This window comes from Armigeres subalbatus, chromosome 2, assembly GCF_024139115.2.
Source record: "Armigeres subalbatus isolate Guangzhou_Male chromosome 2, GZ_Asu_2, whole genome shotgun sequence".
Taxonomy (NCBI): Eukaryota; Metazoa; Arthropoda; class Insecta; order Diptera; family Culicidae; genus Armigeres; species Armigeres subalbatus.
This window is the reverse complement of record NC_085140.1, coordinates 361,223,465-361,367,643: the sequence shown is the minus strand read 5'-3', so window position 1 is coordinate 361,367,643 and position 144,179 is coordinate 361,223,465. Positions and strand designations below refer to the sequence as shown.

The following is a 144,179-nucleotide window of genomic DNA, read 5'->3' as shown; positions in this document are numbered from 1 at the left end:
CTCGTTAGGCGCAGGTTAAAAGAAAACCTACCATAGCTAAAAGGAATACTCAAGAGCTTCCACTCAGCGAAAACCGCATTCTCATCAATCGTTCCAATAATTAGTAAAAATAAAAACGCGTGCTTATATATTTTCCCGAAGACTGATTCGATATCTTAACTACTTCGTGACGACTAAAACACGCATTGCACAACGCTTGCTCGATGGCTACTCTGTTACTGGAGAAACACGACTGGACAAGAAACAAATTTTCACTTTCTAACTAATTTACTCACCCCCGCAAAGCAGATCAAAATTCACTCGGGGGTCCTATTGGCCCTGACGAAAGCGAGAAAACAAAATGGGGGCCGGCTGATGCTTTTTTATTTTACCCAGCAAGGGATATAGGACGTCAATTTTAAAATGCTTAATAAAGCGTTAAAACACATTTTAGCTTAAAATTGTTCACTTTTTTGGGTTAGAAATTTAATTTACCTTTATATAGGTAACACGAAAGTTGAATTATTTTGATTAAAAAAACATGTGTAGATAAGGAGCCTAACATGTAGTTTTTCAAAATTCTAACCCTACGTATTTAAAAGTTTTCAACATTTCACTGTTAATAACATTTTAAAAGCATTTTAAAATATACTTCCTATAGTTTACCATGTTGAAAAACAGTGATTTCACGCACACGTCCGTCGCCGCTAGATGGCAACAGCGCGGCTGCGTCAAAGCGAATTTCTAGACTTTGCAAAAACTATCGACCAGCTTGGCGCAAGCATATCAAGCTCTATCTGGAATAAGGGCGAATGTCGCAAGAGAAGATTCTCTTCGACGACTTCCCCTCTTTTTAATAAAAGTGACAAGTAGCGGATTTCTTTGAGGTTTATCACCTCAGCACGGTAGAAAACAATACGAACTTGCATTCTGAGGTGATAAACTGCAAAGAAATCCTCTGAATGTCACTTTTATTTGAAAGAGGGGAAGTCGACGAAGAGAATTCTCTCTTGCGACATTCGCCCTTTTACCAGATAGAGCTTGATATAGTTATTGCGTCGAATATTAGAACTCGGACCCGCGAAATGAGCCCGTGAATATTCATAGCATCCGATTTCAACAGCAGCCTGTGGCATTGCCCGAAATAAAACCCCACGAAAAGTCACGCATCATAAAAAAAAAGCATCATCACGTAACGCAGAATTACCTTTCAAGAATGCCTGCAATCCCTGCAGTACCTACGACATTTTTCAAACCCACATTTTACTACCCGAGCACAACCACAACACAAGTACCATGCGTACCCACCAAATCAATTATGGGAGCAGACCATTTGCGCAGCGCCGAGGAGCGAGCGACTCTTGAGAGCTCATGACCTCCGCGCTAAACGTATGACAAACACGTTGAACGAAAATGTTGGATCCTGCTGAATATGAAGATGGTTCATTTCATTTATTTAGTTTACATCTAAACAGATAACACTGAATCAACAATTTGACGCCACAATACACGGTTCAAGGCCGCATCTCTCCATCCTCGGATACGCCCCACGCTCGCCAAGTCGTTTTGCACCTGGTCTGCCCATCTCGCTCTCGTAGCAGCACACATGTTGCAGAGAATTTACAGTAATTTATATGCAATTAAATTTGGGCACATTTTAGTGAAACCAAATCAGTTTGCTACTAGGGTTATTACAAATTGAAGAATTTTGCTGAAAATGACACATTAAACATTCTGATTCATTTCTACACACCAACACCATTCCATAGAAAAATAAATAAAGCAACTGCGACTAAGAAAATAAGACTTGAATACCTCACGGCACACCAAAAATCTAAATTAATCCATGCCTTAAAGCAATATGAAGAAAATTTTTATATCCTTCCTTTCTTATGCCACGATCATCGAATCAACGAAAACAAAGAACAAACTTACGAGAGTTTTTCTTCCCAAAGCTCATGCAAAATATTCGGTATTTTTCACCGACACGCAATTATTATTGTATTATTTATACCGAAACACAAATGGTAGATGTCTTGCTAGATAAGTTTAGGTTTTTCAAGTTCAAAATTATTATACAGAATAATAGATCATCATGCCGAGGAAAATACGTGTAACCAACACAGAATACATTAAAAGTGATAAAATTTAATAGAATAGTATCAATTTCGTCTCCTAGGTCTCGGGAAAACCCGTCTTTTTCCTACATTTACTTACCTATCTTCGTAACCACTTATCTTTCCCAAAATGTGTCACCCATTTCGGGTCATCCTTGGTTTTATTTACGCACTTAAGGAACATTTCCAGCGGCAATCCATCCAACTTGACGTGTTCAGAAACATTAAACTTTTCGCTTAAAAAAAGACTAACCCATTTCCGGAATAGAACCATTCGGGATTCTTTCCCGCCAGCAGTTAAAGTATTTGCCGCGTGAAAATTCATTTATGTAAATGCGTTATCTGTTTTTCTTTTTTCTTACTCATTCGTTTTTCTTCAAAACGTAGTCCTTTCTCCCATCCCTCACCCGGGGTTTCTGATTGTAAAGGAAACTGGCCTCCAAACCGTTCATAAAAAGTGGAAAATAAGTTTTCCCAAACATCATTGTCTAAAATTGTGCGTCCGTTCTTCCACGACCTCCTGCAGCACCAGCCGCACTCACTGCCTTCCAGGCAGCTCTAGACCAAATAAAACATTTCAAATGTAACTGAAATGAGGGAAATGAAGTGGTCATTTGATTGCGTTCCACTGCTTTCGTCTTTTACTGGTTTGCTCTGTTGAATCCATTTTTAGACCAGAGAAGGATTACCCGGAGGGTGTTGTGAAAAAATAAGGCGGTTTTGGGATGGATACTTTTTAGCATTTTTGTTTTGTATTCGCACAGTTTCCGTTTAGTGGAACTGCTGGTTGAATCTTACAGAGAAAGCTTTCGAGCCCAAAGGGTGTTTGAATTGTTTTGATGTTGAATTAAAGTAGGTATTGGGTGAACCTGTTCGATGAATGTGCGTAGCCTTTAGTAATCACAATTCGTGGGCCGATCAAAATTGAAACATTATTACTGAGATCGTCTGTGATAATGTGTGCCGTCATCGTCTGTAATAATGTGAGATTGGGTTATAGTTATCACTCAGCCCCCTGAAACGGCTGTCATCTGCATACAATGTGATTGAAGCCGAAAACTTGGTGCTAAACTTGGTGCTAGCTGTCAAGCGGTGGCTTTAAGCACGGAACACAGTGACGCATGCGACAATATCGCTCGAGGGCAGATTTAATTCGAATAAAAAAAATAAACAGTATTTTTTTTAAATTTTAGGCTCGATTTTAAGCTGTTGTTAAAAGAAAAAGTGCACCATCTAAAATATGTTTCAAAACTTTATTGCAATTTAAAGCTCATTCGTTCATTAATGTATCTGAAATACGCATGTTTCGCTATAGCGAAAAGTTATCAGCACTGTCTATGTCACAATAACAAATTCCAAATTAATAATAATAACAAATTTGTCAAGTCTGCCTGATACCCATGTCGACATCTTTACAGTTTGATAGATGTCTAAAATAGTTTGACAAATATTTGGCATTGTGATAAAGAGTGGGCCTTCAATTCATAATGCATCTTTCTATTTGAAAACCAAATTTTTGCAAATAGAAAAAAATAAGACTGCGAACCAATTAACTGATTGATCACTGATCAGCAGTGATTCATTTTTCCTTCAAATTTTAGAACACTATTCTCGTTGGAATCTGAAGCAAAATAATGTTTTAGCTTTGTTTAAATAAATAAAATAATTATCTTGCTGCTCAGAAATGCCGGGTAATTGCAAAGTGCATTGATCCGAATTTCATAGTAAAAATAACGCGTTCAATCGACAAAACATAAAAGAAATATTTGAATCTCGTGATTCAATCTGCAGAAGATAGAACAAAGCTGTGCAACAGTTTTGAGCTTTTGAATCTGAACAACTAATCTAGGGCAGCTGCTGGGAGTAGTATGTCTTAGATTCATATTAAAATTGAATGCACCTACTAAACTGATTTAATTCTTAGGTTACTTAGGATTCTTAAGATTAACTCATAATCGGCAAAAACTCAAATGTTACACATTTGCGACATAGGCCGTATAGTTAGGTTTCTCATCAGCAAAAAAAATCCGTTGCATGATCATTGGCTGCATGTATCCGCAAGTAGGCCCCACCAAAGCGACCGTGTGCCGCTCAAAGCGCACAAGCCCAAGTCCTGGTGTTAGGTGGGACGCTAAACAGCCCTGACACGACGGCCCTCCGACGAGACAGGAGGTTTGCGCTGGCCCAATAAGCCGCCTAGAAAACCAATCATTACGAACAATATAAGAGATAATGCGACTCGATATAATCGGCAAAGACCTAGGCGACGAATACAGGATCACGATTGGAAGCTTGGAACATGGAATTGCAAGTCGCTAGGTTTCGCAGGTTGCGACAGGATGATCTACGATGAATTACATCCCCGCAACTTCGACGTCGTGGCGCTGCAAGAGATTTGCTGGACAGGACAGAAAGTGTGGAAAAGCGGGCATCGAGCGGCTACCTTCTACCAAAGCTGTGGCACCACCAACGAGCTGGGAACCGGCTTCATAGTGCTGGGTAAGATGCGCCAACGCGTGATTGGGTGGCAGCCAATCAACGCAAGGATGTGCAAGCTGAGGATTAAAGGCCGTTTCTTCAACTATAGCATCATCAACGTGCACTGCCCACACGAAGGGAGACCCGACGACGAGAAAGAAGCGTTCTACGCACAGCTGGAGCAGACATACGATGGATGCCCACTGCGGGACGTCAAAATCGTCATCGGTGACATGAACGCACAGGTAGGAAGGGAGGAAATGTATAGACCGGTCATCGGACCGGATAGTCTGCACACCGTATCGAATGACAACGGCCAACGATGCATAAACTTCGCAGCCTCCCGCGGAATGGTAGTCCGAAGCACCTTCTTTCCCCGCAAAAAATATCCACAAGGCCACATGGAGATCACCTAACCAAGAAACGGAAAACCAAATCGACCACGTTCTAATCGACGGTAAATTCTTCTCCGACATCACGAACGTCCGCACTTACCGCAGTGCGAATATTGAATCCGACCACTACCTCGTTGCAGTATGCCTGCGCTCAAAACTCTCGACGGTGTACAACACGCGTCGAAGTCGGACGCCGCGGCTTAACATTGGGCGGCTACAAGACGGTAGACTAGCCCAAGAATACGCGCAGCAGCTGGAAGTGGCACTTCCAACGGAAGAGCAGCTAGGCGCAGCGTCTCTTGAAGATGGCTGGAGAGATATTCGATCCGCCATTGGTAGCACCGCAACCGCTGCACTTGGCACGGTGCCCCGCATCAGAGAAACGACTGGTATGACGGCGAATGTGAGCAGTTAGTGGAAGAGAAGAATGCAGCATGGGCGAGATTGCTGCAACACCGCACGAGGGCGAACGAGGCACGATATAAACAGGCGCGGAACAGACAAAACTCGATTTTCCGGAGGAAAAAGCGCCAGCAGGAAGATCGAGACCGTGAAGAGACGGAGCAACTGTACCGCGCTAATAACACACGAAAGTTCTATGAGAAGTTAAACCGTTCACGTAAGGGCCACGTGCCACAGCCTGATATGTGTAAGGACATAAACGGGAACCTTCTTACGAACGAGCGTGAGGTGATCCAAAGGTGGCGGCAGCACTACGAAGAACACCTGAATGGCGATGTGGCAGACGAAGATGGCGGTATGGTGATGGACCTGGGAGAACGCGCGCAGGACATAATTCTACCGGCTCCGGATCTCCAGGAAATCCAGGAGGAGATTGGCCGGCTGAAGAACAACAAAGCCCCTGGGGTTGACCAACTACCAGGAGAGCTATTTAAACACGGTGGTGAGGCACTGGCTAGAGCGCTGCACTGGGTCATTACCAAGATTTGGGAGGAGGAAGTTTTGCCGCAGGAGTGGATGGAAGGTGTCGTGTGTCCCATCTACAAAAGGGCGATAAGCTGGATTGTAGCAACTACCGCGCAATCACATTGCTGAACGCCGCCTACAAGGTACTCTCCCAAATTTTATGCCGTCGACTAGCACCAACTGCAAGGGAGTTCGTGGGGCAGTACCAGGCGGGTTTTATGGGCGAACGCTCCACCACGGACCAGGTGTTCGCCATTCGCCAAGTACTGCAGAAATGCCGCGAATACAACGTGCCCACACATCATCTATTCATCGACTTCAAAGCCGCATATGATACAATCGATCAGGACCAGCTATGGCAGCTAATGCACGAACACGGTTTTCCGGATAAACTGACACGGTTGATCAAAGCGACGATGGATCGGGTGATGTGCGTAGTTCGAGTTTCAGGAGCATTCTCGAGTCCTTCGAAACCCGCAGAGGGTTACGGCAAGGTGATGGTCTTTCGTGTTTGCTATTCAATATCGCTTTGGAAGGGTAATACGAAGAGCATGGATTAACACGAGTGGTACAATTTTCAATAAGTCCGTCCAGCTATTTGGTTTCGCCGACGACATAGATATTATGGCGCGTAACTTTGAGAAGATGGAGGAAGCCTACATCAGACTGAAGAGGGAAGCTAAGCGGATCGGACTAGTCATCAACACGTCGAAGACGAAGTACATGATAGGAAGAGGTTCAAGAGAAGACAATGTGAGCCACCCACCGCGAGTTTGCATCGGTGGTGACGAAATCGAGGTGGTAGAAGAATTTGTGTACTTGGGCTCACTGGTGACTGCCGAAAATGACACCAGCAGAGAAATTCGGAGACGCATAGTGGCTGGAAATCGTACGTACTTTGGACTCCGCAAGACGCTCCGATCGAATAGAGTTCGCCGCCGTACCAAACTGACAATCTACAAAACGCTAATTAGACCGGTAGTCCTCTACGGACACGAGACCTGGACGATGCTCGTGGAGGACCAACGCGCACTTGGAGTTTTCGAAAGGAAAGTGCTGCGTACCATCTATGGTGGGGTGCAGATGGCGGACGGTACGTGGAGGAGGCGAATGAACCACGAATTGCATCAGCTGTTGGGAGAACCATCCATCGTTAACACCGCGAAAATCGGAAGACTGCGGTGGGCCGGGCACGTAGCCAGAATGTCGGACAGTAATCCGGTGAAAATGGTTCTCGACAACGATCCGACGGGAACAAGAAGGCGAGGTGCACAGCGGGCAAGGTGGATCGATCAGGTGGAAGATGACTTGCGGACCCTCCGTAGACTGCGTGGTTGGCGACGTGTAGCCATGGACCGAGCCGAATGGAGAAGACTCTTATATACCGCACAGGCCACTTCGGCCTTAGTCTGATTAAATAATAAAAAAAATAATAATCATTGGCAGCTCGATAGTTATTATTTTTAATCTCCTGATTTTTACGCTTTTTAAGTCCATTATGCTTCCTAAAACTATTATTCTGTCAATACACAAATGGTCCAGAGTAAAGCAAAATTGTATCCACAATGCGACATCCACTTCCAGTTGGATCTGATGAAATGTTAAGGAAAAAGGCTCCAATCCTGGCTCCAATAGTGTTTCGTAAAACACCTGTCGATGGCACGTACAAAGACTAAGTAGATTAATTTATCTTAGTTTCGACGCCTACATTATAGTGAGCTCAAGTTTGTAACCAAAGAGTTTATGCGTCAAGATCAAATAGATGAATTGATTTTGTCAACTGAAAAGTAGGTGTGCTGTCTCATATCTCATAGTGGCAGTTCAATAATTATAACCCTGCTTGAAGAGCAAGATTACTTTTGATAGATTTATGTTTTAATGGTTACAAAATTACAAAAACTTCTATTGTAATGGCAAAAATTTGTTCGTGAAAAAAACGATTTTTTTATTGTTGCGGTAACTAACAACCCCTATTTTCTATTGTAATACAGCCATTTACAATAGGATTTTTGGTGGAAAACAATATTCTTAATTGTTATTCTATTGTGAGCAACAATAGAGTTTATTGTAATTACAATTAAATTTATCGTATTGTTACAACAATTTCTATTGTAATTCTATTGGACTTTTTTATTCGGGTTTAAATCGCGCCTCCAGCGCCACGAACGCAGGCTGCCCGATATAAAAGCTCTATCTCACTAAGCGATAGTGTATTGGAATAGACTACATAAACAGTGTGGTGCTACCACCTATGGGCGATTTGGAATAAACACTAGGATAAGATAGACGTCTGTTCTCTATACTTATTTCTCGCAGGACCTTAGCCGGCCCGGGGTCTCCAGTAGCATTGCGAGCAAAGGCGTAGGATTTCCAATAGGATTGGATGTTTTCGGGTTGGAAGCTTCCTCGACACCCTGGGCATAGTGTGTCCATTGTACTTGCCGCACAAGATACATACTCATGTATTGGCGGGCATAGATAATCTTTCAATTATTAACTGAGGAATTGTTAATAGAATACTAAGTTGAAAAGCAGGCCAAGTTCCAGTTGGAATGTAGAGCCATTTAAGAAGAAGAAGAAGAAGAAGAAGGCCTTAGCCGGCCCTGTATACATACTGTGGAACAATATTAAATCTCTGTAATCAAGAAAAGTAATTTAAAAAAACTTTTTTAAACTTTTCTTAAAAATTTCAGAAGTATACGAAAATTATTTGAAGCTCTTTTAGTGGAATGTCTAAAACTAATTTGATTAAAAACGGAAAGTAGTACGAATTGGACGGTACAGCCCCGTACTGCCAACCGTTTTTAATTAAATTGCTCTTTAAAGTTTCGAGAAGAATTTCAAAACACTTCCCGTATGCTTCTCCGTGCAATTTTTTTCAAATATTATCCTTCAACTTCTTCTTTTTCTTCATGCAACCTTTATTCGTCAATAACGATAAATTCATGAGGATTATGATGATCGCTGCGATGTCAAACGACACAAGACAATTGTCAAATAGATTGCACCTTAGCAGAACATGTTAAATTGTGGCGGCTATCGAAATTAATTTATTGGCTTTTTTCGGTGATAATTTCGGCTGATTTCGATAATAATTATATTGTGGCGGATATCACGTAAAATGCTGGATAAATGACGAAAACAGAACGATTCAACTTAAGTTATTGAAATTTAAATTTTCACGATCGAAAATCATTTTACGATCATTAAATACCCGCGCGAAATGTAATCGGTGCAATATGAACGGAGCTTTAAACTTCAAGAACAGCACTAGCGCCACACCAACAAACGGTGGCTTCAAGAACTACCCCATAAAAAATTTGACAGGTCCGAGATTTCACCATCACCCGACGAAATCGGGTGCCTACTAAATCGTCCTACTTTTGCACTGACGACGTCGGATGTCGATGACTACTTATTTTCGTCGCAAGATTTGTAGAACAATCAAGTCGAGTACAGTCGGTTGCCTATTTCATCTATAGAATAATCGATCTATTGTGTAATTCTCGCTTAACTTTTCAAAAGGTCCTAAGTAACATTTTTTTCATGAATTAATTTGTATAGCACAATCAAAAGCTTTCATGTTGTTCTGTTGATTGCGCTATTCAAATTAATTCATGAAAAAAATGTTACTTAGGACCTTTTGAAAAGTTAAGCGAGAATTGTTATTTATTTGACCGACTGATTAATTAACCAACGAAATCGTGCTTCTTTGTTTATAAAAATAGAACAAAGTAAAGTGAATATCTAGTGTTTGATTTATATGTTCTCCTTTGTTTATTAATTAAATAAAGTTCAGTATTCAATTAAACTGGAATATCTCGGAATAATGAATTTCCGAGAGAGTGTAAGCAGGAAATATTTATTAGTTCCTGGTGTAAGGTTCTTCATCGCAGCCAGCAGCAAATTTACAAGTAGAAATCCGTATAAACATATAAAACAGGTTAGTATATATGTATAATATATAATATATTAATATATGAATCTATTAATTTATTAAAATTTTCGTATTCCGGTTTGGCAGGTAGGTGATTAATTTTGATCGATTCTAATATCTGTGACGGGTCAAAAAATCAGGAGCTGATAAAATCGAGGCAACTTATCGTTCTTTATGATTTTGAAAAGGAGTCTCAGAAAAATGTTCTGTTGGATTCATGCATCTTTTTAATGGAACAATGTTCATGGTTTTACCTAAGTAACTGTCCAAGTAACCAAAAGTTCCTTTAAGAGTGCGTTATTCGCTTAATCAGCTTTACTGAGCTGCTTAATCGAAAAACGTACTCTTCAAGGAACTTTTGGTTACTTGTGTGATTGACTGCTTGACTGAGCTGATTAGGCGAAAAGCGTATTACTTTTAAAGTAAATCTCGAGAACATCATATTTTCAAACATTTTTGTGAACAAGGTCCGTAGAATCCAGATTATTGAGTTTTCTTTGAACCATTATTCGAATATTTTCGAAAGGTGAATCGTCAAGTATCTTTTCTATGAAGTATTAAAAAATAATTCAGATTGGGTGGTCGCAATCTGAGATTCAGAACCGACACTGTTTACCATTATTACTTTTGCAGAATCTCTTTTTAGGCTCAATCCAAAAGTGTACATTCAGCCGGATCATTCTTCCATTTATCCGAGAATCCGCTGGATTCTATCATCAATATCTAAGGAGCCATGGTAAGTCCCAGACCAAGGACCAAGGACCCAGCTGTGACCCAAGCTAGAACCATCGTTTCCTTTTTTCGTTTTTTTTTTTCATTATTTCAGGATCAGATAAACCATTGGTAAGGGAGCAAGATAGGATCGAAACATATTCTAGAATCTAATTTTGAACGAATTTGTTTAATAAAGGTATTGATAAACCGATTAATATACCTATTTTGTTTGATTTAAATATTTTTTACACCAATCAATCCACAAATTTGGTCTGATTTACTTCGTAGTAAAATTTAAAAAAAAATCGATTAATATCCCTATTTCGTCTGCTTTCAACATTTTCTTCTTCGACGAATCTATAGATTTGCTCTTAATTCCTTCATGATTAAATTGAATGATTCGATTAATCACCCTATTTCGCCCGAATTCATAATTATTCACATCGATTAATCCACAGATTTGATCTGGTTCGCATAATAATAAAACTTCATATCTCGACTAATCACTTTATTTCGTCTGGTTTCGTCGCACGTTATTTAAAACGAAATTGACCTATGATTCGTTCGATTAAGTCGATGTTAGTCTACCGATTTCGTTTGACGTCGCGTCGGTGGTCTCCCCTGTAAAATTCTCATAAGGTTCGGTGAAACAATCTATAAATTCGTCGGGAACAAGATCGGTTAACCCTACCGACGTAAACCGATTTAGTCTGGGGTAAAGTCGGGAGGATTTTTTATGGGGTAGTGCTTGTTTCACGGGGTTGGAATAAAAATATTGTCAAAAAAAGGTTGGCCCTTTCCAAAAGCTAATCTTGAATAAATTTGGGCAAAACATAATTATGCAAAGCGGCTTTTTGTGACAAAGTTTACATGTCAGAAAGTTTCTATAAAATCTGAAAGTACTGCCAGCTTCGAATACAATTTGGCGCGAGATACGTCTCAATTCAACGGTTTCTTCATTCTATTTTTATTATTTATTTTTTTCACCATCCAGATCACTCAGAGAATACAATATTAATTGATCACTCAGAGGATATCATTTTAATTAAACAACCTTATTACACAGGATTCTGTTTTTTAACGTATCTTGTGATTTCAATTTGCCAACAAATTCTTTGCAACATTTTTAAATAAAATCTAAATAATTCAAAGAAAAACTACATGGTAATCAATATGCGATAAACATTTTAAATGAGTGAGAAAAGGTAATTCGGTAAAACCAGAGTCCAATGTATTTTGTTATTCAGTGTACATATTTTCTAATGATTGCAAAGCCCAAAACTGGAATAATGTAGCTGAAGAAAAAGCTTTCTCAATACACAAACCTTCCTTCCTCACAACGCTAACGCTGTTCAACGTTGAGCTTTCATTGATTGCTTTCATGCTTTCTTTAAAACTTCCATGGTTGAACGTGCTTTTTGCCGCTTATATTATAGCGAGTAGATGAACGAACTGCATGGGTACTTTATGCACAACGTTTATTATACTACAAAATGAAACTGTAATTCACAATATTCTCCAGCTGTTGCGTTGTTCTCAGATAACAATGTGTAAAAACTAAATTGTCGTAGTGTATGCTTATGGTATAAGCATACACCTACATCGAAGGGCGAGAACATAACACCCCCATGCATATTGGGTGGAATCACGACATGATACAAGCTTTTGTTTTAAATTATTAATGCACTGGAATGTGTTTTTTACATGATTTACTTTTTATCAAATTTGCATTCAATCAAAATGTAAAATGCGATATGTTTTTCCTTTGAATTATTAAGGATTTATAGAAACATGTTGCAAAGGTTTTGGTGGCCAATTGAAGTCCCACGAACAAAACACGAGCTAAAAAATCGTTCAAACCCCAAATTTTGTTTACAACATGGATAGCCGATATATAAAAACGTTTTCCTCCTGTATTCCAGAGACGATGTTTATATATAGAGACCCGCGAAAATTGAAATTGAAAGTTCCAATCGAGCAAAGTAATCTTAAAGTTATAGCTTTTTCTTCAATGATTCTTGTTGGAGTTTGGCCTAATTTTCGTCTTAGCTTTATATGAGTATTTCCTCAGTTATTAATTGAAAGCTTTTCTATGCCCGCCATTGCATGAGTATGTATCTTGTGTGGTACAATGGATACACTTTGGCCAGGGTGTCAAGAAGGTTTCATACAAAAAGTGTGACATAGGTGGGAGCCTTACGTAATTAATGGATCTTCCCAAAATAGTTTGCTCGTAGTGTTACCAGACGTACCCTTTTAAGAGCAAAACGACCTTTTGGCTGTTTTGGTGGTGTTTCAGACATACTTTCAAGAACGTTTATTGCTAGATTCGTAGTTCAAGATCCGAACTACATGCTCTGTTGTAAACACTCCTGAAAATGTACAGAAAATGTCCTCAAAAATGTCAAAGGGTCGTTTTGCCCCGGGGGTGCATATTACCCCAGTTTCCCCTACTCGCAGAGGCGCGGCCACGTTCCGAGACGTGGGTAGGACAAAAATTGTATTATCAAATCTATAGAATGCTTTTATTGAATTTCAGCGACTTTCCACAGATCCTCTCGCATTTCAAGTGATTTTTTCGGACGTTCTCAGATAAGTTATAAAACTCCCTATGGCTATTAGGAAAATCATTACATTTCCAGTGTTTGTAGAACTTTTCTGAAACTCGGGAGACGAGTCAGCCTAGGGCTGAAAGCCTCCTTAATAAAGAAAAAAACTTTTCTGAAAATCATGTCTTCAAACATTTTTACGAATTTCCAGAAGTGATTATGAATTCCTATAAATTTTATAAAATATTGGATGATTTCAAGCAATTATCACTAACTTCTAGGAATTCGAACATTTAGAAATCTTCAGAAATTTTACTACGATCTATCGGTAAAGCATATTTAAGAATCGTTCAAGAATATTTAAGGGTGCTCAGTTCTATTTACGGGTTTTCAGAAATCTCAAGAATAATGTTATTCCGAATTTCAGACTTTTTTCTTTCTAACTTCTAAAATTTCTTGCAAACGTAGGTATATTTGTGATTCCTACAGATTCCAATAAACTCTTAGAAGCTTTCAGAATTCTTCTTCTCATAGGCCTGCTACCAGACATCCGGATGTGCTACAATCATCATAAACTGCTTCATAATCTCATATTTCTGCGATTGTTCTCTCATATCTTTGTCAAGTTTCTCAACTTTTGGAGATGAGCTCAGCTGTCTATAGAGACTACCGCTTCTGCCATATAAAGAGGAGGTCTGGCATAGACTACATCACTTTTCTAAGTGAATCCTTGATCTATATTTCTGTTCATCTACCTTACCGAGTTAACGAAATCTCCTTTCCGTGGTATTGTGGGGATGCAGAGGTTTTCTCGGTTTCTAGTAGCAACAATAACTACACACTAACATTTATCTCCTTTCCCAACTGACTGGAGCCGTAGGAAGTAAAAACCAAGCTTTATTCATCTGGATCGCAGCGCAATTTACACCAGTTCCAACTAGTCATGGATAAGCAACCATTGACAAGAACAGTCAGCTTTAGCTAAATTAAGCTAAGCTATATCCTACTTTAAATGTTCATCTTTTTGTTAATTTCATAAATTTTCTGAGCCTACCTGAACAAGCAGAAATAAATACGTACTTCCTGAAAGTTTTCAACAATTTTATGGAAGAGCAGATTTTATTAAAAACTTCAAGACTTCGTGGAAAATCTCTTTTTTTTTTTTTTTTTTTTTTAATTAATTTTATTTGCTAATTATCTAATACATGCATTCATCTCTTAGACTAGGTGTTCCGTGTTTTCTTAACACTATCATCCTTATTTGCTATGTTACGCTTTTAGTTATTATTAATACATTTCAATTGCCTCTGGCAGTTAGAATTTTTCCTCTGGTTGAATTGAACCATGTAGGAATTACAATGTGTTCAACTTAAACTAAACTTAACCTATTTTATACTAAGGGTACGAGGAGTTAATCGTTGCAATAGAAGATTGCAACGATTTTTAATCTAAAATTGAAATTATTTTGTTGGACATTTGTTGCAATGTCTCAATATTAGAAATTCTATGAAGTTCATTGGTACTATACCACGGAGGCAACTTCAGAATCATTTTCAAAATTTTATTTTGAATCCTCTGGAGTGCCTTCTTTCTGGTATTGCAGCAACTAGTCCATATTGGCACAGCATACAACATGGCAGGTCTAAAAATTTGTTTGTAAATCAAAAGTTTGTTCTTAAGACAAAGTTTTGATTTTCTGTTTATAAGTGGATATAGGCACTTAACATATTTGTTACATTTGGCTTGAAGGCCTTCAATGTGATTTTTAAAAGTTAATTTTTGATCTAGCAGAAGTCCTAAATATTTAGCTTCGCAAGACCAATTAATTGGAACCCCATTCATAGTGACAATATGTCTGCTAGAAGGTTTCAAATAAGAAGCTCTCGGCTTATGTGGAAAAATTATAAGTTGAGTTTTGGAAGCATTCGGGGAAATTTTCCATTTTTGCAAGTAAGTGGAGAAAATATCCAAACTTTTTTGCAATCTACTACAAATGACACGAAGGCTTCGCCCTTTGGCTGAGAGACCTGTGTCATCTGCAAACAAAGATTTTGACACCCTGGTGGTAAATCAGGTAAGTCAGAAGTAAAAATGTTATACAATATGGGCCCCAGTATGCTGCCTTGGGGACACCAGCCCTTACAGGTAATCTATCAGATTTAGTATTCTGATAGTTTACCTGCAGCGAGCGATCTGATAAATAATTTTGGATCAGTTTAATGATGTACAGAGGAAAATTAAAATTCATCAATTTTACAATCAAACCTTCATGCCAAACACTGTCAAATGCTTTCTCTATATCAAGAAGAGCAACTCCAGTCGAATATCCTTCAGATTTGTTGAGCCGAATTAAGTTCGTAACTCTTAATAACTGATGAGTGGTTGAATGCCCATGGCGAAAACCAAATTGCTCATCAGCAAAAATAGAATTGTCATTAATATGAACCATCATTCTATTTAAAATAATCTTTTCAAACAGTTTGCTTATTGAAGAAAGCAAACTGATTGGGCGATAACTAGAAGCCTCAGCTGGATTTTGTCCGGCTTCAAAATTGGAACAACTTTGGCGTTTTTCCATTTATCTGGAAAGTATGCCAATTGAAAACATTTGTTAAATAAATTAACCAAAAAGGATAAAGAGCTCTCAGGAAGTTTTTTGATAAGTATGTAGAAAATACCATCATCACCCGGGGCTTTCATATTTTTAAATTTTCTAGTAATAGATCTCACTTCATCCAAATTAGTTCCCAACGAAGGATCAAAACATTCTCTTGATTGAGAATGTCTTCGAAGCTCCGTGTAACCTGATCCTCAATTGGACTAGTGAGATCTAGACTAAAATTATGGGCACTCTCGAACTGCTGAGCAAGTTTTTGAGCCTTTTCGCCATTTGTTAATAAAATTTTATTTCCCTCTTTAAGCGCTGGAATTGGCTTTTGAGGTTTATTAAGATTTTTTGTTAACTTCCAAAAGGATTTCGAACTGCGATCCAACCTTGAGACATTATTTTCAAAGTTGGTATTTCTCAGAATAGCGAAACGTTTTTTAATTTCATTTGCAAATCCCGTCAAATAACGCAGAATTGCAAGTTCTTTGGTATTGCCTTCGCCTCACATTTTTAAGACGGATCAGTAGCTGAAGATCGTCGTCAATAATAATGGAGTTGAATTTAATTTCACATTTAGGAATTGCAATGCCTCTGGCTTCGACAATTAAATTTGTCAAAAATACGAGAGCATTGTCAATATCACTTTTGGTATCGAGAGGAATATCAACATCAAAATTCCTATCGATATATTTTATATAAATCCCAATCAGCTCTATGATAATTAAAAGTAGAGCTGATTGGATTATAAATGGCTTCTTGTGAGATTTCAAATGTCACAGGAAGGTGATCAGAGTCAAAGTCAGCATGAGTTACCAATTGGCCACACAGCTGACTTGAATCCGTTAAAACCAAATCAATTGTCGAAGGATTTCGAGTGGATGAAAAACAAGTTGGGCCATTGGGATATTGAATAGTATAATATCCCGCAGAACAATCTTCAAATAAAATGTTACCATTGGAATTGCTTTGAGCATTATTCCATGAACGGTGTTTGGCATTGAAGTCACCAATTACGAAGAATTTCGATTTGTTGCGAGTCAGAATTTGAAGATCAGCTTTCAACAAATTCTTTTGCTGCCCATTGCATTGAAAAGGCAAGTAGGCTGCAATGAAGGAAAATTGTCCAAAATTTGTTTCAACAGAAACTCCCAAGGTTTCAAAACTTTGGTTTCAAACGAAGAAAATAATTTATGTTTGATACGTCTATTAATGACAATGGCGACCCCACCACAGGCGCTGTCAAGACGATCATTTCTGTAGATAAAATAGTTTGGATCTCTTTTAATGGAGAGTCCTGGTTTTAAATACGTTTCAGTTATAATGGCAATATGCACATTATGAACTGAAAGGAAGTTGAATAATTCATCTTCCTTACCCTTTAGAGAGCGGGCATTCCAATTTAGAACTTTCACACAATTATTTAGATCCATTAAAACGGAGTCCGATAACAATTTTTGTGTGTACTTTATACCAACCTGAACAGCTTCTGGTATGGTATTTGGTTTGAACATTGCATCAATCATGTGATGCTATTGTTTAGTTAAAAATCAAAACGGAAGCAGTCATGCTACCTGAATCGGCAACATGACCGTTATTTTCCGTTGGGACATGGGTATAAACCTCATTTTGAGAAGAGAAATTTTGTCTACCAGCAGCGATGTTTGCATACGTAGGTACATTGGAAAAATTGGAATTTACTGAAGTGCTTGCTACCCGATGACGAGCGGCAAAATTTGTTTGTGAATTGTGGTGGGTATGAATTGCTCGACCGGTAACCGGTTTCGAAATTTGAGCGTTTGAAAAATTTCTACCCGTCGAATCTGGGATCCGATTGGAATTTCCCGTCATCAATTTTGCACGGGAATTCAAAACTTTTTTGCGTGAAGGGCATTCCCAGAAATTGGATTTATGATTGCCCCCACAGTTTGCGCACTTATATTTATTGGAATCATCTCTCACAGGACATGCGTCCTTGGCGTGAAAGGTTCCACCACAAATCATGCATTTAGCATCCATGTGACAATGTTTGGTTCCATGACCCCACTTTTGGCACTTACGGCACTGGGTAGGGTTTGGAAATTTCCCCAGGCCTGCGGAAATGTTCCCATGTAACACGGACATGAGACATAATACAGGCCTTTTCCAAACTTTTCATATTATTTAGTTCACTTTTGTTAAAATGAACTAAATAAAATTCTTGAGAAATGCCCCTCTGGGAAGTACCAGAGTGGGATTTCTTTTTCATCTTAATTACTTGGACTGGTGAATATCCAAGTAATTGAGAAATTTCAATTTTAATCTCATCCAGTGATTTGTCATCACTGGGGAGACCTTTCAAGACGACTTTGAACAATCGCTCAGTTTTGTCGTCGTATGTGAAGAATTTATGGCGCTTCTCAGTTAAATAGTGAAGAAGACGTTTGCGATCGTCAAAGGATCCCGGCAAAACGCGGCAGTCACCCTTCCTAGCAATCTGAAATGAAACCTTGATCCCCTGAAGGTTACTCAAAATCTCATTCCGGAAGCCAGAAAACTCGGCAACAGATACCACAATTGGCGGAATCCTTTGCTTTTTCGCATGAATCGAATCACCTGGGCTAGAGGTAGATTCGATTTGCTCAATGTCATCATTAATCAAATCGAACTGATTGCTCAGTTCGATTGGAGAAGAATTATTTCCGATATTAGAGTTAGAAGGAATATCTGAATTCTCCAGCTTCCTTCTATTTTTTCCGCGCTTGGGCAGGACGGTCTTGAAACCTTGTTTCTTTGATGGAAGTGGAGAATTCGGAGACTCCCTTCCTCTTGTTTTTGTTAATACTCATTGCTGAGCGTGGAGACGTGACCTTCTAAGAGGTTTTTCCCAGAACGGTGTCCCTGCAGGATTACCACCGCTTGTCGGAATTTTACTTCCGCAAACGGGTCCAACGTAAAACGAAGGCACGGGTCCTTGCAAAGATCGTAACAGGATCAGTGGGTACAAATAGCGCTAAGAAGCACCGTTGAAATTAAAATAGCTTCGGGTAGTATTAAAAACTTCCTTCCGCAAAGAGAGAAAGAACCGCACAGCACGAAAGCACGATGCGGTCTGACGTGGAAAATCTCAATACATCATTGAGTACTGTTTGGAATGGAACGAATACCGCATAGACTCTGAGAAGCCTTTCGGAATAGATTTCTCCTTTACAAATACTACAAAACCTTCATAATTGTCAGTTTAACCTCTGATTAGCTTTGAACCGTTTTAATGATATTTATATAGATCTAGAAATGGAAATAGTATTGATAGTATTAGATCTTATAGTTATCCATATGGTATGTTTTTACCATAATCATGGGTAGGACAATGCTTCGACTGTCCTGCCCAGGTATCTTCATGCGTAGGACACGTCCTACTTGTCTCACCCACTCCCGGCGCCACTGCTGTACTCGTTTTGAGGCAAATTTTTTTTTGAGGTACATTTTTTTGGCGAAAAAGGTGGTCTGTACTCTTTTTGATATTGTTATTACCAATTTGATATTCATACTTATGAGGGGCTGTCCATAAACCACGTAGACTCTTGAAGGGGGGGGAGGGGTTTCGAAAAAGTCTACGATAGTCTACGAAGGGGGACGGGGGGTACACCAAAAGTCTACGAAGACTTTTTTATTTTATTTATTTATTTTTTTTAACGATATAGTATGGAGTTCACTAGTTTGATTTTTGTTATGATTTTCCGTTGTTTTTCGCTTTTTTTACTGAAGTAAAAGTCTGAACTACGGCTAAAAACTATCATGAATTTCACCAGGAAGTTCTTCTGTGTTGAGCAGAAAAATTCTCCAAAAAATTTCATAAAAACTTTCGAAAATTTTTCAATATCCTCACTTGGATTTTACTGCAGATTCTACTAGAATTTCTTTTGATTTTCGGCAGGAACTTCTTTGCAAACTATGGAAATTATGTCGTACTTCTACGGATTTTTTTTTAATTTACAAAGGAAACATGGTTAAAACACTTCAAACTTCCATTTTCTTCCGCTATATTCACTTATGTATCATCAGATACGTATTTCGTTTTCTAGTAGAAAACGAAATACGTATCTGATGATACATAAGTGAATATAGCGTGAATATACATAAGTAAATGGAAGTTTGAAATATTTTAACCTTGTAACATTTTCCCCTAAGACGCTCAATATTAATTATTTCAAAAGAAACATTTTGAAATATCCCAGAAAAAGTCTTTGAAATGCTCAAAAGATAATCTTTGGAACTTGTAAAGGCAATTTTCCGAAATTTTCGCGAGAAACCCTTCAGAATATTCACTGGAGATTTTCTGTGAAGTCCCCGAATTTTCGCGAAGAATTCTTTGGACATATAACCAAAATTATTCGAAACGCCTGTGGAACATTCTTCGTAAATTTCTTCGGCAGTTATAATGCAAGTTTTTTGGAATTATTGATGGAAAATTTTTTTTGAAAACTTCCACGAGAAAATTATTTGAATTTCCCACCAAAAACAGTTTGAGTTTCCACACCACAACAAAAAATTTGCAATTTTTGTAAAAAAAGCCTTTTTAGTTTTCATGAAAATTTATTCGATTTTTTACGAGAAGTTCACAAAAATTTCAACTGAAAATTCTCCAGAAATTATTCAGAAAATTCTATGGAATGCTCATAAGATGTATTTAAATTTCTTAAAGAAATTGCTCCAAATCTGCAAGAGAAATTTAAAAATACCGTAGGAAACTATTCTAAATTTCCACGGTAAATATTTCGGAATGTCCGTTTTAACTTAAAATTCAGTAGCGTCCCGTAACCTTACTTTTTACCTGTGCACTGACCCAAAAAAAAAAGAAAATTATGGTATTTTGACAGCTCAAATGGGAAATAAAATTATCAGACTCGTTTAAACTAATCAAAATCTAGTTATGGTATGCATTTCCGCACACCAAGTCCTTAAATTTAAACCCAGTGCACAGGTAGATTGAGGTTGAACGTGCCCACACATCATCTATTCATCGACTTCAAAGCCGCATATGATACAATCGATCGGGACCAGCTATGGCAGCTAATGCACGAACACGGTTTTCCGGATAAACTGACACGATTGATCAAAGCGACGATGGATCGGGTGATGTGCGTAGTTCGAGTTTCAGGGGCATTCTCGAGTCCCTTCGAAACCCGCAGAGGGTTACGGCAAGGTGATGGTCTTTCGTGTTTGCTATTCAACATCGCTTTGGAAGGGTAATACGAAGAGCAGGGATTAACACGAGTGGTACAATTTTCAATAAGTCCGTCCAGCTATTTGGTTTCGCCGACGACATAGATATTATGGCACGTAACTTTGAGAAGATGGAGGAAGCCTACATCAGACTGAAGAGGGAAGCTAAGCGGGTCGGACTTGTCATCAACACGTCGAAGACGAAGTACATGATAGGAAGAGGTTCAAGAGAAGACAATGTGAGCCACCCACCGCGAGTTTGCATTGGTGGTGACGAAATCGAGGTGGTAGAAGAATTTGTGTACTTGGGCTCACTGGTGACTGCCGAAAATGACACCAGCAGAGAAATTCGGAGACGCATAGTGGCTGGAAATCGTTCGTACTTTGGACTCCGCAAGACGCTCCGATCGAATAGAGTTCGCCGCCGTACCAAACTGACAATCTACAAAACGCTAATTAGACCGGTAGTCCTCTACGGACACGAGACCTGGACGATGCTCGTGGAGGACCAACGCGCACTTGGAGTTTTCGAAAGGAAAGTGCTGCGTACCATCTATGGTGGGGTGCAGATGTTGGACGGTACGTGGAGGAGGCGAATGAACCACGAATTGCATCAGCTGTTGGGAGAACCATCCATCGTTCACACCGCGAAAATCGGACGACTGCGATGGGCCGGGCACGTAGCCAGAATGTCGGACAGTAACCCGGTGAAAATGGTTCTCGACAACGATCCGACGGGCACAAGAAGGCGAGGTGCGCAGCGGGCAAGGTGGATCGATCAGGTGGAAGATGACTTGCGGACCCTCCGTAGACTGCGTGGTTGGCGACGTGTAGCCATGGACCGAGCCGAATGGAGAAGACTCTTATATACCGCACAGGCCACTTCGGCCTTAGTCTGAATAAATAAAAAATACAGGTAGATTGAGGTTAGGGAAACGCCACTGTTAATATTACCTCGGGAAAAATTCCTAATATTCACGGAACATTACTCGGGGTTTTTAACGGGGAAACTTTTGGAATTTAGAAAAAAAATCTTGGAATTTCAACAGATGATTATTCAGCGGGATATCGCATGGATTTTTCAAGAAAAGCATCGGAATTATCAAGAATAGTTCTTTGGAGGTTTTTCAGGTTCAATTAGGAAATTTTATTAAAAAAATTCCACGCAAAACTTATTGGAATGTAGAATTGACATTCTCGTTATTTCAACTCGATTTTTTTCCAAAGTCTAAAAATTCTTCGGTTTTCACAGTTTTGAACCGGCATTGAGAATTATAGGTCAAATTCGCGACAGATTTTATCAGTGGTGCGCCAATGCAAAAGTGTCACACCTCTAGGAGAAATTGAATTGAACAGTAATTAAATTAATTGGTTTTGAGATTTGATTTCAAGAGTTATGGACAGAGGATTAAATTTGATTTCGTTTCAATTTGATTTTTGTTTTGTTGGATTTTGTTCAGTTTGATTTTATTATGTTTGAAATTGGAATTTTGTTGTAATCACTTGTCATAAGACGAGTTTATACAATCCCATTGAATTCCACCACTTAATTGTATCTTGACAGATACGTATTTCGACCTCAACAGTAAGGCCGTCTTCAGTGTCTCGTACTTGACTCGACTTGAGTCACTGAAGTACGAGACACTGAAGACGGCCTTACTGTTGAGGTCGAAATACGTATCTGTCAAGATACAATTAAGTGGTGGAATTCAATGGGATTGTATAAACTCGTCTTATGACAATTGAAGACATTCCACTAAAAAGCTCAAAATAATTTTGTTGTAATGTATACATGGAAATTAAAGAATTTAATAGCTTAATTGCTTAAAAGGTGGTTGATTTCCATATTTTGCCAGTCACATATGATATTTAGTGAAATTTGAAAAGTCTACGTAGACTTCAAGGGGGGGGGGGTGGTTCTCGGAAAACTCTACGAAAGTCTACTAGGGGGACGGGGGGGGTTTGGACAGCCCCTGATTGCAAAATGAATTGATTTTCTTTAGTTTGTATAAGCCCGATACAAATATTTAAAATCTATTTTGTCTCCCCCCTCCTCGGATTTTTTTTGCCGAAAAATAATATTTTGAGGGAGCAACAAAATAAAATTCGGATAATTTTGAGGATTTTCAAAATATTCTTTAACAAATCCGAGGGGTTTTTTGATTTTTTTCATTTTAATATTTATTTTTTATTATCCCCCCCTTGATCTTTCGGAGACCAGTAGGACAAAAAGTTAATTAAATATTTGTAACGGCCTAAATAAAGTATACTAAGATTTTGTATGTCATGATTTAAATTTGACGAGTCTATGGCCCATGAAAAAAAAATGCAAAATGTTTTATAGCTTGGGAACATTAAACGGTTTTTGTAGCTAATAAATGTATTCATGATTTTTTTTATCTAAGCTATTTAACTTCATAACTATGATTTTAATATAATGTTCGTCTTCAAACTACAGACTGCATTTATACAAGCTTTTAAATGCCCCTTATAAATCAAACTGTTTGGTTTCAACTCACCCCTTTTTCTATGAAGATTTAAAAAAATCTGAAAAATATGATTTTTATACAGAATTTATAATTTAATCTGTGAAGCTATGCTGAAATGCGGACGCAAAATTTATCTCTGTCCTCAAAATGAAGTGTAAATAAAAAATCAGAAGGGTTATGTACAAGACACAACCGCCCAACGTAAACTACGTAAGGCAGTTTTGTTCATTGAGGATTGTAGTGCCATCATGCATGAATATTTTTAGAAAATTCATTTGATTACTTATGTCACTGGTTTCGAACAAAACTAGCGTATCTTAAGATATGAAAATTGTTGGATACGACAATTGTTTAAAAAATTTACTATGAAAACCCAAATTTATTCCTCAGTCTCAGTGGTAATGATGCTTTTCTTGGATCCGAATTGCCTACATTTAGGTTTTGACGCATTTGATGAAATATTTCAATAGAAGAATCCCTAGGGAAGCATTCTCTTTTCCGTTTCCAACATTTATTATTCAGAAACATTCCAATCATAGGCATATCTTGTTTTCGTGCATCACTAGAAATCATAAAATGTCAATCATGTACCAAAACTCAATTAATTTGGTTGTGGTGCGCGAGTAGTAAACGTTGCGGACGGGAAAAAGATAGTATGTGTGTTATTACATTCTAACTCCTACTGTTTGGCAGTGTCACCAGTGTTGGTAAAATCTCAAAATCTCAAATCTCATCGGCGATTCAAACCATGCGTGAGTCAAATCCCATCAGAATTATGGCCGAGAGATTTGCTCATGATTTGAATCGCAATTTGCATCATTGCATGATATTTACGTGTTCTTCATTGTTGAATGCATTGAATTAACTATTTTTCGTCTAAAACAATGGCTAATAATTATATATAAACAAAACATACGTCTCGATTGCGTTTTGACGCTTTTTAGAACGAAATCATTTTTCGGTGAGTGAGCGAAGCGATGCGATTCTGGCCGAGAAACTCAAGCGCGATGCTTCCCCTACAGAATCGCAGGCGAGTTAGCTCGTGCATGAAACCTCGATGATTCAGATTTGAGTATGATTCTACCAACACTGAGTGTCGTTATGGATAAAATATTCGTACAAACATTTTATTAATATCATTGCAAGACTTTTGTATCAGGGAGCAAGAAGGTGATAGCTCTATTGTATCTCATATAGCCCGTTTCAAGAACGTATGCGTTCCGAAGCTTTTATCGTCTACAATAAGTACCGCATTATTGCACCCACGTATTATAAAAATATCTTAAGTGCATTCACACTTCCTGAATCAAAGTTAAATCCTTCTGATGCAGGAGCGCATTTAATTGGACAAAATATTATAAGGCCGATATAATTTTTTTTTTAATATGTCTCAACATCACCCCCCCCCACCCCCATCAAATTGTTTTGCTAAAAAATAACAACTTGAGGGGCAACAAAAAGAATTCCGGTAAATTTTGAGAACTTTCAAAACATTCTTTAACAAATCCGAGGAGTTTTTTTTTTATTTTAATATTTATTTTTTATTAGCAGACCCGTCAAACTTTGCTTCGTCTAAAATTGATTTATTCTCTGATTAATTCTCGAGTTATGCACAAATTTTTGGTTCATTTGTATGGGAGCCCCCTTTTCAGAAGGGGAGGGTTTTTAAACCACCACAGAAACATATCTTCTCTTCCAAAACCTCCACACGCCAGATTTGTTTCCATTTGCTTGATCTCGAGTTATGATGAAATTGGTGTTTCATTTGTATAGGAGCCAGGTTTCAAAGAGGAGAGGGGTCTCTAATCATCTTAAGAACCTTCCCCGGCCCCAAAAACCTTTACATTCAAATTTTCATGCCGCTCGATTCAGTAGAAGAAGAAGATTACCTCCTCCCCCTTGACTTAGCGAAGACCATAATTTTTAATAAATATGTGTAACGGCCTTATTAGTTTTCAGTTTGCAAAAAAATGCATTTTCCAAAGTCGTTTCTTAAGGTCACTCCTGACGGAATCCAAGTTCCAAAATACTCGCGTTTTCAGGGCACACAACTCGATTCAAAGGCGGCGCACAACTGTCATTTTTCTTGATTTAGCTTTGCTGCGTCGCAGCATGCGTGAAATAATAAAAATGACAGTTGTGCGTTGCTTTCGTATCGAGTGGTGTGCCCCCGAAAACGCGAGCACTTTTAAACTTGGATTCCGTTAGGAGTGACCTTAATATAAATTGATTGCATTACTAGCAAGGGCATTGGCATTGATAACAATTGATCGTCTCATGCCTGCACAAACATGCCCCTATCTGGATCACTTTTTATACACCATGCACTACATTACGCATTTTTGTTACATTTGTTTCGACCGCGGTCACTGGTCCGGCTCCATTGTTCTACTTTTTGTGCGAAACACCGCACAAAAAGGAGAGCCCAAAAGCCAACCGCACTGAACGGCGACGGTCGAAACGAGAGTCTGCGGACAAGAAAAGAGGGTGCTGCCAAAATGATCCGCTACCCTATTTTAACATTCATAACCCAAAGTTTCAATATAATTGACAAATTGGTAGAGAATTTCCGAATCGATTGATATATAAATCTCAAAAATTCATCGGAAGATAAAGGCGCTATTCAAGTTCAAAATCTTACATGATTTCGTGACGGTCTCGAATTTGGAAATTTTCATTTGTCACCCTGTATCTGAGTTTTCCCCTTAGACGTAGTTTACGTCAAAAAAATTAAAATTAAAACCCAAAACTGAACCAAAGTATTCCGAAGCTGCAGTGATTGGTATTTGGTTTAGACAGTGTGGTAGTTGAGGACCGGCTCTGCCCAAGGACCCTATTCCAAAAACTTGCGAAGCTTGACGAAGTTGATGAGACCACAGCGCTACAGCCATGACCTACATTAGTGAAGAGCTTGGGAGGCATACATCAGGATTCTGCATTGTGAATTAAAATGGCTTTTTCAAGAACACCCGACCACCAAACAAACGAATTTCTCACATCCGCTACAAGTCTTCAACATCGTTACGATCCGGGGATACTGTAGACGGCGGCAACTCACCTATTCAAGTAAGATCGGACCAATTTGACCTTTAGAACTCCATTAACATATAATGATTAGATTCAGTGGCGTAGCCAGAAAATTGGTCTGAAAGGGGAGGGGGTTTTGGAACATTTTTTTTTTGAAAAAAAAAATCTTCTAAAAATTGGGTCTGGATGTCCAAAACCACCCCCGTGGCTACGCCACTGATTAGATGTCTTATACAAATATTTACGTACGACCCTTGTCCATAGATTATTTTTTCTGACAATATGTGAATAATGTGAACTTTTTTTTTAAATGTGCCAATTGTACCAATTGTGTTTGCTTATTTGGTCTTATTTTATGTGTTGTTATTTTGTACACAATTAGAAAGCAAGATTTTTTAGAATTTATTACTGTTAATCGAAAACACAATCATTACAGAATGGACACAATCGTTACAATGCATTACGGACACGTTATGCTCAATAATCGATTCAACTCAAAAGATCCATGCGGTGAATAGAATTAATGCTCTCTCTTTCTTGGTAATAATGTATAACCCATTTATTATTTCCAATGTGCCTATTATACTAAACAAACAAATGCTTTTATATATCCATTCAATATATCGATTCTTTTTATAGCGTTATTAATACGCTATGCCCAGAAAGTTTGTCCTGAAAACATCCTGGTCCAGGCAGAGAACCCGAATATTGATAATGTGTGTATCTTGGGTAATTCGCCAAATGCTGAACGACTAATTTCTTCGCTCATTGTTGAAAGCACGTCCATTTCTTATGAGAGTTCAACAATAGTTGACATTCGGTGGTTCCCCTACTTCCTTGAGCTTATTAACGATGAGCTCTGTGAATTTAAAGCACGAATGGTAGTTGATTACACTTTTGCCTGCTAGTAACGATTTTTGTTAAGCTGGATAGTCCATACCCCATGGCTATATTTCAATAAAAGAAAACAAACTGATGTTTTTCTTATATTCATTTTTTTTATTATCATTCATTGTTTTATTTTATTATACATTTGATGCTTGTTATTTTTTTTCAATAAATTGTGTTTTGACGGAAAAATAAAAGAAAAACGCTTCCAAGCACGGAAAATATGGAGATGTTGTAAGTAAAAATTTGGTATAATTTTATCGTATTGAGTTTTCGCTTGGTTTTCATCGCTTTTGGTTCTTTTTCTTTGTCTCGTTCCAGAGAGCGAGTAATGGCGCTTAAACCTATAGGCCTATATGTACACTGATATACATAAGTATTCGTCATCAGTGTATAAGCCAGGGCACTAGACTAAAAACTGTGTCCCATCCCAATCCCATTACTTCGCAAGATTAAAAAAATGAACTCAATCTGGAAATTAAAATGTCTGTCCCTGCACTTCATTTTATTGACGATGAGGCGTGATCTGGTTTTCAGGATATACTTGCCTATCAAGTTACCAGCTCCGTTCAATTCAATGATGAAATTGGCCAACATTTATAATTGGCATCAGAATTAGCAGAAAAAAGTCATTGAAATGAAACTGTGTGAAAAAATCTCCCGTAGAAACACCTGTTGTTTTGAAACTTTAAGAAAAGTCTATCAATGGAAAATACATAACGACATAGATGGCATTCTATTAAAAGCAATACTAATAACATAGCACTTCATATTTTTTTATCGAATTTGTTTGAAATATATTTTGGAGCTCTTTGGAAGAATCCATGGAAAAGCGGGACAAATTAAGGATTTTTCAGATTACGACGGGACAGCATAATAAGGTCTGTAAAACGGGACTGTACCGTTAAATACGGTACGTATGGTGAGTCTAAAATGACTCAATTGCATGTAAAATAATGGAGAACGCATGGTTGTTTGTTTGCCTTTAAATGGATTGAACGACAATCTTACGGGTGAGGTGGAAGATTCGCAAATCGTTGAATTTAAGGTGATTATAGAATGAAGCCCGTGGTGAATTTCAAATTTACCACATGTTTATCTACATTAGACTGGCCCAAGAAACAAAAAGTTGAGTAATTCCACAGGGCACCCCAGGATTGTGTCTTTGGGTGAAAATCAATCTCTGAAAATTTCAGCTCAATCGCTTGTTGCATACGCTGGCGCATTTGATTTGAAGTTTGTATGGGGATTTCAGCCAAAATGTATAGGAAAATACACCTCCGTCACTCATTCGATCTGGAAATTGGTTCTGATTGCTCGATTGACCTCAGAATTGCAAAAACGGCAGTTGGTATGCTACAGAACAATTTCACAGAACATTGCATGATGATTAAATGAACTTTTATATAGGTTTCGGCTGATGCGATTCGATCAAAAAATCCAAAAATACGCAAATCAGCTCCTAATAAATCAGCCGTAAACTATAAAAAAAAGTTCATTTAATCATCATGCAATGTTCTGTGAAATTGTTCTGTAGCATACCAACTGCCGTTTTTGCAATTCTGAGGTCAATCGAGCAATCAGAACCAATTTCCAGATCGAATGAGTATCGGAGGTGTATTTTCCTATATATTTTGGATGGAATCCCCATACAAACTTCAAATCCAATGCGCCAACTTATGCAACAAGCGATTGAGCTAAAATTTTCAGAGATTGATTTTCTCACGAAAAGACACAATCCTGGGGGTTGCCCCGTGGATTTCGATAATATTTTTTCTCCCCACAACAATCTGGGCCAGTCTAATTTACATACATTTCCAAAATCCCAAATCTGGCGTAATAGTTTTCGTACAGTGCCGAAACTCAATTTATGATTGTTCAGCATAACTAAGCAAACGATCTTCCATTATTTCAGCCCCATACGCGTTATGGTTCTTTCATCTCGTGCTCTTGAAAAAATATTGGAAAAGCACGTGGTTTACAAAATGGCCGATTTCTGGCTTCATTCTATAATCCCCTTAAGAAAAAATTAAAGGATTCTGCTATTTTTTCACATTGCGGTTTAATAATGTATAACAAATATTATAAGAGTGATTAATTCATCAACTAAATTTAATGTGATATACCATTGGGGCCCTCCTTAGCTGTGCGGTAAGATGCGCGGCTACAAAGCAAGACCATGCTGAGGGTGGCTGGGTTCGATTCCCGGTGCCGGTCTAGGCAATTTTCGGATTGGAAATTGTCTCGACTTCCCTGGGCATAAACGTATCATCGTGTTAGCCTCATGATATACGAATGCAAAAATGGTAACTTGGCTTAGAAACCTCGCAGTTAATAACTGTGGAAGTGCTTAATGAACACTAAGCTGTGAGGCGGCTCTGTCCCAGTGTGGGGATGTAATGCCAATAAGAAGAAGAAGATGTCATTGTTTTAAGCTTAATTTCTTCAAATGTCGTTTTACCCACACACTATGTCCATTTCACCCGCATACTTTACCGGCATTTTTTTATCCTGATTTTCATTGTCATAAAAATCACAAAATCTAATTCTTTTCCACTAAGGGTCTGTCTCATTTGGAGAATTAAACTTAAAAGTGACAGTTCGAAAATTAGCAAATAACCCGGTAATAAGAATGGCTGGTGCTGCCCAGCAATTCCAATAAGACATCGATGCAAAATGATTCGATATCTGTCAAAAGTAATTTTGCTCTGCGAGCAGGGTTATTTGATAATTATTGAAATGTCATTTTTAAGTTTAATTTCAGTTTAATTATCCAAATGAGACAGACCCTAAATTGACCTCAAGCCATCGTAGTGCTTCAGTTTAAGATTCACGTAAATTCTATGTGAAAATGACGCGATTCCTTAAGGTGTCCATATTACCCCCAGCCCCTACAGTTCTATCAATTTCTCGATTTTCAAATTGTTCAAAGCTTAAGAATGATGTTTTTATTTGGCATCATTCATTTGGGATTTCAGTTGATCACTCCATACACATAGTTGGACCCCTTGGCAACCCGGTGACAGCGGAATTTCAAAACGTCAGTTTCATTCCAAGTGTGGGTGGGCTCGAAAGCAAAAACGATACAATCGTAAACATTACACCACCACCCACCCAATTGTTATGCCAAACACCGTGTAGCATAGCCAACCACCCATTTTTGATAGAAATTGCTCTCTACGCACACAAAAACACTCCCAGGCTGTTGGCGGTATGCCGACCGAAGCGTACGCGTGTGAATGAATTGAGTTTAGGATAGCGCAGCAAAGAGGAACTCTGGAAACGTTTGCTTATGGGCGGACGACGGAGCGACCGATTTTATGTTGTTGATAACCGCATCGTCCGCCCCAGTCAAACGTGTTTGTAATGCCTGTCCCGTACAGCCTTAGATTGTGGTAGGAGTTAAACAAGTTTTTCCTCAATACTAGGGTGTCTCAATATTGGAAACACTGTGCAGCTTATCCTAATACTTGGCTCTCAATAGAAGATAGTATAGTTTACTGTCCCTATGTAATAGGAATCCAAGGAATCCAGGAACCAATCAGTGAATGGTAGATTTTAATACAGTTCCCGAGTGTTGATACAGTAAAGTCTGAGCCGTCCAAATTTCATGAATTACCTGACTGAAAATTAATAGACATTGCATATATTTTCTTTGTGTAACTTTGAAACACTTCTAAGTGTTTGCCAAAAATCATTAAACACGTTGAACTTATTTGGAAAATAGACTTTGCTTAATAACACTCCGACCGTCTAACCATTTGAGACACCCTACCAAACATGTAAGCAGCAGCAACTAATAGACGATGTCGTCGTGCCAGGGTATGCAGGTACATTGGCTACATCGCTACATCGCGGCACGGTTCGGTCGATGCCCAACACTACGGAGCAAGCAAGGAGAAGACGTTTTGCTTTCGTTCGCTCAAGTTGTGTTGAAGCGCAGTCAGTTCGCCTCGCAGTGAATGAGAAAAGCTTAAAAACAGAGCTCTCAATTCCGTCTCGGTCTCGGCAAGTTGCGGAACGGGGAAGGATCCCTACAGCCAGTGCTAGAAGAAAAGATGTGCGACGTCGTCGTCGGTGGCGTTTAAAATTCTGTGGAAAATTTTGGTGTGTTTTGAGGACATCGGTTCTACTGTCGGGAACGGGTGCAAGAGCTATCCTGCATCCCGGATTGCGGAGGTTTGCTATCGAGTCCGGTCCCGATCTGCGGCGATTGAGAATTGTTCCAGCTAATGTCATAACAACGAATGTGGGTAACCAGGCTTTAGTGGTGGAATTTGTTTATCCGTGGCAGTAATGGCAGAAAGTGGATGAGTGAAAAAATATGTCGTCATTATGGAAAAAGCAAAATATGTGTTTGTTGGGAGTGAAACTAAATCAACCTGAATGGGAAACTCGTTCTATGTGCAGCGGTGTTTCGTGTAATACCTATTTTGGTTTCGAAATTCCGAGAAAATTATTTGTCTCGTTTGTTTATGTTCCGCCCGATGGGCGAAAATTCTACATTGGAAATTTATAAAGGTAAGTTCGTGTGTTGTTAACATGAGCCGCGTAGCATATAATTTTGATAATATTCCGGAAAATTTGGGATAACATAGGCGATTGCACAGAACAGTATTGTCCGCCCATCATCATAATGTATCAGATTACTCTATTGGAAAGTTGACGATGGTGATGACGGACGAGGTGCAGCTGCACTTGTCCAGCTCGTGTATCGATCGGAGTGATGGAAATTTACATTATTCTGAAGCATGGGTTAGTCGCTTTTCAAATTTTTGAAGGGGATTACAGAACAGATTATAGTGCCTAAGAACGTTGAATGATGCCTTGCTCATTTGTAAAACTTTGTTTAGATAGGAGGATTGATTATTATATGTATTAAAATCGTGAGTAGATCGATAGCGCCTACCCGATCAGTACTAAATTTTGGAAACTACTGAATTTTGAAAACCAAAATCAGATCGGGTAGGCACTATCGATCTACTCACGATTTTAATACATATCATAATCAATCCTTCCATATAAACAAAATTTTACGAATGAGCAAGGCATCATTCAACGTTCTTCTGAGAGTGTATAATTGAAGATGAATCAAATTTTATATACGTTTACGTTATTTATTTTCATAATCGCATTTTCCACAATCAGAAATCGGTTTTAGTATCCCTACGTGGCTATAAAGCAAGACCATGCTGATGGTGGCTGGGTTCGATTCCCGGTGCCGGTCTGGGAAATTTTCGGTTTGGAAATTGTCTCGACTTCCCTGGGCATAAAAGTATCATCGAGCAAAATGATCGATTCGCAATCACTACATTCTTTCCGTTTTTTAAATATAATGTTAAAGCACTGCCTTTTACGGCGATTTTTGACGTAGCACAACGTCTTAATTTTCGACATTCGGGTTTCGCGGTGCGAATATGTTTTTTAAGCTAGATTAGAACGGGGGACTCCAGTAAGCCTTGCGAGCAAAGGCGTAGAGTTGCCAATCCGGAGTTGGCGAGTTTGATTCTCGATCCTGATGTTTTCTCGACTCCCTGAGCATAGTGTATGAATAGTGATGAACTTTTAAAATAAAAATAAGTTAAAAATCATTTTAATAAAGATTAAAAAAAAGCATAGTGTACACATTGTACTTGTCACACAACATACATGTGGAATTGAAAATTATATCATCCCTAAATTACCGTTCGTTGCGCTCACTCTCTCTCATTCAAACCATAATCTCTCTACCATGAACTTGAGATCTATTGAACTCTCTCGTTAATACTCAAGAGGCAGCGCAAAGGACCGGTCCTATTGCTATCGCGTTTTATGAATATATGGTGAAGATCATACCGATTTCTGAATCTCGAGTCCCCGGTATTTTCGTCGAAAAACAACGGTTTCGACAATAATTGGGGGCTCGTCCGGGATCAGAATACTTGCAAGTGCGTTAAATTCTAGAATATCCATAGCGTGTAGGCCAGGGTTTGCAGAAATCGCTCTCAATAGATAACGAACAACGATAAAAAGGCACAAACCTCTTCGAATCATAACAAGCCATGAAAACAAAACTATCGCACTTGTATACAAGTAGAAAAAAAACTGATTCGGATAGGCGTCCACCGATGGGGTTTAATAAAACGCTTTGTTCTCTCTCATTTTATGTTGGGGACCATATTTTTTTCGCACAGCTGTGTAAAACAAGTCAAAAAGCAACATCAGTACCCCCGCAATTAAGGGTAAATAAAAGAAATTTATCATGGGTTGTAGCCCCCCGAATCAGTTCATTATCGTAACAGCTACCGAAAAACGTCTCTCACGGTATGCTACATATCGAGAGTGTATACAGACATGATACTTACTTATGGATCCTCCGGTGGTGCAAAGGGCCGACTTGATAGATCTCCATCCTGAGTGTTGTCCAGCTATCGCTTTAACCTGTTGCCAGGTTAGATTTCGGTCGACTTATATTATTTTTTTATTGAGGCTTCGCCGCCATGAGCCTCTGGCTCTGCCTCTGCTGTTATGTCCCGCTGGGTTCCAGTCTAATGCTTGTTTACAGATTTCGTTTCCGCTCCTACGAAGAGTGTGGCCGACCCAGCCCCACTTCCGATACCGAATTTCTGTTGCTAATTGCTATCGGCCTCTGGTGACAACGACGATGGAGCTCGTTGTTTGTGATCCAGTTGTGAGGCCACCAGGCCCGAATTATATGCCGCAGGCATCTGTTGATGAGCACCTGCAGCCGTTGAGTGTTCTCCACTGATACACGCTCTGTACTCTGCCTCGATGAGGCCGATGATTTTCTCAGGAACCCCCTTGCGTCTCAAAGCGCCCCACATATTCTCGTGATTGAGACGGTCGAAAGCTTTTTCGTAGTCAATGAATACCAAGTAAAGGGACTCTTGGAATTCGTTGACCTGCTCCAGAATGATACGGAGCGTGACAATATGGTCCACGCAGGATCTTCCGGCACGGAATCCGACCCGCTGCCGCTGGAGAGTCACATCGAACTTTTCCTGAATCCGGGCTAGGATTACTTTGCATAGAACTTTGAGAACGGTACACAGCAACATATCGCACACAGTCATGTTACCCTTTTTGGGCACCTTCAGTAAAATACCTTGCATCCAGTCGACCGGGGAAGTTGTGGTACGAAATAAACGATGCAGTAGTTGAGCGGCTGATATGCGATCGACCCCTGGTGCTTTATTTGATTTCATGCTTTGGATGGCTATTTTAATCTCTAACAGTGATGGAGTTTCGGTATTGACGCGTGTTATACGTCCGATCCTAGGCAGATCATGCTTTGGTGGTGGTTGCCTGGCCAGCACTTGAAAAAGTTGTTCGAAGTGCTCGAACCAGCGTTTCAGCTGGTCAGTTGGGTCGGTCAATAACCGATCATTCGCGTTTTTCACAGGCATCGTTGTATTCATCTTCGCCCCGCTTAAGCGTCGTGAAATATCGAAGAAAAGGCGAATGTCCCCGATTGCGTGAAACATGATAAGTGAGAGATTTTCTCATTCAATTTTGGATTCAAACCCTGGTGTAGACAGTGGTGAATTTGTCTAGTGATTTTCTAGTGGAAGAACCGTGAATAAAAGTTGTATAAAATACACTCTATTATTCACCATTTTGATCGCTGAAGATTAAGTAGACATAATAGCTATTGTTCCTGGTCTCATCGTTGAGGATTGAGACCGACACAGACAACAGGAATAGTTTTGTGTGATCTAGGGAACAAATTTCCAAATCAAAACAGAACTGCTACAGTGTTGAAGAGTGGACATAGTCCACTATAAAAGTGTTTTTGTGAAGCCATTGGAAACAAGCAATCTATACCACCGTTCTTTCCTCATCCGTTCACGATCAGCACTATGCCTGTAATAAACAACCCCAACGATGATACCTTTTGGCTGACTGACCAATTAAACTTCTCAAATGTTACTGCTGTGAATTTGAGTTCATTAGCTAAATGATATGTAGGCCGGTGTGTCGGAAATGTTGAAGAAGAAAGGTGAGACGCGTTACTACCTGGAACGCTTTGAAAGTATTCCTGTGAAATGAATTCGAATTTAAGGAAAACTGTGCGGTCGTCCACGAAAAGCTACGAGCGCGTAAGAAGCTTAGCGGCATATTTTAGAGTACTTTCTTGTCATGCGTGAAATCGGTGCAAAAACAGACCTGGATGTTAAAGCAACTTTGACGCACGCCGTCAACGAGATCAACGAAAACGGTTCTGTATGAATCAAAGTCGGTTGCAGAATTTCGTGTAAAGTTGAGACTCTATCACAGCTTAAAGGAGGCTAAATATGGGAGTTACTCCAAAGAATCACGTATTGTTGGTGGACGACATGGCAATAACTATCAGATGTGTTCCAGCAATGCGCGAATTTCAGGAGTGAAAACTCAAATAAATAAATCTGGCCCAAATGCACATGCGAAGCCGATAGTTTGCTATAGCTGCGGACAAACCGGCCATATCTCCGGTGACTTGTCCAAGGATTGCAATTCAGCAGCAACATCGTTGAAAGAAACATTCATGGATATAAAAGATAATTCAATCCCGACACGCGCATTTTTCGCTTCTGCATGATCGCTAGATTACAAAGCTGCATATTTCGGTAACCGGAGCAGAGAAGAAGAAGCTTGTTACGTTGAACGGTGCTGTCTGGACGATGGGCACTACTAGTGGATGACGCGGTATTGCGGATGGCTTTCGACGTTCTCGCTGCGAAGGAAATGCTCATGAAATAATTTTAGGAAGAAGGTGTAAACCCAACACCGAAACGTCGGCGATGATTAGATAGACATCATTCAGCTTCCCTCCAAAGACTGCATGCCGAAAAAAAAAACCCATTCCGTTTAGGAAGAAATCTACTCTGCTATGCTTTCGCCAAATCATTGCAATGATGCGAAATTCAAAGTGATGGACATTTTGCGCTGAGAATTGTAGTGGACGAAATTATTGACGAACGGTTAATGCACATTAAAGATCTCAAGGTACGCGAAAAAGTGGAACATCTAGAGGAGGAATATAGTCTTCAAAAATCGGAAAATGTGAAAGTGACACTAAAAACAGTGTTGAGGGATGAAACGTTAATAAGCAGATTAGTGAATGGATAAACGAATGGGATAATACGGAAAGCTCGTCGGAGTTCAGCAGTCTCATTGTCCTCGCACATAAAAAAGATGGCACTAGGCGGCTCTGTGTGGACTATCGTCGTCTAAATAGGGTGATTGTAAGGGACCAAGGTTTGAATCCAAAGGAGAATGAGAGAATCTCTCACTTATCATGTCTGTATACAGACCAGACCAGACCAGACTGTATATATACAGTACATATATATATATATATATATATATATACACCCAAAAAACAAATCTGACAAGAATTGTATAAAATCTGGGCATATACAATTCTGTAAGCTTTTTATACAAATATTGTATTAAAATAATACAAATCTGTATTATTTTAACCTTCGAGACTCGCGCCGTTGTAAAAAGTACAACAGGTCCGAAAAAAGCACGCTTCTCGTTCACAATACAGGCGGGACTGCGTGAGCGGTCCAGGATGAAGCGAGTCCCGGAAGGTTAATACAAAATTGTATTAAAATCTTCCGAAATTGTATATGCCAAATTATTATACAGTTTCTGTAAGGTTCTTATGCAGAATTGTATTAAAATCTGCCATCCGCTGGTTGGGTGATACACTCTCGATAGGTAGCATACCGCGAGAGACGTTTTTCGGTAGCTGTTACGATAATGAACTGATTCGGGGGGCTACAACCCTTGATAAATGTCTTTCAATAAGCTCCAATTGCGGGGGGCACCGGTTACGATTATTCTGATTCCCAACATAAAATGTACGAGAACAAAGCGTTTTATCAAACCCCATCGGTGGGGGCCACCTATCCGAATCAGTTTTTTTTTTCAACTTGTAAACAAGTGCGATAGTTTTGTTCTCGTGGCTTGTTATGATTCAAAGAGGTTGTTGCCTCTCTTTTATCGTTGTTCGTTATCTATTGAGAGCGATTTCTGCAAACCCTGTAACCCCATTCCATTAATTGAGGACATTTTGGATGAGTTGCATTCTGCCAGATTTGCCTCGATCTGGAAAATGGGTTCCTCCATATTCCAGTGGATAAGGATACCCTAGCAGCACACATGTTCCACATAGGTTACTGAAACTCATATCCCAGTCAACACAAGATCGTATATAATGTCATATAAGATGCTAAAGTGGAGGCGATATACGTACTTCCCCATACAACTTGTACGTATATGGCCTCCACTTTAGCATCTTATGTGGCATCATATACGACTTTGTGTTGACTGGGATGCGACCAGATTTAGTCACAATCAAGTTGCTGCAACCATGTTTGCCTGTCTTGTCTAATTGGTCTAATTATTTAACCCACGGTATTTCAACGCAACGTCAATGATATATTCCGTGAGTTGATAGATAGGAAGGTCGTCATTGGGTCGTATGAATAAAAAGTAGTAAGTTCGAGTTTACTACATTTTGTGTAGTAAACGTCACTTGTGGAACATGTTCCTATGAATAAAAGAGACTTTACTACACTACAATTTTCGAACATACTACAAACAACTGATTCGGTATGAATAAAAGAAGAGTTTACTACTGATTTCTTGTAGTCTGCTCAAGACGTTGCTACTCATGTTTCAAATGCAGATTATTCACCAGAATCGAAGCGAATCGGCTTTGTTCTTGAAAATATAAATCCAATTTAAGGAAAACAAACAAAACAGACATGTCTTTTGTTAATTAGCTGCGAAAAAATGATGAAATCATCATCGTCATCATGGGGTCTATTTTGTTTTGACGTTTCTGCATGTTGTAAATGGTTGTAATCTGTAGTAAAGGCTAAGTTCGAATGTAGCATATGCCACAAGTTCGATTTTTTTTATTCATATCAAACTTGTAGTTTTCTCTGTGGAATTTATTTTTTAGTAGATACTACAAGCGTTGAGTTTTGCTAATTTTTATTCATACGACCCAATCGACGACTTTCTCATTCCGGCTGCCGACGAACAAGAAGCTTTGGAAAAATGGCGCATGGTTTTGGTTACCACATGCATAAATGGACTACTGATTAAGTGGAAGAAATATCAGTTCTTGTGTCGAAGAATTTCCTGTCTGGGATACGACATCAGTGAAGACATCATCGGAGAAAACTACTGCTGCATACAAAATATATGTCTTAAATCCTTCTAAAATAAAAGTTCTTAGGTGAATTGCGATTCAACTGTATTTCACACGTTTTTCACAGGCGAACTCCTAACGCGCTTCCTTCCTGAAATTGATGAAACGTCATTTGGCCTCATACTTCAGAAGGCACATGCTATGATACAACATAAAGCGTCGCCGTAGGTGATTGATATTTCGAGCGTCATATACTAAAGTGGTTGTATACTAGCGCCTCTACATGAGGAATCACGCATTGTTATCCATGTACGATGTTTTTTAATTAAGTGTTACGTCTGTTTGACTGTGTTATCATGATCTGATTAGTCAAGGCCAAAGCACTACCAGTACACTGGATGTACAGGATCATATGTTTCGAATCAAAACAAACACGATGCTACGCACACCAACATGTTCAATGACAGATGGAACTGGGAATGTTTTTTTTTACTCAGGGTTGGCACTGACCCAGGTTTCAAAACGAATTCGACATAAGTAGGGTAACGGTACCAATGGTGGTGCTATCCATTGATTTCATATGAGACTCGCCACTATTGGTACATTTGCACTACTATAGGTGCAAGGGAGTCTATTTTATTAAGGAAAATCATTGTTTTCAATAGTTTTTCAAGCGAAATCTTAGGATAAATTGCATTTAACAGAACATTTAAAGCACGACGCATCAACTAAAATCATCGTGAAGTGTATAATTATGATAAATCTCATTAAAACCCCACTACCGCCACTATTGGTGCTACCTCCACTAAGGGTACGGTTACCCTAACTATAAAATAATTTCGCTTATGTGATAGATTTCTAAATATCCTTTTAATCCCTTGAAAACAAAAAAGGCTCTTTCCGCGGCACCCAGGACAAAGTCTATCATAGGATAGAAATGTGCGATCACCACTCAAATTCATTATAAATGTTCCGATAACTTAGTTTTCACTGTGAATGTGGAAGTACAAATACGAGGTTTCATAGCCAGGTTAGCCTTTCTGTATTCGTATATCATGAGCCTAACACGATGATACTCTTTGCGTAGGAAATGCAAAAGTTTCCAAAAATAATTTTTAAATTGCGGTGTAACTTTGTTTTTGGAGTAGGGGGAGATCCCCCAGCGCCGGAGACCTCCCAATACCGGACACTTCTAAAAACGGCACTTGCAGAGATCCCTCCGTCATCTTATGTAGTACAAAAGAAAGCTATTGAAAAGTCCTTTACCTGCATGGATTATCAGATCCCCATGTTGTAAACTTTGAACAAAATTTTAAGTTGAACAAAAATGTCAAAAAATTTCAGGTTTGCCTTATTTTAGAAGGTTTGAATCAACAATAATAAAATCAATGGAATGAATTCTGATTATGTCGAGATGGTCAATATTAGTCATATTTCAAATAGCGATCATGATTTGTTGGATATACAATGTATCTATGGTGCAAAATCAATTTCCTTATTCAGTAGCCGTCCCCCGGGTTCGGACAGTGAGGTTTTCATGTGATGAAATAGCCATTCTTTGTACCTGTTTGGTTTAACTTACTACAATTCAATTGTTTTTTCTTACTGATGTATCAGAAAGCCACAGAAATAAGCAGAAACATAAATTGAAGATGTCATTGAAAATGGGGGGTATTTTGAGTAGGATGTAAGAAATTGAACTGGAGAGTCAAATAAGCTATACTAACACCTGTTATTATCTACAACGTGAAGCAAGTAAACAATATTACTATTCTAAATGATGTCTTTACTCATCTAATAGAGACTTGGTCATATTTGAACATGATGAAAAAGTGTCCGGTACTCGGGGACACTTTTTTGAACCGTGAAAATTTTCACCAAAATTCATCATCAAAAAACATCGTCCTAAAACGAGGTCAAATGATCAAATACTGTTTGTATGAATCTTTAATGATCATATTTTGTGTATGTGGTGTACAAGTAAACATAATCCGGATAATAAGAGAGTTGTTCGATAGATGGCTTATGTGTCCGGCACTGGGGAATCTCCCCCTACCATTTTAAGATATTTTCTACTACTCAACGTCTGTTTTAGGGATGAAGAAATACAACTGAATTAAGTTCAATTTAAATAACAATTCTGTACTTGTTGACTATTACTAACCATCATAAACGATATGTTTCAGACTTGAAACAAAAGAGTTTTTTTTTATAATTTTATTGTAAAAAAAAGACTGAACACTTAACACCTAGCATGAGACAACGGACACATAACACCCAATGTACCAGAGGGGAATTTTTCGATCACAAAAAGTTTCCTCCTTACCGGGGCGGGAATCGAATCCACTCTCCGTAGCACATGCGTCTAGACTATTGACGTTGGTAACCGCACGGCCACGGAGCCCCAAAATACGTAAACATTTTTAAAAGTGAACAAAGGATAATCAATAGATGAGTTTCAAAAGACTTAATAGTTTCACCTTTGTCTTGCTGATTGATTAAGGTGATTATAGAATGAAGCCCGTGGTGAATTTCAAACTCACCACTCGTTTATCTACACACATTTCGGAAAGCCCAAATCTGGCGTAATAGGTTTCGTACAGTGCCGAAACTCAAATTATGATTGTTCAGCATAACTAAGCAAACGATCTACCATTATTTCAGCCCCATACGCGTTATGGTTCTTTCATCTCGTGCGCTTTAAAAAAATATTGAAAAATCACGTGGTTTACAAAATGGCCGATTTCTGGCTTTATTCTATAATCACCTTAAATGTTTCATTGCAAAATTTAAGGTTTTTGAAAAATTTAAATTTCAGATTCAGTATACACGACACCATTGTCCCTACTCACTGTGCCAAAATTATATCATGGTTCCAGTTGAAAATCGAATTTCGAACTCGCGAAAACCGATTCTATTCACTTTCAACTTATAGCGCATCATTGCGCAACTAGTGCACATTGTCAAACTATTACACACATATCATGTTTGTTCTTGATGATTGCTGAATCCGTGCTATGTTTCTGTAGACTGCCTGTCATTGAACTTGCAAGTTAAATCTACTCTGATTACGTTAAACCAAGCACATAAAAATAACCGTGATCCGTCATATCAAAATTAGCGACAAACCCATCTGAACACGCGATAAGAACAAGCCTTGTCAATGCACACAAAGAAAATGTTATCAATTTTACTGCACTGATAATCAAGTTGGTGACGGTGTCTATACCGCATTCAATATTTGTTTCGGCAGCACTCACATTGAGCTTGCTGATGTCTAATCGCCTTTCTCTTTCAAGTGCATTAGGGAGGATAAGATTTGTTCTCATCGGGAATCGTTTTCCGATGCAAACAAATCATATCCTTCTTATGCGCTTGAAATAGAAAGATGATTTAAAAACGTCAGCAAGCTCTATAGGGTCGGTTCCTTCATCAGTGCTGCCGCCTAGAAAACACTTGAGAAAAAGTAGAAAAATTAAAATTTTACAATTAAAATTTTACATGACATGATATAGGAAATGAGAATTAAAATGCCTCTAAAACGCTATGAAACTTTTTCAGTTAAACAACTTTTGGTCTGTGGGGTAAAAAATTCAACAATCTTGAGAATTAGCTGCTTTTTATAAATGGTATATACCGCTTAGTTATTTTATCGGCAATTTTTTTCCACAAAGAATATTGTGGCCGAACTTTGCTTAATGTTAAAACAGGAAGGAAGGGAAGGAAAGGAAAGCCTAATTCTTGTACGAAAAAAACGTAAAAGAATTTTTAGGTCTCTGGGATTGGAAAACCCAGAGAAATATTTTACGTATTTAGTTATTGTTATTTTCATAATTGTTTTGAATTCTGTGATAGTCTTGCACACACCTTTTTCGAATTTCGGCAGTTTTAATTAGAGGTCTTTTCGTTATTCCTTGGCAGCAGGGGCATGCACGTTAGCTTTCCCGACAAAATTGGTGCTTTATTTCGAAATTAGCTGAATTTGTTACAGTAAGATGGACGTGAGAACAGTTCTCTTGTCTGCTTGTACAGGATCAAACAGTAGTCCATATGAGGTGTCATTCAAGAAGCACAACCAGTAACTGGGAGGAGATTTCACACTTACAGTATGTTCCATTGTAATACACGGATATCCAGATCCATCCAAAAACATCCTAGACCGGACCGAGAATCGAACTCGCTACCTCCGGATTGAAAATCCTATGCCTTTACTCGCAAGGCTAACTGGAGACGCCAAGAAATGTAAAGACTTCGAAACGAAAACATTTTAACATAATAAAAATCAAAAATGTATAAACTAATGATCACTTTCAAATAAACGGTTAATTTTATGTTGGACAAACTATGAAGTATTAATTGAGGTTTGAGGCTTAAAAAATCAGGAGTTGAATTTGAATATCAACGGATCGACGTGTATACAACTAATACATTGTAGCTCAGAAAAAGGTGTTCTTTTGAACACATTTCTTCTGACACAACATGAAACCAGCCATGATTTTGTAAAAATATCTAGGACTAGTCATCTCAGGATTTAAAATCAGACTGATTTGTAGTAGAATTAAAAATGTTATTGCTGTTTATGTGAAGAATTGCAAATAGACTACGGAATCTGAGGCTCCAAAGAAAGCCTTGAATGCTTCAAGTTCTTTGGGACTTCATATGAATTTGACAAGAAATGATGAAAAATCGTTAAAATGAAGCTTTGGGTCACCAAAACCAATTAATTGGAAGTTGATCTATAGAGTGCGGTGCTCAAATAGTTCAGTATGTGACATTTGTATCACGAAGCATACGAGCAAGGCTGAGTAGGTAATTAGAGCTAGCCACAAATAGGGGAACTGTTCCGTTTTCCATCTCACAGAACGTATATTCAATTCATCGCAATACAATACAGCACCAATTTCGTCGCCTTTTTTTTGCTAACATGCGTGCTCACTGCTGGAGAAATCACAAAAATAAGAAACGAATCAAATTTCTTTTCATTGCTTTGTTTTTCGTGGGATGAATATCGGAAAAAACTCCGCTTTCCACACAAAAACGTGGTTAATTTTTATTTATAACAGATTTTCCGTAAGGAGCTTAGAAGCTGTTCATTAGAAGAAAAGAAGAGTCGATCTGTTTTTATCGTGACGTTCACTGTTGGTCAATAGACATAGTAAAGTTTGTATGGCGGAGTAAACTGCAACTTTTCCTTCCCCAGTTTACTCGCCAAGCTTGAGTAAACACGAAGATGCTATTACACTTACGCTGTATTAACACGGAGCATTCATCAGATAGGCGATAGTGATGATGATTAGAACTAATAAACAACCAGGAAAGCTTCGAGTTGGTGTGAGCCGCTGCTCCGTGCCGTTGCTGCGACGTTTATTGTAGTCGCGAGGGCCACCACTGCACTGGCTGCAGTGTTGCTTGATCTCACTTCGGGACTCGGGTACCCCTTTGATGCGTGTGCGCTTTGAGATCAATGCCAACCAAGCAAAGATTTATTATTTATTGTTTACAATTCACAGACTGCGAGGTGCAGTCGGGAAGCGTGTAATGAGGTTCATAATATCGATTCCCGCGTCGGTTGGTGATACAAATGCTTTTGTAGTACAGATCACATTTGTAATGCTGATGAGGTGGTAATAAAATTCGAGGATATATGTTTGTAATGCGTGCACCTTTGATTAGTTGTCCGTCCTGCAGGAAGTGCTACAAGCAAATGCCTTTTTCTCTTCTCGTGGCTCAGCATCTTCTCGATGGCGCCGTATTTAGCATTCGGCTAACCAACCAGCAAATGGCACAATGTTCTGAATAAAAACCTTACTGAAACTGTATAAAACTTTGGGAGATTCAAATACAATTGAAATGTTACAATTTTGTATTATGTTATTACTGTACCTTTTAACTTTTTAGTTAACTTTTTTTTGCCTTTCTCGTATACAAAGTATACGTAAAGGCTAGATGATCACTCCAAAACCAAACTTTTGATAGCAGGCTGGGAGATACTTAGTGTTATATACCAATCGACTCAACTCGACAAATTGAGATGATGTCTGTATGTGTGTATGTGTGTGTTTTTTATACAGAGGGCAAAGTATGTGTGTGTATATGTTTGTGTGTGTGTATCTGTACAAAAATGTGAGGCACACTTTTCGGTACTTAGTTGTTTCCTATTGAAAATAAGCTCGATCGGCAATTGCGTTCAAGAGTTATTGAAAAAACGTTGTTTTTTGTCAAGGGTCTCCTTGGGAAAAAATCCAAATAAAAAAAAAATCTAAGGACTGCTGCAATGCATTTCAAATGACCGCAAAGAGATATAAATTCAATGAAAATCACCCCCCCCCCCCCCTCAAGTGCTCTCTTATACGTTTTTATAATTTTCATAATACACCAGAAACGCTAGGTGGATTAATCTGTTTTTTTTTTTGTTAAAACCATAAATAATTGTATATGTTAAGATTTTATACAATAATAAATCTGTGCAGGAGTTCATTAAATTCACTCACCTAATCGATTTTGACAGTTTAGCTGGGTATTTGCTGTTACAAAAATTCATTTTGCGTTATACGACCCGCTCAGTGGGCAAGACCATGCTGAGGGTGGCTGGGTTCGATTCCCGGTGCCGGTCTAGGCAATTTTCGGATTGGAAATTGTCTCGACTTCCCTGGGCATAAAAGTATCATCGTGCTAGCCTCATGATATACAAATGCAAAAATGGTAACCTGGCTTAGAAACCTCGCAGATAATAACTGTGGAAGTGCTTAATGAACACTAAGCTGCGAGGCGGCTCTGTCCCAGTAAGGGGATTTAATGTCAATAAGAAGTAGAAGAAGAAGAAGACCCGCTCAAACGTCAGAATCACTTGGGGAATTTCATTTTGCGTTGGCCTATTGTAATATTGGTTGATTGAGTGTGTCGATACCAAAGAGGTCTAAAAACCCTCCTTGAATTGAATTATATTGCAATTGAAATATGAACCAAGTAAGTACTGAAACAAGATCAAATCAAAATTTTGCATAAAAAAAATCATGAAATTAGAACCGATGCTGCAATTAGGAAGAAAAGCAATAAATTCTTTACGTAGAATAGGTTTTCTCCTTAATTGCTTCAAAAGTGGGTTTTAGAATTTGTATGCAACATTCCATATTATAAACTTATTGAGTCGTGTTTCTCCAGTAAGCGGATCGGCCGGTCGTCGAAATTTAGTTTTGCTTTGTGCGGAAAGCAAAACGATCGGCCGGTCGCCGTTATTTTGTTCTGCTTTGTGCGGGTGAGTCGTCGTAAGTTAGTTCCTTGTCCAGTCGTGTTTCTCCAGTAAGCGAGTTTGCAGTAGCCATCAAGCAAGTAAAGTGCAGTGCCTGTTTCAGAGGTAAGTGCGATCTTCAATTATTTGAAGTAGCTATCTGGCAAGTAAATACAAAATACTGCGCGTCCGTTCGGTCGTCCAAACGTTTCTCCTCCGTTTTCATATGCCACCGGACGTGCATGGTTTAACATTTTTCTTGTGGCGAGACAGCGAATTAGTGTTATTTTCCTTCCCATAGATCGCATCACTTACCGAAGTGAATCAAGAGAAATTATCCTTTGTAACTAAAACGATATCCTATCTCAAGACAATCGGGCAGATGCAGAGGTATACTCGGTCTCTAGTAGCAACGAGGGTCAACTAACAATCCTTCCCTTCCTATATGATTGTAAGGACGTGGCCGGCGCCGTTATTGACCGAATTTCCAAAGGAAATTAATCTAAATTTCCAAAAGCGATTAATCCGAATTTCAAAAGGAAACTCATCCTAATGAAATTCATTCGAATTTTCAAAAGAAGTTCATCCGAATTTCCAAAAGAAATTCATCCGAATTTCCAAAATAAACTCATCCTAATGAAATTCATCCGAATTTCCAAAGCAAATTCATCTGAATTTCCAAAGCAAATTCATCCGAATTTCCAAAGCAAATTCATCCGAATTTCCAAAGGAAATTCATCCGAATTTCCAAAGGAAATTCATCCGAATTTCCAAAGGAAATTCATCCGAATTTCCCGAGGAAATTCATCCGACTTTCCCGAGGAAATTCATCCGAATTTCCAGAGGAAATTCATCCGAATTTCCAGAGGAAATTCATCCAATTTCAGAGGAAATTCATCCGAATTTCAGAGGAAATTCATCCGATTTCAGAGGAAATTCATCCGATTCAGAGGAAATTCATCCGAATTCCAGAGGAAATTCATCCAATTCAGAGGAAATTCATCCAATTCAAAGCAAATTCATCTGAATTTCCAAAGCAAATTCATCCGAATTTCCAAAGCAAATTCATCCGAATTTCCAAAGGAAATTCATCCGAATTTCCCGAGGAAATTCATCCGACTTTCCCGAGGAAATTCATCCGAATTTCCAGAGGAAATTCATCCGAATTTCCAGAGGAAATTCATCCGATTTCAGAGGAAATTCATCCGATTTCCAGAGGAAATTCATCCGAATTTCCAGAGGAAATTCATCCAATTTCCAGAGAAATTCATCCAATTTCCAGAGGAAATTCATCAATTTCCAGAGGAAATTCATCCAATTCAGAGGAAATTCATCCGACTTCCAGAGGAAATTCATCCGAATTTCAGAGGAAATTCATCCGATTCAGAGGAAATTCATCCGAATTTCAGAGGAAATTCATCCGAATTTCCAGAGGAAATTCATCCAATTCAGAGGAAATTCATCCGAATTCAGAGGAAATTCATCCGAATTTCAGAGGAAATTCATCCGATTTCCAGAGGAAATTCATCCGAATTCAGAGGAAATTCATCCGATTTCCAGAGGAAATTCATCCGAATTTCAGAGGAAATGCATCCGATTTCCAGAGGAAATTCATCCGAATTTCCAGAGGAAATTCATCCGATTTCAGAGGAAATTCATCCAATTTCCAGAGGAAATTCATCCGAATTTCAGAGAAATTCATCCGAATTCAGAGGAAATTCATCCGAATTCAGAGGAAATTCATCCGAATTCAGAGGAAATTCATCCAATTTCCAGAGGAAATTCATCCAATTCAGAGGAAATTCATCCGATTTCCAGAGGAAATTCATCCGATTTCAGAGGAAATTCATCCGAATTCAGAGGAAATTCATCCGAATTTCCAGAGGAAATTCATCCGAATTCAGAGGAAATTCATCCGAATTTCCAGAGGAAATTCATCCAATTCCAGGAAATTCATCCGATTCCAGGAAATTCATCCGAATTTCCAGGGAAATTCATCCGAATTTCCAGGGAAATTCATCCGAATTCAGGAAATTCATCCGAATTTCCAGGAAATTCATCCGAATTTCCAGGAAATTCATCCGAATATCGAATTTGGCTCTCTCTGGGGCAAAACAAAACACATCGTTTTGAATATGTAAGACTGAGAAAGCCAAAAATTGAAAAAATATTTTTAAATTTCTTAAAATCATGATCTAATGAACTTTTTTCTTGGGTATGTTATTGATATTGGCATCATTACTTTCGTGATAATGATTTGAACTGGCATATTTGTGCTATTTTATTTGCAAAACTAAATTACGTGTGCCAGTTCTTCATAAACCCAAACCCAACTTAATTCACCGATAGTGATGCTACCTTTTTCGCATTTAGTCGTTTTCGGAACTTTGTAGTACGAGAAAGGCAAATAGCGGTTCTCAACCTTTTTGTTGAGTGGTAGCCCTCCAGACGGGTATTCAGACTCTAGTTGAAATGCGCTTCTATTTCACCCCTTATGTATACTTGAAAATGCACCTGGAGTTAAGGTGGGAGAATTACTATTGAACTTTATCTGACTTCTATGTATACATAAAGGTATCTGAACTTTTCGATGTTCAGGAAAATTTATAATTCTGATTTTCAAAATCATTCGCGGGTATCTGTCTTCGTTTTGAATTTTTTCAATTAATTTAAAACTAAAAAGCCTTGAATATCAACAAAACAGTATATCCACCCGTTTATCAAATTCCATTCGAAATATCACACAGGGTGATTTTTTAAAGAATTCAGCCTAAAGAAAAGATCCTCAAGTAGTTTTCTGTGGATAATAAACAAAATCCATTTTCTGTTTTTCACGAATTCTTGTTTTCTATACGCTGTTCAGTAGAATAATTTAGAGTGTTATAATTTGTCTGAAAATGATAAATAAACGTTCAAAACTTGGAAGAATTTCTGCTCGAAAAACTTCCGTGGAAATTCAATTCAAATTCGAATGAATTTCCTCTGGAAATTTGAATGAATTTCCCTGAAATTTGATTAATTTCCTGAAATCCAAATTTCCAGGAAATTCATCCGAATTTCCAGGAAATTCATCCGAATTTCCAGGAAATTCATCCGAATTTCAGGAAATTCATCCAATTTCAGGGAAATTCATCCGAATTTCAGAAATTCATCCAATTTCAGGAAATTCATCCGAATTTCAGGGAAATTCATCCGATTTCCAGGAAATTCATCCGATTTCCAGGAAATTCATCCGATTTCCAGGGAAATTCATCCGATTTCCAGGAAATTCATCCGATTTCAGGGAAATTCATCCGATTTCAGGAAATTCATCCAATTTCCAGGGAAATTCATCCAATTCAGGAAATTCATCCGATTTCCAGGGAAATTCATCCAATTCCAGGAAATTCATCCGATTTCAGGGAAATTCATCCGATTTCCAGGAAATTCATCCGATTTCCAGGAAATTCATCCGATTTCCAGGAAATTCATCCGAATTCAGGGAAATTCATCCGATTTCCAGGGAAATTCATCCGATTCAGGGAAATTCATCCAATTCCAAGGGAAATTCATCCGAATCTCCAGGGGAAATTCATCCAAATTTCCAGGGTAAATTCATCCGAATTTCCAGGGGAAATTCATCCGAATTTCCAAGGGAAATTCATCCGAATTTCCAGAGGAAATTCATCCGCATTTCCAGGGGAAATTCATCCGAATTTCCAGAGGAAATTCATCCGCATTCCAGGGAAATTCATCCGATTTCAGGAAATTCATCCGATTTCAGGAAATTCATCCAATTTCCAAGGAAATTCATCCAATTTCAGGAAATTCATCCGATTTCCAGGAAATTCATCCGAATTTCAGGAAATTCATCCAATTCTAGGAAATTCATCCGATTTCCAGGGAAATTCATCCGAATTTCAGGAAATTCATCCGATTTCCAGGGAAATTCATCCGAATTTCAGGGAAATTCATCCCAATTCAGGGAAATTCATCCAATTCTAGGGAAATTCATCCGAATTTCCAGGGGAAATTCATCCGAATTTCCAGGGGAAATTCATCCGAATTTCCAGGGGAAATTCATCCGAATTTCCAGGAAAAATTCATCCGAATTTCCAGGAAAAATTCATCCGAATTTCCAGGAAAAATTCATCCGAAATTCCAGGGAAACTTCATCCGAATTTCCAGGGAAACTTCATCCGAATTTCCAGGGCAAATTCATCCGAATTTCCAGGGCAAATTCATCCGAATTTCCAGGGCAAATTCATCCGAATTTCCAGGGGAAATTCATCCAAATTTCCAGGGGAAATTCATCCGATTTTCCAGGGGAAATTCATCCGATTTTCCAGGCGAAATTCTTCCGACTTTCCAGGGGAAATTCATCCGATTTTCCAGTGGAAATTCATCCGAATTTCCAGGGGAAATTCATCCAAATTTCCTGGGGAAATTCGGATGAATTTGCAGGGGAAATTTATCCGAATTTCCTGGGAAAACTGATCCGAATTTCCTGGGGAAATTCATTCGAATTTCCAGGGGAAATTCATCCGAATTTCCAGGAGAAATTCATCCAAATTTCCATGGGAAGTTAATCCAAATTTCCAGGGGAAATTAATCCAAATTTCCAGGGGAAATTGATCCAAATTTCCAGGGGAAATTCATTCAAATTTCCAGAGGAAATTCATTCGAATTTGAATTGAATTTCCCACGGAAGTTTATCCGAATTTCGAGCAGAAATTCTTCCAAGTTTTGAACGTTTATTTATCATTTTTCAGACAAATTATAACACTCTAAATTATTTTACTGAACAGCGTATAGAAAACAAGAATTCGTGAAAAACAGAAAAATGGATTTTGTTTATTATCCACAGAAAACTACTTGAGGATCTTTTCTTTAGGCTGAATTCTTTAAAAAAAATCACCCTGTGTGATATTTCGAATGGAATTTGATAAACGGGTGGATATACTGTTTTGTTGATATTCAAGGCTTTTTAGTTTTAAATTAATTGAAAAAATTCAAAACGAAGACAGATACCCGCGAATGATTTTGAAAATCAGAATTATAAATTTTCCTGAACATCGAAAAGTTCAGATACCTTTATGTATACATAGAAGTCAGATAAAAGTCCAACAGTAATTCTTGCACCTTAACTCCTGATGCATTTTCAAGTATATATAGGGGTGAAATAGAAGCGCATCAAAACTAGAGTCTGAATACCCGTCTGGAGGGCTACCACTCAACAAAAAGGTTGAGAACCGCTATTTGCCTTTCTCGTACTACAAAGTTCCGAAAACGACTAAATGCGAAAAAGGTAGCATCACTATCGGTGAATTAAGTTGGGTTTGGGTCTATGAAGAACTGGCACACGTTAATTAAGTTTTGCAAATAAAATAGCACAAATATGCCAATTCAAATCATAATCACAAAAGTAATGATGCCAATATCAATAACATACCCAAGAAAAAAAAGTTCATTAGATCATGATTTTAAGAAATTTAAAAATATTTTTTCAATTTTTTGGCTTTCTCAGTCTTACATATTCAAAACGATGTGTTTTGTTTTGCCCCAGAGAGAGCCAAAAAAATCCAGAACAAATCTTCCAGTCGATCTATCTGTTTAAATATTTTTTAAGATAATTAATTTGCGGAATCTCATAACAAGAACTAATATCCGTCTAAATTTGGCTTTTCAAAAATATTACTCATTTATCGCGCAAACGATTCTCATGGAACCTCAATCATCATGGAGCCAATATTTATGTCGACAGAAGCAGCTTACCCGTACTGTGCATAATATAACGATTTTGAACCTTATAATTATTCAAATTAAATCAGAGGGCGATATTGATGAGCAATAACTTCATCAGAATCGTCCTCTAATTACAGGGGGAAATATTATTCTTGGGAATCCAACTGTCGGTCTTTACTCCGTGCAAACGTAGTTTGCGAACAAACTGTTTGATCGTTGGTAGAAATTTATTTTCCTAGAAAGGATACATTTGCTCGAACAATATTTATGTGTGCAGCCGTCGAGAACCCTCAGCGCCGTATGCATTTTTAAATTAGATCAATCAGTTATTGAGCAAGTGAGGGGTAGTATATTTAATTTGCCTCGTACGCGATTCTTTTGCTATGTTAAACAGAAGTACCCACAGTACAGTTTCTCCATCCACAGTTGCTAAGTACTTACACAAACGTAGGCAAATCATTTACGTTGAATCAATCAAACATTTATCTTCAACATCTTGAACACATATAACTAGCAATAGCAGGCTACCTTATGGAAATTTACATATATCGTTTAAGTTTCCTTTTATAATTCAGGAATAAAAATATGTGACTTCACAATCACGATGGAAATTAAAAAATTAAGTGAATCTTGATTATGGACTCAACCAATCCCAATTCGTATGCTCGCATCCATACGGCAAACCATAATTTGCCAGTCAGTCAGTCAAGCAGCCAATCAGTTGGCCAGTCAATCATCCTGTAAAGTGCACCAACCAGCACTGCAATGCATCGGCGGAAAACAATCGATGCACGAGCTAATTTTCTTACGAAATCTGGGAAAATAAGGGTACCCATCCCATTACTTCCATTACTTCGCCTCACCTGGTTGCGTGCCAAACGATACGATCCAGTCGAAGATGCACGAACAACACGCGACGGATTTAATCGAAGGAAAATCGCCACCACAGGTCTCTTAATGATAGATTGTGAAGGTTTAATTGCTAAAACGAAAGGGAAAAGGTTTCACAATGCAGCAAAGTCTTGTAACGCGTGGGTAATCCATTTTTGCGATAAACAAACAGCGTTCAACGTCGAAGAGAAATGTGTTGATGAAAAAAAAATCTAAAACCGTTGAAAGCCATATCAATTTTTGCTGCGTTCAACGAAATCGATTTCCCGCTGTTTTGCAAAAGGAGTAATGAAATTGCATTTTATGCTAAATGCAGCGCTGTTGGTTGTCGTCAAAGTGCTACCGCGCGCGCGGCCGGTGTTTATAAAGAAACAGAAAGTCTCTCTCTGTCGGAACGACTCGTGACCGGAGCTGAGGATGAATTACAGAATGACCACAGCCAATAATGGGTATGTGGCACTGACTGATTGGAACTCATTCGCATAAGAAAGCAAACAAAGTGCAGTTATGTTCGCTGAAGGCATTTTTCTTATCGTTCACATGCCCAATAGGGCGTGGCAGACGCAACTCAACTCAAAACAAAGAGCTTATCGTCATTTTGTGATGCACCTATTTAACACAAATGCAATTTTGTCTTATACAAACTCAATTTCATTCAATCAATTCGAGGGAAAAAAAAGTTCAAATTACCTCATGTTTTAAATAGACAGCAATTTGTAACATTTTTCGTGCTGGCATTCCGTTAACTCCGTCCGTTCGAATGATTTCTAATGGGTGAGTCGATCTTATTGAAGACTTTTTTTCTCTACCTTGATACTAACATGACTTCAATGTGATTTTGTTGCTGCATATTAAAGTTATGATGGAAACGGTGTATGAATCCACAAATGCTTGTTTTGATAATTTATTGTCACACTAAAAGCCTGCCTTGTGCAATACAGGTACGACTACAACGGCAAACTTTCCATAATTTTTAGGTTGTAAAAAATATTTCCTTGCAAACGACAAACGTAGTATTGATGTTTGAACCGTAGTCTTATTTTATATATTGGTATGATTTCGCTGGGGAACGTGTATTTCAACAAGAAATTAATTTTTGTGCAGTTCTGATTTTTCCTGACACCCTAACGCGTATGCAGTTCGCTGCAATGACTGACTGCCTGAGCTGCGCGCTGTTTTCAGTTTTCACTAATTGAAGGATCAGATTACCGGATCGGTTGAAAGCGACTACAATGCGACAGCCAAAGGATAGGAATGTAACGTTGATAAAGTTGTCTGGTTAAACTTTTTTTCATTGGTTTTGCGCGAATGCAATGGAACGGGCACTGGACGAGGTTAATGTATCGAAGGGTTATAGCGAAATTTACGGAGCACTTAATTCCTTGGCTGAAGGTGCCCAGCAGCGATTATGTAAATGCTGCATGTTTGATTGATTCGTGTTTAATTGAGTTGTTAAATTAAGTTGGAACTTTAGCATCGAACAACTTTCGGTTGATTTGCTCACAAATAACCGACTTCGTTGTTGGATCAAAATTAATTCTGAACAGCAAAATAAGTTGTTTTGAATGAAGGTTATATTAGTATCTGAGTAAAGATTATTAGCTAAAAGATGATGACCAGCAAAAACCAATATAAATTATGACTGTATTCATTTGTAGCAACGCCGCCGAAACTTGTTCTATTGGATTGATTTTTGTTAACTAGGGCCCAGTTCTTCACTACCAAGGAAACAGTTTTAGCCTTTTTTGCACACTAAGTGTACGTAGAGGCTGTAGAATAACTCCATTACCAGTCCATTACTAAACTATTAATAGAAGGCTTAGTGTGTGTTCGCATTTTTTCAGGCGCTCATTCAAAACACATTAGGCTCGTGGAATGAAGGATTTCTTAAACAACAGATAATGAAGTTTTGTTGCTGAACAACCCGGCCTTTAGTTGGTTGAAGGTGGGTTAAGACTTCCGAGATTATTTTTTTTTGTGAAATCTCATGAATTTGGAGTAATAAAATATTTGAGAGTTTTCTAGCTTGAAAAACAATTCGCCCTACCATCATTTGATTTAAGTAGTTAGAGTGTTTTAATTAATTCGTATTAGAATGTTTTTGTCCTTCTTGTGCAACAAAACTGCATCGGAAGGCTAGCATTTCATTCCATAAACGAATTTTTATAACTTATTTATTTAACATTTCCATCTGGCTTGCAGCCTTAATAATTTCTTCTCTTATGATAAGGAAAAAATCCTGTTTGAGTTGACGTTGTTAGCCATGCTTAAATAAGCGCGAAAACCTCATCTTTTTTAAATCAATTTAGCATACAATAAACAAAGATAAACACAATATAGAGTTCTAATCGTCTAACAAAACATTACAGACGGTGATCATCACGGTAATAACTTTCTTCTAATTCTATTCTGAGGCAGGGTGGACGAGATGCCATTCAAATCGAACAGAGCGTTGAACCGAGCGTTCCGAGCCTCTTGAAAGGAGGCTTCCGAGCCTCTTGAAAGGAGGCTTCCGAGCCTCTTGAAAGGAGGCTTCCGAGCCTCTTGAAAGGAGGCTTCCGAGCCTCTTGAAAGGAGGCTTCCGAGCCTCTTGAAAGGAGGCTTCCGAGCCTCTTGGAAGGAGGCTTGAGCTCTTCTCTCTTGGAAGGAGGCTTCCGAGCCTCTTGAAAGGAGGCTTCGAGCCTCTTGAAGGAGGCTTCCAGGCCTCTTGGAAGGAGGCTTCCTGAGCCTCTTGGAAGGAGGCTTCTGAGCCTCTTGGAAGGAGGCTGAGCCTCTTGAAAGGAGTCTTCCGAGCCTCTTGAAAGGAGGCTTGGAGCCTCTTGGAAGGAGGCTTCTGAGCCTCTTGGAAGGAGGGCTGAGCCTCTTGGAAGGAGGCTTGAGGCCTTCTTGAAGGAGGCTTCCTGAGCCTCTTGGAAGGAGGCTCTGAGCCTCTTGGAAGGAGGCTCTGAGCCTCTTGGAAGGAGGCTTCCTGAGCCTCTTGGAAGGAGGCCTGAGCCTCTTGGAGGAGGCTTCCAGGCCTCTTGGAAGGAGGCTTCTGGAGCCTCTTGGAAGGAGGCTTCCCAGCCTCTTGGAAGGAGGCTTCCCAGCCTCTTGGAAGGAGGCTTCCCAGCCTCTTGGAAGGAGGCTCTGAGCCTCTTGGAAGGAGGCTTCCTGAGCCTCTTGGAAGGAGGCTTCCTGAGCCTCTTGGAAAAAGGGCTTCCAGGCCTCTTGGAAGGAGGCTTCCAGGCCTCTTGGAAGGAGGCTTCCGAGCCTCTTGGAAGGAGGCTTGAGCCTCTTGGAAGGAGGCTTCTGAGCCTCTTGGAAGGAGGCTTCTGAGCCTCTTGGAAGGAGGCTTCCGAGCCTCTTGGAAGGAGGCTTCTGAGCCTCTTGGAAGGAGGCTTCCTGAGCCTCTTGGAAGGAGGCCTGAGCCTCTTGGAAGGAGGCTTTGAGCCTCTTGGAGGAGGCTTCTGAGCCTCTTGGAAGGAGGCTTCTGAGCCTCTTGGAAGGAGGCTTCCAGGCCTCTTGGAAGGAGGCCTGAGCCTCTTGGAAGGAGGCTTCTGAGCCTCTTGGAAGGAGGCTCTGGAGCCTCTTGGAGGAGGCTTCCGAGGCCTCTTGAAGGAGGCTTCCTGAGGCCTCTTGGAAGGAGGCTTCTGAGCCTCTTGGAAGGAGGCTTCTGAGCCTCTTGGAAGGAGGCTTCCTGAGCCTTGGAAGGAGGCCTGAGCCTCTTGGAAGGAGGCTTCTGAGCCTCTTGGAAGGAGGCTTCTGAGCCTCTTGGAAGGAGGCTTCTGAGCCTCTTGGAAGGAGGCTTCCTGGAGCCTCTTGAAAGGAGGCTGGAGCCTCTTGGAAGGAGGCTTCCTGAGCCTCTTGGAAGGAGGCTCTGAGCCTCTTGAAAGGAGGCTCGAGCCTCTTGAAAGAAGGCTCTGAGCCTCTTGAAAGGAGGCTTCTGAGCCTCTTGAAAGGAGGCTGAGCCTCTTGAAAGGAGGCTTCTGGAGCCTCTTGAAGGAGGCTCTGAGGCCTCTTGAAAGGAGGCTTGAGCCTCTTGAAAGGAGGCTTGAGCCTCTTGAAAGGAGGCTTGAGCCTCTTGAAAGGAGGCTTCCTGAGCCTCTTGAAAGGAGGCTTCTGAGGCCTCTTGAAAGGAGGCTTCTGAGCCTCTTGAAGGAGGCTTGAGCCTCTTGAAAGGAGGCCTGAGCCTCTTGAAAGGAGGCTTCCTGAGCCTCTTGAAAGGAGGCCTGAGCCTCTTGAAGGAGGCTGAGCCTCTTGAAAGGAGGCTCTGAGCCTCTTGAAGGAGGCTTCTGAGCCTCTTGAAAGGAGGCTCTGAGCTCTTGAAAGGAGGCTTCCTGAGCCTCTTGAAAGGAGGCTTCCTGAGCCTCTTGAAAGGAGGCTCTGAGCCTCTTGAAAGGAGGCTCTGAGCCTCTTGAAAGGAGGCTCTGGCCTCTTGAAAGGAGGCTTCCTGAGCCTCTTGAAAGGAGGCTTCCGAGCCTCTTGAAAGGAGGCTTCTGAGCCTCTTGAAAGGAGGCCTGAGCCTCTTGAAAGGAGGCTTCCTGAGCCTCTTGAAAGGAGGCTTCTGAGCCCTCTTGAAAGGAGGCTTCCTGAGCCTCTTGAAGGAGGCTCTGAGCCTCTTGAAGGAGGCTTCCGGGCCTCTTGAAAGGAGGCTTCCGGGCCTCTTGAAAGGAGGGGCTCTGGGCCTCTTGAAAGGAGGCTGGAGCCTCTTGAAGGAGGCTTCCGAGCCCTCTTGAAAGAGGCCTGAGCCTCTTGAAGGGAGGCTGAGCCTCTTGAAGGAGGCTTCCGGAGCCTCTTGCAGAGGCCTGAGCCTCTTGCAAGGAGGCCTGAGCCTCTTGCAAGGAGGCTTCCAGGCCTCTTGCAAGGGAGGCCTGGAGCCTCTTGCAAGGAGGCTTCCGAGCCTCTTGCAAGGAGGCTTCCTGAGGCCTCTTGCAAGGAGGCCTGAGCCTCTTGCAAGGAGGCCTGAGCCTCTTGCAAGGAGGCTTGGAGCCTCTTGCAAGGAGGCTCTGAGCCCTCTTGCAAGGAGGCCTGAGCCTCTTGCAAGGAGGCTTCCGGGCCTCTTGCAAGGAGGCTTCCTGAGCCTCTTGCAAGGAGGCCTGAGCCTCTTGCAAGGAGGCTTCTGAGCCTCTTGCAAGGAGGCTTGAGCCTCTTGCAAGGAGGCTTCCTGAGCCTCTTGCAAGGAGGCTTCCGAGCCTCTTGCAAGGAGGCCTGAGCCTCTTGCAAGGAGGCTTCTGAGCCTCTTGCAAGGAGGCTTCCTGAGGCCTCTTGAAAGGAGGCTTCCTGAGGCCTCTTGAAAGGAGGCCTGAGCCTCTTGAAAGGAGGCCTGAGCCTCTTGAAGGAGGCTCTGAGCCTCTTGAAAGGAGGCTTCTGAGGCCTCTTGAAAGGGAGGCTCTGGAGCCTCTTGAAAGGAGGCTCTTTCGAGCTGCTTGGAAGTAGGCTTCTGAGACACTTGAAAGGAAACTTCTGAGACACTTGGAAGGAGGCTTCTTAGACACTTGGAAGGAGGCTTCGAAGACAATTTGAAGGAGGCTTCTAAGACACTTGGAAGGAGGTTTCTCAGACACTTGGAATTGGAAGGATACTTCTGAGACACTTAGAAGCAGGCTTCCAAGCATCTTGCAGCGAAGATTATAGATTTTAGTTCAGAAACATATTATTATATATAATTGAATATTATTCAATATTTTGTTTCAATCTGTTAGATTGAAGATTTTGAAAATTTATTTATTCGTCGTTTTGTCCTTATAATCTTTTGTCCGTGTCCCACAGCTTTTCCCATACACGAGGTAGGCAGGATTCAAAAATCTTTAATTCATTATGTCGATCAGTACAATACAAAATTTTAGAATTAAAAATTACTAAAATATTATCAACGATTTTTACTGAAACTGTAATACATCCGCCATTACGCATTTTTGTCCGAGGTACCCCCTGGAGCCAGCGAAGGTACTCCCGGGGGTACATGTACCCTAGGTTGAGAACGGCTCGCATATAGGACCTCTGCTATTCATATTATTCGTAAACTGTATTTCCCTCATTCTTAAGCATCTTAAAATTCTTATTTATGCGGACGATATGAAACTATTTATGGAAATCAAAAATACTACAACGAAAAACGCATTAAATTAATGATTTTGTGTGTGTTACATCTACGTGAAGTTAAACGATTTACAAAGAAGACTTCTATAAAAACATTCTTCATGCCTGCCGTATCCTAACGGAACTATCAATTCTATACTTTCGCCTCTAATTCTACCATGAACATGTACGTCTGAGTTTGGAAGATGATATTAGCATTTCCATATCATTGAAAAACACATATTTGATAAATGGTGAAACAAAAGCTTACTACAACAAAATGTCAACAAATGCAATTTGATCACTTTCAGTAGAAAACGGAGCACACCATTGATAACTGCAACTCTAAGAAATCAACCAGTAAAAAAAATGTGAAAGGGTAAGATATTTGGGTGTAATCTAAGATATTAAGCTAACCTTTACTGGCCATTACAACACTGTCCATTGAGCAACAAATAGGCTTAATTTTATTAAAAGATTTAGTTATAACTTTCAAAATCCTTATACAATTGAAACTTTGTACGTTGCGTATGTCAGATTATTTCTGGAATATTGTAGTATTGTATGGTCTCCGTATATGAAATAACATGATGATCGAATAGAATCAATTCAAAAGCAATTTATTTTATATGCCTCACGCAAATTAGGGTGGACAACATTCCCACTTCCGTCGTACCAGGCCCGATGTATGCTTATAGATATCCAATAATTGAAGACGCGTCGTGAGTTTGCCATGATCTCATTTGTGACCGCAATGACTATTGTCTTGTTTGAATTTTTACACTCCTACTTGGCAATTGAGAAATCGAAACCTATTTGCCACTAGTCATCATCGAACAAACTATGCAAAATTTAGTCCAATGAATCAAATGATGTCTGTTCACAGTATTGATTTAGCCATACTTCGTATGAGCCTAAGAAAATATTTGAGAAGTATTAGGGACAACAGAGCATAGTTAAAGTTTTTAATTAATTGCATATTATTCGGCAGTTCGGGCGTACGAAAATCATTTTTGTTGAATATCTTGGCTGTGCATATGCACAGCATATGTTTCGAAATTGACACATTGATATGAAATTTGCGAAAAAGAATCCACGTGTCTTGGAGGACTCAGAACCTCAACCTCCTACTCTCTAGATAGGTGTTACAACCCCTACACAACAAGACCACTTAAAGGTCACGTTTGCGGTAAAACCATCAGAATCCGATTACCAATCTCCACCGTGGTTAGCTCTTTTTTGCAAATTGAATATCTTTCGGATGCTTGATTTGCCCAATCTCCACATTTGCTTTACTGTTGTATATCCACAGCCAAGCGAGTGCACATTGTTTATTAAACGAGAGGATCGCACTCCATGCCCCCCAGCAAATGCACAGCCAAGATATTTAACAAAAAAATGGTTTTCGTACGGCCGAGTTGCCGAATAATATGCAATTAATTGTAATCAAGTGTCGGTCTTTCACCGTCATTAGTCGTCTGAGTACACGCGACCGTTTACGTAAAGGCAATCAAACTCATCAAATGCTTTAGCCAAGCAAGCCTTTGGCACAGCAGAGTGCGATTGAATTCGCATTCTATACCGTCCCGCCCAGTCCGTTGCTGGGGGGCATGGAGTGCGATCCTCTCGTTTAATAAACAATGTGCACTCGCTGGCTGTGGATATACAACAGTTAAGCAAAAGTGACTATTGGGCAAATCAAGCATCCGAGCGATATTCAATTTGCAAAAAAGAGCTAACCACGGTGGAGATTGGTAATCGGATTCTGATGGTTTTACCGCAAACGTGACCTTTAAGTGGTTTTGTTGTGCAGAGGTTATCACGCTTCTCTAGACAGTAAGAGGTTGAGGTTCTGAGTCCCTCCAAGACACGTGGATTCTTTTTCGCAAATTTCATATCAATTTGTCCATTTCGAAACATATGCTGTGCATATGCACAGCCAAGATATTTAACATAAAAGTTTTTTTATTTTGTCTACATTATGTTCGGCGAAACAAATAAATAAATAATGTATACAGCCTACAAAATGATATAATTCCATACGCTGACGCCCAGCAGAATAAACGACAACCACGCCCGCCGAGGATTTTAGATCTATAGTTTATGGTTTGAAAAGCACTTTTTATCACTGATGTAAAAAGAAACTCAACTAAAGGAAGTATCTGAAAATATGACATGTGCCATTCAGTAGACTTTGAAATGACTTTGCCAAACATTTTGATCAATTGGTGCAACTAAATGATAATGATATTTCATTCCATTTTAGCGTTATCTGCCCATGATCGCATATTTGTATCATTTGCATTTGGTTGATTTTCTAAATCATTTGTCAATTCTCTCCATAAACTGCATCATTTCCTGTTTACCACAGAAAAGCAAGACAGTTAAGCCTATTTTACTGTTATGGGATTCGATTCAGGGAATTGAGCTTTCTCAACGATTCACAGGCTTTCTACAAAATGAACAAAAATGCGAGTGTTACAAATATGCGATCATGGGCAGTAATTAAAGTTACTAATTTAAAAGTCATATTTTTCCGTAAAAAGGCTTCAGATATGTTACCTATTTTATTGAAACTACTTAGTTTTTTGTGCATATTTTAAACCATGTGTTTAAAAGATTTGTAAAAAAAGCATTAGGGTACAACATTGGAGCAATGAGCGGAAGAGATAGAACTGTTACCCTGCTGTATTTATAAAAAATACCCTTGAATTATGCAGTTATGCAGAACTCTCTCTATCTTCAAACTGTAACGGTTTTAAGTTTCTGTGCGATTGCACGTGTTACGACCGCTGTGAATGAATGTTCAACAATAGCTCATTTATCGTAAACTTGTGCCGGCATCCTAAACCGGGTCGAAAAGTAAACACGAAAACAATCCGATCAAGTTTTGCATATGCGACCACCATACTTATGCAAAAGTGCTGCTCGCAAACGAACTATGTTATAACTGTTCCTCACATTTGTTTGGGTGGTGTGCCTTCCGGGCGCGTTCAACGCTGTGTGTCTGGCTGGGCATTAGCATTTTTAATGACGCATCTTTTTATTTCGCCATGTGACATTAGAAGGACGTTTGTCCAGACTAAACGGAAACATTTGCACCCGAGCCTAAAAGCTCGGTGTCGCATATTTTACAAACATGTTTTATCAGGAATTTCTATAAGCCCATACGATAGACGGGGCCATTATTGTGCATAATTCTATACCTGGAAAGTGAGAAACCTATTATATTTTCGCTGACTTTATCAGAGATTCAAAGTGGTTTTAGTACTTCCATGTTTTAGTAGTAGCTAGCACGTAATTTTAATTATAGAAGGTAGGGGAAGTGTAACGGTTTTGGCCACCTAAGTGCCTAATTTGGCCAACCCTGAGAATGCATATTTCCCAAAAAAATATCGATCAGTTTCAACAGAGAGGTAAGATAAGGGATATATCTCTTGGTAGAGCTAATAAAACCCTCGAAAATTGCTTTACATACCTAGTATAAACATAATATTATTGATTTAATAAAACTTATTTCGATATAAGCAGCAAGATCATCTTCCTAGTTCATCGTTTTTTTTTTCGAGAGTATCAGATGCAAACAAATTTCAACCTAGGCCGTCAAAAATGCTATTCCATATTATCAACATCCTCGCACATTTTTTACATGTTTACTTCCTTCCTTTCCTTCTCTTACAGATAACCGAGTTATGCTGCTTTGAAATCTCCCGCTGAGTGGTTCGCCTACTTCGATTCGGTCTCTCCACTGTTTACCATTCATTGTCACGTCCCTGCCGCTCCGTCCGGGTCCGACGAGCCGCAGCCGTTTTGTCCGAAAACTTGAAAGATGAAACTGCCAACAAACAACACCGGAAAGCACTTCTATTGACCGCTGCTGGCGCGTTATCAAATCAAACGGCAGCGCGATGGCAATGCCAGATCATGATGTTCGTGAGAAGACGGCTACATCGGAGTGACGTTAACTTTGATTGATTTGGTCGTTTCCGTGTTCCGTTTCGGATCGCCATCCAATCAGGCGGTTTCCCCCCACTCTCCCAGCAGCGGCCGGGCCCAATACGTACCTAATAGACTTTTCATGCTACTGTAATATGCTACAGCTCAGTAATTGCCTAAATAGATATTGAGGGCATCGTGTCTTTATCGAATCAGAGCACTGCGAATTCTGTCAATTTCATTGTTGCGATAGTAACTAATATCTAAATTTAATGAAGGTAAACACAACATAACATGATAAGGGTTTTAGATCCAGTATGGAAAGTCTGTTTTACCTTCGAAGCTTTTATGACACTAGGACTGACCCATACATTTTCAATTTCATCATTTTATTCTGCATTTTCCTAGCTGTGCGTTATGGAGTATATATTGTGTTTTGTACTAGTAATGCAGTTTTACAGAACCAACATATAATTCAAGAAAAAGTTTGGGCTGGGACGAATTTTCTTCAAAGTGCAAAACATAATTACTTGGCGGTGGTAGGAAATTGCCATTCATTATGTACAGCCACGTGGTCTTACGTCACTGTTGCCTACAACCTGACTATGCTGCAGCTCCAACAGGATCTGTTGAGCTGCCGTTTTCCTCTCATTCCAAATATTCTCATCCCGGCACATCCTCTTAGTGAGGTTGTCCTGGGCTATGTACATACCGGTGCCAAGAAGCATGTCATTTCGCTCAACATCGAATCCGGCATGTTAACATCACTTGTTCTGCTGATTCTATTACACCTATGCATTCCGATCACTCGACAGATTCGCCGAACTGGAACTCTATGTAAGAACTTCTCAGAACAACCATGATCAGAAAACTCCTGTGTAAAGTGAAAGTTTTTTATTCCTTTCTTAACCGCTACTGTGCCGAGATCTACTATGGTATTGTGATGTACAGAATCACACAGAATCTATTTTAGATTTCCATCATTCATTATTGTTGTCGTTGCCAGTCCATCTTACGTGAGTCCATTGTGTCCGTTTTTCCAAGTCGTCCATCCGATGATCGGTGCACTGTTCGCTTGCCATTTATCCGGGTAACGTTGGAGGAATGCCGCCAAGAAGAACAAGTTGTCAGTCATCATCAGGCAGCCGTGACGGTAAGGCGAACGTGTAGCCAACTACGCTACGGGACCCCCCTAAAGTGAAAGTTGATCCTACCATGCTTTTTATTAACCGAACTCGACACACCCGGAATCAGTCTGTGGGCCCAACGACCTTTGAGATTATTGTCGATTGTCACGTCCAGATGTTTGATTACCCTTGTGGCATTAACTGTGCCTTACCAGTTGTGTAGAGTAGGTCTGTATGCCAAAGGGTCTCCTGGGGCAAACGGTGCACCAACTTATGTCATTATCAACGGACTGGGAAATTTCCTTTATCCAAGCATCGCTGGAGGCAGTTCCTGAACATATCTGGATCAGCAAAAATGGCATGCTCAAGGATCAGGTTTCGGATACCACCCGAAACGGGCCCCTTATTCCGCTAAACTTTTCGTGCAGCGCCGAACAATTCGTCATTAGTCACCAGCATAGCACCGGTAGTACGCCAACTAGCTCGTACGGTGTAGCGGGCCCGTTCGATGAGTCATGATCCAGAAACAAATCTTCGACGATCATGGCAAACGACTCCTTGGATTTCGGGGGGATTTAGATGCCACTTCTTACAAAACACGTAAAAAAGTCTTTTTCATCACTTTTTGTCAACCGAATTTATTGCAACAAAGCTACTTTGACGTGGAACAAATATGTCTAAATCAGATGTTCTAGGTTTTCTAAATGTTCTGGAGTGGAGATCAGTTAGTCTATTAAGTCCTCTATTCCAGGTACATAATCGAAAGCAACCCAACATGTTCATAACAGTACCTAGAGCCCTTGCGAGTGATTCATTATCAGGGATTGAATCCTAAAGAGAAAGAACGAGTCTCTCACTTATCATCTACGATATGTAGCATGCCGCGAGAGACTTTTTCGCAAACTGTCATGATAGAGAACTGATTCGGGATGCTATACCCATGATAAATTTCTTTTGAAAGCTTCAAATGCGGGGGCACTGGCTCTGATGATGCATTTTCAACTTGTTCTACACAACTGTGCAGTAACCAACACGAAAGGAGCGAAAACAAAGGAAGAATCACCATTTTTCTGTGGGGGCTGCCTATCCGATTCTGTTTTTTCGTATTTGTATACAAGTCTGATAAATTTGTTATCATAGATTTTCATGATTCGGAACAGTTTTTGCCATTCTTTTATCATTGTTCGTTATCTATTGAGAGCGAATTCTGCCTTATTCGAATAAGTCTATAGAAGGTGTCCAATATATTCAAAATTTCTGAAGTTGAAACAATTGGTCCGCCAGCTCAACTGCGCTTGTTACCAAACCGAAAGGTAAGCCAGGATGTCCATGGCAGAACCACTTACGCGTTATTTACAATTCAAATTAGTTCATTGACGTTATTGGTAGTATCAGGTCATTAGGCCGAAGGTCATTAAGTCCAATGGTCATCAGGCTCAATAGTCATAAGGACGCTAATCCAAATGAGAAGTGAGGAGTAAGAAGTAGTTCCTACTTTTCTTTTTTCTACCTTTCCCAAGTAACAATTTCAATGCTTGTTGTTGATTTATTTAATTCTTATAGCAGATTTATGACAGCAATCACCACGACTAGAGGTTAAGTTTTATTGGCGTTCTTATTGCTATCAATAAACCTCTCATAAATCTGCTGAAAAAGAGAGAGCGTATTAAGTCATATTCTCAAAACTCGATCAAAGCCATAAGTTTTGGCCGTAATGTGCTCGAATAAATAACCCCAATATAAATATTTGCATTGCAAAGAGTTGATAACGGTGTTCAATAAGAACAACATTTTTCTGATCGAAATAGATAACTACCATATTGAAAATGGAAAAGCATTTCCAAGTCAGTGAAATTCTTTACTGAAATTCACTTTTAGACAATATTTACACCTCGAAAAGGACCTTACAAGCAGTTGGCTTTAATTACAAATATATTGGCGAGGAAAATCAATAGATTAAGTGGATATTTAGGATATCGATGTTATAATTATGTCCAATTTTATGGCCCCAGAACTACAGGAAATTTTGTCGGCGCATAGTGCCCAATATCATTTTGTTACTAGGTTTCACAAATAAACTGAACGCAGTTCGTTTAAATGAATATACTTTATGAAAAACCTTCATAAATACATTCTGTTGTTGTCATTTTATCTACAATCCATTTTGTTATTATTTTTCTGTGATGTTTTTTCTTTCTCTTTTTCAAAGCAACCTTTTTTGACAGCTGCCGCATGACCAATTTCCCTTTTTTGCGGGTGGCTTCAGGTAGGGTTTCCAAATACTCTTATATTATCCGAATTTGTGGGGAACTATCCATTTCAGGAAATTTCCGACTTCCAGGAATACAATTTCGGAATCACGACTTTCCGGAATTTCCGATTGACGACTGGAAATTCATCCAGGACATTTTCCAGGCCAATCTGAATTCCGAATTTGCGGAAAATTCATCCGAATTCATCCAGGAAAAATTCATCGAATTTCCAGGAAAAAATTCATCCGAATTTTAGAAAAATTCATCGAAATTCCAGGGAAACTTCATCCGAATTTCAGGAAACTTCTCTGAATTTCCAGAGGGAGCATCCGAATTTCCAGGACAAATTCATCCGAATTTGGGCAAATTCATCCGAATTCAGGGAAATTCATCCAATTCCAGGAATTCATCGATTTTTCAGAAATTCATCCGATTTTCCAGGGAATGATTTTCAGGGAATAATTCGATTTTCAGTGAAATTCATCGAATTTCCAGGGAAATTCATCCAATTCCGAATATCTCCTGGGGAAATTGGATGAATTTGCAGGGGAAATTATCGCAATTTCCGGGAAAATCGATCGATTCCTGGAAATTATTCATTTCAGGGAAATTCATCCGAATCCAGGAGAATTCATCCAAATTTCCATGGAAGTTAATCAAATTTAGGAAATTAATCCAAATTTAGGAAATTGATCCAAATTTCCAGGGGAAATTCATTCAAATTTCAGAGGAAATTCACTGAATTAATTCGAATTCCAAGTTTTTCGAGCAGAAATTCTTCAGTTTTGAACGTTTATTTATCATTTTCAGACAAATTATAACACTCTTAAATTATTCTACTGAACAGCGTATAGAAATAAGAATTCAGAAAATGAAAAATGGATTTTGTTTATTATCCACAGAAAACTACTTGAGGATCTTTCTTTAGGCTGAATTTTTTAAAATCTCCTGTGTGATATTTGAATGAATTTGATAAACGGTGATATACTGTTTTGTTGATATTCAAGGCTTTTAGTTTTAAATTAATTGAAAAATTCAAACGAAGATAGATACCCGCGAATGATTTTGAAAATCAGAATTAGAAATTTTCCTGAACATCGAAAAGTTCAGATACCTTTATGTATACATAGAAGTCAGATAAAAGTCCAAAGTAATTCTTACATAACTCCGGATGCTTTTAAGTATATATAGGTGAAATAGAAGCGCATTAACTAGAGTCTGAATACCGTCTGGAGGCTACCACTTCACAAAAAGAGTTGAGAACCCTTTTGCCTCTCGTACAGCAAAACCGAAACGACTAAATCGAAAAGGTAGCATCACTATTGTGAATTAAGTTGGGTTGGTTTATGAAGACAGTACACGTTAATTAGTTTTGCTAAAATAAAAATATGTAAAAATATGCCAGTTCAAATCATTATCACGAAAGTAATATGTAATATCAATAATATACCAAGAAAAAAAGTTCATTAGATCATGATTTTAAGAAATTTAAAAATATATTTTCAATTTTTTGCTTCTCAGTCTTACATATTCAAAACGAGTGTTTTGTTTCTGCCAGAGAGCCAAAAATCCAGAACAAATCTTCCAGTCGATCTATCTCTTTAAATATTTTTAAGATAATTAATTTGCGGAATCTCATAACAAGACAATATCCGTATACCATTGGCTTTTCAAAATATTACCATTTATCGCGCAAACGATTCTCATGGAACCTCAATCATCACAGTGAGCCAATATTTATATCGACAGAAGAGCTTACCCGTACTGTGTACATATATAACGATTTTGAACCTTATAATTATTCAATTAAATCAGAGGATGATATTGATGACAATAATCATCAGAATCGTCCTTCTAATTACAGGGAAATATTATTCTTGGAATCCAACTGTTTGTCTTTACTTGTGCAAACGTAGTTTGCGAACAAACTGATTTGATCGTTGGTGAAATTTATTTTCCCTAGAAAGGATAATTTGTCTGAACAATATTTATTGTGCAGCCGTCGAGAACCCCATGCGCATGTATATGATTTTAAATTAGATCAATCAGTTATTGAGAGCATGAGGGGTAGATATTTAATTTGCCTGTACGCGATTCTTTTGCTATGTTAAAAGAAGTACCCACAGTACAGTTTCTCCATCCACAGTTGCTAAGTACTTTACAAACGTAGGCAAATCATTTCGTTGAATCAATCAAACATTTATCTTCAACATCTTGACACTATATGCTAATAGAAGTACCTTATGGAAATTTACATATATCGTTTAGGTTCTTTATAATTCAGAATAAAAATATGACTTCACAATCACGATGAAATTAAAAAATTAAGTGAATCTTGATTATGGACTCAACCAATCCCAATTGTATGCTCGCATCCATACGGCAAACCATAATTCACAGTCAGTCAGTCACAGCCAATCAGTTGGCATCAATCATCCTGTAAAGTGCACCAACCACACTGCAATGCATCGGCGGAAAACAATCGATGCACGGTAATCTTCTTACGAAATCTGGGAAAATAAGGTACCATCCCATTACTTCCATTACTTCGCCTCACCTGGTTGCGTCAAGCATACGATCCAGTCGAAGATGCACGAACAACACGCGACGGATTTAATCGAAGGAAAATCGCTACCACAGGTCTCTGTTAATGATAGATTGTGAAGGTTTAATGCTAAAACGAAGGAAAAGGTTTCCATGCAGCAAAGTCTTGTAACCGTGGGTAATCCATTTGATAAACACAACAGCGCAACGTCGAAGGAAATGTGTTGATGAAAAAAAATCTAAACCGTTGTGCATATCAATTTTTGCTGCGTTCAACGAAATCATTTCCCTGTTTTGGAAAGGGTAATGAAATTGCATTTATCTAAATGCAGCGCTGTTGTTGTCGTCAAAATGCTATCAGCGCGCGGCCGGTGTTATAAAGAAACAGAAAGTCTCTCTGTCGAAACGACTTGACCGGAGCTGAGGATAAGATTACAGAATGACCACAGCCAATAATGGGTATGTGGACTGACTGATTGGAACTCATTCGCATAAGAAGCAAACAAAGTGCTGCATGTTCGCTGAAGGATTTTCTTATCGTTCATGCCCAATAGGGCGTGCAGACACAACTCAACTCAAAACAAAGAGCTTATCGTCATTTTGTGATGTACCCATTTAACACAAATGCAATTTTGCCTTTATACAACCTGCTAATTTCATTCAATCAATTCGAGGAAAGTTCAAATTGCCTCATGTTTTAAATAGACAGCAATTTGTAACATTTTCGTGCTGGCATTCCGGTTGCTCCGTCCGTTCGAATGATTCATAGGTGAGTCGATCATATTGAAGACTTTTTTTCACCTTGATACTACATGACTTCAATGTGATTTTGTTGCTGTATATTAAAGTTATGATGGAAACGGTGTATGAATCACAATGCTTCTTTGATAATTTAGTTACACTAAAGCCATTGTCACGAAAATGACTACAACGGCAAACTTTCCATAATTTTTAGGTTGTATAAAATATTTCCTTGCAAACGACAAACGTAGTATTGATGTTTGAACCGTAGTCTAGTTATTTTATATATTGGTATGATTTCGTTGGAACGTGTATTTCAACAAGAAATTATTTTTGTGCAGTTCTGATTTTCGCTGACACTAACGCGTGCAGTTGCGCAATGACTGACTGCCTGAGCTCGCGCTGTTTTCAGTTTTCACTAATTGAAGGACTCGATTACCGGATCGGTTGAAAGCGACTACAATGCGACAGCCAAAGGATAGGAATGTAACGTTGATAAAGTTGTCTGGTTAAACTTTTTTCATTGGTTTTGCGGAATGCAATGGAACGGCACTGGACGAGTTAATGTATCGAAGGGTTATAGCGAAATTTACGGAGCACTTAATTCCCTTGGCTGAAGGTGTGCCCAGCAGCGATTATGTAAATGCTGCATTTTGATTGATTCGTGTTTAATTGAGTTGTTAAATTAGTTGAACTTTAGCATCGAAAACTTTCGGTTGATTTCCACAAATAACGACTTCGTTGTTGGATCAAAATTAACAAAATTTAAAATTAATTCTGAACAGCAAATAAGTTGTTTTGAATGAAGGTTATATTAGTATCTGAGTAAAGATTATTAGCTAAAAGATGATGACCAGCAAAAACCAATAAATTATGACTGTATTCATTTGAGCAACGCGCCGAAACTTGTTCTATTGGATTGATTTTTGTTAACTGGGGATTATTCACTATCAAAGAGAATCAGTTTTAGCCTTATTTGCACCTAAGTGTACGTGAGGTTGTAGAATAACTCCATTATCAGTCCATTACTAAACTATTAATAGAAGCCTTATGTAAGGAGGTAGTGCGTTCGTATTTTTCAGGCGCTCATTCAAAACACATTAGGCTCGTAACAATGAAGGATTTCTTAAACAACAGATAATGAAGTTTTGTTGCTGAACAACCGGCTTTAGTTGGTTAAGGTGGTTAAGATTCCGAGATATTTTTTTTAGAAATCATGAATTTGGAGTAATAAATATTTGAGAGTTTTCATTGAAAACAATTCGCCCTACCATCATTTGATTTAAGTAGTTAGAGTGTTTTAATTAATTCGTATTAGAATGTTTGTCCTTCTTGCAACAAAACTGCATCAAGGAGGCTAGATTTCATTCCATAAACGAATTTTTATAATCTATTTATTTTTACATTTCCATCTGGCTTGCAGCCTTAATAATTTCTTCTCTTATGATAAGGAACAAATCCTGTTTGATTTGAGGTTTTAGCCATGTTAAATAAGCACGAAAACCTCATCTTTCCTTAAATCAATTTAACATAAAACAAAAGATAAACACAATATAGAGTTTTAATCGTCTAACAAAAAAATACAGACGGTGATCATCACGGAATAACTTTCTTCTAATTCTATTCGAGCAGGTGGACGAGATGCCATTCAAATCGAACAGAGCGTTGAACGATGCCGGAGCCTCTTGAAGGAGGCCTGGAGCTTCGTTGAAGGAGGCTGAGCCTCTTAGAAAGAGGCTTCCGAGCCTCTTGAAGGGCTGACTCCTGAGGAGGCTGGCCTCTGAGAGGCTTCGAGCGCCTCTTGAAGGAGGCTTCCGAGCCTCGGAGGTGCCTGAGCCTTGGGAAGGAGGCTCTGAGCCCTTGAAGAGGCTGAGCTCTTGAAGGAGGCTGAGCCTGAGGAGGCTGCTCTCTTGGAAGGAGGCTCGCCCTAGGAGTCTGAGCCTCTTGAAAGAGGCTGAGCCTCTTGGAGGAGGCTCTGAGCCCTCTTGGAAGGGAGGCCTCAGGCCCTTGGAAGGAGGCCTCGGAGGCCTTGAGGGGAGGCCTGAGCCTTGGAGGAGGCCTGGAGCCTCTTGGAAGGAGCCTGAGCCTCCGAGGCCTGGAGCCCTCTGGGATAGGGAGGCCTTGAGCCTCTTGGAAGGAGGCCTGGCCCTTGAAGGAGGCCTGGAGCCCTTGGAGGCTTCAGCCCTCTTGGAAGGAGGCTCTCCCAGCCTCTTGAAGGAGGCTCCCAGCCTCTTGGAAGGAGGCCTGAGCCTCTTGGAAGGAGGCCGAGCCTCTTGGAGGAGGCTCGAGCCTGGAAGGCTCTTCTGAGAGTACTCTGAAGAGGCCTGGCCTCTTGGAGGCTGAGCCTCTGAAGGAGGCTCTGAGGCCTCTTGGAAGGAGGCTTCCTGAGCCTCTTGGAAGGAGGCTTCTCGAGCCCTCTGAGGAGGCTTCCGAGCCTCTTGAGAGGCTTAGCTCTGGAAGGAGGCTGAGCTCTCTGAGAGGTCGAGCTCTTGGAGAGGCTCTGGGAGCCTCTTGGAAGGAGGCTTCCGGGCCTCTTGGAAGTGGAGGCCTGAGCCCTTTGGAAGGAGGCCTGAGGCCTCTTGGAGAGAGCCTGAGCCCTTGAAGGAGGCTTCCGGGAGCTCTCTTGAGAGGAGGCCTGAGCCTTGGAAGGAGGCCTGAGCGCCTCTGGAGGAGGCCTGAGCCTCTGGGAAGGAGGCCTGAGCCTCTTGAAGGAGGCTTCCGAGCCTCTTGAAGAGGAGGCTCTGAGCTCTCTGTGAAGGAGGCTTCCGGAGCCTCTGAAGAGGCCTGAGCCCTGAGGAGCCTGGCTCTTGAAGGAGGCTGAGGCTCTTGAAAGGAGGCCTTGAGCCTTGGAAGGAGGCCTGGAGCCTCTTGAAGGGCTCGAGGGCCTCTTGAAGGAGGCTGGGCCTGAAGAGTGGCTCTCCTGAGGCCTCCTGAAGGAGGCTGAGCCTCTTTGAAGGAGGGCCTCTTGAGCTCTCTTGAAGGGAGGCTGGGCTCTGGAAGAGGCTGAGCCTCTGAAAGGAGGCTGGAGCCTTCTGAAAGGAGGCTTCCGAGCCCTTGAAGAGGAGGCCGGCCTCTTGAAAGGAGGCTTCCGGGAGCCTCTTGGAAGGAGGCCTGAGGCCTCTTGGAGGAGGCTTCCTAGCCTCTTGAAGGAGGCTTCCTTGGAGCCTCTTGAAGGGAGGCTTGACCGAGTTTCCTTGAAGGGGAGGCTTCCATTTCTCTGAAGGAGGCTGGGCTCTTCTGAAGGAGGCGAGGCTCTTGAGCTCTTGCCTCTTGAAGAGTGAGGGGCTTTGGAGGCTCTTGAAGGAGGCTCTGAGCCTTGAAAGGAGGCTCTGGACTTCTTGAAGGAGGCCTGAGCTCTTGAAAGGAGGCTCTGAGCTCTTGAAAGGAGGCCTCTGAGCCTTCTTGAAAGGAGGCTTCTGAGCCTCTTGCAAGGAGGCTTCCGAGCCCTTGAAGGAGGCTCTGAGGCCTCTTGAGGAGGCTGAGCTCTTGAAGGAGGCTTCCTGAGGCCTCTTGAAGGAGGCTTGGAGCCTCTGGGAAGAGGAGGCCTGGAGCGCTTGGGGAGGCTCTGAGCTCTTGGAGTGAGGCCTGAGCCTTCTTGAAAGGAGGCTTCCGATCTCTTGGCAAGGAGGCCTGGAGCCTCTTGAGGCGCTTCAGGCTCTTGAAGGAGGCTGAGCCTGGAGGAGGCCTTGAGGCCTCTTGAAAGGCCTAGCCCTAAGAGGCCTAGCCTTGAAAGGAGGCCTTTCTGCAGGAGGCTTGGCTCAGAGCCTGCTCAAGGAGGCCTGAGCTCTTGCAGGAGGCCTGGAGCTCCTTGAGGAGGCACCTGCAGGAGGCCTTTGAGCTTGCAGAGGCCTGGCCCTGCGCTGCTTCAAGCTTCCTGGGCTGGCCTGAGCTGCAGAGGGCTCACTCTCAGAGGCTGACTCGTGAGCTTACCTGGGAGGTGTTAGAGCCTTCTGCAGGAGGCTTCCAGCTTAAGGAGGCCCTGAGCCCTTGCAGGGAGGCTGAGCTTCGAGCTGACGCAGAGCTCTGAGTCTGCAAGGAGCCTAGCTGAGGAGGCCGGAGCCCTCTGGAAAGGAGGCTGAGCCCTGGGCTGCTCGAAGGAGGCGAGCTCTGGAGCTACTCTGAAGGAGGCTCACCTTTGAAAGGCTGACGCTTTGGAGGCTCTGAGCACGGGAGAGACTTCTGAGACACTTGGCAAGAACTGAAGGATTAAGAACTGAAGAGTCTAGTCCTTGAGGCTCGACACGAGAAGATGCTTGCCTAAAGGAGCTTCTAGCATCTTGCAACGAAGATTATAGATTTTAGTTCGAAAACTATTATTATATATAATTGAATATTATCTAAATTTTGTTTCAACCTTTAGATTGAAGATTTTGAAAATTTATTTATTCGTCGTTTTGTCCTTATAATCTTTTGTCCGTGTCCTGCCAGCTTTTCCCATACCGAGGTAGGAGATCTAAAATCTTTAATTCATTATGTCGATTGCAGTATAATACAAAATTTAGAATTAAAATTACTAAAATATTATCAACGATTTTACTGAAACTGTGATACATCCGCCATTACGCATTTTTGTCCGAAGTACCCTTGGATCAAGTCGAAGGTATCTAAGGTACATTACAGGTTGAGAACGAGCTCGCATATAGGACCTCTGTTAATCATATTATTCTAAACTAAATTTCTCATCTTAAGCATCTTAAATTCTTATTTATGCGACGATATGAAACTATTTATGGAAATCAAAATACTACAACGAAAAACGCATTAAATTAATGATTTTGTGTGTTACATCTACGTAAAAGTTAAACGATTTACAAAGAAGACTTCTATAAAAAAATTCTTCATGCCTGCCGTATCCTAACGAACTATCAATTCTACTTTGCCTCTAATTCTACCATGAACATGTAGTCTGAGTTTGAAGATGATATTAGCATTTCCATATCATTGAAAAACATATTTGATAAATGGTGAAACAAAAGCACTACAACAAAATGTCAACAAATGCAATTTGATCACTTTCAGTAGAAAAACGGAGCACACCATTGATAAGCTGCAACTCTAAGAAATCAAACAGTAAAAAATTGAAAGGTAAGATATTTGGGTAATCTAAGATATTATAACCTTTACTGCCATTACTAACACCGTCCATTGAGCAACAAATAGGCTTAATTTTATTAAAAGATTTAGTTATAACTTTCAAAACTCTTACACAATTAAAACTTGTACGTGGTGTCTGTCAGATTATTCTCTGAAATTTGCATGTAAGGTCTCCGTATATGAAATAACATGATGATCGAATAGAATCAATTCAAAAGCAATTTATTTTATATGCCTCACGCAAATTAGTGGATCAACATTCCACTTCTTCGTACCAGGCGATGTATACTTATAGATATCCAATAATTGAACGTCGTGATTTGCCATGATCTCTATATGACCGCATTGACTATTGTCTTGTTTGAATTTTACATTCCCACTTGGCAATTGAGAAATCGAAACTCTATTTGCCACTAGATCATCGAACATGCAAAATTTAGTCCAATGAATCAAATGATGTCTGTTTCAGTATTGTGAAGCAATTGATTTAGCCATGCCTCGAATGAGCCTAAGAAAATATTTTAGAAGTTTAGTTACAAGAACATAGTTAAAAGTTTTTTAATTAATTGCATATTATCGCAACTCGGCCGTACGAAAACCATTTTTGTTGAATATCTTGCATATGCACAGTCATATGTTTCGAAATGGACAATTGATATGAAATTTGCGAAAAGAATCCACGTGTCTTGGGGGACTCGAACCCTCAACCTCCTACTCTAGATAGGTGTGATAACCCCTCACACAAGACCACTTAAAGGTCACGTTTGCGGAAAAGCCATCAGAACTGAGTCCAACCTCCCCTGGTTACTCTCTTTTTCAAATAAATCTTTCGATGCTTGATTGCCCAATCTCATTTGCTTAACTGTTGTATATCCACAGCCAAGCGAGTCACATTGTTTATTAAACAGAGGATGCTCTCGCCCCCAGCAACGGACTGGGCGGGACGGATATAGAATGCATATGCATAGCAAGAATTTAACAAAAAATGGTTTTCGTACGGCCGAGTTGCGAACTATGCAATTAATTGTAATCAAGTGTCGGTCTTTCACCGTCATTAGTCGTCTGAGTACACGCGACCGTTTACGTAAAGGCAATCAAACTCATCAAATGCTTTAGCACAACAAGCCTTTGGCACAGCAGAGTGCGATTGAATTGCATTCATACCGTCCTGCCCAGTCCGTTGTTGGGGCATGGATGCGATCCTCGTTTAATACAATGCACTCGCTTGGCTGTGGATATACAACAGTTAAGCAAATGGGAGATTGGGCTCAGATCCCGAAAGATATTCAATTTGCAAAAGAGAGCTAACCGCGTGAGGTTGGTACTCGAGTTCTGATGACTTTTCGCAAACGTGACCTTTAAGTGGTCTTGTTGTAGAGGTTATACGCTCATATCAGAAGTAGAGGTTGAGGTTGAGTCCCTCAAGACACGTGGATTCTTTTCGCAAAATTTCATATCAATTTGTCCATTTCGAAACTATGCTGTGCATATGCACAGCCTAAGATATTTAACATAAAAGTTTTTTATTTTGTTCACATTATGTTCGGCGAAACAAATAATAAATAAATAATGTTACAGCCTACAAAATGATATAATTCCATAGCTGACGCCCAGCAGAATAAAAACGACAATCACGCCCACCGAGGATTTTAGATCTATAGTTCATGGTTTGAAAAGCACTTTTTATCACTGGATAAAGAAAAAACTCAACTAAAGGAAGTATCTGAAAATAAGACATGCCATGACATGGTCATTCAGTAGACTTGAAATGCCTTTGCCAAACATTTTGATCAATTGGTGCAACTAAATGATAATGATATTTCATTCCATTTTAGCGTTATCTCCCCATGATCGCATATTTGTATCTTTGTTTTGGATTTTTCTAAATCATTTGTCAATTCTTCCATAAACTGCATCATTTCTGCTTTACCACAGAAAAGCAAGACAAGTTAGCCTATTTTACTGTTATGGGATTAGATTCAGGGAATTGAGCTTTCTGAACGATTCACAGGCTTTCTACAAACTGAACAAAAAATGGAGTGTAACAAATATGCGATCATAAGGTAATAGAAGATTACTAATTTAAAAGCACATTTTTCCGTAAAAGGTTTTAGATCTTACCTATTTTATTGAAACTACTTAGTTGTTCAGTGCATATTTTAAACCATGTGTTTGGAAGATTTGTAGAAAAAAATCATTAGGGTACAAAATTGGACAATGAGCTAAAGAAATAGAACTGTTACCCGTTATATTTATAAAAAATAACTTCGAATTATGCAGTTATGCAGAACTCTCTCTATCTTCAAACTGTAACGGTTTTAGTTTTGCTGGCGATGTGACGTGTCATCGACCGCTGTGAATGAATGTTCAACAATAGCTCATTTATCTAAACTTGTGCCGGCATCCTAAACCGGGTCGAAAAGTAAAGCGAAAACAATGATCAAGTTTGCATATGCGACCACCATACTTATGCAAAAAGTGCTGCTGCAAACGAACTATGTTATAACTGATTCCTCACATTTGTTTGAGTGTTTCCGGGCGCGTTCAACGCTGTGTGTCTGGCTGGGCATTAGCATTTTAATGACGCATCTTTTTCTCCATGTGACATTAGAAGGACGTTTGTCAGAGCAAATTTTAAAAGATGCCTGACCCGCTCAAAGCTCGGTGTCGCATATTTTACAAACATGTTTATCAGAATTCCTATAAGCCCATACGATAGACGGGCTCATTGTGCATAATTCTATACCTGGAAAGTGAGAAACCTATTATTTTCACTGTCTTATCGAGAGATTCAAAGTGGTTTTAGTACTTCCATGTTTTAGTAGTAGGTAGCAACTTTTAATTATAGAAGGTAGAAGTGAACGTTTTGGCACCCTAAGTGCCTAATTTGTAACCCTGAGAATGCATATTTCCAAAATATCGATCAGTTTGCATTAGCGAGGTAAGATAGGATAATCTCTGGAGAGCTAATAAAAACCCTCGAAAATTGCTTTTACATACCTAGTATAAAATATTTATTGATTTAATAAAACTTATTTCGATATAAGCAGCAAGATCATCTTCCTAGTTCATCGTTTTTCGAGAGTATCAGATGCAAACAAATTTCAACCTAGGCCATCAAAAATGCTATTCCATATTATCAACATCCTCGCCATTTTTACATGTTCTTCCTTCCTCTTCTTTACAGATAACCGAGGCTGCTTTGAAATCTCCCGAGTGGTTCGCCTGCTTCGATCTGGTCTCTCCACTGTTTACCATTCATTGTCACGTCCTGCGCCCGTCCGGGTCCGACGAGCCTCAGCCGTTTTGTCCGAAAATTGAAAGATGAAACTGCCAACAAACAACACCGGAAAGACTTCTATTGACCGTGCTGGCGCGTTATCAATCAAACGGCAGCGCGATGGAATGCCAGATCATGATGTTCGTGGAAGACGGCTACATCGGAGTGACGTTAACTTTGATTGAGGTCGTTCCGGTTCCGTTTCGATCGCCATCAATCAGGCGTTTCCCCACTCTCCCAACAGCGGCCGGGCCCAATAAGCAATAGACTTTTCATGCTACTGTAATATGCTCAGCCTAGTAATTGCCTAAATAGATATTGAGGGCATCGTGTCTTTATCGAATCAGAGCACTGCGAATTCTGTCAATTGTTGCGATAGTAACTAATATCTAAATTTATTAGAGGTAAACACAATAACATGATATGGGTTTTAGATCGAGTATGGAAAGTCTGTTTGCCTAGGAAGCTACTAACAAGACTGACCCATACATTTTTAATTTCGTCATTTTTATGCATTTTCCTAGCTGGCGTTATGGAGCAGAGATATCTTACATTTTGTACTAGTAATGCCAATTTTAGAACCACATATAATTCAAGAAAAGCTTTGGGCTGGGACGAATTTTCTTCAAAGTAGCAAACATAATTGCTTGGCGGTGGTAGGAAATTGCCATTCATTATGTAACCACGTAGTCCTACGTCACACTGTTACGGGTTGCACCCATTACTATATGCTGCAGCTCCATAACAGGATCTGCATTGAGCTGCCGTTTCCTCACATTCCAGATATTCTCATCAGGCACATCCTCCATGGTGAGGTTGTCTGGCTAGTTACCCGCCGGTGCCAAGAAGCATGTCATTTGCGCTCAACATCAGATCCAGACAGTTAACATCATGCTGATGCAGTTCTATTACACCTATGCATTCCGATCACCGACAGATTCGCTGAACCGGAACCTGCAAGAACTTCTCAGAACAACCATGATCAGAAAATTCTGTAAAGGAAAGTTTTTGCCCTTTTCTTCTTAACCGCTAGATTTCCAGAGGAAATGCATCCGAATTTCCAGGAGGAAATTCATCCGACTTCCAGGAGGAAATTATCCGACTTCAGAGGAAATTCATCCGACTTCCGGAGAATTCATCCAATTTCGGAGGAAATGCATCCGATTTCAGTGTAGTATCGTGACTTTGTAGAGGAATTATCATCGAATTTCCAGAGGAAATTCATCCGACTTTCCAGAGGAAATTCATCCGAATTTCAGAGGAAATTCATCCAGATTTCCCAAAGAGGAAATTCATCCGGGTATTTCCAGAGGAAATTCATCCGAATCTTGAGTGAAATTCTATCCGACTTTCCAGAGGAAATTCATCCGATTTCCAGAGGAAATTCATCCGAATTTCCGAGCCTAGAGGAAATTCATAATTCCGATTCATCCAGGCCAGGAAATTCATCTCGAATTCCAGAGGAAAATTCATCTCGATTTTCCAGAGGAGAAAATTCATCCAAATTTCCAGAGGAAATTCATCCGATCTCCAGGAGGAAATTCATCCGATTTCCAGAGGAAATTCATCCGACTCAGAGGAAATTATCCATTTCCAGGGGAAATTATCCGACTTTCCAGGGGGTGTGAAATTCATCCGAATTTCATGGGGAAATTCATCCAAATTTCCAGGGGAAATTCATCCAATTTCCAGGGGAAATTCTATCCGAATTCCAGGGGAAATTCATCCGAATTTCCAGGGAAATTCATCCGAATATCGAATTTGGCTCTCTCTGGGGCAAAACAAAACTCATTGTTTTGAATATGTAAGACTGAGAAAGCCAAAAAAATTGAAAAAATATTTTAAATTTCTTAAAATCATGATCTAATGAACTTTTTTCTTGGGTATGTTATTGATATTGGCATCATTACTTTCGTGATAATGATTTGAACTGGCATATTTGTGCTATTTTATTTGCAAAACTAAATTACGTGTGCCAGTTCTTCATAAACCCAAACCCAACTTAATTCACTGATAGTGATGCTACCTTTTCGCATTTAGTCGTTTTCGGAACTTTGTTGTACGAGAAAGGCAAATAGCGGTTCTCAACCTTTTGTTAAGTAATACCCCTCCAGATGGGTATTCAGACTCTAGATGAAATGCGCTTCTATTTCAACCCTTATGTATACTTGAAAATGCACCTGGAGTTAAGGTGGGAGAATTACTATTGAACTTTTATCTGACTTCTATGTATACATAAAAGGTATCTGAACTTTTCGATGTTCAGGAAAATTTCTAATTCTGATTTTCAAAATCATTCGCGGGTATCTGTCTTCGTTTTGAATTTTTCAATTAATTTAAAACTAAAAAGCCTTGAATATCAACAAAACAGTATATCCACCCGTTTATCAAATTCCATTCGAAATATCACACAGGAGATTTTTTAAAGAATTCAGCCTAAAGAAAAGATCCTCAAGTAGTTTTCTGTGGATAATAAACACAATCCATTTTTCTGTTTTTCACGAATTCTTGTTTCTATACGCTGTTCAGTAGAATAATTTAGAGTGTTATAATTTGTCTGAAAAATTCTAAATTGACGTTCAAAACTTGGAAGAATTTCTGCTCGAAATTCGGATAAACTTCCGTGGAAATTTCAATTCAAATTCGAATGAATTTCCTCTGAATTTGAATGAATTTCCCTGGAAATTTGATTAATTTCACTGGAAATCCAAATTTCAGAAATTCATCCGAATTTCCAGAAATTCATCCGATTCAGGAAATTCATCCAATTTCCAGGGAAATTCATCCGATTTCCGGAAATTCATCCGAATTTCCAGGAAATTCATCCGATTTCCAGGAAATTCATCCGATTTCCAGGAAATTCATCCGAATTTCAGGAAATTCATCCGAATTTCAGGGAAATTCATCCGATTTCCAGGGAAATTCATCCAATTTCAGGAAATTCATCCGAATTCAGGAAATTCATCCGATTTCAGGAAATTCATCCGAATTCAGGGAAATTCATCCGAATTCAGAAATTCATCCGATTTCAAGGGAAATTCATCCGAATTTCAGGGAAATTCATCCGATTCAGGGAAATTCATCCGAATTTCCAGGGAAATTCATCCGATTTCAGGGGAAATTCATCCAATTCAGGGAAATTCATCCGATTCAGGGAAATTCATCCAATTCAGGGAAATTCATCCGAATTCAGGAAATTCATCCGAATTCCAGAAATTCATCCAATTCAGGGAAATTCATCCGAATTCAGGGGAAATTCATCCGAATTTCCAGGGAAATTCATCCGCATTTCCAGGGAAATTCATCCAATTTCCAGGGAAATTCATCCGCATTTCCAGGGAAATTCATCCGCATTTCAGAGAAATTCATCCGCATTTCAGAAATTCATCCGAATTTCCAGGAAATTCATCCGAATTTCAGGGAAATTCATCCGAATTTCCAAGGAAATTCATCCAATTTCAGGGAAATTCATCCGAATTTCCAGGGAAATTCATCCGAATTTCCAGGAAATTCATCCAATTTCTAGGGAAATTCATCCGAATTTCCAGGGAAATTCATCCGAATTTCAGGGAAATTCATCCGAATTTCCAGGGGAAATTCATCCGAATTTCCAGGAAATTCATCCCAATTTCAGGAAATTCATCCGAATTCTAGGGAAATTCATCCAATTTCCAGGAAATTCATCCGAATTTCAGGGGAAATTCATCCGAATTTCCAGGAAAAATTCATCCGAATTTCCAGGAAAAATTCATCCAATTTCCAGGAAAAATTCATCCGAATTTCAGGAAAATTCATCCGAAATTCCAGAAACTTCATCCGAATTTCCAGGAAACTTCATCCGAATTTCCAGGAAATTCATCCGAATTCAGGACAAATTCATCCGAATTTCCAGGGCAAATTCATCCGAATTTCCAGGGAAATTCATCCAAATTTCCAGGGGAAGTTCATCCGAATTTCCAGGGGAAATTCATCCGATTTTCCAGGGGAAATTCATCCGATTTTCCAGGGGAAATTCATCCGATTTTCCAGGGGAAATTCATCCGAATTTCCAGGGGAAATTCATCCGATTTTCCAGGGGAAATACATCCGAATTTCCTGGGGAAATTCGGATGAATTTGCAGGAAATTTATCCGAATTTCCTGGAAAACTGATCCGAATTTCCTGGGGAAATTCATTCGAATTTCCAGGGGAAATTCATCCGAATTTCCAGGAGAAATTCATCCAAATTTCCATGGGAAGTTAATCCAAATTTCCATGGGAAGTTAATCCAAATTTCCAGGGGAAATTAATCCAAATTTCCAGGGGAAATTCATTCAAATTTCCAGAGGAAATTCATTCGAATTCGAATTCGAATTTCCCACGGAAGTTTATCCGAATTTCGAGCAGAAATTCTTCCAAGTTTTGAACGTTAATTTATCATTTTTCAGACAAATTATAACACTCTAAATTATTTTACTGAACAGCGTATAGAAAACAAGAATTCGTGAAAAACAGAAAAATGGATTTTGTTTATTATCCACAGAAAACTACTTGAGGATCTTTTCTTTAGGCTGAATTCTTAAAAAAAAATCACCCTGTGTGATATTTCGAATGGAATTTGATAAACGGGTGGATATACTGTTTTGTTGATATTCAAGGCTTTTTAGTTTTAAATTAATTGAAAAAATTCAAAACGAAGACAGATACCCGCGAATGATTTTGAAAATCAGAATTATAAATTTTCCTGAACATCGAAAAGTTCAGATACCTTTATGTATACATAGAAGTCAGATAAAAGTCCAACAGTAATTCTTGCACCTTAACTCCTGATGCATTGTCAAGTATATATAGGGGTGAAATAGAAGCGCATTTCAACTAGAGTCTGAATACCCGTCTGGAGGGCTACCACTCAACAAAAAGGTTGAAAACCGCTATTTGCCTTTCTCGTACAGCAAAAGTTCGAAAACGACTAAATGCGAAAAAGGTAGCATCACTATCGGTGAATTGAGTTGGGTTTTGGGTCTATGAAGAACTGGCACACGATAATCTAGTTTTGCAAATAAAATAGCACAAATATGCCAATTCAAATCATAATCACAAAAGTAATGATGCCAATATCAATAACATACCCAAGAAAAAAAAGTTTCTTAGATCATGATTTTAAGAAATTTAAAAAATATTTTTTAATTTTTTTTTTGGCTTTCTCAGTCTTATGTATTTAAAACGATGTGTTTTGTTTTGCCCCAGAGAAAGCCAAAAAAATCCAGAACAAATCTTCCAGTCGATCTATCTGTTTAAATATTTTTTAAGATAATTAATTTGCGGAATCTCATAACAAGAACTAATACCTATCCGTATAAATTTGGCTTTTCAAAAATATTACTCATTTATCGCGCAAACGATTCTCATGGAACCTCAATCATCATGGAGCCAATATTTATGTCGACAGAAGCAGCTTACCCGTACTGTGCATAATATAACGATTTTGAACCTTATAATTATTCAAATTAAATCAGAGGGCGATATTGATGAGCAATAACTTCATCAGAATCGTCCTCTAATTACAGGAAATATTATTCTTGGGAATCCAACTGTCGGTCTTTACTCCGTGCAAACGTAGTTTGCGAACAAACTATTTGATCGTTGGTAGAAATTTATTTTCCTAGAAAGGATACATTTGCTCGAACAATATTTATGTGTGCAGCCGTCGAGAACCCTCAGCGCCGTATGCATTTTTAAATTAGATCAATCAGTTATTGAGCAAGTGAGGGGTAGTATATTTAATTTGCCTCGTACGCGATTCTTTTGCTATGTTAAACAGAAGTACCCACCACAGTACAGTTTCTCCATCCACAGTTGCTAAGTACTTACACAAACGTAGAAAATCATTTACGTTGAATCAATCAAACATTTATCTTCAACATCTTGAACACATATAACTAGCAATAGCAGGCTACCTTATGGAAATTTACATATATCGTTTAAGTTTCCTTTTATAATTCAGGAATAAAAATATGTGACTTCACAATCACGATGGAAATTAAAAAATTAAGTGAATCTTGATTATGGACTCAACCAATCCCAATTCGTATGCTCGCATCCATACGGCAAACCATAATTTGCCAGTCAGTCAGTCAAGCAGCCAATCAGTTGGTCAGTCAATCATCCTGTAAAGTGCACCAACGCAACCACACTGCAATGCATCGGCGGAAAACAATCGATGCACGAGCTAATTTTCTTACGAAATCTGGGAAAATAAGGGTACCCATCCCATTACTTCCATTACTTCGCCTCACCTGGTTGCGTGCCAAACGATACGATCCAGTCGAAGATGCACGAACAACACGCGACGGATTTAATCGAAGGAAAATCGCCACCACAGGTCTCTTAATGATAGATTGTGAAGGTTTAATTGCTAAAACGAAAGGGAAAAGGTTTCACAATGCAGCAAAGTCTTGTAACGCGTGGGTAATCCATTTTTGCGATAAACAAACAGCGTTCAACGTCGAAGGGAAATGTGTTGATGAAAAAAAAATCTAAAACCGTTGAAAGCCATATCAATTTTTGCTGCGTTCAACGAAATCGATTTCCCGCTGTTTTGCAAAAGGAGTAATGAAATTGCATTTTATGCTAAATGCAGCGCTGTTGGTTGTCGTCAAAATGCTACCGCGCGCGCGGCCGGTGTTTATAAAGAAACAGAAAGTCTCTCTGTCAGAAACGACTCGTGACCGGAGCTGAGGATAGAATTACAGAATGACCACAGCCAATAATGGGTATGTGGCACTGACTGATTGGAACTCATTCGCATAAGAAAGCAAACAAAGTGCAGTTATGTTCGCTGAAGGCATTTTCTTATCGTTCACATGCCCAATAGGGCGTGGCAGACACAACTCAACTCAAAACAAAGAGCTTATCGTCATTTTGTGATGTACCCATTTAACACAAATGCAATTTGCCTTATACAAAACTCAATTTCATTCAATCAATTCGAGGGAAAAAAGTTCAAATTGCCTCATGTTTTAAATAGACAGCAATTTGTAACATTTTTCGTGCTGGCATTCCGTTAACTCCGTCCGTTCGAATGATTTCCATATGGGTGAGTCGATCATATTGAAGAACTTTTTTCTCTACCTTGATACTAACATGACTTCAATGTGATTTTGTTGCTGCATATTAAAGTTATGATGGAAACGGTGTATGAATCCACAAATGCTTCTTTTGATAATTTATTGTCACACTAGAAGCCAGCCTTGTGCAATACGGTACGACTACAACGGCAAACTTTTCATAATTTTTAGGTTGTAAAAAATATTTCCCTTGCAAACGACAAAGGTAGTATTGATGTTTTAACCGTAGTCTTATTTTATATATTGGTATGATTTCGCTGGGGAACGTGTATTTCAACAAGAAATTATTTTTGTGCAGTTCTGATTTTCGCCGACACCCTAACGCGTATGCAGTTCGCTGCAATGACTGGACTGCCTGAGCTGCGCGCTGTTTTCAGTTTTCACTAATTGAAGGATCAGATTACCGGATCGGTTGAAAGCGACTACAATGCGACAGCCAAAGGATAGGAATGTAACGTTGATAAAGTTGTCTGGTTAAACTTTTTTTCATTGATTTTGCGCGAATGCAATGGAACGGGCACTGGACGAGGTTAATGTATCGAAGGGTTATAGCGAAATTTACGGAGCACTTAATTCCTTGGCTGAAGGTGTGCCCAGCAGCGATTATGTAAATGCTGCATGTTTGATTGATTCGTGTTTAATTGAGTTGTTAAATTAAGTTGGAACTTTAGCATCGAACAACTTTCGGTTGATTTGCTCACAAATAACCGACTTCGTTGTTGGATCAAAATTAATTCTGAACAGCAAAATAAGTTGTTTTGAATGAAGGTTATATTATCTGAGTAAAGATTATTAGCTAAAAGATGATGACCAGCAAAAACCAATATAAATTATGACTCTATCCATTTGTAGCAACGCCGCCGAAACTTGTTCTATTGGATTGATTTTTGTTAACTGGGGTTATTCACTATCATAAAGGAATCAGTTTTAGCCTTATTTGCACCCTAAGTGTACGTAGAGGTTGTAGAATAACTCCATTACCAGTCCATTACTAAACTATTAATAGAAGCCTTAGTGTGTGAGTGTGTGCGTTCGCATTTTTTCAGGCGCTCATTCAAAACACATTAGGCTCGTGGAATGGAGGATTTCTTAAACAACAGATAATGAAGTTTTGTTGCTGAACAACCCGGCCTTTAGTTGGTTAAAGTGTGGAGTTAAGACTTCCGAGATATTTTTTTGTGAAATCTCATGAATTTGGAGTAATAAAATATTTGAGAGTTTTCTAGCTTGAAAAACAATTCGCCCTACCATCATTTGATTTAAGTAGTTAAAGTGTTTTAATCAATTCGTATTAGAACATTTTTGTCCTTCTTGTGCAACAAAACTGCATCGGAATGCTATGATTTCATTCCATAAACGAATTTTTATAACTTATTTATTTAACATTTCCATCTGGCTTGCAGCCTTAATAATTTCTTCTCTTATGATAAGGAACAAATCCTGTTTGATTTGAGGTTGTTAGCCATGCTTAAATAAGCACGAAAACCTCATCTTTTCTTAAATCAATTTAACATACAATAAACAAAGATAAACACAATATAGAGTTTTAATCGTCTAACAAAAAAATACAGACGGTGATCATCACGGTAATAACTTTCTTCTAATTCTATTCGGAGCAGGGTGGACGAGATGCCATTCAAATCGAACAGAGCGTTGAACCGAGCGTTCCGAGCCTCTTGAAGGAGGCTTCCTGAGGCCTCTTGAAAGGAGGCTTCCGAGCCTCTTGAAGGAGGCTCTGAGCCTCTTGAAAGGAGGCTTCCAGGCCTCTTGAAAGGAGGCCTGAGCCTCTTGAAAGGAGGCTTCCGAGCCTCTTGGAAGGAGGCCTGAGCCTCTTGGAAGGAGGCTTCTGAGCCTCTTGAAAGGAGGCTTCGAGCCTCTTGAAAGGAGGCTTCTGAGCCTCTTGGAAGGAGGCTTCTGAGCCTCTTGGAAGGAGGCTTCCGAGCCTCTTGGAAGGAGGCTTCCGAGGCCTCTTGAAGGAGTCTTCCGAGCCTCTTGAAGGAGGCTTGAGCCTCTTGGAAGGAGGCTGAGCCTCTTGGAAGGAGGCTTCCGAGCCTCTTGGAAGGAGGCTTCCGAGCCTCTTGGAGGAGGCTTCCGAGGCCTCTTGGAAGGAGGCTTCTGAGCCTCTTGGAAGGAGGCTTCTGAGCCTCTTGGAAGGAGGCCTGAGCTCTTGGAAGGAGGCTTCTGAGGCCTCTTGGAAGGAGGCTTCCGAGCCTCTTGGAAGGAGGCTTCCGAGCCTCTTGGAAGGAGGCTTCCCAGCCTCTCTTGGAGGCTTCCCAGCCTCTTGGAAGGAGGCTTCCCAGCCCCCTGGGAAGGAGGCCTGAGCCTCTTGGAGGAGGCTTCTGAGCCTCTTGGAAGGAGGCCTGAGCCTCTTGGAAAGGCTTCCTGAGCCTCTTGGAAGGGAGGCTTCCTGGCCTCTTGGAGGAGGCTTCCAGGCCTCTTGGAAGGAGGCTTCTGAGCCTCTTGGAAGGAGGCTCTGAGCCTCTTGGAAGGAGGCTTCCTGAGCCTCTTGGAGGAGGCTTCCTGAGCCTCTTGGAAGGAGGCTTCCCGAGCCTCTTGGAAGGAGGCTTCCAGCCTCTTGGAAGGAGGCTCTGAGCCTCTTGGAAGGAGGCTTCCAGAGCCTCTTGGAAGGAGGCTTCCAGAGCCTCTTGGAAGGAGGCTTCCGAGCCTCTTGGAAGGAGGCTCTGAGGCCTCTTGGAAGGAGGCTTCCGAGCCTCTTGGAAGGAGGCCTGAGCCTCTTGGAAGGAGGCTTCTGAGCTCTCTGAAGGAGGCTTCTGAGCCTCTTGGAAGGAGGCTTCTGAGCCTCTTGGAAGGAGGCTTCCAGGCCTCTTGGAAGGAGGCTTCTGAGCCTCTTGGAGGAGGCTTCCGGGCCTCTTGGAGGAGGCTTGAGCTCTTGAAGGAGGCTTCCTGAGCCTCTTGGAGGAGGCTTCCGGGCCTCTTGGAGGAGGCTTCCTGAGCCTCTTGGAAGGAGGCTTCCGAGCCTTCTGAAAGGAGGCTTCTGAGGCCTCTTGGAGGAGGCTGAGCCTCTTGGAAAGAGGCTGGGCCTCTTGGAAGGAGGCTTGAGCCCTCTTGAAGAGGCCTTGAGGCCTCTTGAAAGGAGGCTTCCTGGAGCTCTCTTGAAGGAGGCTTCCTGAGCCTCTTGAAAGGAGGCTTCCTGAGCCTCTTGAAAGGAGGCTTCTGGAGCTCTTCTTGAAAGGAGGCTGGAGCCTCTTGAAAGGAGGCTTCTGAGCCTCTTGAAAGGAGGCTTTCGAGCCTCTTGAAAGGAGGCTTCCGAGCCTCTTGAAAGGAGGCTTCCGAGCCTCTTGAAAGGAGGCTTCCGAGCCTCTTGAAAGGAGGCTTCCGAGCCTCTTGAAAGGAGGCTTCCGAGGCCTCTTGAAAAGAGGCTTCCGAGCTCTTGAAAGGAGGCTTCCAGGCCTCTTGAAAGGAGGCTTTGAGCCTCTTGAAAGGAGGCTGGAGCCTCTTGAAAGGGAGGCTTCTGAGCCTCTTGAAAGGAGGCTTCCAGGCCTCTTGAAAGGAGGCTTCCGAGGCCTCTTGAAAGGAGGCTCTGAGCCTCTTGAAAGGAGGCCTGAGCCTCTTGAAAGGAGGCTTCCGGGCCTCTTGAAAGGAGGCTTCTGAGGCCTCTTGAAAGGAGGCCTGAGCCTCTTGAAAGGAGGCTGAGCCTCTTGAAAGGAGGCTTCCTGAGCCTCTTGAAAGGAGGCTTCTGAGCCTCTTGAAAGGGAGGCTTCCTGAGCCTCTTGAAAGGAGGCTTCTGAGGCCTCTTGAAAGGAGGCTTCCGGAGCCTCTTGAAAGGAGGCCTGAGCCTCTTGAAAGGAGGCTTCTGAGCCTCTTGAAAGGAGGCTTCCGAGCCTCTTGAAAGGAGGCCTGGAGCCTCTTGAAAGGAGGCCTGAGCCTCTTGAAAGGAGGCCTGAGCCCTCTTGAAGGAGGCTTCTGAGCCTCTTGAAAGAAGGCCTGAGCCTCTTGAAAGGAGGCTTCCGGCCTCTTGCAAGGAGGCTTCCGAGCCTCTTGCAAGGAGGCTTCCGGGCCTCTTGCAAGGAGGCCTGAGGCCTCTTGCAAGGAGGCTTCTGAGGCCTCTTGCAAGGAGGCTTCTGAGCCTCTCGCAAGGAGGCTTCCGAGCCTCTTGCAAGGAGGCTTCCGGGCCTCTTGCAAGGAGGCTTCCAGAGCCTCTTGCAAGGAGGCCTGAGCCTCTTGCAAGGAGGCTTCCTGAGCCTCTTGCAAGGAGGCTTCCGAGCCCTTTTGAAAGGAGGCTTCCGAGCCCCTTGCAAGGAGGCTTCCGAGCCTCTTGAAAGGAGGCTACCGAGCCTCTTGCAAGGAGGCTACCGAGCCTCTTGCAAGGAGGCTACCGAGCCTCTTGCAAGGAGGCTACCGAGCCTCTTGCAAGGAGGCTACCGAGCCTCTTGCAAGGAGGCTACCGAGCCTCTTGCAAGGAGGCTACCGAGCCTCTTGAAAGGAGGCTACCGAGCCTCTTGAAAGGAGGCTTCCGAGCCTCTTGAAGGAGGCTCCCGAGCCTCTTGAAAGGAGGCTTCCGAGCCTCTTGAAAGGAGGCTTCCGAGCCTCTTGAAAGGAGGCTTCCGAGCCTCTTGAAAGGAGGCTTCCGAGCCTCTTGAAAGGAGGCTTTCGAGCTGCTTGTAAGGAGGCTTCTGAGACACTTGGAAGGAGACTTCTGAGACACTTGGAAGGAGGCTTCTAAGACACTTTGAAGGAGGCTTCTAAGACACTTTGAAGGAGGCTTCTGAGTCACTTGGAAGGAGGCTTCTGTGACACTTGGAAGGATGCTTCTGAGACACATAGAAGGAGGCTTCCAAGCATCTTGCAACGAAGATTATAGATTTTAATTCAGAAACATATTATTATATATAATTGAATATTATTTAACATTTTGTTTCAATCTGTTAGATTGCATTGAAGATTTTGAAAATTTATTTATTCGACGTTTTGTCCTTATGATCTTTTGTCCGTGTCCCACAGCTTTTCCCATACACGAGGTAGGCAGGATTCAAAAATCTTTAATTCACTATGTCGATCAGTACAATACAAAATTTTAGAATTAAAAATTACTAAAATATTATCAACGATTTTTACTGAAACTGTTATACATCCGCCATTACGCATTTTTGTCCGAGGTACCCCCTGGATCAAGCGAAGGTACTCCCGGGGGTACATGTACCCCAGGTTGAGAACGGCTCGCATATAGGACCTCTGTTAATCATATTATTCGTAAACTAAATTTCCCTCATTCTTAAGCATCTTAAAATTCTTATTTATGCCAACGATATGAAACTATTTATGGAAATCAAAAATACTACAACGAAAAACGCATTAAATTAATGATTTTGTGTGTTACATCTACGTAAAGTTAAACGATTTACAAAGAAGACTTCTATAAAACATTCTTCATGCCTGCCGTATCCTAACGGAACTATCAATTCTATACTTTCGCCTCTAATTCTACCATGAACATGTACGTCTGAGTTTGGAAGATGATATTAGCATTTCCATATCATTGAAAAACACATATTTGATAAATGGTGAAACAAAAGCTTACTACAACAAAATGTCAACAAATGCAATTTGATCACTTTCAGTAGAAAACGGAGCACACCATTGATAACTGCAACTCTAAGAAATCAACCAGTAAAAAAAATGTGAAAGGGTAAGATATTTGGGTGTAATCTAAGATATTAAGCTAACCTTTACTGGCCATTACAACACTGTCCATTGAGCAACAAATAGGCTTAATTTTATTAAAAGATTTAGTTATAACTTTCAAAATCCTTACACAATTAAAACTTTGTACGTTGCGTCTGTCAGATTATTTCTGAAATATTGTAGTATTGTAAGGTCTCCGTATATGAAATCACATGAGGATCGAATAGAATCAATTCAAAAGCAATTTATTTTATATGCCTCACGCAAATTAGGGTGGACAACATTCCCACTTCCTTCGTACCAGGCCCGATGTATACTTATAGATATCCAATAATTGAAGACGCGTCGTGAGTTTGCCATGATCTCATATGTGACCGCATTGACTATTGTCTTGTTTGAATTTTTACACTCCTACTTGGCAATTGAGAAATCGAAACCTATTTGCCACTAGTCATCATCGAACAAACTATGCAAAATTTAGTCCAATGAATCAAATGATGTCTGTTTACAGTATTGTGAAGCAATTGATTTAGCCATGCCTCGTATGAGCCTAAGAAAATATTTTAGAAGTATTAGTTACAACAGAACATAGTTATAAGTTTTTTAATTAATTGCATATTATTCGGCAACTCGGCCGTACGAAAACCATTTTTTTGTTGAATATCTTGGCTGTGCATATGCACAGCATATGTTTCGAAATGGACAAATTGATATGAAATTTGCGAAAAGAATCCACGTGTCTTGGAGGGACTCAGACCTCAACCTCCTACTCTCTAGATAGGCGTGATAACCCCTACACAACAAGACCACTTGAAGGTTACGTTTGCGGAAAAGCCATCGGAATCCGAGTACCAACCTCCACCGTGCTCTTTTTTGCAAATTGAATATATTTCGGATGCTTGATTTGTCCAATATCCACATGTGCTTTACTGTTGTATATCCAGCAAGTCCACATTGTTTATTAAACGAGAGGATCGCACTCTATGCCCCCAACAACGGGCAGGGCGGATTTGTGCATATGCACAGTCAAGATATTTAACAAAAAAAATGGTTTTCGTACGGCCGAGTTGCCGAATAATATGCAATTAATTGTAATCAAGTGTCGGTCTTTCACCGTCATTAGTCGTCTGAGTACACGCGACCGTTTACGTAAAGGCAATCAAACTCATCAAATGCTTTAGCCAAGCAAGCCTTTGGCACAGCAGAGTGCGATTGAATTCGCATTCTATACCGTCCCGCCCAGTCCGTTGCTGGGGGGCATGGAGTGCGATCCTCTCGTTTAATAAACAATGTGCACTCGCTTGGCTGTGGATATACAACAGTAAAGCAAATGAGGAGATTGGGCAAATCAAGCATCCGAAAGATATTCAATTTGCAAAAAAGAGAGCTAACCGCGGTGGAGGTTGGTACTCGGATTCTGATGGCTTTTCCGCAAACGTGACCTTTAAGTGGTCTTGTTGTGTAGGGGTTATCACGCCTATCTAGATAGTAGGAGGTTGAGAGTTCGAGTCCCTCCAAGACACGTGGATTCTTTTCGCAAAATTTCATATAAATTTGTCCATTTCGAAACATATGCTGTGCATATGCACAGCCAAGATATTTAACAAAAAAGTTTTTTTATTTTGTCTACATTATGTTCGGCGAAACAAATAAATAAATAATGTATACAGCCTACAAAATGATATAATTCCATACGCTGACGCCCAGCAGAATAAACGACAACCACGCCCACCGAGGATTTTAGATCTATAGTTTATGGTTTGAAAAGCACTTTTTATCACTGATGTAAAAAGAAACTCAACTAAAGGAAGTATCTGAAAATATGACATGTGCCATTCAGTAGACTTTGAAATGACTTTGCCAAACATTTTGATCAATTGGTGCAACTAAATGATAATGATATTCCATTCCATTTTAGCGTAATCTGCCCATGATCGCATATTTGTAACATTTGCATTTTGGTTGATTTTGTAAATCATTTGTCAATCCTCCCCACAAACTGCATCATTTCCTGTTTACCACAGAAAACCAAGATAGTTAAGCCTATTTTACTGTTATGGGATTAGATTCAGGGAATTGAGCTTTCTGAACGATTCACAGGCTTTCTACAAAATGAACAAAAATGCGAGTGTAACAAATATGCGATCATGGGCAGTAATAGAAGTTACTAATTTAAAAGCCACATTTTTCCGTAAAAAGGCTTCAGATCTGTTACCTATTTAATTGAAACTACTTAGTTGTTCGTGCATATTTTAAACCATGTGTTTGGAAGATTTGTAGAAAAAAATCATTAGGGTACAAAATTGGAGCAATGAGCTAAAGAAATAGAACTGTTACCCTGCTATATGTTATAAAAAATACCCTTGAATTATGCAGTTATGCAGAACTCTCTCTATCTTCAAACTGTAACGGTTTTAAGTTTCTGTGCGATTGCACGTGTCACGACCGCTGTGAATGAATGTTCAACAATAGCTCATTTATCGTAAACTTGTGCCGGCATCCTAAACCGGGTCGAGAAGTAAACACGAAAACAATCCGATCAAGTTTTGCATATGCGACCACCATACTTATGCAAAAGTGCTGCTCGCAAACGAACTATGTTATAACTGTTCCTCACATTTGTTTGGGTGGTGTGCCTTCCGGGCGCGTTCAACGCTGTGTGTCTGGCTGGGCATTAGCATTTTTAATGACGCATCTTTTTATTTCGCCATGTGACATTAGAAGGACGTTTGTCCAGACTAAACGGAAACATTTGCACCCGAGCCTAAAAGCTCGGTGTCGCATATTTTACAAACATGTTTATCAGGAATTTCTATAAGCCCATACGATAGACGGGGCCATTATTGTGCATAATTCTATACCTGGAAAGTGAGAAACCTATTATATTTTCACTGACTTTATCAGAGATTCAAAGTGGTTTTAGTACTTCCATGTTTTAGTAGTAGCTAGCACGTAATTTTAATTATAGAAGGTAGGGGAAGTGTAACGGTTTTGGCCACCTAAGTGCCTAATTTGGCCAACCCTGAGAATGCATATTTCCCAAAAAATATCGATCAGTTTCAACAGCGAGGTAAGATAAGGGATATATCTCCTGGTAGAGCTAATAAAACCCTCGAAAATTGCTTTACATACCTAGTATAAAAATAATATTATTGATTTAATAAAACTTATTTCGATATAAGCAGCAAGATCATCTTCCTAGTTCATCGTTTTTTTTTTCGAGAGTATCAGATGCAAACAAATTTCAACCTAGGCCATCAAAAATGCTATTCCATATTATCAACATCCTCGCACATTTTTTACATGTTTACTTCCTTCCTTTCCTTCTCTTACAGATAACCGAGTTATGCTGCTTTGAAATCTCCCGCTGAGTGGTTCGCCTACTTCGATTCGGTCTCTCCACTGTTTACCATTCATTGTCACGTCCCTGCCGCTCCGTCCGGGTCCGACGAGCCTCAGCCGTTTTGTCCGAAAACTTGAAAGATGAAACTGCCAACAAACAACACCGGAAAGCACTTCTATTGACCGCTGCTGGCGCGTTATCAAATCAAACGGCAGCGCGATGGCAATGCCAGATCATGATGTTCGTGAGAAGACGGCTACATCGGAGTGACGTTAACTTTGATTGATTTGGTCGTTCCGTGTTCCGTTTCGGATCGCCATCCAATCAGGCGGTTCCCCCCCCCCCCACTCTCCCAGCAGCGGCCGGGCCCAATACGTACCTAATAGACTTTTCATGCTACTGTAATATGCTACAGCTCAGTAATTGCCTAAATAGATATTGAGGGCATCGTGTCTTTATCGAATCAGAGCACTGCGAATTCTGTCAATTTCATTGTTGCGATAGTAACTAATATCTAAATTTATTAGAGGTAAACACAACATAACATGATAAGGGTTTTAGATCGAGTATGGAAAGTCTGTTTTGCCTAGGAAGCTACTATGGCACTAAGACTGACCCATACATTTTTTTAATTTCATCATTTTATTATGCATTTTCCTAGCTGTGCGTTATGGAGCATATACTATGTTTTGTACTAGTAATGCAATTTTACAGAACCCACATATAATTCAAGAAAAAGTTTGGGCTGGGACGAATTTTCTTCAAAGTGCAAAACATAATTGCTTGGCGGTGGTAGGAAATTGCCATTCATTATGTACAGCCACGTAGTCCTACGTCACTGTTGCCTACAACCTGACTATGCTGCAGCTCCAACAGGATCTGTTGAGCTGCCGTTTTCCTCGCATTCCAAATATTCTCATCCCGGCACATCCTCTTAGTGAGGTTGTCCTGGGCTATGTACATGCCGGTGCCAAGCTGCATGTCATTTCGCTCAACATCGAATCCGGGCATGTTAACATCACTTGTTCTGCCGATTCTATTACACCTATGCATTCCGATCACTCGACAGATTCGCCGAACCGGAACCTATGCAAGAACTTCTCAGAACAACCATGATCAGAAAACTCCTGTGTAAAGTGAAAGTTTTTTTTATTCCTTTCTTAACCGCTACTGTGCCGAGATCTACTATGGTATTCTGATGTACAGAATCCACACAGAATCTATTTTTAGATTTCCATCATTCATTATTGTTGTCGTTGCCAGTCCATCTCATCGTGAGTCCATTGTGTCCGTTTGTCCAAGTCGTCCATCCGATGATCGGTGCATTGTTCGGTTGCCATTTATCCGGGTAACGTTGGAGGAATGCCGCCGAGAAGAACAAGTTGTCAGTCATCATCAGGCAGCCGTGACGGTAAGGCGAACGTGTAGCCAACTACGCTACGGGACCCCCCTAAAGTGAAAATTGATCCTATCATGCGTCTTATTAACCGAACTCGACACACCCGGAAACAGTCTGTGGGCCCAACGCCCTTTGAGCTTATTGTCGATTGTCACGTTCAGATGTTTGATTACCCTTGTGGCATTAACTGTGCCTTACCAGTTGTGTAGAGTAGGAAAATTGGTATGCCAAAGGGTCTCCTGGAGCTTAGGCAATAGCACCAACTTATGTCATTATCAACGGACTGGGAAATTTCGGCATCGCTGGAGGCAGTTCCTGAACATATCTGGATCAGCAAGAATGGCATGCTCAAGGATCAGGTTTCGGATACCACCCGAACCGGGCACCTTATTCCGCTAAACTTTTCGTGCAGCGCCGAACAACTCGTCATTAGTCACCAGCATAGCAGCGGTACTACGCCAACAAGCTCGTACGGTGTAGCGGGCCAGTTCGATGAGTCATGTTTCAGAAACAAATCTTCGACGATCCTGGCAAACGACTCCTTGGATTTCGGGGGGATTTTGATGCCACTTCTTACAAAACACGAAAAAAAGTCGTTTTCATCACTTTTTGTCAACCGAATTTATTGCAACAAAGCTACTTCGACGTGGAACAAATATGTCTAAATCAGATGTTCTAGGTTTTCTAAATGTTCTGGAGTGGAGATCAGTTAGTCTATTAAGTTCACTATTCCAGGTACATAATCGAAAGCAACCCATCATGTCAGGGATTGAATCCTAAAGAGAAAGAACGAGTCTCTCACTTATCATCTACGATAGCATACCGCGAGAGACTTTTTTCGCAAGCTGTCATGATAGAGAACTGATTCGGGATGCTATACCCCATGATAAATTTCTTTTAGAAAGCTCCAAATGCGGGGAGCACTGGCTCCATTTAAACTTGTTCTACACAGCTGTGCAGTAACCAACACGAAAGGAGCGAAAACAAAGGAAGAATCACCATTTTTCTGTGGGGGCTGCCTATCCGATTCTGTTTTTTCGTATTTGTATACAAGTCTGATAAATTTGTTATCATAGCTTTTTATGATTCGGAACAGTTTTTGCCATTCTTTTATCGTTGTTCGTTATCTATTGAGAGCGATTTCTGCCTTATTCAAATAAGTCTATAGAAGGTGTCCAATATGTTCAAATATTTCTGAAGTTGAAATCAATTGGTCCGCCAGCTCAACTGCGCTTGTTACCAAACCGAAAGGTAAGCCAGTATGTCCATGGCAGAACCACTTACGCGTTATTTGCAATTCAAATTAGTTCATTGCAGACGTTATTGGTAGCATCAGGTCATTAGGCCGAAGGTCATTAAGTCCAATGGTCATCAGGCTCAATAGTCATAAGGACGCTAATCCAAATGAGAAGTGAGGAGTAAGAAGTAGTTCTTAGTTTTCTTTTTTTCTACCTTTCCCAAGTAACAATTTCAATGCTTGTTGGATTTATTTAATTCTTATAGCAGATTTATGACAGCAATCACCAAGACTAGATGTTATGTTATATTGGCGTTCTTATTGCTATCAATAAACCTTTCATGAATCTGCTGAAAAGAGAGAGCGTATTAAGTCATATTCTCAAAACTCGATCAAAGCCATAATTTTTGGCCGTAATGTGCTCGAATAAATAACCCCAATATAAATATTTGCATTGCAACGAGTTTATTACGGTGTTCGATGAGAGCAACGTTTTTCTGTTCGATATGCATGATGGCCATATTGAAAATAGTACAGCATTTCCAAGTCAGAGAAATTCTTTACTGAAATTCACTTTTAGACAATATTTACACCTCGTAAAGGACCTTTCAAGCAATTGGTTTTAATTACAAATATATTGGCGAGGAAAATCAATAGATTAAGTGGATATTTAGGATATCGATGTTATAATTATGTCCAATTTTATGGCCCAGAACTACAGAATTTTGTCGGCGCATAGTGCCCAATCTCATTTTTTTACTAGGTTTCACAATAAAACTGAACGCGCAGTTCGTTTAAATGAATATACTTAATGAAAAAACCTTCATAAATACATTCTGTTGTTGTCATTTTCATCTACAATCCATTTTGTTATTATTTTTCTGTGATGTTTTTTCTTTCTCTTTTTCAAAGCAACCTTTTTGACAGCTGCCGCAGCCAATTTCCCTTTTTTGCGGGTGGCTTAAAAAGGGTTTCCAAATACTCTTATAATCTTCTAATAAGTGTATAAACTATATATATAGTGGTTATCAAGAGTGGGCCACTTGGTCATATCTTACTCTTATAGTGGTCATCACAAGGTCGTCGTGTGGTAGCGGGTTTTATTGTGAGTTCTTATAATTTGATCTTGAAAACCATTCAAAGAGAGGAATAAAGCTTAAAATGTTACTTGGGTTATTTGCTTCTTCCTTCTTATTCGTTCTTCCTTTTTCCCTCTTCTGTTTTTTCTTCTTTCTTCCGTTTTCCTTTATCTTTCATCCTCCATTCTTCTTTATTTTATATATCATCCTTCTTCCGTCTCTTTTTTCCTTCTTTCTTTCCCATATTCTTCCTTCTTCTTTCTTCCTATTTAATTCTCTATTCTACCCGCTTCCTTCTCCATTGTCCCTTCATCCTTCTTCCATTTTCTTTCTTCCTTCTCATTTCTCACTTCCCCCATTCCACTTCACACTATGCACTTCGCGCTTTTCATTTCTCACGTTAAAAGTGATAAGTGCGAGGTTAAAAGTGAGAAAAGAGAAGTGCTAAGTAAAAAGTTCGACCCCTCACTTTTCACTCTTCACTTCTCATCTCACGCTTCTCATTTCTTACTTCTCACTTTTAACTTCACTCAGGGAGAAGTGTGAAATTTTTGGCAAGAAATGAGCAGTGAAACGCCTCACTTTTCGCTTCTCACGCTTTTCTTCTCACCACTCACAGTGAAAAGTTAGGCGTCTCTAGTCAGAAGCTAGAAATAATGAGTGAGAAATGATACTTCTTACTTATTATTTCTCGCTTGTCCTCACTTTCGCAGAAAGGTTTCTCATTTTTCACATATCTTTACGTCTTTCTTTTTCTTACATCTAATTATTTATTTCTCACTCCTCAGTATTTATTTCTCACTTCTCAATTATCATTAATCACTTCACACTTTTGTTCGACCAAATGACATGTTTGGCTTTTCTTCTTCTTCTATGACTCTTTATTCCAACTGGAACTTGGTTTGCTTTTCTATTAAGTGTTCTATTAGCATTTCCAAGGGGCCCTCTTTAGCCGTGCGGTAAGACGCGCAGCTACAAAGCAAGACCATGCTGAGGGTGGCTGGGTTCGATTCCCGGTGCCGGTCTAGGCAATTTTCGGATTGGAAATTGTCTCGACTTCCTGGGCATAAAAGTATCATCGTGCTAGCCTCATGATATACGAATGCAAAAATGGTAACCTGGCTTAGAAACCTCGCAGTTAATAACTGTGGAAGTGCTTAATGAACACTAAGCTGCGAGGCGGCTCTTGTCCCAGTGTGGGGATGTAATGCCAATAAGAAGAAGAAGAAGATTAGCATTTCCACAGTAATTTATTGAAAGCTTTCTAAGCCCGCCAATGCATGAGTATGTATCTTGTATGGCAAGTACACTGCCCACAACTGCCCTTCCGAGCCTCTTGAAAGGAGGCTTCCGAGCCTCTTGAAAGGAGGCTTCTGAGCCTCTTGAAAGGAGGCCTGAGCCTCTTGAAAGGAGGCTTTGAGCCTCTTGAAAGGAGGCTTGAGCCTCTTGAAAGGAGGCTTCCGAGCCTCTTGAAAGGAGGCTTTGAGCCTCTTGAAAGGAGGCTTCTGGAGCTGCTTGAAAGGAGGCTTCCTAGCCGCTTGAAAGGGAGGCTTCCTGAGCCTCTGAAAGGAGGCTGAGCCTCTTGAAAGGAGTTTTGAGCTCTTGAAAGGAGGCTTCTGGAGCCTCTTGAAAGGAGGCTTCCTGAGTCTCTTGAAAGGGAGGCTTCTGAGCCTCTTGAAAGGAGGCTTCTGAGGCCTCTTGAAAGGAGGCTTCCTGAGCCTCTTGAAAGGAGGCCTGAGCCTCTTGAAAGGAGGCTTCTGAGCCTCTTGAAAGGAGGCTTCTGAGCCTCTTGAAAGGAGGCTTCTGAGCCTCTTGAAAGGAGGCTTGAGCCTCTTGAAAGGAGGCTTCTGAGCCTCTTGAAAGGAGGCTTCCTGAGCTCTTGAAAGGAGGCTTGAGCCTCTTGAAAGGAGGCTCTGAGCCTCTTGAAAGGAGGCTTCTGAGCCTCTTGAAAGGAGGCTCTGGAGCTCTTGAAAGAGGCTCTGAGGCCTCTTGAAAGGAGGCTCTGAGCCTCTTGAAAGGAGGCTTCGAGCCTCTTGAAAGGAGGCCTGAGCCTCTTGAAAGGAGGCTCTGAGCCTCTTGAAAGGAGGCTTGAGCCTTGAAAGGAGGCTCTGGAGCCTCTTGAAAGGAGGCTTCCTGAGCCAATTGAAAGGAGGCTTCTGAGCCTCTTGAAAGGAGGCTTCTGAGCCTCTTGAAAGGAGGCTTCTGAGCCTCTTGAAAGGAGGCTTCGAGCCTCTTGAAAGGAGGCTTCCTGAGCCTCTTGAAAGGAGGCTTGAGCCTCTGAAAGGAGGCTCTGAGCTCTCTGAAAGGAGGCTTCCTGAGCCTCTTGGAAAGGAGGGGCTTCTGAGCCTCTTGAAAGGAGGCTTCCTGAGCCTCTTGAAAGGAGGCTTGAGCCTCTTGAAAGGAGGCTTCTGAGCCTCTTGAAAGGAGGCTCTGAGCTCTTGAAAGGAGGCTCTGAGCTCTTGAAAGGAGGCTTCTGAGCCTCTTGAAAGGAGGCTTCAAAGCCTCTTGAAAGGAGGCTTCCGAGCCAATTGAAAGGAGGCTTTAAGCCTCTTGAAAGGAGGCTTCCGAGCCTCTTGAAAGGAGGCTCTGAGCCTCTTGAAAGGAGGCTCTGAGCCTCTTGAAAGGAGGCTTCTGAGCCTCTTGAAAGGAGGCTTCTGAGCCTCTTGAAAGGAGGCTTCTGAGCCTCTTGAAAGGAGGCTTCTGAGCCTCTTGAAAGGAGGCTTGAGCTCTCTTGAAAGGAGGCTCTGAGCCTCTTGAAAGGAGGCTCTGAGCCTCTTGAAAGGAGGCTTCTGAGCCTCTTGAAAGGAGGCTTCCAGGCCTCTTGAAAGGAGGCTTCTGAGCCTCTTGAAAGGAGGCTGCTGAGCCTCTTGAAAGGAGGCTTCCTGAGCCTCTTGAAAGGAGGCTTCTGAGCCTCTTGAAAGGAGGCTTCTGAGCCTCTTGAAAGGAGGCTTCCGAGCCTCTTGAAAGGAGGCTCTGAGCCTCTTGAAAGGAGGCTCTGAGCTCTTGAAAGGAGGCCTGAGCCTCTTGAAAGGAGGCCTGAGCCTCTTGAAAGGAGGCTCTGAGCCTCTTGAAAGGAGGCTTCCAAGCCTCTTGAAAGGAGGCTTCTGAGCCTCTTGAAAGGAGGCTTGAGCCTCTTGAAAGGAGGCTTCTGAGCCTCTTGAAAGGAGGCTCTGAGCCTCTTGAAAGGAGGCTTCTGAGCCTCTTGAAAGGAGGCTTCTGAGCCTCTTGAAAGGAGGCTCTGAGCCTCTTGAAAGGAGGCTTCTGAGCCTCTTGAAAGGAGGCTTCTGAGCCTCTTGAAAGGAGGCTTCTGAGCCTCTTGAAAGGAGGCTCAAGCCTCTTGAAAGGAGGCTTCCAAGCCTCTTGAAAGGAGGCTGAGCCTCTTGAAAGGAGGCTTCTGAGCCTCTTGAAAGGAGGCTTCCGAGCCTCTTGAAAGGAGGCTTCCTGAGCCTCTTGAAAGGAGGCTTCCTGAGCCTCTTGAAAGGAGGCTTCTGAGCTCTTGAAAGGAGGCTTGAGCCTCTTGAAAGGAGGCTCTGAGCCTCTTGAAAGGAGGCTTCTGAGCCTCTTGAAAGGAGGCTTCTGAGCCTCTTGAAAGGGAGGCTCTGAGCCTCTTGAAAGGAGGCTTCTGAGCCTCTTGAAAGGAGGCTTCTGAGCCTCTTGAAAGGAGGCTTCTGAGCCTCTTGAAAGGAGGCTTCTGAGCCTCTTGAAAGGAGGCTCTGAGCCTCTTGAAAGGAGGCTTCCGAGCTCTCTTGAAAGGAGGCTTGAGCCTCTTGAAAGGAGGCTTCTGAGCCTCTTGAAAGGAGGCTTCTGAGCCTCTTGAAAGGAGGCTTCTGAGCCTCTTGAAAGGAGGCTTCTGAGCCTCTTGAAAGGAGGCTTCCAGAGCCTCTTGAAGGAGGCTTCTGAGCTCTCTTGAAAGGAGGCTTCTGAGCCTCTTGGAAAGGAGGCTTCCTGAGCCTCTTGAAAGGAGGCTTCTGAGCCTCTTGAAAGGAGGCTTCTGAGCCTCTTGAAAGGAGGCTTCCAGAGCCTCTTGAAAGGAGGCTTCTGAGCCTCTTGAAAGGAGGCTCTGAGCTCTTGAAAGGAGGCCTGAGCCTCTTGAAAGGAGGCTTCTGAGCCTCTTGAAAGGAGGCTCTGAGCCTCTTGAAAGGAGGCTTCTGAGCCTCTTGAAAGGAGGCTCTGAGCCTCTTGAAAGGAGGCTTCCTGAGTCTCTTGAAAGGAGGCTTCCGAGCCTCTTGAAAGGAGGCTTCTGAGCCTCTTGAAAGGAGGCTTGAGCCTCTTGAAAGGAGGCTTCTGAGCCTCTTGAAAGGAGGCTTCTGAGGCCTCTTGAAAGGAGGCTTCCGAGCCTCTTGAAAGGAGGCTTCCAGCCTCTTGAAAGGAGGCTTCCGGAGCCTCTTGAAAGGAGGCTTCTGAGCCTCTTGAAAGGAGGCTTCTGAGCTCTTGAAAGGAGGCTTCTGAGCCTCTTGAAAGGAGGCTTCTGAGCCTCTTGAAAGGAGGCTTCTGAGCCTCTTGAAAGGAGGCTTCCTGAGCCTCTTGAAAGGAGGCTTCCTGAGCCTCTTGAAAGGAGGCTTCTGAGCCTCTTGAAAGGAGGCTTCCGAGCCTCTTGAAAGGAGGCTTCCGAGCCTCTTGAAAGGAGGCTTCCGAGCCTCTTGAAAGGAGGCTTCCGAGCCTCTTGAAAGGAGGCTTCCGAGCCTCTTGAAAGGAGGCTTCCGAGCCGGTCTAGACAATTTTAGGTTTGGAAATTGTCTCGACTTCCCTGGGCATAGAAGTATAATCGTAGCCTCATGATATACGAATGCAAAAATGGTAACTTGGCTTAGAAACCTCGCGGTTCACAACTGTGGAAGTGCATAATGAACACTAAGCAGCGAGGGGGCAATGTCCCAGAGGGGAATTTAATGCCATTAAGAAGAAGAATCGATTCAGCCAAATGGAATTCGGATAGATGACTTCCGCCAAAAATCTTTCGGCCGAATAACTTTCGACCAAACGATCCTTTCCCATTTCTGCCAAATTGCAATTGCTCCATACTACTATTACCGAATCATTGCTGAACATACTCTCCTGCAGCACAAGTATACAAGGACCCGTTAATCATGACCTATCATGTATCATGGCACTAAAAAATTGTCGAGATCAACCGGTTTTTAAGCTGTTATAATCGAACATAAAAATTGACAAAGCAATTAGAATGAGGAAAAGTAATCCTAATTACTGCAAGAATGGTGATCTATCTGTGTTTTCTCGTTTTATCAAACGTTTCCAAATGCTATACATTTTATTCTGGCAAACGCAAACCCAAAACCTCTCATGGGATATACTGGAGCCCTCTGCTTCATTCATAAATATTTGGCCCTCCCGTTCCTTGACATTTGCAAGGACGTTGCCGGCAGTGGTTTTTCTTCCCGACAGGGGTTATCCATAGTAATGTAAGGAAGTTATGCTACTCTCGTACAATATTCAAATCTTTACCACCTACAAGTTTTAGAGAATCTCTTAAAGCAAATGTTAACTCATAGAATGATACAAAGAAAAATACTATTCCGCAGATTTGCGCAAAATGCTTATCATATCCCAAAATAGATGTGAAAATAAGCTTTGAAATAAGCTCAATCCTTCATGCGTGTGATTTCATAGTTAGAAATCAGGTTGAACAACATTATGTTTTCGCCATATATTTTACAAGCAAATAATAAAAATAACTTTGATTTGCTATTGGGTCGACATGTAGAACAAGGTGCAATTTTCATCCAATCGTCATAAAATTTTGAAGAAAGTCATTTCAAATACAATAGAAAATTATAAAAATACTTTCAAAGCTTAATACTCAAGTATTTTCTTCACTTTTTTCCGCCTTGGCATTATTGTGGCTCTTCGCTTTCTCTGCCGCAACTATTCAGGGTAGCCCTTCCACCAGGCTCGCGGCGAACTTCAGTATTTCTTGTTGATCGCCTTTCTTGTTGTCGCCTTTCCTCAGAGATCTCTGTAGTAGTCTTCCTTTTTTGCGGTACCGGCTTGGTACTAGCTCCCTTCAACTCGGTTGCCAAACCGACCTTACTAAGCATTAGGGTCGGTCAAGTAAAGAGCCGAATCTTCAATTCGGCCTCTTTCCAGACCTCCGCCGCTTGGCTTACTGCTTACTCTTATTTCTTTTGCTCGGTAAAGAGGCGGATCTTTCATTCCGCCTTATTTCTAGCCTCCAGCAGAGACCTTCATTCTTGCTTTTCCTTCACGACGATGTTGCAGAGGATCATCACTTCTTAAGGTCTATGCCGTGTTTTCCGCGGTTGTCTAGAAAGGATATGATTAAATGCGTGATGTCCGTAATCCCCTCCATTTTCTGGCCACCGCTCTTCTTGTCATAACTTTGTTGATAACCTTGGTCAGGGTAGACTCCTCTATCTAGATGTCGATAACTTCCTCTGCCTTGCCACATTCTTCTTTGTCGCTATTCTCTGTGACCAGTGGGGCGACCTATCATATGAATAAAAACACCCAACTCGTTGTTTTAAAATTCAAGTATGGTATTTTGTAATGTTTTCGTGATAAATAGTTCACATAAATGTTTATTTTTGCTGTATCCACTCACTGACTGCCATATGCCCTTAAAATTTGTCGAGTTCATAATTTGACCGCACATAACGATTTTTACTTATCATTTCCCTTTCCCAGAAAACTAAAGCTTTGTACCCCATGCACTGAAACTGTGATAACGTTTAAAATTAGCTGCGCCGCAGTATTCTTTCGGTAGTGATTATAGTGAACCCGTGAGCGGGAAACAGTCCGGTTATGCATAGACCGTCGCCAGTGAAGCTGCTGCTGTATGCACGCCAGTGAAGCTACGCCCATTGCGGAAGAACCGGGTGACCTGAAGTAGTGAAGTGGCCGCACCGCGAACGAAATTCACCGCCCGGAGTGCGTGTGTGGTTTCAAGCATTTCGTTATTCGACCATGTCGGAGCATGAGAACAAATATCAGGTCTATATCTATCTGAAGGAATGCTTCATCGACGTTCCGGTTCGGGAGGGCGACACCTGCGAAGATCTGTGCACCAGTTTGTGCCAGCAGTACGGGATTGGGCCGTTGGTTCAGCTGCTGTTGGGCCTTCGGATACACGACGAGCCATGGTTCCTGGCGCCGAGCGCCCGGCCCCAAGCCGGCAAAAAGTACGACTTTCGCGTACGGTTCAAGGTGAGTGTCTAGTTTCATTTATTTTAGTGGGGTGATCGGATTACAAGATTTTTAACGTGATACATGTACTAGAATTGTTTTTGAGAAGTTCAAAAGTGAGGTTCTCTTTGTTTACTCACTATCACTCTCTTTCGATGACGATGGGGCTACTTTTGAATTTTTTGTAATTTCAGTAGCTAGATGAAACTATTGTTATTCACGTTCTTGCTACAAAATCCGTAGAAAACATTAGAAGCGCTTTGAGCTTATGGAGACCGAAAGACAGAGTAAGCAAAGAGAGCCCCTCTTTGAATTTATGACCTATTAAAAAATCATAGGATAAGAAAATTCTTATTGTGTGTACGCTGTTTTGTTTGGAAAGCACTGCGCAAATTACACCAAAGCCTATGGGGCAACATTCAACAACATTATTCTGACCCAAATAATGTATAGGAAACAATGATGCAAAACAGCCCAATCGCTCATACTTTTTTCTAAGTTATTATTATGATTTCAATTTAATATTAGTTATGCATTACCGAAATGTAGCGCAAAGATTTTTTTTTGCCTTTATTAGAGAGACTTGCAGCCCTAGCCCAGCTCGTCTCTAAGCGCAAAGATTCGATTTCCACTGAAATGCAACGATTTATTGTTCTTTCTTTTGTTTTCATTTTGTTATTTTGGGTGTAGTTATTTTGACTAGGAGATTATTGTGGTATGCAGCTGAACTTGTTAATTTAGTGTTCGCACGTTGAAATTTCGTTCGGTATTTTGGTTCATGGTGATTAAAACATAAAAAAGGCTCAGTCTTAAAAAATCATTTTAATAAAGAATAAAAAAGCTCCAGTGGAGCATTTTGAAACTTCCTTCCTTGTGCAAAGATTGCAATGGTTTATCGCAATGGCAGTTTTATATTTGTCGAAGAAGAGGGTAACCATACATATGTGAGCTTCGTAATCCCATTAATACCATAATGGCTCTTTCATTATTCAAGGCAAACTTTGTAATTTCGTGATAAAACACTCTTCCATGTTGAGTTTAGAAGATGCATATTTATCAGAAATAATTATATACACAGATATTAGTAAAGGAAGTAATACGAGTTTTAATGACTCATTTAGGTCCAAAACAAGTGAAACTCATTTGTGCTTTTGAGAATATGTACAGTGATTATCAAATTGATTTGGTTACCCTACTAGCAGTTTAAAACATCCACATCAAGCTACGAGTGTCGGTCTTGCGTTCAATGAATTCGATTGTGATGCGGTAAACGTTTGTCGAAATGTGAAGGCCGATGTGGTTCGTAGGATGTTAATCGCGTGCATGCATACTACTCCGACAGCCTTCCAATAATGCTGTGGCGGTCGGGATGTGGGTAATTTTGGTCACGGGTGCATTTGCTTTTGATTAAACGCGAGACGGCGCAGTTTTATGCTGCTGGTAAATTATGCGTAATTGCGTCAGAGTTCACGCGGGAGTAATTATGCAGTTATGGCTCTGTTTATAAAGCAATTTACATTTGCATTTTGTTTTTTTTTTCTGCTGGCGTTCGCCACACACACAAGTATGTGCACTTATAATTCATTTAAATCCTTGATGGTAGAGCTTCAACGTAAGTTTCGTTCAAATACCAAAACTATTTCTTAGTTGTTGAGCGCGATATCATCGCGTTCTTAATGCAGTAATTTATTCTCAAGGATACTTTTTCAACAGTTTAGTTTCAATTGAAATTTTTCTGAACCTTCATCACCACCATCCGTCATCCACCTGATCGATCAGCCTTGCTCGCTGCGCACCTCGCTCTCTTCTGACCGTTGGATCGTTATTGATAACCATTTTCACCGGGATATTGTCAGACATTCTGGCTACGTGCCTGGCACATCGCAATCGTCCGTTATTCGCGGTGTGAATGATGGATGAATGAAATTCGTGGCTCATTCGCCTCCTCCATGTTTGTTTTTGTAGAATGGAAATCTGCAAACAGACATTGACGAATTTATTGGCAAACCGGGCTGGCAAATTCTGCCCGGCTAAAACTACCCTTTTATAGGCCGTTGGTTTCCCTGGTACAGCCTTTCAGAATGACTTGAGGGAGAGGCAGGCGCGACTGAATTAGTTGCTTACTTGTAGTTGTTGCCGCTGTTGAGCGCGATATATGCGTTGTAGCTCTCAGGAAATCTTAATCGTAACCGCCAAAGCTATACTTCATTTGCACGAGACACATCCTCTGGAATAGGTGTTCTCGCCGCACGCTCTTGTTAACATTGACAAGGCAGAAAGCACAGCGTCCGCTGTTTTGTCGACTCCAGGGTACTCAGGGCATTGCGGCGAAGATGCGTGCCCAAACCTTTGAAGATACTTTTCAAAGCCTCATGGCCTGATAAGAACTGCGTCAAGTGAACTATCTAACTTTCTCGCGCTCTCCAATAAGCCAATCCAATACACATGATCCATCTTTCCTCAGTGGCAACGTCTCAATCCTGTTGCCATCGGACAGTTGATGAAGTTCTGTCAGTTTTACGGGCATCCCTAGGGTCACCAATGTCAAGGCACTCGTCATCTGCGCATTCTTCTAGTTTTATAGACATTATCCCCACAATGACGTACGGCACATCTGAAACGATGCAATATGCGCTAATAACCTTCAGGTACATATGCCTGTGGGCGCTCTCCATGCCGACTTGCGTTTTTAACGACGATGAACTCAGTCTTATGGTGTGCCATTTGTAAGATGTTTGTGCGCATCCACTCTTTTTTGGTCGTTATAGCATGAGATGCAGTTAGCTCGACCTCCTCGTACCTCCGTTTCCCATACACGGCAAGCGTGATATCATCTGCCAAGTCTACTTGTTTGACCCCTGGAGATAGTCTAAGCCTCAACACTCCGTCACATATAGCGATCCACAATACTGGGTCCATGATGGAGCCTTGGGGTACACCTGCAGTGGTATAGGCGTTCTTCTGATCTACATCGATATCGTAGAGAAGTACTCTATTTTTAACGTAGCTTCCAACGATCTCATCTACGGGTCGTACCTTTGGTGTACTCTAAGCCTGAAGAATATTGAAAAGGCAATTACCTTCCAGCTTGCCGTTGAAAGCATTTTTTACATCTTTGGTCACCAGCGCACATTAGCGGGTACCTCTCCTCTTCCGTTGGATTGCCAAAACCGTACTGATAACTTGACATACCATCCGCACCATCTTTGTACGGAGTTAGTCTGTTGAGGAAAATAATATCAAACAACTTTCCAGTCGTGTCGATTAGGCATACTGACCTCCTCCATGTACCGTTTTCCATCTGTACCCTGGCATATATGGTATGCATTACTTATACTGCGATCATGGTTAACTCTAAGCTGTATGAGCAACTACTGTTGTCTTGTATTTCTCTACATATAAAACACATTGATATCGCGCTTGGCGTTCGCCTGTGATAAAAGGCTGGTACGAAATAATTATCTCGGGTACTTATTCAGAAGGACGTATGTGATTTTGTAAACAAAGATTCATACATCGATTTGTCCAGTCTGATGGCACTCCAACGCAAACCAATACAACAAACAGGTAGCCGAAGCCTCCCTCTTCGGCTCGGAGAAATCAACAATTGAATCTTTGTTTACAAAATCAGGGTTACCACGCCTATGTAATGAGTAGGAGGTTGAGGGTTTGAGTCCCTCCAAGACACGTGGATTCTTTTTTGCAAATTTAGTATCAGGTTCTTACGGAATGCTTTGATGTTCGTAGACAATTTCCGCTTCACCAATTCTGTTCCAATAACTTATAACGTTTCAATCGTTCTCATAGATCATAATGTTCCAATCGCTCAATGGGAAGATTCCAAACTTCGGTACATAGAAATGCAAAGTGCTGTAAGCCATATTGGCAACAGCCAAACGCGCCTCCTTCTTCGTCTTCTTCTTCAGGGTTTGAATCCAAAGGAGAATGAGAAAATCTCTCACTTATCATGGCTATATACACTCTCGATAGGTAGCATACCGTGAGAGACGTTTTTCGGGTGCTGTTACGATAATGAACTGCTTCGGAGGGCTACAACCGATGAGAAATTTCTTTCAATAAGCCCCAATTGCGGGGGCACCGGTTCTGATGCTGCATTTCAACTTGTTTTACACAGCTGTGCGAAAAAATATGGTCCCAACATGACATGAGCGTGAACAAAGCGTTTTATCAAACCCCATCGGTGGAGGCCGCCTATCCGAATCAGTTTTTTTTCCAACTTGTATACTGCCGCTAACTGCAAGTCGAGCACATCTGTATATGGGCCTCTGAGCTCTTGAAAGGAGGCTTCTGAGCTCTTGAAAGGAGGCTTCTGAGCTCTCTTGAAAGGAGGCTTGAGCTCTTGAAAGAGGCTTCCTGAGCTCTTGAAAGGAGGCTTCTGAGCCTCTTGAAAGGAGAGGCTTCTGAGCTCTGAAAGGAGGCTTCCGAGCCCTTCTTGAAAGGAGGCTTGAGCTCTTGAAAGGAGGCTTCTGAGCTCTTGAAAGGAGGCTCTGAGCCTCTTGAAAGGAGGCTTCTGAGCCTTCTTGAAAGGAGGCTTCTGAGCTCTTGAAAGGAGGCTTCCGAGCCTCTTGAAAGGAGGCTTCTGAGCTCTTGAAAGGAGGAGGCTCTGAGCTCTTGAAAGGAGGCCTGGAGCCTCTTGAAAGAAGGCTTCTGAGCCTCTTGAAAGAAGGCCTGGAGCCTCTTGAAAGAAGGCTTCTGAGCCTCTTGAAAGAAGGCTTCTGAGCCTCTTGAAAGGAGGCTTCTGAGCCTCTTGGAAAGGAGGCTCTGAGCCTCTTGAAAGGAGGCTTCGAGCCTCTTGAAAGGAGGCTTCCTGAGCTCTCTGAAAGGAGGCAGGCTTGAGCCTCTTGAAAGGAGGCCTGAGCCTTTGAAAGGAGGCCTGAGCCTCTTGAAAGGAGGCCTGAGCTCTTGAGGCCTGAGCCTGAGCCTGAGCCTTCCTGAGCCTGAGCCTGAAGTTTTCCCGTCCAGCCTGAAAGGTTTGAATGTTATCGAATATGAAAGGGCTCTCCTAGTCTCCAATATTTCGTTTGTAATTACAGCAAGTCGAGCACATCTGTATATGGGCCTCCATATACAGATGTGCTCGACTTGCGGCTAGCGGCAGTATACAAGTGCGATATATTTGTTTTCATGGCTTGCTATGATTCGAAGAGGTTTTTGCCTCTCTTTTATCGTTGTTCGTTATATATTGAGAGCGATTTCTGCAAACCCTGTTCTTCTTCTCATTGGCATTGAATCCCTACTGGGACATTGCCGCTTCACAGACCGAACCGGTAATCGAATCCAGCCACCTTCAGCATGGTCTTGCTTCGTGGCCGCGCATCTGAGGAAGGCCCCTAACGCTTGCTGTTTGGAATTGGAGGCAAGATGGTAGAAAATCAACTTTCACTTGTTTCCATACCACCGACGCAGTACCTTCCATGGCCCACTTGTTTCCTCGCAATTTAGTTAGCTTTCTTGATATTTGCTTCTATATTGTCAATCCGGAACAAAGTTAGTACACTTTTTATACCGAAATTAGATTTTTCTCCAGATACAGAAAAGTTACCCAACTTCAGAAGTAGTGCGCTGGATTCGCCTAAAGATGCGCAAAACAACGCATCAATTAGTTTGACAGATAAAACCTCCGAAGAAAGTTCGATTCGGAAGTCCCGACTTCCGAATTCTAATCTGGCGCTACGCCGACAATATCGTTCTTGCTTTCACCGTCCAAATGGTCCCCAAGATACTGAAAGTTTTCAACATTCTCCACTGCTTGTCCGGCTACCGAAAAATTGGAAGGGGTTGATCATGTTGACATGTTTTGGTCTTGCTGACTCTTCCTTCTTCTTCTTCCATGGCTCTACATTCCCTCGAAAGGTTCCTTTCAAGAGGCTCGGAAGCCTCCTTTCAAGAGGCTCGGAAGCCTCCTTTCAAGAGGCTCGGAAGCCTCCTTTCAAGAGGCTCGGAAGCCTCCTTTCAAGAGGCTCGGAAGCCTCCTTTCAAGAGGCCTGGAAGCCTCCTTCAAGAGGCCTGCAGCCTCCTTCAAGAGGCCTGGAAGCCTCCTTCAAGAGGCTCGGAAGCCTTCAAGAGGCCTGGAAGCCTCCCTTCAAGAGGCCTGGAAGCCTCCTTCAAGAGGCCTGGAAGCCTCCTTCAAGAGGCCTGGCCTCCTTCAAGAGGCCCGGAAGCCTCCTTCAAGAGGCCTGGAAGCCTCCTTCAAGAGGCCTGGAAGCCTCCTTCAAGAGGCCCGGAAGCCTCCTTTCAAGAGGCCAGCCTCCTTCAAGAGGCCTGGAAGCCTCCTTCAAGAGGCTCGGAAGCCTCCTTCAAGAGGCCTGAAGCCTCCTTCAAGAGGCCTCGAAGCCTCCTTCAAGAGGCCTGGAAGTCTCCTTTCAAGAGGCTCGGAAGCCTCCTTTCAAGAGACTCGGAAGCCTCCTTTCAAGAGACTCGGAAGCCTCCTTTCAAGAGGCTCGGAAGCCTCCTTTCAAGAGGCTCGGAAGCCTCTTTTCAAGAGGCTCGGAAGCCATCGCACTAATAATTTGTAAACACTCTTAAAGAGATAACGTTAAAAAATTGTGATAACAAAAATTTAAGTTTCGCGCGTATTTATTCAGAATTTAGTCCTCGCTCGCGCGGAAGTGGTGCGGATGTGATTTTATAGATACGCATTCAGCGCGGACAACATTTAAGGTTCCGCGTAACCACCCTGAATTTCTTCTTCAGCTGCTGGATACAATGACAAATGTTGCTCGAAGCGCATCTCCTTGGTAGCCGGAAGCTCTAGTAGATGTGTACTTCCGGAGGGAAAGGAAGCTTGCATTCCTGTCAGTAAAACGCTTAAGACCATCCAATGGGATCTATTTCTTTCATTTAGTTACGCAAAGTACCAACTGGACGAGCATTTATATTGCTTTATTATTCAGCATTTAAGATAACACATACGTTTTTTCGTTGGGTTTTAGTACTTATGTAGACTGTCCTTATTTTAAATTCATGATTAGAAAATAAATTAGCTTAACTTTAATTTATTGAACGGCTACTCAGTCTTGCACTTATTACAACGAGTTTTTTATTTACCCGACGTTTCGACACGGGGATTGTGTCTTTTTCAAGACACAATCCCCGTGTCGAAACGTCGGGTAAATAAAAAACTCGTTGTAATAAGTGCAAGACTGAGTAGCCGTTCAATAAATTAAATTAAAACGTACAGTCGATCCATAATCAGTAAATTAGCTTAACTTTGACTGACTACGTATATCCATGGTTGCTACACCGTGATGGACCAGAATCAATGAAATTGCACAAAGAATCAACCGAATGATTAACTGGGATTATTGAAGCATTATCAGTGTGCAAGTTTCAGTTACTCAAATATTCAAGTGATCAATAATGGCGCTGGCCACGTCCTTGTATGTAGTCAGTTAGAAAGAGACATATTTGAAGACCGTGTTTACCTCTGCATCTCCACAAAAACCACAGGAAAGATTATTAGTTAGTCGGTGGGCATCATTGGATCTGGATTCACTCTGATAAGCTATGTGACCATGCCATGTTGGAAAATGATTTCAACCAACTATGACTCGGCCACACAAAGCAGAAATAACTAACTTCCTGCACACCGAGCAGAAAGACTACCAAACACTTATCAATTGATTTACTTCGCGACCGCACAAAGCACAACGATATCAGATCGTACGAAGTGTCTATGAACTGAGTATGAACACTAGAGTGATTTAAATTTTGACTTTTTCACTTCCATTGACTGAGCACGAGCAGTTTAAAGTTTGTATGAAAATTAATATGAAAACAGTAACTTTGTAGAAAACCGTTCCGCAACGTTGCCCATTAAGCTCTAAAAATATATGAAAACGTTGGAAAGATAGGAAATTAAGCACGGCAATCGATTGTCTTTGTTACGTATCGATTTGATAGCTAGAAAAGTTATTAATAAAATACTGAATCGTGGGAAATTTAATTCAACACGTAAAAGAATAACGTCAATAATGAGCATTTTTGTTTTCCATATAGGTTTACTTACAAAAGTCACATCGCTTCGCAACAACAACAGACTTTCAAGTTAAGAAGTGTTCTATGAAGTCGACGCGCTGATTACATTCAAGGCGGGCACATTCAAATTACATCTAAATTAGCTGAAAAATTAGGAAGTGTATTAAAATGATAAATACAATAGTTTAAGCATAGGAGAGCAGAACAGTCAAAATTTAAATCACTCTAATGGACACTCCCCACCATGCATGCCTGGTGGCATATTAAACTTGTTGAGGATCGCGTTTCGGACGACTACAAACTATTTAGGATCTCACTTTTTTCGACCGGAGCAAAGCGCAATACAAGAGCATGGACCATGCCGAACCAAATAAATATTTTTTCATATCTTCGCGACGAATATCACACGCACTGTAATTACTTGACCGATGGCCATGATTACAGAATGAATTACAGAAATATGTGCCTTAATATAATATCTAGAGGAAATGTTCCGTTTTCCATCTCACTGAACATATATTCATCTCATCGCAAAACAAAGAAATACAGCACCAATCTTTTTGCTAACATGCGTGCTCACTGGTGAAAATCACAAGAATAAAAAACAAACCAAATTCCTTTTTATTGATTTGTTTTTGATGGGATGGAAATAGGAGCTATGAGTTGAAGTGCCGAACCGTTCCCCTATATATGTAACACAAAATTGGCATTTGTACGACCGCGCATCACTCAAAAATAGACAGCCCAACTTTTGCAAATTCATATTCGTTTCCTTCTTCTATTTACGGTGAAACTGGAAATATTTCAAAATCTAAATCCAATCTCTTCGATGAAATGGTTTCTCGTACATTTTGTATGGGAATTTCAAATCTTGATCATTTGTATATATAACACGAAGTTGGAATTATCAACCGATAATGGAAAGATCGATATGTGCTAATTTTTGTTTGTGTACTTAACTAATAGGAAACATGTTATTACAAAACCGTAAAAAAATAAAATAATTCTGAAGAACTAATTTGTTTCCTTGATGAATTATGTACGCAGCAAATTGTATGAAAAAATATAAATTTTTAGCGAGACAAAGTTCGCCGGGACAGCTAGTTTATGTATAAATGATTTCTATCAAATACTTTAAAAATGTTCTTTTTTTCCTTTGTCTCGACCTCTAGATTCCCAAACTATCCAACCTGAAAACGCTGGACCGAGCCCTGTTCAACTACTACTACTACCAGTTGCGGCACGACCTCCTGCAGAGCAAAATCGGCGAAATCGCGTACGACGAGTACAAGAACAAAATCCTGGGCTACGTCGTCAACGACATGTACCGCAAGATGGTCGAGGATGGCGTCAGCGTGAGCGAGCTGGAGCGCACCTACAAGGAGTACATCCCGCGGAAGATCAACAAAGAGCACTCGCTGCTGTTCTTCAACTGGGCCCGGTCCAAGGTGTTTAACTCGCTGAACCAGATCCGACACAAGGACCACGATGTGGAGTAAGTTGGGTCGAGATATCCGAGTAATATGAACGTCACAATTTGCTGATTCCGCTTTTCATCCTTAGCTATGTAAAAAGTGTATATATAGACGATATCGATAACATTGCGCCGTGCTACCTGTACGAGGAATACAGCTGCAGCATACCGTATCCGCGGGACGATGGCATAACGAAACCGGGAAAGTGTAAGGTCAAGGTGAAATTCGTCCCGTACGGTCAGAGCCGGTCGTCAAAAAGTGCAAAGTCGGGCAAGAATGGGCAAAAAGTTGACAGCGAATCGCTGCCGGGACTGAAGGTGTTGTATTCGCAGGAGGTTTGTGTCTTATTTTTTCTTTCCCACTTGTCAATGCATCACATATCCTGTCGTTTTTTTTTTAATTTCAGTGGAGGCACGTGGCGAATATCGATGAAATTTTTACTATACTAGTAGATAAACTTACGGTGGATATTTCACTGAAGGATCAACCGAATCTGTACTCAATAGACTTTAGCAGTCAGACTGAATTAGAATCGTTCGTAACGTGTTTAGCTGGTTATTATAGGTGAGTTTCTGTGCGTGGCAGATAAGACGCATATCCGGAACTAATTGTATTTTTTTAGATTAATGTGTAAGTGGACTGTGTATCTGTGTAAACCCCATCTGTCCTCACCAACCTTGAATAGGCTGACGGAGCTAAAATGCCATGGCCCTATCGGGTAAGTAGATTATTTATGTTTGTAGTGTTGGATTTTTACTTCGTATATATGGTAATGATCACACCCCGGTTTTATTGCCTTGAGGACCTTCTCGTTGCGGATGTCAGATTTTCTCCCAATTTCATATACCTTGCATAAACAAATTTTCTTGATATTTAAATTTAATTTAATTTAATTAAATTTAAATTTAAATTTAAATTTAAATTTATTTAATTTAAATATATATATAAAACCAATCTATGTATGTATGTTCATAACTACTTCTGAACCACTTGGCCGATTTCACCAAATTTGGTACAGACATTCTCTATCCTCAGAGGAAGTTAACAAAGGGGTGGGATGGTCATGTAGAAAAGGGGAGGGGTGGTGGGAGGGTTTTGTTCAGAAAACGAACAATTCTGTGTAACTTTCAACTCCAGGACCGATTTCAACAAATTTGGTACAGACATTCTCTATCCTCAGAGGAAGTTAACAAAGGGGTGGGATGGTCATGTAGAAAAGGGGAGGTGGTGGGAGGGGTTTTGTTCCAGAAAACGAACAATTCGTGTAACTTTCAACTCCCAGGACCGATTTCAACCAAATTTGGTACAGACATTCTCTATCCTCAGAGGAAGTTAACAAAGGGGTGGGATGGTCATGTAGAAAAGGGGAGGGGGGTGGGAGGGGTTTTGTTCAGAAAACGAACAATTCTGTGTAACTTTCAACTCCCAGGACCGATTTCAACCAAATTTGGTACAGACATTCTCTATCCTCAGAGGAAGTTAACAAAGGGGTGATGGTCATGTAGAAAAGGGGAGGGGTGTGGTGGGGGGGGTTTTGTTCAGAAAACGAACAATTCTGTGTAACTTTCAACTCCCAGGACCGATTTCAACCAAATTTGGTACAGACATTCTCTATCCTCAGAGGAAGTTAACAAAGGGGTGGGATGGTCATGTAGAAAAGGGGAGGGGTGGTGGGAGGGTTTTGTTCAGAAAACGAACAATTCTGTGTAACTTTCAACCCCAGGACCGATTTCAACCAAATTTTGTACACATATTCACTACGAGGAGGTAATCATATGGGAGGGATTTGGGAAAGGGGAGGGGTCTGAGGGAGGGTTTTGTTTAGAAAACGGGCAATTCAAAGTAAATCATGAACCCCTGTACCGATTTCAACCAAATTTGGTACACACATTCTACATCATAAGGAAAAGATAACAAAGGGGGTGGGATGGTCATTGGAAAAAGGGGAGGGTATAGGGGAGGGGTTGTCTTTGGAAAACGAGCAATTCAGTGTAACTCCCAACCCCCAGGACCGATTTCAACCAAATTGTGTACACATATTCACTATGAGAAGCCGATCATATGGGAAGGTAATTTGGGAATCGGGGAGGGGTCTGATGGGAGGCTATCGTTCGGAAAACGGGCAGTTCAGTGTAACTTCTGAACCCTGTACCGATTTCAACCAAATTTGGTACACACATTTTCTATCCCTAGGAGAAGATAACAAAGGGGGTGAAATGGCCGTTGAGAAAAGAGGAAGGGTAAAGGGAAAGCGGTTGTCTTTAGAAAACGGGCAATTCAGTGTAACTCCTGACCCCCAGGACCAATTCTAAGCAGATTAAATGATTAAATCATTCAACTCTATGATTAAAGATTATGATTAATGAATTATAATTTTTGAAAATGATGACTGATAATGATTAATGATTAAATTCATTTTGACAATAATTAACGATTATGAATAATAGATGAAAAAACCGTTGGATTATGATTAACGATTACCGATCGTGATTAAATGTTGACACACTATGTGTATGGTTAATGATTAACGATCGATATGATTAATGATTGATGATTATGAATGATCAAATTGCATAGTGATCCATAATCGAGTAACCTTTATTCCAAATTTTAAAAGGTATGATAATTATATGATAATGATTCAAGATTAATAAATAAAAGCAAGGTATGCAATGATCCAATGTTCCAGCATAACTTCTGTACCCTTGCCCGATTTCAACCAAATTTGGAACAAACATTCTTTTTCTTAAGAAGGCGAAGATGACAGGGATCGATCAACTCAACACTTCATCGAAATCATGGTTTGCCCAGAGAAAAGCAATGATTAAAGTGTTTCCTTCTGGACGGTAAATGTGATCATTTCTTTAAAAATAGACGTTTTTCCGGAATAAGGCATCGGTGTATGTTTTTCCTTCTTTAGAAATAGACGTTTGCCCGGAAAAAGACGATTTTGGGTTTGAACCCCTTTCAAAATCAGTCAATGTTTTCAAATGTAATCTACCTTCTTTTAATCAAATGATGAAATATCAATAAGAAAACACAATTATCCTTTTGACCTATTCCAATTCCGATGGTGAAAAAACTGCGAATTAAACTGGCAACTCTGAGCAAGGCCGGGTACATAAAGCTAGTATTTAAATAAATATTAACATAGTACAAAACCCTTACAATTTTGCATGCTATGTATGCAATTCTGTATAAGAAGAATATTAATGCCACGTTTACTTTTTGCTTATGTTCATCTTTATAATCTTTATTACGAATAAACGGAAAACCAATGAAAATGAGTGGATGGATTGAATGGATTAAATGCATGGACTTAAATCGCAACTTACTTAATTTTTCAACATTGAGTCGGGAGTCCAAATGTTTGCACACAAAGCCTCATTTGATAGTATGATGCAGCTTATGATATTGTAGGTTCTGCGCATAAAAAAATCGCTCGTGTGATTGATCATTGTTTGCGTTGCGGAAAAATTTCGCTCAGCCCCGATAACGATCATAAAAATCGTTATTCAATTGCATTCTGTTTTATCAGCAACAAGCATGATAAGACTTTTATTGTGATCTTTTCAGTTTATGATTTATTTGTTAGCAAAAAAAAGCAACACTAGAAGAGGAGACTATTGTCATGCATCAAGTTTATCCTGAAACTTGCGCAAGTGAGGACAATCGAATTGGCACATTATTCGCTGTACGAATGTTTTCAGGTAGTCACTCAGTTCAATGAAGCAATGCGAAAAGTACGCTCGTGGCTGTATTCAGACAAAATGCGCGTGATTTACGATTTAGGCAGGGGAACTGCTTCTGGAATTCATCTCATGGCTCCGATATTCATCTCATCAAAAACAAAGCAACGGAAAGCAATTTGATTTGTTCCTTATTTTTGTGATTTTTTTCAGCAGTGAGCACGCATGTTGACAAAAAGAAGCAACGAAATTTGCGCTGTTTTTTTTTTTTTTGTTTTGCGATGAGATGAATTTATGTTCAGTGAGATGGAGATCGAGACATTTCCCCTATGTCCAAATTAGATGCTGTAAGTTATCCAAATCACCCTGGAGCTCAAACCAATTCGTTTGCCAAGCCATCTGGGCCCGGTACAAAACCAATAGCAACCGATTGTGTCAATATAGGCCCTCAGAGGCCATACACAGGATTCACGGTTATCACTCGAGGACGCGCGCTGTTGTATTTTGTACAACACATGTGAATTTTCGGCTGTCATTGTTTACCTAAGTCAAATATCGGCATGAAACCAACGTGTACTCCTCAAATCACTTACCATGCTGCCCACAAAATGGTTCCGGTCATTTTTGGCCATAATTGGGTGATCACGGGGAAATTTACTGAAGCGACCTCCGGGAATCCGATGATTCGTAGCGATAGTTGAAAGTTTTTACCATCATGTTTGGCCAAATACATCGAAAATTGTAAGATTTAGAAAACTAGCATCCTCTACAATGTCGTTCAAGTGGTCAGAACTATCATGATAAAGGTAAGTTTAGTTTGCAATTCATCCGCTTGGCGGTGCTAATGTATGAGACATTATTTTTTAGGTGAGATATCTCGGAATCTGATAGATTTCGAAAGTTACTGCCTTCTACAAAGTTGTTCGGGTGGTAATATCCAATGTGGAAGCAGAATTAGTTTATAATTCATCCGCTCAATCAAAAGCTCTCATATTGGTCTGTTGACTGCAATATTCAAATTAATTCATGGAAAAAATGATACTTAGGTGAGGTATCTCGCTAACTTTGGGACTTAAATTGTTGCTGCCTTCTAGATAGTTGTTCGGGAGGTAAGAACTACTTCAATGGTGGAAATTTTATTTTGTAATTCAACCGCTTGGCGGCGCTAGTGTATGAGGAATATTTTTTCAAATACTATGTCTCGAAATCTGTTAGATTTAGAAAGTTTCATGTCTTATACAAAGTTTTTCGAGTGGTAATACTTAATGTGGAAGCAGAATTAATTTGGAGTTCAACCGCTTGGCGGCGCTAGTGTATGAGAATAACTTGTAGATGAGATATCTCGTAATCTGTGAGATTGAGGATGTTGCCCTCTTCTACAAAGTTGCTCGGCTGGTAAAAGGCATGTTTAAGAAAGTAGCAGATACTTCGCAATCTGTGAGAGTTAGTAAGTTAACATCTTCTACAAAGTTGTTTGGGAGGTAAGAATCATTGTGATGAAGGCAAGTTTGTTTTGGAATTTATCCACTTTGTGGCGCTAGTGTATGAGGAAATATTTTAAAGCTAAATACTTCGCAATCTGTGGAATTCAGAAAGCTATTCCAGCTGAAAGTCTCCTAAATAAAGACAAAAAAAAGAAAGCTGTTATCTTCAACAAAGTTTTCCGGGTGATATAAGCCAATATTAGAGCAAAATTATTTTGGTGACGCTAGTATAAAAGAAATTACATGTTATATGAGATATCGCAATCTAGGTTTGAAAAAAATAACGTCCTTTACAAAGTTGCTCAGGTAATAAAAGGTTTATTTGTTGTTTTAATTGGCTTTTTGCGGTGACAATTAAATCAAAACAGCAATTTAGCGTTACGCGTTTCGGTTGCTACGCTTCAGCCGTCATCAGGCGCTACTAACTGGTAACCTCCTAGCTGTTCAGTCAGACAAACATAACTCATTCCACAGTCGTGCCATTGAGGGAGGATGATTTTTGAACAAGTTTAGGGGATGTAGAGTTAGGAAAAATGAAGACCTGGGTCTTCGCCGCGCTGATGACGAATTTCGCGCCAACTCGACCAGCGGTTGGCAGCACCATCTCAGAATCGAATGAAACTTGGTGGGCATAAAGATATGGTATTTCTAAGCCACTCTGCATACTTATTTTTTCAAAAAAATTCCAGAGTAACATTTGATGAGGGCCTAATTTTTTTTCATGGATTTTTTATAAATCGATGTAACTCTAAAATGACAAGACCTACAAAAAAGTGTTGTATGGCGGACTGTCGTGAAATTCCCAGAAGTTTTTGGAAAATATCCAAAAATAAAATACAGATTTCTACACCGAAAAAATTAGTTTTAAAAATTAAAATCGATGTTACAAACACACCTCATCTCAGAAATCGATGAAACTTTTTCTGCAGATAGGTATTTTAATTATCTAATTTTCTGGGAATAATGTTCCTGTGACATATTTAAGGAAAAAAGTTTTTCTAACAAAACTTCTTCATGTCCATATTGAGTGAAAATTTATCAGCGTGTTTTATGCCTACAGCGCCAATTATAGGTTCAGCAGCCTATCATCAACCAACGACACATTTTGGAAGTATAAAAATTTGTTTAGGAAGCAATTTAGCATAATCTAACATTAATGTGGACCAACATTTGAAAACGTATGTTTTCCTAGATTTCTAATATCAATGTTACACACAAATGACCAGATTTACAAAATTGTGATGTTTGATGGACTATTGTAAATTTGTCTGAACTATGAAGTCTGAAACATAAAAGAGCGTTTCGTTCACCGAGAAAATAAATTAATGAATGTAAAGATTAAAATTGGTTTAGCAAAAAAAAATTGGAGGTCGATATTTTTTAACAGATAAACATTTTGATTCCAAAAGATGAAGCTCGGTAGGTAATTTCATTAGGGGGATTTCCGGTAAACGCACATTTAAAGAATAATAAATTTTCCGCATTTTTTATATTTTTTCTTCAATTTTTTTTTTCTACATTTAATTCTAATTTCTACTTGAATACTCATTAATTTGTTAATTTACTCGAACAATTTAAAGACTTTTGGGTCTTCATCTGAGTTGGAATATTTTTAGCCAGGATTTTATTATGAGCGATTGGTATAAAAGAATGAAGTTTTTGTGTTCCAATTATATATATATATATATATATTAGGGTGGTTCAAAAAATCGATTTTGCTCCACAGTGCTCATCTGATTCTTTACCATGTTTTGAGTGACCTCTGAAAATTTGAGCTCATTTGGATTAAAACTGATTTAGCACAAGCCGTGTTAACTTTGCATGCAAATTAGTATGGGGAAATTTATTTTTTCGTTATACTGTTAATGACGCTTCCCTATCAAGCGCATGTTAAAAGAAAACCTACATAGCTAAAAGGGATACTCAACAGCTTTCATCCAACGGAAACCGCATGTTGATTAATCGCCCCAATAATTAGTAATCGATTTTAAGACAGGTTGCGAATCTTTAGTCATGATCATTAAACTTCTTTGAGGGCATCACTGAAATGTGCAGTGCAACATAGTAGCCTGAATTTGCGTGTGCTATCTTTCGCGCCACGAGCAGCAATGTTGCCTGTTGATGAGTTGTGCAATTAGCTCCAGAAAACCACGGTATAGATTAAATTCGTTTACTAATTATTGGAACCATTAATTGAGATGCTGTTTTCACTGAGTGAAAGCTGTTGAGTATTCCTTTTAGCTATGTAGGTTTTCTTTAACATGCGCTTGATAGGAAGCGTCATTAACAGTATAACGGAAAATAAATTTCATACTAATTTGCATGCAAACTTGAAACGGCTTGTGCTAAATCAGTTCTAATCCAAATGAGCTCAAATTTTCAGAGGTCACTCAGAACATGGTAAAGAATCAGATGAGCACTGTGGAGCAAAATCGATTTTTTGAACCACCCTAATATATATATATATTTTGCTTTTTTGAAAAGTTCATCAAACTCTTGTTGAGTACAGTCGTCGGGGTGACAATGGGTCGAATGGGGGTGAGAATGGGTCACTGTTTCAACTACTTAGAATGCTTGTAGAATGGATGTATCAGAGGACAAGAAGAAAAAAATATAAGAGACCTTTTTGAACGATTTTGCTCTACGCCCTCCATGCTCGCGGTGAGAGCGATGACCCATTCTCACCCCCAGACCCATTGCAACCCCGATGGCGGTATTGCTCATACGTGATATAACAGAAATCCATTTTAGTGATATTTTTATTTGATTGAAAACGCCCATTCGTACAACTCCCGAGGAGTCTTGATAGTATTTCCATAATCTGTGGCAAGAGTTGCTCGTTTTGCCATTCGCTTGAGAGTGCCACCAATAGCTTCGCAAGGGCCTTTTCCGTGCGATGTTGTAAAAAAGTGCCATTCTGCTTCTAAGCCATGTTTTGAATTTAAATTACACAGACTTGCAAAGTTCCTTTTATTTTTATAATGTGCTGCAGCTCACCCAGACACAAAAGTAATTTTTGTAAAATCGATCGACTGTTTCAAAAAGTAAAACATAGACCCTTTTCAAATGTTGGTCCACAATTATGTTAGATTATGCTAAATTGCTTCCCCAAACAAATTTTATACGTCCAAAATGTGTCGTTGGTTGATGATAGGCTGCCGAACCTATATTTGGCGCTGTAGGCATAAAACACGCTGATAAATTTTCACTCAATATGGACATGGAAAAAGTTTTTGTTAGAAAAACTTTTTTTCCTTAAATATGTCACAGGAACATTATTCCCAGAAAAATTAGATAATTAAAGTACCTATCTGCAGAAAAAATTTCATCGATTTCTGAGATGAGGTTTTTTTGTAATATCGATTTCAATTTTTAAAACTTTTTTTTTTTCAGTGTAGAAATCTGTATATTATTTATTGGATATTTTTCCATTTTTTTGGGAATTTCACGACAGTCCGCCATACAACACTTTTTTGTAGGTCTTGTCATTTTAGAGTTACATCGATTTATAAAAAATCCATGAAAAAAATTAGGCCCTCATCAAATGTTACTCTTGATAATTTTTGAAAAACTAAGTATGCAGGGTGGCTTAGAAATACCATATCTTTATGTCCACCAAGTTTCATTCGATTCTGAGATGGTGCTGCCAGCCCCATAGAAGGGTTGGCGCGAAATTCGTCTGATACAGATCTTCCAGCTGGTGAGGTACTCTGTCAGGGCATCCAGGCCTCGTTGGAGTTTTGCCACTAGCGCTTTGATCACGGTGTCATCTGCAAACAGAGACAGAATGCCGTTTTCTGGAGGTTCTGGCATGTCGGAGGTGAACAGATTGAAAAGCAGGGGCCCGAGGATACTGCCCTGGGGGCAGTGGTGGAAATACTCGCTTCACGAGTAAGAAAAGAGTGTAATTGGGCCTACCAAAAATGCCATACTCGCGCAAACCTACTGCCTGCATTTTTCTGGCGCTTGCTTTGTTCGCGAGTACGGGCAGAGCAAAACAAAAGTTCGGGAGTAAAAACACGGTCGAATACAATGGATAGATTTGACTTGACATAAACATAATAACAATAAACAAGTGTGTTCTTGCTCGAACATCAGGGAGAAATAAGTTCCGAGGTTGTTTCATGACTTTTAGCAAATTAACCCGAGTGACTCGCGAAGCTTTACGAACATTTTTCGGGGTTCGTTTTTTTGTTTTCTCTGCGAGTAGTAGGTAGGCAAGAAAAAGGCAGAACAAATGTTCGCGAGTCTTTTGCATTACCTACTTCTTGTTTTGTGAGTAAGATTCGCAGATTTCCACCACAGCATGCTCATTAACAGCTGCTTCGTGTGGACTGACGTTGTTTTGTCCAAGATTGTGTGAGCTGACGAAGTGACGACCTATTTCAAAAACCTTCTTTGCAGGAGTTATCAAGCGATCCTTAGAGCCATTGCTGTCTAATGGGATCAAAGGTGGAATGGATTTTAGTATTTTGGTCATTTCCCGAACGACTCAGAACATTCTGGGAGAGCGCGGATCTTATTCGTCAAATCGTTATTTCTGAGGTCCACCATTCTGGCCTGGATAAATTGGGTCATGCGATTGCAGTACGTTGGTACTGCCTGCGAGTGAAATTTCGCAGACGGATCAAACCTTCGGTGAGTAAATCAATGTTTAGGGTGTTGCTTACCAGTCGAGCAGTTGGCACATGTTGTTCACGGGCCTGAGAGATCGCCTCTTGGATGGAGTGGAGCTGGTCGTCGATTTCCTCCGGTGTGGTCGGATGTCGCTGGTAGTTGATGTTTTAGTCCACACACCTTTGAAACCGGCTCCAGTCGACACGATGGTAGTTTCGCCGGGACTACTGATGCCGATCGACCGAGGAGCCCACTTTCGCCACTACCGGGTAGTGATCCGAGCTGAGCCCCTGGTAAACGACCAGCTGGGAGATGTGGTCGTTCATGTTTGTGATGTATAGGTCGATTGTGGAATGGGCGCCGGACCGACTCAGCAGAGTGGGATCAGGATCGTATAGTGGCCTTCCTCCATGTCGTTGCTCCAAATGGTTCTGTTTTGATTGCAGCGACTGTTGCCCCAGGCTTGGTGCTTGGCATTTAGGTCGCCGGCAATGATGAACTGACCTTTTTTCAGCGTAAATTTGGTGATGTCCCTCCGAAGAGCGATCGATGATCCGTCGCCAGCTTTAGCTTGAGCTGGGCAGAACGCCGCGATGAGCATGATTGTGCCGACGGAGGTAGTAACTTCCACACCGTTGGCCTCAACAATGCGCAACTGGAAGCTTGGCAGCAGGCGACAGTTGATGTTGCAGCGGAGAGCGATGGCCATACCACCTCCCCTGGTCAGCCGGTCGAGTCGCACGGTGCGAAAGTCCGGGATGATGACGTTCACCTCCGGTTTACGGTGCGTTTCGGTGATGAACGCCACGTCTATTTCCTTCTTCTCAAGGAAATCCTTCAGCTCAGTTATTTGCTCTTTAGCGAGCAAGCGTTCCAGGCCTACCCTAGCAGCAATTTTCAATGATGAACATGCCATGAGTGAAGACCTGGTCGAAGCGGGATTTGCAGCAGCGCAGCCGAGTAGCGAGCTGTGCGAAGATCGGCATCAGTTGCTCCGGAGTGTAGAGCGGAGTCTTTTCTTCCAGTGGGACGGCTTCGTTCTACGACTGCTGACGGAACCCAGAAGGAGGAAGCGGGGCCATTCACTAGTGGCTGGTGCCGACGATGCTGGAGTTTGAACCGACGCAGCTGCCGCTGCCAGTCGCTTGTGCGGCTGTAACGGTGGGAGACAGTATAAATCTCGAATTCCTCTTGTTTGAGGCTAAACTGGATGCAACGGAAACAACTTTTCAAGCAATTAGTTAAAAACCTCGGCTGAACTGACTGCTGGAAAAATCGAGTTAGGGGTTTAAATACGTACTAACTCTTTTTAAACTGGTGAACAATGGTAGTGAGAGGAACACACGGAAGTTCTTATTACTTATTATTACGTTTTCCTGGTGGTGTTCTAGAAGCAAGACAAGGATGTGACTAGGGCTCCGATGCATGTCCAAAAACAGTATTACTGTTCTGTTTTCTCAAGAAAGGATTGATTTCCTATTGACAAGGGGCGCGCCTTCAATGGGATTGCTCTCTGTGAAGGGTCTAAATAGCGGGACCTTGTCATGGTGCTCTTGAGAAATCAAAACAACAACTGTATCGAAACCGATACTGCATTGCCTATCAATAGTAATGGAGTAGTTCGACATGCACTTAAACACCAAGGATACGGGTAAAGCTTCAATAGATCTAATAACTGGTCGCAGTGGCACACCCGAACAGGAATGAAAAAAACCCAGATTAATCAACCTAGCGGTGATGGCGCCTTTCTCGCGTAAAAAGGTAATAAATGTAGCCTTTACGCTTACACCTCGATGATGTACAAGAAAGGAAAAACAGTTACACCGTCTAATGTTATGATAGAAAATTTACACTAGTAGACGACAGATGGCGCTGCCAAAAGTTTCTCGAATTTCCTATGTTCGAATTTTGACTTTCGGACAATTTCATGGTACTATGAAACTGAACGAAGAGCATACTTACGCCTAAATGCGTGCAACACGAGCATCTTTATAGTACGATGGGAGCAAGCCACGGTGGCTTAATGGGAGCAAGCCACGGATAAACTGTAAAAATATTCATAGATGCAAGGCATTTTTCATAACACATTATTGTTCTATGTGACTATGTCTCATCACTATTTTAATATTATCTATTATTTGCAATTTGCAATTATTATGAAATTCAATAGTGATCAACAGCGTTTTAGTATCTGTCGGATGCAACTTGTTGCAAGAAAATCGGTTAAGAGTTTCTATGTGAAAATTTGGCTAATGTTTTTTATGGCATTTTGTGCACACACACACGCACACACATACACACACACGCACACACGGACAGACAGACATTTGTTCAGCTCATCGAGCTGAGTCGAATGGTATATAACACTATGGGTCTCCGGGACTTCTATCAAAAGTTCGAATTTGGAGTGAAATGATAGCCTTTCGGTACAACTTTGTTGTACGAGAAAGGCAAAAACCGGTGGGAGTATTGGCATCACACGACGGGGAGCCGGGATGGCTGGAAAGTTCACCTCGTTGATTACGTGAACACGGTTCTTCTTCGGAAGGGTCCTGGTGGAAGCCTTCTTCCGGATTTCAAGGAACTCGGCTCGCTTTGGGCAGCCCTTTGTGGTGGCCCAATGTTTGTCGCCACAGTTGGCGCACTTGGGATCGGGGTTGGGGCTCGCCACACTTGTTGAAGCGCGGCAGTTCTTGGTGCCGTGCCCAAAATTGAAGCAGTTGGTGCACTGCGTGACGTTGCGGTACACTGACCGATATCGCTGGTCGCGATATCTTCTCGCGATCTTGTGTATGGCTACTGGCTTCAGTCCGCAACTTTCAAGTCTGCTTGGAGCTCTTCCTCCTTCATGTCGTGGAGTCCTCGCAGCAAAGCCTTGAGCGGCTTCGTGCCGGGGTGGTCATGAGTGTAGTACTCATACTTGTGGACCTCGAGGAACTCCACGACGGATTTATGGTGGTCCTTGTTGACCGGCATCACTTTCACGCCCTCGCTGCAGAGCCGAAATGTACATTTCAGCCCTTTAGCGATTAACTGGCGAATTTTCGGGCGCAAATCCGGCGGATCGCCCTTCACAAACACAGGCGGGCACTTCTCCTTCCGCTCAGGTTGCACCTGTGGCAGCTGCGATTGCTGCTTCTTCCTCTTTTTCGGCAGATTGCCGGCGTCATCAAGCAGCAACGGCGAAAACACGTTGCTCTGCAAAAGCTACTTGGAGGGGTTACCCGCGCCACCAAGAGCAGTGCGCTTAGGTACTTTTCCCGCAACCGAATCGGCCACCGAGTCTCCCATGACGGGCCCGGGAGAAAAATAAAGCCTACGCGACTAATCGAAAACGTAAACAGCAAACGAACGAGCAAAAACACTTGGAAAAAATGCGCGAGCAAAAAACACGTCCGTACGTGCTGCTGTATCGAACTGGAATGACGCGACAAGCTCTCGAGAGCGATTCTGTCGCTGGCAGTCCCTATTCGATATCGCATTATAGTAGCGTGGTTCATTCAAGGAGAGAAGCGTACGTGCAGTTGCCGTTCAATTGTGTGCTCATTTTATTCCCTCCTCGCGCCAACAGCTCTGACGCGTTATATACGTAAGAATTGGCGCGCAGGAAATCTAATTAGACTTTAAATTTGAATGTTGTGCACACGTCCCTAATAAATGTATTTCATTCCGTACTCTGTGTCGCCTATAAAAGGCGACACTTGCTTCAATGTAAGGTACAGTGTCTCGAAAGTAACCTCCGAGCTGGCACGCTGCCTCTCGGAGGCAATAAAATAACCAAGTCAAGTTGAAGCAGTAGTTTCTTTATTCGTCGCCCGGAGAATCACCCAAATCAAAATAAACACAACGTAGGGTCGTCCCACCTTGGACGAAACAGTCCCTTTTAAGGGGTTCCTCCTTCCTGGTATAGGATTTATTCCCGACAGTCGTAGTCAACTGTGACGGTTATGTCTAACGTTGTGGGATAGGCGAAGGAGGAGTGTTCAAAGGAATTGGGAACAAGAAAAGCACATAAGAGAGATCAAAATTGCACTTTAGGGAGATAGATTCAGTTATTTCCATCAATTCACATTTATTTGCGTTCATTGGAAGGCATTGCAGCAGTCTTTGTTTTTTTTTTGTTTTTGATTTTTTTCCACGTTGACGCTTTGGAAAAATGGAGAAAAAATTGTTTTGCCTTTCTCGTATACTAAGTATACGGTAAAGGCTATATGATCGCTCCAAAAACAAACTTTTTATAGAAGGCCCGGAGACCCATAGTGTTATATACCAATCGACTCAGTTCGACGAATCGAGGTGATGTCTGTGTGTGTGTGTGTGTGTGTGTGTGTATGTGTGTGTGTATGTGTGTGTGTGTGTGTGTGCGCAAAACTACTCAAAAAATGTCACTCATTTTTCGGGCACTTATCCTCAACCGATTTGCTCGCAACAAGTTGCATTCAACGCAGAATTCTGTCCCATTGTTTCCTATTTGAAATTGGCCAGATCGAACTATGGGATCGAAAGTTATGGCCAAAATACAAATTCATACGAAAAAATCGCGTAAAAAATGTCACTCATTTTTCGGGCACTTATCCTCAACTGATTTGCTAGCAACAAATTTCATTCGACGCAGAATCCTGTCCCATTGTTTCCTATTTGAAATTGGTCAGATCGGACTATGGGATCAGAAGTTATGGCCAAAATACAAATTCATACGAAAAAATCGCGTAAAAATGTCACTCATTTTTCGGGCACTTATCCTCAACCGATTTGCTTGCAACAAGTTGCATTTGACGCAGAATCCTATCGCATTGTTTCCTATTTAAAGATGGTCAGATCGAACTATAGGATCAGAAGTTATGGACAAAATACAAATTCGTACGAAAAAATCGCGTAAAAAATGTCACTCATTTTTCGGGCACTTATCCTCAACCGATTTGCTCGCAACAAGTTGCATTCGACGCAGAATCCTGTCGCATTGTTTCCTATTTGAAATTGGTCAGATCGAACTATGGGATCAGAAGTTATGACCAAAATACAAATTCATACGAAAAAATCGCGTAAAAAATGACACTCATTTTTCGGGAACTCATTCTCAACCGATTTGCTCGCAACAAGTTGCATTCGACGCAGAATCCTGTTGCATTGTTTCCTATTGGATTATTTCCTATGGGATCAGAAGTTATGGCCAAAATACAAATTCATACGAAAAAATCGCGTAAAAAATGTCACTCATTTTTCGGGCACTTATCCTCAACCGATTTGCTCGCAACAAGTTGCATTCGACGCAGAATCCTGTCCCATTGTTTCCTATTTGAAATTGGTCAGATCGAACTATGGGATCAGAAGTTATGGCCAAAATACAAATTCATACGAAAAAATCGCGTAAAAAATGACACTCATTTTTCGGGAACTCATTCTCAACCGATTTGCTCGCAACAAGTTGCATTCGACGCAGACTGTTTCCTATTTGAAATTGGTAAGATCGAACTATGGGATCAGAAGTTATGGCCAAAATACAAATTCATACGAAAAAATCGCGTAAAAAATGTCACTCATTTTCCGGGCACTTATCCTCAATCGATTTGCTCACAACAAGTTGCATTCGACGTAGAATGTCTCATATTTTCTTATTGAAAATTAGCCAGATCGGACTATGGGCTTAGATGTTATGGTCAAATTACTATTTATTGTGAAAGAGAGTTCAAAAAAGTCTAGCTCACTTTCTTAGCACTTATACTTCATCTATTCCCCAAGCAACATAATTTCAATAAATCTGGTTGCAGTAACCATATTGTGACTGAATCCGGTCATATATAAGTTACTGTGATTGATGTGCAATATGTGTGCTTCTCAGGTCGCTCGCAACAGATTGCATTCGACGCAGAATCTTGTCCCATTGTTTCCTATAGAAACTTGGCCGGATCGTACAATTGGGTCAAAAGTTATGGCGAAAATACTCATTTTAAAACTACTAAATAAAATGCCATTTTTGCTCTTATGCTCATCCGATTTGTTTGCAACAAATTGCGTTTGGCGAGAATTTTTTATGCATATAAACAAATATGAAAAATAAGACCAATCCACATATTGGTGTTATTTGAGATTTTTCAAACCTTTTGAACGAACGAGAAAGGCACCATCACCGCTAGGTGGATTAATCTGGTTTTTTAATAACTCTGGAACGCACGGGAACATCTCTTTCTCTTTCGTTCCTCATAAACTTTGACGTTTACTGGCCTTGTTGTTTTCTAATTTCTTTGCAGCGAGAAAGAGACAAAGTAGTCTGTGCAGTGCCCTTTGTCCGATCGTTCTAATTTTTAATAGGGTCTAACTAGGCCACAATCTGCGTTTAATGCAACTTGTTGCGAGATAATCGGAAAATGCTAAGTACAAAAAAGTTTATCGCATATTTTTTGTACACATACACACGCACATACATATAGACATACAGACATCACCTGAATTCTAGACCAATATTTGAAAAGAGCGTAACAGCCAAAATTTATTCCTTCCAATTCTTCGTCCACATATATAGCTATATAGGGGAACGGTTTGCCACTTCATCTCATAGCTCCTATTTCCATCACATAAAAAACAAAGCAATGGAAAGGAATTTGGTTTGTTTATTATTTTTGTGATTTTTTTCAGCAGTGAGCACGCATGTTGATAAAAAGAAGCGACGAATTTGGTCCCGTATTTCTTTGTTTAGCGATGAGATGGATATATGTACAGTGAGATGGAGATCGGAATAGTTCCCCTATGTAGACGAGGAATCAGAAAGAATAAATTTTGGCTGTTACGCCCTTTTCAAATGTTGATCTAGAATTTATCGAGCTGAGTCGATTGGTGTATAACACTATGGGTCTCCGAGCCTTATATTGAAAGTTCGGTTTTGGAGTGATCGTGTAGCCTTTACGTGTACAGAGAATACAAAAAGTACTGTACAAAATATTCACAAATGCAAATGTAACCGAAGTAAGAGGTTACATATTGAGCATCTTCCCTCGTATTAATCATCTTTACTGATGCTAAACTCGCTCAACTTTTCAAAAGGACCTAAGTAACATTTTTTTCATGAATTAATTTGAATAGAGCAATCAACAGAACAACATGAGAGCTATTGATTGCAGTATTCAAATTAATTCATGAAAAAAATGTTACTTAGGACCTTTTGAAAAGTTAAGCGAGAAATCTTTGTTGACGGTCGTGCCTCAATTTTCCCTATTGTATTTATTTTTGCAACAACTCGATAAGCAACATGGTTTTCATCGTAAATGGTGCCATCTCTAGCTATAAATTACTGTTTTTCGATATTTCTCCATACATTTATCATCAAAAACTTTCAATGAGCTTAGCACCGGCATAACTTTGACCGATTTGACTAAAAAATTTTGTCCAGAGTATCAGGGCGTCAAATAGAACGGAATAAGCGGACAATCAAAAGGTTTGAAACATTGTTTTTAAGCCACCTTAGGGGTCGTACACTTATTACGTAAGCATTTTTTCTGGATTTTTCTTCCTCCCCCCCACGTAAGATTTTTTTCATGCAAATGATTTTTTATTTATATGGAGCGTAAGATATTGACCGAACCCCCTCCCCCATAAGTGCTTACGTAATATGTGTATGGCCCCTTAATGGTAAACCAGAGCAGGTGAGGCGCTTACGTGCCGTTGTGTACGTCCCTTGGGAGCGAAATGCTCAACATTCACCCCCTGATATATTGCTCTATTACGGACCACGGGAATGTAACGGGAGATTGGTTTTAGAGGGTTGGGAGTGGTGATCACTACCTGGGATTGCCTCCCCTGGTGTCTGGTTGCAGATTTCCGTTACCTTTCGTAAAAAAGACATACATTTGCTGAGTTCGACGAGCTGAGCCGATTGGTATAAGACATTATGGGTCTCTGAGCCTCCTATAAAAAGTTCTCTTTTGGAGTGAAATGATTGCCCTTCGGTACAACTTATTGTTGGATGAGAAAGACAACAAGTTTTGAAGTGTTGTTAGGTGCAAGCCCAGGTAACCTTATTGTTGGTCAATGACTCAGAAAATTTTACGAGTTTATAATAAATTACGACCGGGTTTATCAAATCTATTGACTGTTTCTCCTACATCATAATCATCTTTGACGTAGTGATCATTCATTCATAACTGTAACGAAATCAAACTGCCGCTGCGGTCGTAAAATAGATTTATGATCCCTTACTTCCATCTATGCTTCCAGAGGAAAATACTCCTACCGTAAAATAGCGGAAAAGAATAGCAGCGTCGGTGCTAACATTGTTCGTCAATGCGAAAACCACTACGACACGTACTACGTAGATATTCTGGAGCGCGAGTAAGTACCCGTGCAATCGATGACGATCGCCTGTGGAGTTACCAAGCGATCGTCATCCCACCCAAGTGCTTTCGCAACATCTAACCGATTTTTATTATCTTTCCCTACGTCACTTTATCGCCCTGCGCGCCGCCGATAGGAACCAAATGAAAACTTATAAGCTCACCTACACGGACAGTCGATGGCATGTGCATCGAGGACCCGGCGAAGTAACAGCGTACGACGAGCTGCTCGACGCACTGCGCAATCTGAATCCCAAAATCAAGAATCTGTACCGTCTCTCGCCGACGGAGCACGACAAGGCGCCGAATCTCCTACTGTGCCAGCCAGAGAACGACATGACGTCCAAGAAGCTGCTTCGGGACGCCGGAGAAATGCAACAGGTCCGTCCGCAGATTGTGAACGCTGCCAAGGAGCTGGCGATCAACAGAAGTGAGTGCCGCCGGGTTGCAAGAATTTAAGCTGAGTGTGCGTGTGATTGTGGTAATTAAAATGATTTTTTGCAGATGCGTTGAAGAACGAAGGTGATGGCTTCTTTGAGAGGACCAGAGCTGAACTTTTCCTACCGAACAATACCAAAATGGAAGTGACTCTGAAGTTGCTGAAAAACGACAAGAAAGACGAGTTTCTGAGTGTAGGTTTTCGCATTTTTGTTCAACAGGACAGGTAATGAATGATTATAATAATGAATCTTTTTGTCTCCATTGACAGGATTTTCTCCAGTTGGTGGACTTTTGGGCGAGCATAGACTGCAGGAATATCATTAAGCTATACGGGGTGGCGTTGTTTAAACCGGTTGCAATGGTGCTTGAAAGTTCTCGAGACGGTCCGCTAGATGAGTTCCTTCGTCGACATAAATTCGTATCGTTCTCGTCTCTGATCGATGCGGGACACTCGCTAGCCTGTGCTCTCTATTATTTACAAGAAAAGGGACTCGTTCACGGACGGATAAGGTGCTCATCGATGCTGGTAACGTCGTACGACCGAAACGAGAATCGATTGATTGCGAAGCTGGGTGATCCGGGATTGCGACAGCAGCATCAGTACACGGTGAAGGATCTGTTGTGGATACCAATTGAGTACCACGAGCTGGGACAACGGGAAGTGCAATTATTGAAGCAAGACCTGAGGGCAGACATTTGGGCCTGTTCGACAACGTTGTGGGAGATTTTTAGTCGCGGTAAGCGGTTAACGCCTCGCAATGCTAAGGAGTTTATCGCATCCGGTCGAAGGTTGAAGGCTCCGTCGGAGTGCGAACACATTAAAGAGATCTACCAGTGCATGTACTACGGGTGGATGGTTGATCCGGATAAAAGATTCGCCCCGCAGATGATCATATCAAAGTTGGTGCAAGCAAGTAAGTTGGGTACAGAGATTCCTATTGATTGAGTCGTTTACTTTTAATTGAGAAGTTTTTCCTCGAGATCAAGTTTAAAATTATTCAGCTTTAATCCAAGGCATTAGCTGAGTAGAATATTTTTCTAAAGATGTATCAACTTACACGAGAGTATGAAGCTTCTCCTCAATAACTCATTCAAATCACTCTGACAACGTATGATAATTTTCAATTAAAACGCCTATATTTTACAAATTTACAGAACAAAGAAAGCATTACTGTGAGATACCGCAAAGCGGTATGATGAACGGAACAACGAATACAACGAATGGTTTTTACTCACATCAAAGTATAAATTCTATTGAGACAGGTACGCCGATCGACCAAGTAACGTATTGGCCATCCCAGCATTAAATCGATTCCATTCTATTTTCTAGATTCCACTTTACTAAACTCTCGAACAGACATGTCCAACTCATCGTACGTGAGCAATTGCAGTGACGGCGACGCTGGAAGCAATGCATCGAGCGAATGCAGCTCCCAGCCGCTCATCTCCAACGGAGGCTCTAGTCATTACAGCGCCGGTTCGCACAGTGGTTGGGGACAGGCCCAGGCCGAGAGCTTCCTGTACGACTGTCCGGACTTCATCGAGCTATCCAATGGCTCCAAGGTGATATTCCAGGGCGAGCTTGGTCAAGGACACTACGGTAAGGTTTACTGCGGGTGCATCGATGACGGCGAGAATCAGATACAGGTGGCACTGAAGACCATCTATCCGATCAGCCAGATGGATGCGGAGATAGCGAAAAAGGACTTCCAGCGGGAAGTTTCCATCATGAAGAAGCTCAATCATCGGAACATTGTTAAGCTGATCGATTTCATCGACGAGATTAACAAACTGGTTGTGATCATGGAGTTCATGGAGAAAGGCTCACTGCTGGATTTTGTGAGCTACAACCGTCACAATCTAACCAAACTGAATTTGCTGCGGTTTTCCAAGGATATCGCGAATGTAAGAACCAGCCATATTCTTGGACTTTTAGATGCTATGTAATTTTTATGCTTTATTCCAGGGCATGAATCATCTGTTCGAGAAGAAGATCATTCATCGCGACTTGGCGGCTCGAAACATTCTCGTGCAGAGTATGGACTGTGTGAAAATCTCCGATTTCGGTCTAGCGCAGGTGACCGACGGGGGCAATTACTACATCGCGCAGAACAGTCGGGATCTGCCCATCAAGTGGTACTCGCCGGAGACGTTGAAAACCATGAAATACTCTTTCAAGTCGGATGTGTGGTCCTTCGGGGTGACACTGTTCGAAATGTTCACGTACGGTGAGACACCGTTCCCCGAGCTGGAAATTCGGGATGCCGAGCAGTTGTTTGACTTGCTTACGGTGCAAAAAATCAGGTGAGTGTTTTGAATAACACTAAAATGTGATATATGTACCTCCGATGGTACTGTTTTCAAGCTCGTTACCTAGGACTGTGTTTTTGCAGAAATGCGTAAAATTTAAAGAAAATTCTTAATGTTCTTCTTTGTTTTTTTTTATTTGAATTATTTTAGGCTGCAACTTACCGATCAGGATCGGGATGTCCAGGAACAGTTGATGGAACCGTGCTTCATTCTTGACTCTCACCAGCGTCCTACATTTGTGCAATTATTAGAAAAAATCGAACAGCTTATCGACCAATATGGTGAATCAATTGAACTGCTTAATTGAATAAGGGAAGATAAAAGTCATATACATATACAATTAGCATGAACGAAAGTTACTTATGGAAAAGCACAGCCACATAAGCGCATTTGAAGGAATACAGTTTTTAATGTGTTCCGCACACCGTAACTGTGAACGTTAAAAGGTTTCGCGTAGTGAAAACAATTTATGCTAAGCATCTTAGGGCATCAAAATTGAAACTGAATTTGAGCACTTCTAGGTTAGGCAATTGTATTTTTATCAAAACCTGTTTTAGCTTCCTACTTTTTTCGGATACGTACTAGAAACAGATTTTATGCTTCAAGCCAGCAGGCGCCAGTCATATTTTACGGCAAAATGCTCTTTTTAAATTGTTAAGAAATACGTGTTATAGTGCATATATTGTTTAAGTCCTACAAAAATTCCTTCCACGAGGAAAAATCTCACCTGAATATTAAAACTATTGTTGCCGATCTACCTACTACTGTAAATAAATAAATATTTGTAGCTCAAATCTTAAACATTTTGAAACAAACTACCGATCTGTTCGATATAAAAGAATTGCACCCGTCTTAAACTGTGGATAAGTGTCTTAACTGTTAAATTAAATTCTAGCGCTAAGCCAAACTTGACTTTTTGACAAGTTTCGATCCGTGGGTGGATCACACGACGAAGACAAATTTTAGTATAATATTTCTGCGCTACATGTGCGAGTGAACCTAAGATATATTCTCAAAGTGCCACACTAGATGAGGTCGCTTCGGTTTCTTCTTAAAAAAAAAACCCTTCCTCATTTAGACCTGTCGACGATTGACTGTGTTCCAAATTATATTCATTGTATTCAATTCTATATTCATTTGAGAAAAACCAAATAGTCATGTTGTATGGTGCAGAAATTCTTCGCATATTGTGACGATTGCAAACGATTTGAAATGGCCTTCGTTAGTTATGAAATATTTAACAAAATACTAAACTATTAGCATTTTGATAAGCTTACTAAATTAGGTGCAACTAGAACCCTGTTCTTGATAGTTTAATATTAGATATATTTATCTGATTTGCCAACTTTTTTCTATTGCTTGAAGATTTATCGGATAAAGCACACATCAGCCCAAGATGAATACAGTACTAGGTGTTCCAATCTGCCAAGTTTGTGGAAGAGAAGAAGGCGGGGGTGAAAAATTCATTTTCGGTGCAAAACATAAACAAACCAGCGGGCTCTCCCATACTAAAATCCAAGATGGCTGAATCGTGAATTTGGCAGATTGGAACACCTAGTGGTGTATTCATCTTGCATCAGCCAATTCAAGGGGAAACCTGATCTCCAATAGTAACAGTTTAAACCAACTATACATTCAAGTCTCGTTTGAATTAGTACACAAATAGAAGCAAGCATGATTAAATGATCCTGGGAAATCAGAAAAAGGAAATTAAGCATCTTATCTAGAAAAGAAGTTGAAGGAACCGATCAATTCTTTAAAATAGGATGAGAATATTTTTATTTTTAAGAAAATTTTAATGGAACCTGAATTAAGACCATAATGACAAGAACCTAAAAAACAAAAATTGAAGTCGTGAAGTATTTTTTTTTTCGTTTAGACTCACTGCTTGAAATCATATTAGTGATATTAAGGTATCTGATAAGTGTTTTTTATGAAATGGATATAGGTGTACTACATCAATGTGACTCTGAAATTATACATACTTAAAATAATGGAGAAGAAATTTTATTTTGATGGACATCCGAATCTTCCTTAAGTTATTTTATACAGTGCAATCTTTAAGTTCCCCTTTATCCGTTTCCAAGGAATAGTTTACTATGCATTTTTGTTCAAGTGAAACCGACAACCCGCATCCGTGGAAGGCTTTTACGTTACCAACACTGCTCTTCCACCTGGTCAACATATTCATTGCACATACAAACAGAAGTAACACTAGAGAAAATATCATCGATCATGGCTTTAACGACCAATTTTAATTTGATTGTTTGTGCGTTTCACAACTAGAGGCGCTAGCGTCGTAATCCTTCTAGTTTGACATTTCACTCTAGCGCCTTCTGGTAACAATGTCATCAGCTGGGTGGCACGACGCCATGTTTTCGTAACCAACATCTCAGTGTAAAATTCATGATAGTATGTGTTTTGTTTACAAACATCACATTTGATTCTCATTAGGATACAGAGCTGTCAGTGGGATACGGTTGCGCAATGTTGGCTGCAAAACAAACCTATTGTGTGAGATAGGGATGCCACTGCGCTGAATGTCATACGAAAGATTGTTCCGTGTAACATGCTCGCAAGATGGTGGTAAAGGAGTTGAGCGATAGATTTTTCAGAAAGAATAACTATTACGTCTGTTTGTCTGTGTTCATAGATTCGCTCTAGTCGTTAGCTTTTTTCAGTTTAATGGGTGATCGTACGAGTGCCGAGGTTGATCCAAAGATTCCGGGTGGAGATAGCTTCTGGTTCAATGGTGCCAACAACCACCAGCTCTAAGCTTCAGATCCAGCCTTTTTCGCGATCGCGAACTCGGATAGTCCCCAATGGTGGATCTATCCTACTCCAACTGAAAGTTGCCCGACAGCAGGAGCTGCTCCGCACCGGTCGTAACGCCAGGCCCTGCGGCTACGCGATTACCGGAGCTGACGTTTTCGTTCATTATCGACAACTATCTTCCGCCGCGGTAGCATATTCTGTCCTCTTTCCTCATTGGCGGCCTGCTGCTGTTCTGTGTGCCAATCTCGTTATAGGATGTCTGCTATCCTGGTCGACAATCTTGCATTAGCACCACCGGTAAGCATTTTGGCACATTCTTCGTTGTTATCGGTGGTAGTGTCAGTACCGCATGTCTCAGTGAACAGAATGTACTGAGCCGTTTCTGTCACGTCCGGACATCGCCGCGGACAGGCTGAAATGGCCATTCGGACCGCATGTACATGTGTCACCTGAAGCATCCGCTGTCTGTTTGGAACTAGGTCAAGCCAAAGTTTAGCTTTCCATGTGGTCTACTTATCTAGGCCGACGCGCTTGAAACTAAGTAATGGGTCTACCTTGTGTGATTTGGCTACCGTTGCTTGATCGCTGTTCCTACGGACATTACCGGTGCCCTTGGCGGCGTACACTCCTCGTCCTTCTTGATCACCAGTTGGATGGGCATCATGCCCGTAAGTACACATTCCACCTCGCTGAATACGGTGCGGTATGCCCTGAAGACTCTGAGGCAGATCAGCCTATATGTGCTATACTGCCCTGAAATTCTCCAGGAGTTTCCCATCCAGAACAACTAAAACTCATAGATAAGGAATTCTTGAAAGGATTGAAAAACTGGGAGTATAAACCACCTTCCCCCACAGTTTCTCAGGAATTCTTGTAGAAGGAAAATTTTTAGAAGTCCTATCGAAGGAATTCCCCAGAATACAAGGAGGAAAAATTTCCTATAATTCATAGGAGAAGATTTCCTCATAATTCGTGAAGAAGAAAGTCCTCACAGTTATTAGAGAGAGAATGATCTAGAATTTCTTGGATGAGGTGAGTCATTTTCCAGGATCCTCGGAGGATAAATTCCTTCAAATTTTGGAAGGAGGGATTCCACAAAATTCGCGCGAGAGGAATTGCCCTGATCGTTTGGAGGGGAAATTCTACAAATGAGTATTCCGAAGAATTTATATAGAAGGAATTCATCTATAAGAAATATTTATTTATTTATTTTTATTTATTTGATAATAATCGTCATCTAACATCTGAAGTCTCAGTGACTGTAAGTATATAAATGACCCCTTAATCTAATTATTATACAAACATGGATAAAATATACTTATAATACAACAATCAGAATACATAAAAAATTATCAATACAATAAAACAGGACTTAGCAATCTTCAGTTTTTATGTTAATTGGTGCCTCGGAAATATTCTGCGAAAAGTCGTTGTAGAGCAGCTGGTGATGCATCAAAATTGAAGAGATGGTATACTTTGTTGAAATTCTGAGGCATCTGAGGGAGAAATTCTCCAAAAATACTAATGTAAGAATATTCCATAATTTTTGTATAACGAAAACCTATACCGTGGGGGTAATCCGTACAGCACCGAAATCCGTCCACTTCGTGAGATGTCAGTAAATTAAAAGGGGTTTGAGGGAATTGATTTATGAATCATTTATCTTATCCTGATCTTATACTTGACAGTAAACTTTCTGGCCATTGAAATGGTAAGTAGTTTTTAAAATTAAAATAACATAGGGTTTTTTCTTCACAAATTACATAACGTTGAATTTGATGATTATGGACCCCTACACTCCCCCTCGTAACACTTTTTGTACTGAAGTTTATTTTTTTGAATGGATCGTGACGCTCGGCCTTACCCCTACCCTCTCTCTGCAGCGTCACATAATTTGTGTAATGCCCCATCATTAAAAAAAAACAAATCATCATCCTGAATACGTGAAGTTTCGGCACGGCAAATGCTGGGTAAAGCGTACCATTGGTACTTCGCGTACCTGAAGGAATAAAATAGACCCCATCTCGCGGTCCTTAGCCTCTTACCCAGCAACTCCTATCCCTACCTCCCCGCGGTGCTGGCCGGGATACGAGCAACCTTAGGGAAGATCGGGTAACCAACCCCGGTGGGAACTATGGTCGTATGCTGACAGGGAAGGGGGGTTTGCTCTCCAGAGGTGCACATCTTATTGAGCGTCTGTTCTTCATGTCAGGATCGGCTCACAACAGCGTCTCTTCTCCATGTTAGGGGCGGCTGATCATCGTCCGAGTGCCAGCGAGGGACTTTAAGTGAAAGTGTGCACCATGGTCCACCGGAAATAAGGAGGAATGGTCCTCCGGAAATTTAGGGGGTTTGGTGTCAGGCCCTGCAAGCCAGCCTTTAAAAAATCTTAAGCAACGAACAATCAACAAGGGAGTATGGACCGGAACCATCGGCGAAGACCACTGCGACGAGAAGGGACTAGCGATTGGAAACTCGGTTCGTGGAACTGCAAATCTCTCAACTTCATCGGGAGCACGCATACTCGCCGATGTGCTCAAGGACCGTGGATTCGGCATCGTAGCGCTGCAGGAGGTTTGTTGGAAGGGATCAATGGTGCGAACGTTTAGAGGTAATCATACCATCTACCAGAGCTGCGGCAACACACACGAGCTGGGAACAGCTTTCATAGTATGGGGCGATATGCAAAGGCGCGTGATCGGGTGGTGGTCGATCAATGAAAGAATGTACAAGTTGAGGATCAAAGGCCGGTTCTTCAACTTCAGCATAATTAACGTCCATAGCCCACACTCCGGAAGCACTGATGATGATAAGGACGCATTCTACGCGCAGCTGGAACGTGAGTACGACAGCTGCCCAAGCCACGACGTCAAAATCATCATAGGAGATTTGAACGCTCAGGTTGGCCAAGAGGAGGAGATTAGACCGACTATTGGAAAGTTCAGCGCTCACCGGCTGACGAACGAAAACGGCCTACGACTAATTGATTTCGCCGCCTCCAAGAATATGGCCATTCGTAGCAGCTGCTTCCAACACAGCCTCCCGTATCGGTACACCTGGAGATCACCACTGCAGACAGAATCACAAATCGACCACGTTCTGATTGATGGACGGCACTTCTCCGACATTATCGACGTCAGGACATATCGTGGCGCTAACATCGACTCTGACCACTATCTGTCTGTCCAAAACTATCCGTCATCAACAATGTTCGGTACCGACGACCGCCGCGGTACGACCTAGAGCGACTGAAGCAACCTGATGTCGCCACTGCATACGCGCAGCATCTCGAGGCAGCGTTGCCGGAAGAGGGTGAGCTCGATGGGGCCCCTCTTGAGGACTGCTGGAATACAGTCAAAGCAGCCATTAACGACGCAGCGGAGAACAACGTCGGGTATATGGGTCGAAGTCGACGGAACGATTGGTTCGACGAAGAGTGCAGACAGATTCTGGAGGAGAAGGACGCAGCGCGGGCGGTCGCGCTGCAGCAAGGTACCCGGCAGAACGTGGAACGTTATAGACGGAAGCGGAGACAGCAGACCCGCCTTTTTCAGGAGAAGAAACGCCGCCTGGAAGAAGCGGAGTGCGAGGAGATGGAACAGCTGTGCCGTTCTCCAGATACACGCCAGTTCTATCAGAAGCTCAACGCATCCCGCAAAGGCTTCGTGCCGCGAGCCGAAATGTGCCGGGATAAGGATGGGAGCTTCTTGACGGACGAACGTGTGGTGATCCAAAGGTGGAAGCAGCACTACGAGGAACATCTGAACGATGGAAGCCAACCAGCCCCCACCTTGAGGGAAGTTAAGGATGCCATTCAACAGTTGAAGACCAATAAAGCAGCTGGTAAGGATGGTATCGGAGCTGAGCTCATCAAGATGGGCCCGGAAAAGCTGGCCACTTGCCTGCACAAACTGATAGTCAGAATCTGGGAAACCGAACAGCTACCGGAGGAGTGGAAGGAAGGGGTTATATGCCCCATCTACAAGAAAGGCGACAAACTGGAGTGTGAGAACTTTCGAGCGATCACCATCCTTAATGCCGCCTACAAAGTGATATCCCAGATCATCTTCCGTCGTCTGTCACCATTAGTGAACGAGTTCGTGGGAAGTTATCAAGCCGGCTTCGTTGACGGCCGCTCGACAACGGACCAGATCTTTACTGTACGACAAATCCTTCAAAATGCCGTGAATACCAGGTCCCAACGCACCATCTGTTCGTTGATTTCAAGGCGGCATACGACAGTATAGACCGCGTAGAGCTATGGAAAATTATGGACGAGAACAGCTTCCCTGCGAAGCTTACCAGACTGATCAAAACAACGGTGGATGGTGTGCAAAACTGTGTGAAGATTTCGGGCGAACACTCCAGTTCGTTCGAATCACGCCGGGGACTAAGACAAGGTGATGGACTTTCGTGCCTGTTGTTCAACATTGCGCTAGAAGGTGTCATGCGGAGAGCCGGGTGTAACAGCCGGGGTACGATTTTCAACAGATCCAGTCAATTTATTTGCTTCGCGGATGACATGGACATTGTCGGCCGAACATTTGCAAAGGTGACAGAACTGTACACCCGCCTGAAACGTGAAGCAACAAAAGTTGGACTGGTGGTGAATGCGTCAAAGACAAAGTACATGCTTGTGGGTGGAACCGAGCGCGACAGGGTCCGCCTGGGAAGCAGTGTTACGATAGACGGGGATACCTTCGAGGTGGTCGAGGAATTCGTCTACCTCGGATCCTTGCTAACGGCTGACAACAACGATAGTCGTGAAATACGAAGGCGCATCATCAGTGGAAGTCGGGCCTACTACGGGCTCCAGAAGAAACTGCGGTCGAAAAGATTCGCCACCGAACCAAATGTATCATGTACAAGACGTTAATAAGACCGGTTGTCCTCTACGGACATGAAACATGGATAATGCTCGTGGAGGACTTGTAAGCCCTCGGCTTATTTGAGAGACGGGTGCTTATGACCATCTTTGGCGGTGTGCAAGAAGACGGTGTGTGGCGGCGAAGAATGAGCCATGAGCTCACCCAGCCCAGCTCTACGGCGAACCCAGTATCCAGAAGGTAGCTAAAGCCGGAAGGGTACGATGGGCAGGACATGTTGCAAGAATGCCGGACAGCAACCCTGCAAAGATGGTGTTCGCTTCCGATCCGGCAGGTACGAGACGGCGTGGAGCGCAGCGAGCGAGATGGGCAGACCAGGTGCAGAACTACTTGGCGAGCGTGGGGCGTATCCGAGGATGGAGAGATGCGGCCTCGAACCGTGTATTGTGGCGTCAAATTGTTGATTCAGTGTTATCTGTTTAGATGTTAACTAAATAAATGAATGAACGTGAAGTTTCAGGTGCCATTTTATTCGCGTGTTGGACGTAATTGTATTGAAATAATAGAGTAATATCAGTAGCATAAATAACATAGGGATCGCTTCTCAAGGTGCGTATTGCGCTATTTACAGTGGTAATCTAATCATTTGGTCTGTATTAATATAAATATTCTGTACGAATTATGATCCTAGGATACGAAATGCATTCACGATGGACGAATTTCGATTCAGGAGGTGTTGATTTAGTTTGTAAATTTATTTAGTTTGTAAATTTATTTAGTTTGTAAATTTATCATATGTGCGGATTTCGATGCACCACGGAAATTCCTGAAGAAGAATCTCTCCAAAATACCAGGGGGGAATTTCCAGAGAATTTTAGAAAAAGGAATATCTGGGTGAGGGGGTGAGTGTGATGCAGTTTTTTTAATTTCTCAGAACTCCTGAGGAAGAAAATCCCCAGAATTCCTCTAGATGGAAGAACCAAGATTTTTTTTGGAAAATCAGTTTCCCAGAATTCATGGAACAGGAATTTCGTAGAGCCCTAGAGAAATTGTTCAGAATTTCAGAATTCAAGAAAAATTACCAAAATTTTCCTGAACTCCTTGGAGGAAGAATTCTCCATAAGTTCTGAAGGGAGAAATGATCAGAGCTCATGGGTAGAAATTCTCAAGAATTCCCTTCTCTAGAGGAAGTATAACGCTGTATTCTTGAAATACAGAAAGTTCCTTCCCAGTATTTCTTGGAGGAAATTTTCTCAGAATTAAAGAATTCAAAATTCTTAACGGAGCATTTCCTCAAAATTCTTAGTGTGGGAATTCTCCCGAATTCTTGGAGGAGTCTTGAATCCCCAGAATTTCTGCAGAAAGAATCGCTGGTGGCGGAGTTCCTAGAATTTCAGAATTCCCAGAAATTAATTTTTCAGAATTCTGGGAGCAAATATAACCCTGGAAGGGTTAGCTAAAAAGGCACCAGGAGGATTTCCTGATTTGATACCAGTTATGTAAAAAGGTGTTCACTAATATTTCTAGCTCTTTTATGTGTGAAATGGGTCAATGGTGATTTTGTCATTGCCAGAAATGCTATGCTGATCAACCGTAACGAACCATCAGTTGCCACATTACATCATGTCTGCCATGAGTTACAAAATCAAATTTCTTCAAAAACGATAGCACATCAGGCAAATTAGTGGTGTAGTGATAAAATTTCGTTGTTTTAGAGGAGAGGGACTTCTGTATTGAGTTCAATTAAGCAACTATGAATTATGTTTCTACCCGACTTTGTGCTCCACGTCGTTCAAATACAATACTTCAGAATCTTTTCAATTTCTAAGCTTCTCTCGACTCTCGAGCAAGTAAAATATTGCGCAACGGATCGATTTCCTATTTTTAAGATAATTAGAAAATACTCATCCCTATCGATATAGAAAAAATATACATCCCA

General features: G+C 40.8%; 1 protein-coding gene across 3 annotated transcripts; it reads left to right on the top strand.

Annotated features, from left to right (window-relative positions):
- The first annotated feature begins 31,186 nt into the window (after positions 1 to 31,186).
- On the top strand, positions 31,187 to 136,633 carry LOC134212995 (tyrosine-protein kinase hopscotch). Of its 3 annotated transcripts, none has more exons than XM_062691422.1 (14): positions 31,187 to 31,559; positions 103,804 to 104,322; positions 113,472 to 113,794; positions 113,863 to 114,109; positions 114,181 to 114,338; positions 114,397 to 114,492; positions 131,773 to 131,886; positions 132,026 to 132,318; positions 132,393 to 132,520; positions 132,598 to 133,243; positions 133,485 to 133,592; positions 133,660 to 134,234; positions 134,296 to 134,633; positions 134,790 to 136,633. In XM_062691422.1, exons 2-14 carry the CDS (start codon positions 104,083 to 104,085, stop codon positions 134,944 to 134,946), a joined length of 3,423 nt encoding a protein of 1,140 aa, XP_062547406.1. In that variant the 5' UTR covers positions 31,187 to 31,559; positions 103,804 to 104,082; the 3' UTR covers positions 134,947 to 136,633. The 3 variants fall into 3 exon arrangements, with proteins under 3 accessions (XP_062547406.1, XP_062547407.1, XP_062547408.1); XM_062691423.1 differs by having other exon boundaries at positions 31,187 to 31,563; XM_062691424.1 differs by lacking the exon at positions 31,187 to 31,559 and adding an exon at positions 31,813 to 31,831.
- Positions 136,634 to 144,179: the final 7,546 nt, after the last annotated feature.

Excerpts from the sequence above, each read along its gene's own strand:
- LOC134212995 (XM_062691422.1), top strand. The coding sequence starts at position 104,083 with ATGTCGGAGCATGAGAACAAATATCAGGTCTATATCTATCTGAAGGAA. Across the intron at positions 114,493-131,772 it reads AAATGCCATGGCCCTATCGG|AGGAAAATACTCCTACCGTA; the intron begins GTAAGTAGATTA and ends CTATGCTTCCAG. Across the intron at positions 132,521-132,597 it reads AGAAAGACGAGTTTCTGAGT|GATTTTCTCCAGTTGGTGGA; the intron begins GTAGGTTTTCGC and ends CTCCATTGACAG.